Below are 119,552 nucleotides of genomic sequence, written 5' to 3'. Positions count from 1 at the left end.
GGGAGAGAAAGGATTGCCTAGAAAGATTTTCATCTTACACACTCGCAGACGTTCTGACACCGCTTTCAGACAATGCCAGCAAAATCTGCTTCTCAATGTGTGGAGCCAGCCGGAAGGCAGTTAACATATAAAAACTTGACTCTGCTTTCCAGCCGCTCTACTCAGACTACATAGCACAACCAGCTAAATCAGGAGCAACGGAGGTTGGACTTTGCCTAAGTATAGTATTTTTTAAAATTTGTTATAGTAGGTAATTAAAACACATGGAACATGTTATTAATACAAATTAAATCTGTCTGTGTGTCAGAATTAATATCTCAGTATAAGCTGTTTTCTTTAAAGGAGTTGCTGAAATAAGGGTTTGGCAAATCTTTTGAGTTTAAAAGTCCCCAGTTTGGTGAAAATGTGTCATACCTTCAAATATTATTAAAGTTGTTTGGTGTCGAGAGTGGAAAACTGACACTTTCAAGCAGTCGTGCAACAAGAACGTGACTTAACAAAAAAAAAAAAAAGATAGGAAGGAGGGAAGCAAGAACGGCTGATATCTTTAAACAGCTCGCCATGTGTATTTTCGCGAGTGGATGTTCCATTACAGCAGCACACAACATGGCTGAAAAAGCCATCAGAGATGTAAGAGGATATGGTGTGATCGCTTGTTTCCACTGCTGAAAAAGGGAGGGGAACTTGCAGCATTGTAGTGCTGTTAATAAAGAGCAGGCGAGGAATTGCTGTCGTCTCCTTCTGTGTTGAAGCATCGGTCTATGGGGCCTCTTCTCTCTGTGCACTTAACAGACAGCACAGTTGCCTCCGCACACGCGAAAAGGAAATGCAACTTTTTTTTAAACTCTTGAAGTGTTAATGTATTTTCCTTGTATTTTATTATTGTGTGAATTTTTCAGAGACGGAAAAACTCAAATTTGCAAGGAATATGATAAAATAAATACTAAGCATCCATAACTGGGGTAGGAACAGATAACGCTTGCGTGTCTAAACGATTATGGTTGTGCTTGAAACTTTGAGCAGCAAAAAAGTCTCCGGACAAACAGACTTATTTGGCCTCACTGTTATTTCTCGTTCAGCGTGAGCGTAACATAATGTCTGGACTGGGTAAATGTGTTCATGTGTACTAAAATCTTTGACACCCCACTTCCACATGTCTCAAATGGACAGAGCTCTCATCATTCAGATTTCCAGCTCAGGGTTTAAGCAGCGCTAGGACTACTCTAAAAAGTTATAGTTCATGTCATTCATCCGAGACTGAAGTTCCTCTGGTGACAATGGCCACGATGGCCTGGATCCACCATCGCCATACGCAGCCAACAGAGCTTTCTGATTATTTAAAGAATTTCACGGATATTTGCGCTTTTGGATAGTACCAATTGCAGAAAGATGATTTCTCTCAAAGCAAAGGAAGGGGATATCCAGACTGCCTGTTTTCCAAAAGATAGGCCTGTGTTTGATCAGAGTTTATTTGTGTAAGTCAGATAAATCAGACTTCAGAGGGCCTCCAGCTATCAGCACTGTCTGGTTTTGTTGTGCATGAGATTACAGTCAGGCCAAGACTTTGCAACGTGATTAAATTAGACCCAGTGCATCTGCTTCTGGTTTCACACCAGTGCCATCAAGAAACGAGTTAAAGGACGTCTTGTTTGTCATCTTGGATGCTTGTTTGTTGATTTTGGGGCTCATCCATACTTTTTTTCAGCCTGGATTTGAGCAAATGTCCAAATATGTACTTAGACTTAAATGGAAAAAAAGATCATTCATTTACCCATTTTAAAAAAAGATGGTGTCTATCATTTCAAATACCTATAGTGAAGCATCCTAGACCCACCACATGTATCAAAGAGCAGGGTTCAAGCAGACAGCTCGGAGCCCTTTGCTGCAGGACTTCAGCTTGCAGCCCAACACGTCTGGCACCTCTGTTTTCTGGGAGCAATGAGTGTGCGCCCCCATGCTTGGCAAAGAAAAGGAGTATGGATATTTTCCCAATGACGAGAGGAACTCGTGCCCTGAAATAAATGACTTACTTTATTTCAAGTGACAGACCCACTTCTTTGCTAGAACACACTTGCCCTTGGCAGACCCTTAGTCACTTTGCTCAGCAACAACATAGGTTCACTCTTTAGACGAGCCAGTGGGAAAACTAAATGCTGACTTAACTTGGATTCTGGGGAATGGAAACAAATGCATGCTTCCCAGGAGTTAAATCGATTATTGCCCTTTGATGTTAAATGTGTTTTTATGGAGCACTGGACCGGAGGGTTGGGGTTAAAGTATAAGATGAGGTGAAAGGTTGAGGGTTTTTTTTTCTCCCTGATGAGAAAGTGACATATCAAAGTTAATTTATTTGTCTCAAGTAGTACTACGCTTGTAAAAGCAGTTGTAGCTGATATTATAGTGAAGATTCTTAGAAATGTTATACCTTCTTTAAAAGGTATGAATGCAAATCCGAAATAAATTCTCTGCTCTCTTTTAGTGAAGGTCTTAGGAAAGATATTACTAAGTTGCTATTAAGTATTTCAGGAAGTTCCACATTTGCTTCCTTGCTTAGATCAAAGCTAATGGGATAACCCTCCCATATCGGCTAAAGATTAGCATATAGATTAAGGCAAGGTTTTTCCAAAGAGGTAAATAGCCCTGATAATTTTATTGCCATTGGATCTTTCCAGTGCTGACAAAATCTGCCTAGACATCTTGGTATCGTGTTTTGAACGTCATTTAACGCCACAATCTGACACGCTAACAGCATGAAGTACGTATGAATGACACTGAGGTGATGTGCTATTCATGCCCAGTCTTATGACATGTTGTTGTATTCGGTTTGTCGACTTTGAACTATAACAGAGTGCAAAAAATAAATATGTAACGATAATAAAATAAATTATGATGATGCTTTTCGGTGCCATATAGTGGAGTTAGCTTTGGACAAAGCTAAAGTCTCGCTGTACTAAGCTTTCCAATTTCTGTCTCTAGCTTCTTAGAGACATGAGTTACTCTTCTCATCTAATCATTAATTTAATACAGTGACTGTTTTCCATCCATCCATCCATTTTCTTTCCACTTATCCAATTCAGGTCGCTGAGATCCTGTCCCAGCTGTCATGGGGCAAAAAGCAGGCTGCACCCCGGACAGGTCACCAGTGTGCAGCATGGCTAACACATAATGACAGACAATCATTCACGCACATGTTCACACCTACAGCCAATTTAACATCACCAATTAACCTAACATGTATGCAAGGGCGTAGATTTGGCATGGACGGAAGGGACATGTCCCCACCAATATCCAGCGATTATTGAATTGTCCCCACCAATAATTTGATCTCTTCGAGTAAAGAAAAATAAACCCGATGGACAGAAAAAAACCCCGATCTGTCAGCGTCACCCAGCGGTGAGAAAGAGTTAAATTACGTCCTCTACTGGAGTCCTACGTCATGTGACAAATATGGCCAATGTGATTGGCTGAGCCTTTCAGGGAGCTCTGTTTAGTTTTAGCAGCGGCAAACCTGCGCTGCCAGGAGGAAAGGAGGATGGCAGCAAATAGGAAGAACCTTGATGTAATAAAGTATTTTTCAAAGAAACCTGTAAGTCACTTAAACTCAAGTTCACTCATAAAATGTGTCCGTCATAATAACGTTACAGGCTATGCTAGGCTTTGGCCCACATCAGTCTAAAATTGTATGTAACCATGAATAACGTGTTTGGGAAACTAACTGCACAACATGCAGCACTATTAGTTCTCTCAGTCACAGAGTAGCATTTCTAATTTTGATTGAAACTGTCAGAGAAAACGGCAGCCTCCAGCGAGCCAGGATATTAGTTTACAGAGGCTGTTAGAATTATATGTCTAATATTAAAATGTTGGTGCCACAATAATTTTATCCTAGTGGCACTGACATATTCATAAGGTTAATTTTTGAGACAAAATGTCATGAAGTAGTCATGATTTTGCAAATATTCCACCTTGTAGTGCAGTTTGCACAAATTGTTTTAAAAATGCACTCACCCTACAAACATTACTGATGTGTCAAGATCTGCACAAATTGACAGAAACACTGAAGCAGCTACACATTTTATTCTTATTGTCATGTATGTCCTATTTGTCAGGTGACAGAAGAACCAACACAAAGCTCAGAGAGTAACGGTGATACAAGATCACAGGTGAAATTGGATGATGACCTGGTTGTTCATGACTGTATTTGAAGCACATGTGTGACTGCATGTATGTGGAATGTCTCACTGTTATTTATCAGGTGACAGAGGCAGCTCTGCCATGTTGTAGCTCGGACAGAGGTGAAGAGGCGAGGTCACAGGTGACTGACTGATGATTTGGTGCTATAGATTAACTAGTATTTATTATCATGACAATTGTTAGGCTGCTGATGTAAATTGTTTCATTAGTGTATATTTGACAAAGAATCTGAATTGACATGTCTCACTTTTTATATGGCACGAATCAATGTGTTATTTTATCAGGTGGCAATATGTCCTAGTGCAGTCAGAGAGGAAGAGCCAGGGCCAAAGGTGAGGCACATCAAGCACATAATAATAATTTTAATCTGAGGATAAAATGCATGTACTGAGGCTGAAAGAAGCTTCAGTGCTCTCAGAAGACTAAAAAGATGGCTAAGGTCCACCAGGAGAGACTGGACAGTATAGATGTAAAACAAACATGCCAGCAGTTTATCTCAGTTAACGAGAGGAGCAGGCCTGTGTTTGGCTGCTTCACATAGTCCACATTGAGTTGTTGTGTGGGACACCAGTAGTCCATGTCTGTTGCTGTAACAGTAGTTCATGTTTAGAATAGAAAATCTCAGCTCACTGATTTGATAGGAGCAATAGTGCCTAAAATGTTGCATAATTTTGCTGAGTGCTGTTACTTTGTGGTAATCTTAGATGAGTAGTTTTATGGACAAAACCCACCAGGTCATTCAGTGTTCCCTTAGTGCTAATGTGTCAGAGATATTGGTGTACTATAACTGAAGTCCTGAAGTCCTTAAAGTCATATTCTTTTATTGTCATGACTGTATTTGAAGCTATTTTTATTTTTGTGTGATATCTGATTTATATGGAATATGGCTGAAGTAAACTAAAGTCTAAAATACTTAGTCAGTCATTTGTTTAATAGTAATTTAACATTATATAATTCACATATAAAACTATGAATTGTAATTTTAAATTGTTTAAAAGCATGTAGAATAGCATATGTAGGCAAGTATATTTCTCCTTTTTTTTTTTTTTTTTATCAAGAAGCAAAGACAAAAAGGACAAAAATAAGAAACAGGGCAGGGTTTGGTCCCCACCAATGCCAAAACCAAATCTACGCCCTTGCATGTATGTCTTTGGAGTGTGGGAGGAAGCCAGATTACCTGGAGAGAACTTACGCAGAGACAGGGAGAACAAGCAAACTCTACACAGAAAGAATCAACAATCTAACAAACAATAAATCTGCAGAAAAAGACATCTGTTTGCAATACAGACAGCTTAAAAAAAAAAAAAAAGTTGATTTGCACAAGAAAACAGACAAAACTAGGACACTTGGAAAGTTCATCCTCTGCTAGTGCCAATGCTCACACAGACATTAGTGCCCTATTTTGAAATTTTAAAGAAAGGGATCCAGACATGTGTCAGAAAAGTAATGCTCCTTTGCTCTGCCATGGTTCATGATATTTTTGTGTAATCTTACTAACAGACTGAGACAGGTCTTTGAAGAGAAGAAAAGAGAATATTTCTATCTGTCAGCAGTGAATGTTATCTATGAGTTCTCTGTTTGACTTAGACATGATTGTGTTGTAATTTCTTAAATTGCCCTATGTTTCCAGGCCGGTCTCACTGAGAATGGGAGGCAAGTAGAACCAGCAGATTATGGAAAAATTCAGTGAGATGAATGTTGTCTATATTTGCAGTAGCCAAGCATCAGACAGGGTGGTATTTAACACCAAAGTGACTGAAGTGGAGCATCACACGCAGAGTAGAGTTCTTCTTTTCATCCTGTGTTTGAATAAGAAGCTTCTCTCCCTCTTACTGTTAAAACTGGTGATCTGGTGATGAGCTGCACACCAACACATCGATTATAAATACACATCAACACCAAACTGTCCAATGTCTAAATCACTCAGCAGTGACGGGATTACAAGCTCAGCATTTGAGACTCCTAATGGCCAGTGAAAGTGAACTTTCCTTGATGTTCTTTCAGTTAATTGCTAGCATTTATTCATCCTTTTAAAATGCCTGCTGGTTGCTAACTACTTGCCTCTGCAGAAACTGCTGGTTTACTGTGTCACACATTGACATCCTCTGGCAAAGCTTTAAGAACCACCCTGGAACGTGCTCTGGACTTGAAACCAGCCACCAGTGCCAGACCCATATAGCAGTCTTTGGTGTGTGCCACGTGGACTATTCCAAGAACCTCAACCCAAATACCTCTGACACAGAGCTACAAGAGCAAGGTTTTGACTTCCCTATTTTCCCTAATAGCGCATTTCTTTCCTGGCCTCGCCATCATTTACTTAACTCCTTCCCTTCCTGGTTTCTGCACTGATAGACAGAGTTTTGGTGCAAAACCACAGAAAAAACCCTTCAATCGTGCTAACCAAAGGATTTTCCAAAGTCTGTGACTTTGCCTTTTCATTTTAAAGCACTATTAAACATTTGAAGCAGTGACAGTAGACCATACTTTCTAGCTGACACTCTAAATAGCACATGAATGTTGGAAACAGTGCCCATCCCACACATGTAACATACAGTTCTGGTGTCTGTGATGGGCCCTTTAATATAACATACTAACAGAAGGCCTGTTTTTTTTCTTACAAATAATTTAGTGCTGAGATGAACAAAACAATAGACTTCAAAATTATGTCTTATGTGAGTTAATAAATCTGGTGATGTGTTTTATTTTTCCTGTTGTCAGTAATTTACATGAAAACACTAAAACTAGCCATAAATTTACCGTATTTACACTGTTTTACACCTATCCAAGGATTGATATATTTTTGCGGAAAACTGGACAGGTAGCCAGGCTCGAGCTGATACCATCGTGTTGATGTTGTTACTGGATCAACAAAACTAATTTTTGTCCAGGTAAAGGCCTTAACCCTAACTATAGCCCCATAACCCTAACCCTGACCATAATCACATCCTAACCTCCAACCCTAACCGCCCACTTTTTTCCAGAGTGGACATCGATAGGCTTTTTTTCCCCCAAGTTACCAAGCTATGACATCATAACATTGTGATTGGTCAAATGCAATGTTGATCCGAGAACAACACCAATACAAGGATATTAGATAGACCAGGTACCAGGTTCTCCCATAAACAAATCCCAAAGGAGACAGGTAAAAATTTGAATTGACAATAATTCAAATGGATTTTTCTTTCTTTCTATTTTTATTTAGAAATAAAAATAGAACGAAAGAAAAATCAATTTGAATTATTTTTATTATTTATTTATTGCCATTATTATTACATGTTATTATTATTATATTATATTATAATTACAATCATGTATGTTATTTTATTATTGTTGTTGTTGTTTAATTTATTCTTTATTTTTACTTCATTAAAACTAAAAATACAGTTCTGGAGAAAAAAACTCAACACATCTCTCCCACAGGGTCTTGTTGTGGTCCTGTTGGTTTTGTTGTGTCACTTTGACTTTTAATTTCTTTATGTTTAGTGTTAGTTCTCATGTTTCAGTGTGTTCCAGTTTTACTTTGACGGTTTGTTTTTCTGGATTCCTGTTTGTTTTTTCCTTTTGGAAGAGCAAGGCTCACTTTTCATTATTTCATCTGCCTCCATTTACTACATTGGGGTCATCCTCTCCCCACGACCCTAATACAGCTTTATAAACAGTTTTTTGCTTAGACTTCTTCTTGCAATAGGAAGAAAAAGTTCTTTCCTAACTACACTTATAGATACATGGTCAAAACGAGTTGGCATGACAACCGTGCCCTGCTTAGTCAGCTTCCAGATGTATTTCTTTCTGATTCTGATATTTTTCTTTGGTATGATTCATAACCACATGAATAAACCACACTGTTGTACTGGGTAATATGTTTCTTCATTAACACACACACGGGCATCGGCAATGTCACAAACACCTGCTGCCACGAATTTCCACTAGAGCAACAAACATCTTATTCTGTTGCACAAAAATAATTCCCAAGAAATGCACAATTCCTCACAACAATGCCCAGCTATGACAGTATTTCTAATCCTGTCAATTGTCATAATAAACAACATGGTGTAAAAGTGTTTTATTAAGAAACAGAACAATCTTACACTATTGTTTGTAGAAAACGTATATCTAACAACACAAGTATACAAAAAAAACACATTTACAGTTTGTGCATTGCAAATAAAAAAAATGAACAGGATGGAAACCAAACATGGAGAACATGAATGCTGTTCAGACTGACAACAGCAAAGTTGTACGCAAACACATCCTTAATCCACACTACACAATCACACAGTCACACTTTTAGAGACCTTCATCTGGATTCCTTTTCAATCAACACTTTGATGTTTCACAAGATTTATAAGTGATATTTATGACTAACGTAGAAATGAAAATGTAGTTTTTTCACTGTAGTTGATCTTCACGAATCAACCGCTCAAAGTGGCTTATTTCCAAATCTCCGACTCTCAAATGTTAAAGTTACACATTTGATTTAATATCAATCATTTCATTACAATATTTTTGAGCAATGTCACTATTTCAGTCTACTTTCGTTGCTTTGTGTTGCGCATAAAAGTTTCCAAATCGAGTCAGAAAGGCGTTTCTGCGATGGTGCCAGTAGCCTAATTAGCAGCTGCTTTTTGATGAGAGACTATTTAAAAGATAAAAAATTTGCAGTAATGTGTTAAATCCATTTGAGGACAGCGAGGCTGTCTGGACAGCTAAGTAAATAAACTACCAGAATTAACTCACTTTGGCAGCTACCGTGACCTACATAAACATCTGCTTCGTATTTATGTTCGTGATTATTGAAAAGCAGCTGGTGTTTATCTTTATGCTACAGTTACTTAACTGACACACTTGAAAAAAAAAAATCAATGACTGACAAATTTGAAAAACTAACAAGTACAGGAAGTGCATGAAGACACTAAAAAAATCTGGCAACGCTAATATGTTTTATCTTGACGTCTGTGGTATTCAATTATACGTTTTGTCAGTGTAAACAAATAAATAATTATTTACAAAACTAGGAAAAAAAAATGCCAACGAACAAAACAAGCAGAGCATAAATAATTTACAAAAGGAATTATAGTACAGACTTAGTATAAACATCTTTGGCACTTACTCGTCGTTCACTCAAGTTGTACATGAAAAGCACATTTAGGATGAAAAGAATAAGGAGAAGCTATAATGGAGTTAAGGCGGGTAAATGATTATGATTTGATTACAGTTTATGTTTGTCAAACACTGTATGATCAGTTCAGCAAAAAAAAAGAAGAATAAAGGCAGAGAACAGCCGAGTCACTTACATCAAACTGTAGGAAATCACAAAGAGCATCTAAGAGGTTGTACAATGAATTTAAAGATGTAGAACGGGTACAATAGTTTTAATTAGATATTCGGTAGAGGTCTTTTTAAAAAACAAATAAACAAAAAAAAAACACATGTTGATCAGTTTTTTTTCCTTTCTCAGCTTTGGCAAAACTGAAATGTGCCACTGTTTCTCCTCCAGTGGATGAATCAAGGCGAAAACATGGAAGTATGCGAAGTCTGATTTACATTGACATGGATTCAGCGATGACGTGATGTTTACTCAGAGAGATTCTTGTCTTTTGCCATCAGATGTTTTCTTTTTTCTGTTTCTACTTGATTCAGTTATCTGTAGAAAGATGGAAAAATATCTTCCATTACTGCCACATTTACAATTAAAACTCAATGAGCCCCTGAGTCAAAGTGCCAGAGTGCAGCAACAACATTAGCATTGTGTGTGCCAAAAAAGCGTGTCTCCAGTAAATGTGGCCGTGATTGTGAGAGAAAAAAAAAGCTGCAGACTCATTTTCCAGAGTTTAGCGCTAAGTAGAAGATCTGAAGTCCTTGGATGAACACACAAGGATTTTCACAATGCTTCTGGGGCATTGTTCATGGGCAGGGTGGCAAGCAGAAATATAGCGTGACAGCAAACAACAGCACAGAAACCCTCTCACCATTACCTTGTGAGCACGGTTGGCAACTCCGGCTTATCTGAGGTTTGAAACAAGATGTGGTTGGTTGAAAGAGTCTTCAGTTGCATTTATGTTATTCAAATGACCACACTGCTATAATAAACTATGTAATTTTTATGTAGGCGTTTGGCGTTTAACACCTAAGTCAATGTTATTAATACAAAATTTCTACAATTTAACATGATTGGTTAAATACGTTTTAGGGACAGAACACATTAAAGCTTATAATCAGTGGCATCCTAGGACTGTCAAATAACACATTGTCATTGGCAAATAACAATGGAGCACATAGCTGTCCACTCTTGTGCAATGTTTAGCAAATTTATTACACTGAGCGCAAATTTCAAAATTTGTAAATAACTTTTTTAAAAATACAAATGATATTGTTTTTCATTAGGTAAATAACAAACTCATGTTTTTAGACCCAAATTGGGCTTAAATCAGCCACCAAATAATAGTCATATTTGTAATCTTAATCAAAAAATAATAAAGTGCTTTACTATTTTTTTCTTTTTTGTAAAAAAAAAAAGAAAAAAAAGAAAGGAAATGTAAAACTTCACGAACAAAAAACAATAATTATATTTTGGCTTTAAAAATATAATTTTGATTAAAAAGCTTGTGCGTACTGGTGGATTACCAATATATTGAAAAAGTGATTTGGGTAATAACCAGTATTGTTAATTTAGGGCAACTGTGGCATAAACTTTCGATAGAGTTGTGAGCTAATAAATAAATCTAATAAACAAATTCAGTTAGCTTAGCTTAATTTGTTTAAAACAAGCTTAAAATATTACAAATTTTCCCCATTTAATGTTTGTTTACTTTAGTTTCTGTAATTATTTACAGTGAAATGGGGAAGGGCCCCACTTCTGGCACCCTTGCTTTCCACTCTTAATATCAATATAGCTGCTATTTTCACTCAACTAGCATTCTTGATGAACTGATTTCAGCTTTATGCAACACTTGAGTTGCTCACACATATCCATGGGTAATTTATAACAAAACAGAAACATTTGTGGTTATAATTTTAAGTAATTGTGCTTACCTCTGCACTCATACTTGAGGTCAGAGAAGAACACCAGCTCTTGTGAGAAGACAAACAAGCCTAATCTTCCTCCAGCAAAGGTCTTATCATAAATTGGTCCCGAGTCAGCCATAATCTGTTTGCCTTCATAGACCACTACCCTGGAAAACACAAGAAAAACTTCCATGTTTTAATGTCTTGAGGCTAAAAAGCTGCATGTCATCAAGTGACTTAAAGGAGGCCTGTAATCAGAGACAGAAAAACATGGGCTTTCCTGTTGTGATCATCTGTACTTCATACCTTATAAACCCGGTCTTTGGTCTGTGGATGAGATGCCACCTGTAAGCTGTGTAATCCTTCCAACCAATGTTTTTGGGGTCATGCCACAGGGTCCGCACCTTTTGTAAAATAGTTAACAACACTAAAATCAATACTGATACAGGCATTGTAACACACCACTTTGCATTTAGATCGCAGCCCACCTGTCCTGGAGTGTTGCCCGTGTGCCACAAAGCATTCCTGAGGTATTCTCCAGTGCCAGTGGTCGAGTTCACAACTTTGAGTGAAACCCCAGAGATGCCAAACGCCTTGGATGGTTTGTCCTCCCAATAGGTCTGTGTGATCTGCTTCCACATCACAACGTAAAAGCGCCCACTCGACTGGTAACCAAAAACAAAGCCTGCATAGTCGTCATCTCTGTCGGTGTTCACGTACATCGTTCCACTGAAGTCCACAGCGCTGAACTCATCAAAACCTGTGATGAGGTGAGCAAGTGTTACACTCACAGAGCTCTGCACACTTAAATGGAGTTTCAAATATTTTTAAAAAGCAAAGGGAAACATATGTGCACTGCTCACCTACTGCAAGGCCTGGGTCAGAGTTAGCAGTCTGAACTAACTCCTTGCCCTGATGTCTGACCACCCAGTTGGGATCAATTTGTGTGGTTCCTTTAGGATCCAGATGCACCATCTGGAATTTCCTGAAGTCTGTCACACTGATGGCATTGTTCTCAGGACACACATCGAGGATATCTGGGATACTGTCGTTGTCAAAGTCATCTTTGCATGCATCCCCTCTTCCATCACCTAATAAAGGAAAAGAATATAAAATTATATTAAAATCATTTTTCACCTAATTTAAATCAGATCTGAAACAAACTATTGAATAGGTTGGAAAAATATCTACGGCAGCTAATGCGAGGATCATAACACTCCCACTGCAGTGACTGTTGAGGAGTTCCTCCAACTAAATATTAAAAATGAATGGAAGTATAGCAGTTCTTCCCAGAAAACTGTCCCAAGTACCACTGCCAAGTCTGATGAAGCAAATCAGCCATCTTCTCATGCTGTGACAACTTCCACTGAAACGTCTTAGTATCTGAAGCCTGAGTCTACTAGAGCCAGGCTGCAGGCCGGGAACTCATGAGGGAAAGCTTGCCGTCTTCTGTCATCATCTTTGTTATTGAGCAAGAAGCTCAAACGATTCTATCAAATAAACACTATTTGACAAACTGCAAAGGGTGTGAAAGCATCAGGGGCTTTCTCCTCTGCAGTCTGTTTTCAGTTACAGACAGCTGCACAAACTCCAGGTAACCCTGCTTAAATTGGGCACCGTGGACTAATCACAGGCTAAGGCTAAATGGAATAAAAACTTCACAGCCTGATGGTGCCCTCCAAGGCAGCTCACTGAAGTCATGGAGAATGACATCATCCGTGCCAAGCCAGTCACTGACTCTTTCCACAACCACCAAATTTCACACCTGCTGCAGTGAAAGTAACCGCTAACTCTAAAAGCAGCTGGGAGAGGGCATAGGGAAGGGAAGAAATGTGAAAAAAGTCTGAGCGCATAGAGATACTATTTAAGCAAGTAGTCTCAAAATTTTAACAGACTTTTGTTAATATAAATCTTAAGAATGCTACTAAAAGAAGTACACCATTAAATATTTATGCTATAAATCCATGCTAAAAATAGTTGATATCACTCATGTATCAACTTTTTGTATGGATGTGACGCTGCTGCCTTTAAGACTAATACATGCACCATCCTCACCATCAGAGTCCTCCTGGTCTTCGTTGGGTGTTAGCCTGCAGTTGTCTTTGTCGTCAGGTATACCGTCGTTATCGTCATCGTAGTCGCATGCGTCTCCTTTGCCGTCCTTATCGTGGTCAGCCTGGTTTGAGTTGGCCACATAAGGACAGTTGTCTAGATTGTTCTGATGCCCGTCTTCGTCAATGTCCTGGCTGTTGTCGCACTGATCTCCAACCAGGTCATTGTCTAGGTCAGTCTGTTGGATTAATACAAGGATCAGAATGTTAATGCAACATCTATTGACTGTATTGGAAAAAGCCATAATTTGCAGTGTGCATAAATTACCTGGTCAGGGTTGTGTAGCAAAGGGCAATTGTCACACTGGTCGCCGACACCATCCATGTCAGTGTCCTTCTGGTCAGTGTTGTACACATAGGGGCAGTTATCGTTCTCATTAAGAATTCCTGAGAAAAAAAGACAAATTTATAGTTGCTATAGTTAATTATAATAGACTGAATACAACATGTCGTCTACATTTTTAGCTATTTTACCATCTCCATCGATGTCCACTGCGCAGGCATCCCCTTCTCCATTGTGGTCGGTGTCAATTTGAGCAGGGTTGTTTTCATAGGGGCAGTTGTCACAGCGGTCACCAACTTCGTCCTTGTCAAAGTCAAACTGGCGAGGATTGTAAAGCAGGGGACAGTTGTCCTGTCGAAGAAAGCACATGCTAGCTAAGTAATGTTTTGACAGTCATGAGCCGAATCATAATGAGTGCACTGAAGAGAACGGATTTGGATTTGCATAAAGTTCGTTTCTGATTTGGTCAGTAACATTAGTTCTCATCTCACTGCATCTCTGCTGGGTTGAGATGTCATAGCATATGAATCACATCATTTTCACTTAGTCATCAAGCCAGTAAGTAACCCTTTTTGGCTTATAGAAAATATTTCATCATGGGATAATGTTGACCACTCAAAAGGTTGCAGTGACAAACCCATATGTTAGCAAAGTGGCTGAACTTTCAGGTGCTCCTTACTTCCACAGCAGATGGTTCTACATACTTTGGCACAGTTTTTTACACCAAATGTCCTTCATGACACAAACCCCACATTTATCCAGCCTTGTGACCAGCAAAAGGAGCAGACATGCTGCTCAAACTGGGTGTGTGTCTCCTCCTGGTCTCAAAGCCAGTGTTAATTGATGTGTTACGCCATTTCCATTGCGCAAACAACATATACAGCCTTTGTAGAAATCCATAAACATTATAGGAAACATATTCTACAGATAAATTTGAAAACATAAAGAAAAGCTACAAACCACCGAATCCTATAGCAAGGGGACTTTTGCTAGCATAGTTTGCTAGTAGCATAGTTAACTAGCAAACTGCACATTTATTAGGTAGAACATGGCCGTATTTTTATTTTCAGACTTTAATGAGACGTGTTGCCTTATGTCAAGGCCAACCAGACAAACTCACTATAAATCTGATTCATATTGAGTCTCATTTTTATTTGGAGAGGAAGCAATACTCTAATTAGTATTTGAGTTCAACTCAATATTGTATGTAACCTAGAGTTATTTAGTATTGCCCAAGTTAATGTAATTAAGGTTATTGGGTATTCTGACTGTTGCACTTATAGTATTTCAAAGTTTATTATTTTTAAATATTAAATTTTTTTATGTTTAGAATAGACGACTGTCTTTATATTGTTCTAGCCTTTAAAAGTATGCCTTAAAGATTTGCTTTGAAGAATTTTTTTACTTTAAAAATAGTGGTATAAAACCTCTAGACTTTTCCTTTTTAATGCACTGATGAAAAAAATAACATTATAGGCTCTTCACTTATGTCCAGTTTAATTAGTCCAATAATTTCACTACGGTTTACTTTGCTATTAAGCATCAAATCTACACTCTGTCCTGTAAGTTATATGCTTATTACTGAATTGTGTTCATCCTTATGTTTGAACATGATGTCCGTTGTGGGCTGCAGTTGGCACAAAAGTTCAATAACAGGATCCCCCCAATCATGCTCTCTGTGGATGGATGGATGGATGGATTGGGTTTACCATGTCAAAAGAAAATTGTTTTTTTTTTTTAGACAAATCATATCCAATTATTGATTTTTTTAAAGTCTCCACTTTTTTAGGATGCCGCTCACCAGTTTGTAAAAGTGAAAAGTTCTCATACCGTTTCATCCAGAATTCCATCATTATCATCATCCTTGTCACAAGCATCTCCTTGACCGTCTCTGTCAAAGTCTTCTTGTCCAGAGTTGGGGAGGCTAGGGCAGTTATCCTGAAATAGTGGTAGTAAACGGTTGACTTTTGCAGTTCAGTTTGGCATCACTGGATTGAATGTGGCAATATTCAGTGAAATACCTTCTTGCAATGGTAAGTGGCATTAGCATCACACACAAGGTTCTGATTGGGCCAGCCATCCAAATCAGAGTCTTCACCACAAATAAAGCCATCTCCAGCGTAACCCGTCCTACACTCACACTTGTACATTGGATCACTGAAGTGGCTGATGTAGATGCATTCGGCATATTTGTGACAGTTGTGTGTCCTGTCCTTACATGGGTTCTCAGGCTCACATACCTAGATTAAGAAAAACAGAGAGGTTAGATGGAATTTCTTACAAGACACAGTTTTCTTACATATTTTCCATTTTGCTGTTTTGTAAATGTGAAGAGTATTAATTTTACCACTAGTCCTGGCAGCTTGTTTTGGGGACTAGCCCTCCAAACAGGGACACCTGTTTGATTTTATGACATGGGTACAGCATATATTCCAAAACAACCTACTGCTCTCCATTTTTTCTTCACAAACTAGTCACAGCTGCCACTTATTACCAGATGATGAACCTAAAGTTTGAATGCCACTGTATGAGCTCATAGAGCCAAAAGAGACAGGGAGGCCTTTGATCAGAACTGTGAAATGGAGCCTCTTAATGCCAGCAATGAGACAATTCCCCTTTTCCCAAATCAATTACTGTCAATTGGGGCATCAAATCAAAGACAGGCAGCAGCAGAGGCCAAGAAGTGACAAAATGCCCCATGCGGGATGTTATGCAAGTAGTGGTCAAAGTGACACGTTTTTCAGTTTTCCAGGGACTCATTGATCAGAAAAGAGATGAAAACCGTTGTGTTCCAATCATGTAGTTAATGTGGCATATTTGACAAGTCATATTAAAACTTGTAGTAGTTTTGACAGGGTTGGAAAGAGACATATGTGGGCCACAGAGACAAAAGAAAAACATAGCTTTATGACAATGAACTGATACAGTACAAGGAAGGAAAAAGAACCATTCATATCCACCTCTCATTTTAAAAGTTTAAAGCTACTCACGCTGTCATTTTACTTACAAATAGTGGGTCAAGGTCAACCCCATTCATTCATTCCTATATATACAGACTCTCTCTTTTAAATCCCCTGAAGTGCTGCTTCAGTCATTTATAAATGTGACATCCAGAAATCCACACATGTGCTTATCCAAATCTCCCTGGAGCTAAATCCACATTATATGCTTTATTGTTGTTTGAGTGGTTTCATACCAGTGGTCTATTAAGAGCACTGAAAAAAAAGCTAACATCAACTCACTTGTTTGTTCTTCTTGGCAGCCTCCACACCCATACCAAAAGGCTGGGTGCCCTTGTAGCGCTTTGGACAGGGCAAGCAATGGAAACCTGGATCAGTGTTGACACAACGCTGCATTCCATTCACTTTGTAGCAAACATCAGACACCATGTCACACTACAGGAGAGAAAAAAAAATCATCAGCAAAATTCAAGCAGGTCTTTTTATGGATAAAGTGCAGCTAGGTTATGAAAAATAGTAACTTTTACCTCATTAATGTCTTCACAGTGGGTACCATTTCCACGAAATCCAGCAGGGCACGGGCCACACTCCCACGAGCCATCGGCAGAGCTGCTGCAGTCCACTCCCGCAAAGCATGGGTTGGACAGACAGCCATCTGCAAGAGGTTTAGATGATGAGAATGGATACATAAAAGGGAAAACTTTTAATTTTTACTTTTAATTTGTAATGCTTATCTTAAGTTAATGCTTAATCACCTTTCCAAAATCTACAGTAGCAACACAGACAGTATAAAAATTGGAAGTAGCAACCGTGACATCATCCATTGGTTTCTGAAGGTGTGGGCGTGTCTAACTATGATATAATAAGCCATTAACTAATCATCTATGGTTAATCATCATATTTGAACTATAATAATATCACGATTTACAAAATAAGAGTCAATTTTTTTTTAATATGACCCAAAGTGAGACCATAAACTCATCAGGAAAGTTTTCACTGAGGTCAATCAGACAGCCATTTTCCCATATACGTCTATTGGACCAGAGGTTTCTTTTGCAACCACAGCTGCCATCTGGTGGCTTTCAGGTAGAATGGAGGTTCAAAGCGCTTCCGCATTGGCTTAATTTTTCTGAACTGGAAACTATATTCTGGCTTTATGCAGGTTTTGAAACCAACTCACAAAAACTTTCCTTTTATATTAAAATAAGGGTAAGGTTTTTGAATTTTCTTTTGCCAGATTTTTCACTTTAATGCAGTCGAGGTAATCAGTATGGTGCTGGTTATTGTTAACACAGAATTATTACTAGTAAGGTAATCTCTTTTTTTTCCAGTGTAGCTGGCAGAACCTAGATTTCCTCTTCCATCTGCCAGTCATTGTTTACAGGTGAAGTCACATCGTTAAACAAGCTCAGAAAAAAAATTTAATCTGTTTATAACGACACACATATGGCAGCACAGGAAAATGGCTGTGCAAAACAGATGTTTGGATGTTTTTTCCATCATAAAGACTAAAACAATCAAGCTGATCATTACAGTCAACAGCTGACAGCAACTTGCACAGTACACATTAGGACATTCCAAGTACCTCAGCTGAATTACAGGAGAAATCCTAAAATCACTACAAATGCCAGAACATATGTCAGTGCAATCCCTCTGCTACATAAAAATGTTTCAGTGTGGGCCTGTGGATCTGTGAACCCGGTCACCTAAGTAGCTAAAACCATAATGCAGAGTGACTAATGCTCACCAATAGGGCAGTCATTCTTGTTACAGCTGTCTCTGTCGACCGCTTCTCCAAAACATTTCTTGCCGCCGTATTGAGGTTCAGGGCTGTTGCACTCACGGGAACGACTTTTGTGCCCCCCTCCACAGGTCGCTGAACAGGTTGCCCATGGAGACCACGGTCCCCAGCCACCATCAACTAAAAAAAACAGGGGAGACAGATGCTTAGCAGCAAGTCACTTTGACATAAAGTGTTTTATTCATGCCACATTTTTATTCTGTTGTTTCTAAACAAGAAATAAAAAGTTCAGAAGCCTGGAACTTAATACTGCATGAGCGAACATACTGAACCGATCTGGACCAACGTTTGCACCAAGACTGACATGATGACAGTCTGAAACACATGGGGAATGTTGCCTTAGGGGAACCACGAGGCACGAGGGAAGTCCGGCTGCTGGGCACAGATGCTAGCCACTGTAACGGAGATGCTGTGTTTCCCTTCACAAGATGAAATACTCACTGGGACATGGCTTGGCAGTGCAGCTCTGGGTCTCTCTTCCACTGCCCTCACAGTCTCTGCCTCCCAGCTGTGGCACAGGAGCATTGCAGTGTCGTATTCTCGTGATCTGCCCTTCGCCACAGGTCACTGAGCACGATGACCACGGGGACCACAAACTCCACCCTCCGTCCTGGCGAACTGGGCATCAACAATCAGACGTGTCATGCAGCAGTCAAACACATATGTGTTGCGTTATCCTCCAGATTTCCATTATAGTACTTACAGACATGTATAATTTGCCAGAGTTAGGAAAAAAAGAGAGAAAAGAGCACCATATTTTCTACAACATTATGCGATGCTGGCGATGACGGCTCACTTTCAAAGATGTTCTAAGACACTTGAGCCAGTATTTTTGTCATTGTGGGTAAACTATCTTCCAGTGGTTAGGCTGATTCAGTCACTCACACAGATGGAGTGTACTGCTAGCTTCAAGCAATGACACATGCTGATTCTATAACTTCTCAAAAAAAAACAAAACAACCACAACACAAAAAACCCCATTCAGCAGTTTTTGTTTCCAGCACAAATCTACCAAAATCACCACACCTCAGGACATTAATTATCAGATTCATTAATATTTTATAATATTGCATGGAAAGCTGCAGTGAGTCACTGCACTGTGGAACACCTTTTTAGCCAGTGATTTATTTGGAGTTAACTGTGACTGGGCACACCCTGCAGCCCAACCGTGAGATCCAGCTCTTCACTTAGATTCATCCACTCAAAGACGGATCCAGATTTATGAAGGAGAAAACTTTTGCAATTCTGAGGCTCTCATCTCTTATTTAACTCACTGCTCGGTTTTTCCACAGTTTCATCATCTCCTCCCCCCACTCCTCTCACTTATCATAACGCTATTTGTTTTAGATTACTGCCAGTGGTGCATACTGTGGTTGAGATAATATCGGCCCAACAGTTACTACTGGATGCCACAGTTCAAATAAAAACTGAGTGAGTCAAGACAAAGCGTTGAAAAAAGAAGAAAGAACAAATCCTCACCACGGCTGTCGCATTTGCCCAGACTGCACTTGCGGGTCTGGATAGAAGGTCCCGTGCAAGGATTGCTGGTTGCATCGCAAGAACGGCCCCTCTGTTGAGTTCCTATCCCACAGGTCACTGTGCACTCTGTCCACTCTGACCACGGGGACCATCCATCGTCACTGTCCATAGCTGGAACATGTAAATGCAACACTTTTATGCTCCATCTTTTTGCACACTCACACATATGCTCGCTGAACAGAACTGTGAAAAGTTAACAACTGCAGTTTTTATTCTTTATATCAACTCGTTTATCACATGACATCATCTAAAGAACCCACACTGGACATTTTGAGTGTCTGCTAATAAATATGTGGTTCGCGTCCAAAGACATACTGGCTGCAATAGTCCTGTAGCATTAAACTTTAATATGCATGAAATGCTGTGTTTATAGCACATTGCACCATTAATTTAGAATAGCGTGTATAAAATTGCGTGTTTATGTTGTGAAAGGTCCTGCCTACTTACGCAAACATGCGGGGCAACACTCGCCATCGATAAAGGACGGGCTGGCACAGGCCACCGGAGGGCAGGTAATTTGGTGGCACACGATCTTGGATTCCTGCCACAAATGAACATTAATGATATGTGAGGCTCTTTAACATCCACAGTAAATCTGCATATATTTCCAGATGACTTGGCACTACCTGACAGGTGCATTTGGTGCAGCTGTCTACAACCCAGTCTTCCTTATCGTCAAACAGGCGGCCATCCTGCCAGCACATGTTTTTCTCTGAGGAGTTCTTCATCCTCCCAAGGGCCTCTTTCATGACTGAGTTTTCTTCTGTCTGAACATACAACAAGTGAGAAAAGAACAGTCAGAAATCTTTAAGACACACTCAAGATCAAAGGTGCAAATCCACTGACTGGGGGAAAGATAGTCCTGCTGATGAGCTGATTCACTGAAAATAGCGTGTTTGAGGTTAGTTTCACCAGGTGGGAAGAAGAAACGCGTGTGTTGCTTTTGCAAATGTTATTCCAATAAAAAAAAGATGACATTTGTTTAAAATCAAGCTTGATCAGAACCGTTTCTTTTTGAGATAAAACAACACTACGCTAATAAAAACAAAATCAGTACCAACTGTAGCAACCTTGTAACTTTTCTTGGAATCCTTTGTACCAAGCTATTTCCCCGTCCAGCTCAGCTCATGCTTACATGCTTTACTTTACTTCATCTAGTCATTGAAAAAAAAATCTGACAACTTAAATGGATGAGAAACAACAGAAAAAGACTAAAAAGCTACACCCACTTAAAGAATCTACTCAGTTTTTCCCTTGTTGCTGCAGATTAGAAAACTCTGAACTTCTTTACATGCTCACTACTTCTTTGAAAACAGCTTACTGAAAAGTGCTGCTTAGTTACGCACATTACCTCCTATCCAATTGGAGACCAGGCTGAGCTCCTCAACACTTGGGAACTATCAGTGGATAAAGTACTGCCAAAGATTTTCGGGGGGATATGAGTGCGTATGTGTGTGTTCATCCTCCTCTTGGAAAAGGGGAGTAAGCAGTGTGCAGCACTAGAATCTAAGACACCACTCGGTCTGGAAGAGCCTCAGGGACCCTTCTCATACCAGCCGTTTCTTTTTTCCCCCTCAAGGTTCATGCCCAGACTCTCTTATTGCTGGGAGGCTCCCAGAGGAAACACATGAGCTGTTTAAACAAAGCCAGACATTAGACTGGACCCCATCACTGCCAGGGGAACACTTCCTATATCCACATGTAACATGTCATAAAATCTGTCTGACTCACGCTGCCACAGATAGCAGGAGTCATATGGGTTCAGCTGTCACAGGCGACTCTATAAACACTCCTGTGGAGTGAGTAGCCACAGGAGTGGCTACTCACTGTTTACTTTAAAACCAATGTGGGTTACCTAGTAACCTAATTCAGGCCTCTTTACCTTCAGGCTAACACGCGGAGGGCTGAGTCATCTATTTTCCTAAAATGTTGTTTTTTTAAAGAGTTAAATATTTCTTCCATCACACCGGAGCCACCAATTTTACATTTACTGGCCTGTAAAGTTCAACAAAACAGACAATAACCCTCTCTAAGACAAATGCAAGTGTTGACTAGGGTTGATTTATGTGATTTAACTCACCACTTTTTGCAGTCCGTCAATAAGGTTGCTGACGACAATGCGCAGGCCATTGAGCTCCTGGAACATGGTGCTGAGCTCCTCGCAGGAGCGTTCACACATTTCTGCGCCCACATCATCCGTCTTCTGACCTATAACGTTTGTAGTGATGGAAGGACTCACGTCCACAATTTCCGCGCTCTCAATCACAATATTGGCATCATCTGGAAGAGCAAATAGCAGAGACCAGGGCAAATGGAGGAAAAATAATGCAGGCTGTTGATGGAAAACATGTTTGAGAGATATGACAGTTGAAACGCAAGGACTCAAACGATTTCCTGTTTTTCTGTAGCTGTCCAAAAGATCACAACAATGGCGTAATTGAAATGTTTATTATGTTCCTAAAACCAGATGTCCAGTCAGTGTCGTTCAATTTGGAAAACAAAAAAAAAATAAAGTGTGTCTGTTTGAAATGGTGATGGTAAATCTGTCAGCCCAAGATGACGGCAGAGCTGGCTGTGGGAGAACAGGACAGGATGGCACTGCAGAGCAGAAATCTCTGGAGTTCCCCGTGTGATGCAAAAACCACATTGTGGACCATAAACCTCGCTAACCTTTAGAATATGTGACCACTTGTGATATGTACTTAAGAGACTGGGGGTGGCCACACAGATTTATACTTGTTATACTCTTGTCTTGATATCAGCACAAAAGAATTATGTGAAGAAGTATGTGGGCTACAGCATTTATCAGTCATTATTAAGGCTGAGGGCTTTGTAATAAAACCAAGTGTATGTTGAGATATTGAGAAAGGGACCTAACTTCAAACTGCAGTGCTATTAGAAGAACATAATGAGGCCAAATGTGAAGTTCTTTTGCAGTCTACATCTGACTGATCTCGGTAGTCAGAAAACCCTACTGAACTTTAATCACATCACAGCTAGCTATACGAATATTCGATGCCCAAAACAAACACACGAGAGACAAATGGAAGCTCCGCAGAACGCCTGTCCTTCAGCCAAGGCACAATGCGTATCTGCAACTGGTTTGGATCACGCTATGTAAATTGGTGAAGATTAATAGCAGAGCGGGGACTCTAAATCAAGAAGTCATCCAAATTACCCGGTGGTGTCCTACTGTAGCCAACGCAATGTTTTCTTTCCTCTTCAGTCTGCTGGATTCATTCAAATCTCAGGAGGGCTTCACACTGTGTGCGCGTGAGAATGCGTGAAAGCTCGTCTGTGAAAGCAGTTACACATTCTTCTCTCCCCGATGGACGCTCTCGATTTTGTTAGAGTAGAAAGAGGAAATAACAAAGAGCAAAAACTGGGCAATTTTAATACTGTCCAAGTTATAGGGTTGCCTGGATTTATGGGTGACTTTCGGCATGAATTTTCCTAATGGTGCCGAACCCTCTCTGGTACCAGCCAACCAGCGGAAAACTTCCAGGCGCTGGTGACATTTGTTAAACAAATAAACTCATTCAGCTGGAATTCAACAGTGCATGTGGTGACAGAAAAGCATCAACTGCATACCGCATGGTGATTTTCTCTGTCACAGCAAAACCAAAAGGCTCAATTTCCAGATCTGGTGGTTCTTCAGGATCTCTATCTTTTGAGCTGAAGCCAGTCTTTTGTGTGAGCCCCGCTGAGGATTGCAAGGTCCTTCAGCTGAGAAAAGCAACCCAATCAGCCAATTCGTGACTTCATCCTGTATGTTTGTGTGTACGTCTGTGTGTGTGCAGCTGGAGGTGGAAGTTCCTCACTTTGCAGTATAACATTCACTTTGTATTTTCTATTTTCTTTCCCAGGGTATTATCCCAAATCCACTGCCAGTGGAAACAAATGTAAGCATCTGTATCTCCTTTTGTTCACCCTGCACGCTGCTCAACCTCAAGCCACTGCAGTGAAAAGCCTGTTGCTGTAAACATGAAGTAATACTGGGATATCTTGCCACATTTCGGATCTGTAAGCTTTTTGATCCATTAAAAAGGAGATAAATTCATGCAAATGGAGTTGACAGAGAATGCTAAATTGTTTGCCGTGGTCCAAGCTTAACAAAACACAGATACTGGGTGCAGGAGAGTTGCATGTGAAAGAGCTTTTAGATCACATCTGCTAGGTATCAGGCATCAAACACTTTGCAAATATAATTATTTTGACTCATCTGTCGGGTTATGAAAAAAAAAAAATCACACAAAAGAGAAGGGGTTTGTCATTCATCCTGGATAGCAGGGCCTTCATAGACCTTAAAAACTAAAACAGACACATTCTTACCTTGCTTGGTAATCTCACAGTCTCTACTCAGCAGGATGTCTTCTATTGAAGTGTCAAAGATGAAGCGCACACTCTGAAGAAGGCCCTGTTTGGTGAGAAAATATGTGCCTCAATCACTTTGACATATTTCAGGTAGGACATTTTCTATACCTAGTGCAAGCATGAGCTGGGAATTGGAGCAAACATTTCATGGAAACTCGCTTTTTTACCTAATAACACACGTTCCCCCTCATTTCTACACACAAGGGGCAAATTTAGAGTCTAAATTTAGAGTCCTTTCCACACAGAGAAACCAGTGCAACACAGGGAATATGTCAGTCTGTATTTTTGGAAACAGTTGTTTAAACTTTTATTGCAGGGTTAGTGAAGACCACAATTTTGTTTCTTGGACACTGCGAGAGTTGACAAATGCTGGACAAGAAAGGAGTTCCTAGATCCTGGGAAATCGTTCGAATCCACATCCGCTGTCTTACCCTAAAGTGGTTCTCTCGAATGGATCCCTTTGCCACATACATGCGGCTCCCCTCGGCCTTCAGGTGCTCGTAAAAGGGCTCATCCAGGATGAAGCTGTCTATGAGGCTGCAGCCAACAAACAGGTTGGCGTTCTCCCCATGAACGTGAAGGGTGATGTTCTTCCACTGTGAGTCGGACAGGTCCACGTCCTCGAATGAAACCACGTTCTGCGAGCCGTCTGCCCAGTAGACCAGGTCCAGAGTGTTGGCGCGTCCGTTAGACACGATCTCAAACTGGCGCCGGCCATCGGGACCCTCCAAACCAATCAGGGTGCCTCGTGAGGAACGGTCCTGGCGTATGCTGGCCACAAACACAAAGCCCTCATTGTTTTGGATCTGACGCAGCATTTGCTTCAGTATGGGTGGGCTAACTGGGGGCAGGTGGTCAAAGCGGATGAAGCGGTAGGCAGGGGCATCTAAGTTCTGGCCCCTGAACTGTTTGGGCCCCCAGTGTCCTGCGTGTGATGTCGCTGATTTCAAACAAGTCGAATGATGTCTCATCCTCCTGCTCACCATCTATACATCAGACAAGAGGAAATGTAACTGGAAAGCTAGAAGAAGAGTTCATGAACTTAAAAGCAGAATGGGAGTTTTCGCTAAAACAAAAAACAAAACACTGGAATTGGTGACTCAAATGGAATAATAATAATTATTAGACAGCAATACCACAATCAACATCCATTTACAACTCACCTTCAGTTAAAGCTTGAAGGTAATTAAATGACAACAGCAACAAGAAGAGACTTCTCCTGAGTATCATATCTGCTTCAAAAACAAAGACATAGTTTTTGTTAGATTTGTGCCTCTTTTGTCTTTTTTCCCCATCCTTGGTCCATCTCAAATGCTGCACTCAAGTCTCTCAGTCACAGAATGACTGGAAAAAAGAAGAGAAAAAGCCACATGCAAATACAGAAATAACATGATAAAAACAATAACTCCGGCCAAGGAGTTGGTACACAGTTTACAGCTTATTAAACTTTGCAACATTGCACATTAAGTTTTATACCCTGTTATGCAGGAAAGAGTCTTTCAGCAGTCCAGCAAGTTTTTCACATTTATTTATCTGTTTTCACTCTGCAGGTAATGAATCACTTACAGCAGCCCTGGTAAATTTGCCCTGTACTGATTTCTCCTCACATAACATTTCAACGATAAGCAGTGTGTGCATTCCTAACCTACTTACTTACCTGACGAATTCAGTATCTTAAAAAAAGAAATCCGTCAGAGATCCAGCGACAAGAGTAAAAACAAAAAGAGCCGAGGGTAAAAATGAATGAGCAGTGGTATCTCCTGTAAAAGCCCGTAAAGGAAAAAAAAACAAAAAAAACAAAACAAAAGTGTACAGTCCACTTTGGTTCACTACATCCACAGTCTGGAGGACCTGAGGCACAACAGTGACCGAGGCGCCCTCCTCCCTCCTCTTATATAGAAGCTCGCACAGAGTCTGTCAATCAAGTGTTTCGGGTCTGAGCAAGTTTGAGGTCGGCTGTTTAAGAGACACAGTTACATAATTATCTTCCGATTGCGTAATTTTCTTAGCCGCGATCACACGCGGAGGCTGCTAGGGGGATTCGTGACCCCTCCCCTCCCGTTTTTCGCCGAGATGCCCGCGAGCCCCTCCCTTACTATCAAACCCACCTTCCCACTGTGTCCGGTGCGGGCTTTCTCAGGGTAACACACGCAGGGATGTGGGCTGTTTTCCTCTAGAGGGACGTGACACCAAAGCTTCAGTAAATGGATGCACTAACAGCAGGTGGACTTGATAAGTGTATTGATGTGCAGTTAAGGAGAGCAGAATTGGAATTCAGTCGTGAGGTGGAAAGCCGTTGCGCACTTTCCTCAATAATACTGATCTGTGGTAGATTTTAAAACACCTTTTCATCCACACTCATAAACTTAAAGGTATGCCTCATTTCTGCCTTTCAAGTGTGAAAACCTCAACGCTTGCCAAATGTCAATAATTCAAATTGAGAATCCCAGCTATGTCTGCAATGTGAGACAAAAAGAAAATAAAAATGACCCTTTAATACAACAGATTCCCTGGAAGCTTCAATTTTAGCTGGCGAGCAATGGCTTGCGTCTGGAAATTATCTGGTATTGCCAAAGCTTCCCCCTCTGTGTCCGGGAGAGAAACGCTGATACAACGGCTCATTCCTGGAGGCTTTAGAGGGGTCTTGTGGGTAGACCTTTGTGTACCAAAAAGACACAACTGGGGCATTTGGTTTTGGAGTTGGAGACGCGCATTCCCTTCAGGGCTGAAGAACACAAAGTTTCATACCACATGGAATCACTGCCTTTCAACAACATGGATTCACTTGACCTGAAAGATATTAGAAACTGCAGCTCCGAGTCAGACACTCAAGAGTATGGTAAGGATGGTGGATGAAGTGTCCAGAAGAAACCTCTTAGGAGTAGAAAATACACCACAGACTTATTAATTGTGGCTCAAAAAATGTTTTAGTGGCTTCTGTGGAGAACTATATAGTTAGTTCTACTGAAGCTGTATCTAAATTGCTAAACATTTTATTCCATTTACTTTTCTAAGTGATACCACCTTTAATTTCTAAAACCTGGATTCCCTCTTTTATTGGTAGTAGGCTTAAAAAGTAATGAGGTTTTACTAGGGTGGTGGGAAATGGCACAAAAAAAAGTTTACTGGCATTCTAGGCATCTCTTTAATAAGTACAGAGCTACTGCAGGGCAGATTTAAACAGCGGAAATTAAATTGCAAAATTCTGTATTCACAAGGGAGAAGAGAAGAATAGGTAGCGTGTCCGTATCCATGCCGTATTTGTTTGGACGAAATTGGCATGAAGAAAGAAACGAAGAAAAAGAAGGGTGAGAGGTTTTTCATCAGTGGTTCTTTTTTCAACATTTTTGCATCATTTTCTGGGTCAGTTGGGCCACATTAACATCCAGTGCTTACCTAGTAAACAACAGAGATCAAACGTTAATGCAGATTCGTCTATTAAGGCTATAAACACCAAAGATCTGGAGGGAAAGAAGAAATGAAGGTGATGGATGTCAGTTAGGCTGATAAACAACAATAGTTTCCAGTTCTCTTCTCCAAGCTGTGACTTCACCATGGAGGTTTTAAAAAAAGAAAGAAAGAAAGAAAGTTCAGAGTGACTCAGGATCGTAGTCTTAAAAGGAAATCTGGCACCCAAAATGTTTAAAGTACTGAGAACTGGAGAGAGTGACACATGTAACATGCAAATCTCAAAATTTCTGTAAAATACAACAGCTTTAGGAATGCTGAAGGTAGATTGCGCCCTTTTTTCTTCATAAGATTTACTTTAAATATCCCCTTTAGCACAATCGCGCCAAAAAGCTGAGTAATCCCAATGAAACACATTTGGCTGAAATGACTGGCATTGTAAAATAAGCTTGCATAATCTCCCAAATGCAATGAGGGCTCTGTTTGCATGACAGTTGCACTATAATGTATAGTGTGTCTTTCAATATCTGAGAGATGGGGAGGGGGGGGGGGGTGAGATGCTATTATCATTATTATGCATTTAATGTGCACTTCACAGATTTCTATTAGTAGTTGGGGCTGCTGACATCTCCAGTAAGGTATGCCTGATCTAGAGCTGCATTTCAGCTGCAGACTCTTGAATGAAACTTTATACTTAAATATAGAATCAAACAGATTTAGTGCAGGACAGATAGCACACGCCCTTCTTAGTGAAACAAGCTGGAAAACCACATTTACCTTAAAATGAAGCGAGTTCAGGCAGAGCTCGGAAGTTGCGCTTTTATAGGCTAATTAGCTTTATCTGGCTCAGTCACAACTGAGTGGCAAGCATGATCCAGTCATAAATATGCAGGTGTACACAATTATACTGTCTGACTGCACTGTCTGACTACACTGTCTGCTGACTGCACTTCAGGAAAAGGCTGTAGTTTAAGATCAGGATATAAGTGGTGTGACTGGGAGGCTGTTAGTATTTAGCCAAAAGCACTAATATCGCTGCTCAAAGCAATTCAGCGGCACAGCGTAAATGTGCAGTTGCATTTGTTTTCTTCAAGAGTTCACACAATAGCAGTTTCCAGTCTTTCTTTGCCAAACATGGTTCAGTGACTGTCACTGACTTCATTTGTTTTTTTGCCCGTATAAACATTTGTGAGCTCTGCTTTATTTTCTTTCCTTACACTTTAGACAAAATGTGTCTTCCTACTTGACCTGATGAAAAGCTTTACGGTTTACACCGTTGGTGATGTATAGGGCCACAACACAGCAACCCACCAATCAAACATCTGGGCAACAGAAAAGCTATGGAAAATACAGGTCTTGTACAGAAATAGATCCTAACTCTTAAAAATGATAAACGTTTGGGTTTCTAAAAATGTCCTCGCTTCAGATCTCATCCCTAAAGGAAAAGAAAAAAGCTTTTTCTCACACTGAGATGAATTTTAACATGTAGTAATTTACAACGTTTGAGTTGCCCAACAGGGAGTTGGGCAACAAAACAGAGCTCTATGAAGGTTTTGTGAAGCAATTGAGAAGTCAACAGGAGAGCAAGAAGACTGTGGAAAACACTCAAAGACGTGTGTGCACACCATTAATCACTGTATTATAATGTCACAAGACTTCCAGTTTTGACTTTTGGGCTTTGAGGGAAATTCGAACTGTGCAGTGACATGCTAATGCTGCCTGCTGGTCACCCTGTATCTCTGAGCAAACAGGGACTGATACTATAACGAGCATGGCTTATGCAGTCATCGCTTGAAAGGCCAGCAGCTGCAAAGAATCCGACATGACAAGACAAAAACAGAGTTGGTTTCATTACGTGACACCACAAGTTTGCTTTCAAAGCATTTTAATATCCAGTTTTCAAGTAAGAATGGCTCACATACCTTGGCTTAGAGCAGACATTGCATCAAAGTGAGATAGCCAGTGTTTGACTTGTTCTCCTCCCAAAGGTTTACTTGTGACCTGTGTGGGTGGGATTTGTTGACACACGATTTGTAAATCCTGCACAACAGAATGTTTCCTGCATGATATTATGCTTGGGATCATAAGTGGATCCGGGCAACTTTTAAATTGTATTGAAACAATAAGAGCAAAATCAGATGGTTCTGGCCTTTGTTTGTGTGCTCAGCCAACATCCTAAGCAGAAGGATGAACAGAGGGAATCTTGTTTACTTCTTTTGTTGCCTGCAGGACCGTTGAAGGATGGCAGGCTGTGACGGCCCCATTAATCGCCTGTTGGTTGCTCATGTTTATCGAGCGCCGAGTGCTGCCAGCTTTACGCAGCGTTGCTTGTCGCAGTGATGTAACCCGGCCTCGGTCAACTCAGCGGGTTAAGACTTATTCCCAGATGTGTATTTGAACCGTTGGACTCGAACGCAGGCAAAACGTCCCCAAATTGCAGGTCTCAAATACAAGTTTGGCATTGAGTACTGAACTTCAAATAAACATGACATCCTTTCAAAGAATGAAAGAAAAAAGAGGGGGAAAAGAGAAAGTAATAGCAGTGTTTCCCTAAATTTACTTTGACTCACACTTCCCTACATTTAGGTTAATAATCGAGTGATTACAAGAACAATCCCCATTTTGCTTTCACTCTCTTTTCTCACAAATGCATTTTCATTACTTAGATGCAATCATTTGGTAATGACTTCCAGATTCCCATTTTCCTCTTTGAGCTGATGGGATGTGTGGAGTCATAGCAGAACAGTAAGATCTCTTACTGGAAATTTATGAGAGCCTAAGAACTGTGAGAATTATGGGTTCTTTTTACAGAAGACTTGTGCAAGAGTGACTAAGAAATCTACAGGGAACAGCAATGTAAAACCTACAAAAAAAAGAAAGATTGTAGGTATAGACAGTTAATGCAAGAACTAAGAGGAGTGTTGTGTGAGAGAGTGAACAAAGTGAGAGTGAGATCTCTTCAGCGGAGAGGAAAGGAGGAGGAGCTCTGGCCTTGGGTCCCTGGGCACAGAAGGTGCTGCAGCATAGCTGAAGCTTCAGTGCCGATACAAACTCATCCTGCATTTTAGTTGCTCAGGGATGTAAAATGTAGGTAAAGGTTTGAGTTTTTGAGTACTGTAAAGTACATACATCACAACAAGGCATCCTGCAGAAGTGTTGGAGAGTAGATAGCACAATATTTCATGGCTTCCATTTTTCATTTATATCGCTCCATGGTTTTACTTCCTTACAGTTTAAAAGTATTGTTTCATATTATACTTTTCATTTTGATGCTTTGACAGTTACAGTTTTATGAGACGAAAAAGAAACCTGCTTTTATGTACCCACGGAACATTTAATAACTACAATTTAAAAAAATCCACCCCTTGACCAGTAATTTAAAAGTTTGAGTAATCAAAAACTGGACTACACAATATTTTCTCCATTTGCAAAGGAAGATGGTAAACGTGCCACACAGAAAAACAGGAACATGAGCACCACGCAGGGTTTTATTGTCTTTTTTGGTTGTTACAGTACAGGTCACTGCTCACCGCTGTTCTTCTTTCAGTAGCAATTTTCACACATGCACAGCAGCCTTGAACCTCTCTAGACTTCAGGCTATATCCAAAAAGATGCGTTCATCTTTCAGATCTGACAACTGAAGCCAACTGGAGACATTATAACCAGAATTCTGAATGTAAATCTATGGAAAAAATCCCCAAATGCTAAAAACTGATGATTGTCACACTCCTGTCACCAAGGAGCAAATAAACTGCTGGAACAGGAAACATATTAGTCGATCATGTTGTTTGCACTAATACATGCATGCAGCAGAGATTTGCAGAGATTTCAGAAGTTGTAACTGTACTTCATACCTTCTCTTGGCATACCGTATACATAGGGTGAATTAGGATGGCAGTCTGTTAAGTGCTCTGCTGGAATGAGCCAAACATATTGATTGTGGTGGCACTCCTAACTGGCCTGTGTAGTGTACTTGTGGAGGAAATATGAGCCTTTTAAAGCTTACTTTGGCCCACGTTGCCAAACTTTATGGATTTGAGAAGCAGTTCATGCAGTTTCTATCCATTTATTTAGATAGTGGTTTTATAATACAGACAACAAAGTGGTTCACAGGAGGCCTCCTTGTGACAGTCTTATGAGCACTAATTGTCCTTGGTTTTTCATCAAGAGGGCAGCACTGAAAATGCTCCAGTCAAGTCATCTTTTACAAACAGTCAGTTTTTTCAGACATTACGGGAACATGCTGTATGTGACCGGGCAAAATGTAGGAACATCAACAGCGCCGTGAGTCCTGACTCCTGCACACTGTGCTGAGGCAGCATCCTCACCTAAACCAGAGGGACTACTTCCAGGAATGAAACTGTATCTCATGCTATTACCTGTTGTGTGCTGCGTGTAAAAATGAGGAATTGCGAGCAATGTCAAGGTCCGAGTTCACCAACAAAGATGTTTGAAAGGTATGGAAAACTTGCATATATTGCTCATTTTTCAAAGTGAATTGCTTTATGAGCCACAGGAAATGAATCTATTTGGTATTTGAGCGGGGAAACACGGAGATAAATTTGATTTATGAAAAAGGCAACAAATGTATGTGGTTTTAAACAATAACATCATTGTTTTAACACCTAATTTGAAAGCAACAAATCCGTCAAGTGGAGGGGAGAATGTGCTGCATGCTGGGTTTTGATATAACAGAAAAAAAAAAAATCACTGAATCATACACCGAGGGTCGGTGCAGTTAGAAGGAATGTTCCAGAAGAGAATTTCCTGCTCATTATTGACTCCAGGTTTCATCGCTGGCAACCTGACTCTGTCTGTACACTGAAAGCTTTAAACATTTGAAGTGAGTTAGTGTGACGCAGCTATAGTTTCCTTCACATACCATCTAAAATTCAGTTCTGAGATGTTTTCACTTCTGCTGAACCAGAGTTCATTCGAGGGTATGAAAACCTTATGAAATGGAGTTCTGCCATATACTTACTTTCTTCCACAGATTTAAGTTACCCGGACAGGTGAAAGCCACGGCTAGTTGGCAACCACATAAGCTTAAAACTAGGCTCGCAAGGATGACACATGATGTATGTGTGTGTGTGTGTTTTTTAATATCTCTCACTTTGATGTGTTTTCAAACACTGCCGGCACACTAAATTGGTGCAGAAATATTGATCACATCTTCCTCTTCAAAGCTCTCCCATTGTTTGTTTTATCGCAAGAGTAAAACTCTAAGAACCAGAGCTTAATGTTATGTAACAATAGTAATATTAAAAAAAAATGACAGATTATCAGGCTACACAGAGACACATGCACTGAAATGGAGCTCAAGCACATGTGCTGGTAATTTCCCAGCTTACTTAAACATGATTAAAGAGGAAAACATAAAATTGCCTCTTTAAGGAAATAAATTCAACCATAAAAACAAAGGAATTCACTAATGGTAGAGGTTAATGTTCAAATGCTATCTTTGTTCAACGAAAGGTTAGTTTAGTTTGATGAACCTGAGAAATGGGCAAAGCCTTGATGGTTTATACTTACTTGCCAAACTATCATCTTATCTCACCCTTGCGCCTCGGCTTAATGGAGCTGATGAAGTGCCTTAACCTTATAAATACTGTGCGCTCAGTGAGGAGGTTCTTGTTTTAAGGTTATTATGACACCTCTGGATTTCATGTTACGTTTACCTTTTCGAACGATCAACAGTATCTGAATGCATTTTACCTCAACAGGGTTTGTTCATGGATCTGGAATCCTGTGTTACGTGCTCCTGTTTTTCCCATTTATCCCGCTAACCCCGCAAGGGTCTCGTGTTGATTTATCAGAGTGTTAAGGGTTTCAATGTTTATGCCTCGTACCCTGGATGACACCATCTGGTAATAATCTGTATTTCCGTTGTTGTCTGCACAACGCAGCCCAGAGCTGCTCAGGAAAGAGTCAAGTACACTAAAGACGCTAATTGCTTGTCTGTCTTCCTGTGTGGCTCCATTGGGATATTTCACCAATATTTATTAGTGACTTTAAACCTTATCTTTCATGGTCACTATTTACAGTTACCTTGAATGTTGCAGTCAGAAGGGGTTAGGCTGGGACATACGCTGCACCGTTCAAAATAGAATCTGTAATTTGTGGACCACAAAAGGAGAAGCAGAGGGCAGCGACTACACAGCATGTTATATCTGATGCATGAACTAATGTATGTACTCAGTGCCCCATACTAGATGGTTTTCAGGAAGGGTGGTGTCAAAGTCAAAAATGTTCTTGACTTGGCTGAGTGACAGATTTAATGTGAACTGGACTCTGAACAGCCATAGCTTGTTGTTTTACACAAAGTACCGTACACGGCTGATCAAAAACAAGCCTTCTAGCATTGACACCATTAGCAATAATCTTCCCTCTTTTCCCTCCCCCATGTTAATGAGCATTGATTGGTTCACTTTGATAAGACTTCAGAGTTTGTCAATGTGGTGGGGTGACTCACAAATAGGTTACACCGTGCTAGTCTGAGGTCTCCCTTAGAGGAAGGATGAGAAGTTTGGCCATTTTGGAGAGTGTCAGATCAGAGCTCCAACTCCTCCACATGGAAAGGAGCCAGTTGGATGGTTTGGGCATCTGTCAGATGACTCCTGGGCACCTTTTAGGTGAAGTGTTTCAATCTTGTCCTACCAGAAGGAGACCAAGGACATGCTGGTGAAGTTACGACTGTTGACTAGCTTGGGAACACTTTGGTGTTCTGGGTGTCCCACCAGAACTGCTGGTGAGATAGCCGGGAGGAGTGAGGTCTAGGCATTTCTGCTTAGGCTGTTGACATGGTGATCTGGACCCACATAAGTAGGAAAAATGGATGTATGGATGTATGGATGTTGTCCCCACAGGCTAAAAAGCAATGGAAGTAACATGCTGGTCCAAGTATAGCCAATCAAGTGTTACGAACCTGCTTGTCCTTATAATGGTCAACAGCAGGTGAAAAAGAGGTCTACTTGAAAAGAATTATATGAGAAACTGACCCTACTTCTTGCTTGATTTATCTCCTCAGTAATATTTTCCTAGTGAGTTGTTGATCTAAATTGCGAGTTGCGCGTCTTGTTTAATAGAGAATTATGTTCATTTTGTAAATTATAATCACACTCAGAGTAAACTACAAGATAAATTGGGTTATGTTTCCAGATGTAGCTATTTGTGATTCCCAAATTGCTTCCGTATGAGAATCCTCTGTTGCTGGCTTCTCAGTCTGAGCCACCTCTGGTTTCAAGAAGATGCCAAAATGCCATCATCAGGTGGAACAAACTAAGATGGAAGTAGCTAACATAATGCATAAAGGTCACGTTAGCTACTTCCATCTTTTATGTACAGCTTATGGTTGTATGGTTGCTTCCACTGTAGCACACTGATGCTCGATGACTGATACCATCATTAGTGTCTGAACATTTGAAGACTCTCATTAAATAGATTGCGCATGAGCTGAATCTTAGTTATTTTTCCTGTGATTTATGTACAGAATATAAATCATTACAGATATCATCAGTTTGGATTTCTTTGGCACAATTTATAGAACATTATACGTTGTTCCGTTAGCTTTGCTTATACTAGAATGAACTGAGAGAGCAGAACAGCAGTTTTTGACACGTGTCCACTCCCTTAGCTTTGAACTCTTGAGAACAAAGAGCAGAAATCCTCACGAGTCTGTAGATCATCAGTAAAGTTCACGTGCCTCATTATGACCCAAGGGAAATGTGTTCAGAGTGCTGATGAGACTGTGACCAGCGAGCCAAAAGACCACCAAACCACATAGCGGGGAACGACATCTACATATTTGTATATTATGCTGAGGGCTCTGCATTTCTTCCTCCAGCGTTACACCATGTTCAGTGCTGTCATATCCAGCATCTAATAATTCCAAAGCTGGAGACAAAGTTCTTCTTTCTGTCAGTTTCAATGACAAAAGACTGTGAGAGATTGAATGTTGGACACTCACAATGTTTGGGTGTGGATATCATTGAAGTCCTTTTTTATTTTCAAGTGTACTTCATTCTTTAGTGGTGAGCTCGATGAAGGGAGTGGACCCAAAATGACCTCACACAGACAAAGGATTTGCACATATGGCAATATATTACTTTGTTTTGAGAGCACATGCTCCCTGAATTCAGGTTAATTCAAGGAAAGACACTGAATACACACATTCCAGGACGAAAATGGAGAAAGAACATGGCTGCGTAAATTTACCCCAAAGACAATTTATCGTTCTGCTCCGATAACAAGTGTCTCCTACTTGCAGGAACACTAAAGCTCACCGCGACAGGGGAAAACGCAGCGTTGCCAGTACATACCTATCTTTGTGGCATAAACACATGCACCTACACACACACAGAGTACATACATAATGTAATGCATGACAAAGCAAGAGGTACCACCCTATAAATCCTATCCATATCTGGCAGCTGATACTGTGCAACTTCAAAGCTATACTTCACGATCTAGCTGAGGATCGTGCTGCACATCTTCACAGACAGCCTGCCTTGGTATCAATTAAAGTAAGCAGTCCAAAAAGGGCAGAGTAAATCAAATACAGAATACCGGACAGGGGACAAGACACAGATGAGCAGTTTTTGGAAAACAGTCTGAGGACGTTAAGACTGAGCAGACTATCAGTGGATTTAGCACCATCACATAATGCGTCAACTATGATATCTTTTCCTAATGGACAGGGGATGAGTGATACTTGAAATTATGTCCCCCTGCAGATGGGGGATGAGCGTTCCTCCTTTCTGTCTGAAGACTGAGTTAAGGCTTATAATATGGTGGGGGTGACAGGAGCAGCAGAGCAGGAGATAGTGACTGTTTTTCCAAAGAAAATTAAACATCACCAGGAAACATTACTTAGCAATAAACTGTGGTATTAAACTTGAGAGAGAAAGAATATCTTAATGTTGAACCTAAGAGGACATGCGATATAGGATTGATGACTTTGTGACTTCAAAAATTATTTTTGATTTTATTTCCAAATCAATGTAAGAGAAAACATATTAATTTGTCACCTTGTTTGGAGATATAAGAATGACACAAAAGAATAGAGACTTAGTGGCCTCCGCCTGGGCCATTTAACGACATTCACAGAGTGGTCCTGAAGCCTCTACTTTGTTATATTGACTGTGTGCTTAGGTTTGTTGTCCTGTTTGGAGCTGAACCTTCAGCCAAGTCTGAGGTCCAGAGCGCTCTGGAGCAGGTTATCATCAAGGATGTCTCTGTACATTGCTGCATTCATCGTTCCCTTGATCTTGACTGGTCTCCCAGTTCCTGCTGCTGAAAAACATCCCCACAGCATGATGCTGCCACCACCATGCTCTGCAGTAGTGGCAGCATGATGCTGCCACCACCATGCTCTGCAGTAGTGGCAGCATGATGCTGCCACCACCATGCTCTGCAGTAGTGGCAGCATGATGCTGCCACCACCATGCTCTGCAGTAGTGGCTGGTTTCCTCCCGACATGATGTTTGGCATTCAAGCCGAAGGGTTTAATCTTTGTTTCAGAGAATTTTGTTTCTCTGGTCTGAGAGTCCTTTGGGTGCTTTTTGGCTGTCATGTGCCTTTTACTGAGGAGGGGCTTTTGTTTGGCTGTTCTGCCACACAGGTCTGATTACTGGAGTGCTGCAGAAATGGTTGTCCTTCTGGACCTTGCTCTGACATGCACTGTCAACTATGGGATCTTATGTAGACAGGTGTGTACCTTCATGTCCAATCAAATTAATTTACTACTTAATTGGACTCCAATCAAGCTGATCAGCAGAAACAGGATGCCCCTGAGTTCAGTTCAGAGTGTCATGGCAAAGGCTCAGAATATACATGTTATATTTTAATTTGTTATTTTTAATAGATTTAAATTGTTTTGTAGAATTTTGAGGTGAAGAATGAATTGAATCTATTTTGGCATAAGACTGTAACATCACAAATGTGGAATAAGTGAAGAGTCTTAAAAAAGCTCACAGAAAATAAACTGGAATCTTGCACCAAATGGGAAACATTAGAAATTTAAGCTTGCCAGCTTTTTTGTAAATAGTGTTGTTGCAAACCAAGAGGAAACCTAAAACAGGTTAAAATAAAGCTAATTTATTGGTGCAGTTCCTTAACCGGCCACTTGAGGTTTGCTTCAAAATTGAGTCAGTCCTACAGGCTTCATGCGAAAATGTTTACAGCTGAAATAAGCATGTTTACAGTGTTGTGCAAAAACCTGTTTTGGTCCCTGCAGCTAATTTAATCTTTATACTGAACTGTGCTATGGAAACTATTTTATATAGGATTCACCGATTTATTTTCTAATACATCTCAAAGGTATGTACAAATAGTTTGTGTGCCAACACGGGTGGCTACAGCTGGTAGCAGGTTCAAATGTCACCTCTTAACTGAGCAACAATCTTTGTGTTGTTATTGAGTTTTGGAACATTTTAAATGTTTTTAATAATCTGATTCATAACCAGAGGTAGGAAGTAACATAGTACAAATAATTAATTATTGTACTTTATCTGTACGTGAGTACAAACTGGTTCATTGAACATGACAGTGAGTTCACTGACCAAAATCTCAGAGGAATGTTTACAGCACCTTGTTAAATGTATGCCACAAAGAATTAAGGCAAAAATAAGTCTGACCCAGTACTGATGTCTCCTGAGTGTAACATCAGTGTTTCAGAGCAACATAATATTAAACACAACAATAAAAATGAGTAAATATAATACACACAACCAGGATGAAACAGTGTATTCATACGCCACACTCACATTAATATCAGCAATGTAGCCATGTCAAATGTAAATTTCACATTGAGCCTTTACATCATCTACTATGTATTAGAGTACCTGACAGTTTGTTGTGACTAAGGTAGAAAGGACTAAACATCCAGCACAAACAATGGAGATGGGTGTATCAGTATGAACAGTAGGAGCATTTGTGTGTCTGGCAGCCAAAGAGGTTGCACCCAGTTGATGTCATAGCTCTACGTGCTGATCTGCTAAGTGGAGGTCACAGCCAGCGATATAAGAAGTACATCTGTTCCACATACTGAACAAACTAAACGTTATGCTTGACCATTCAGAATGTGCAACAGATGTGAAAAACTGCTAATAATAATTGTTTTTGGCAAATTTCGCAATATTATGTTTAATTGACTAAATCGTGCATCACAAAAATGTGGCTAAATGAGTTCAAAGAAAGCACCGCCCTCCCTTTAAATAAGAAATGCGCTGGAAGCATGGGCAGGAAGTTTAACAAAGACGAATGATCTGAAATGGCTGGTTTCTACTGACAATTTTAAGCACTGAGGAAGAACACACAAGAGCACATTTTTATATAACTCTACCTGTTTTTCATTAAACCAAGAGCAAAAAAAGAAAACGTTTAAATTCTTCTTTCCCAATGAAAATCCCACTTGGAACTGCATTAATAAAACCTGCATGGGCTCTGCAGGGGCCAGCTGTAATTACACAGTCTTGTTGAGGACACTGTGCACGGCAGCGCTGGTGTCACAGGACAAAGAAGAGCCACTGCTAGACTTAAACAGCCTGAGCTTCCCATTCAGGGTCCCAGTTAGCAGCTGTGAAGAAAAGAGAAAAAGCATGACATCATACTACGCTTTTATTTTTGCACTTTTTTTTCTAAAACCGTGCCAGACATCCCTCTTCTTTTTACCACCTCTCTATTTAGAATACAGAGTTTCATAACGGCACACCTAGATCCCCGAAGAAGAGCAGCATTCTGTGTTCCCCATCAAAATGCTTGATTTTCCATACCTGCCATTTATCACCCCCCCCCCACAAAACATCATACTGCCAGGCCTTAACTCTGTTATATAACTTTGTTTATTCAAACAAGGAGATTGAGGTTCCTGCCAGCAATACTCTCAGTGACTCAAACATTTGGAGATTAATAAGGCACCCACACAACAACACAACAATAAACTAGCATTAATCCACACCCTGTAGGCAAACACACACGCACACACTACACACTTAATGACATGTGCAGGCTGCACACAGACGAGCACAAATACAGACGATCAATGCTTGACTATAATTTTTAGTGAGACGTACACAGTGAATCATATGTCTCTATCAGCCAAGAGAGCAGATGAGGCTAAGGAAGCATTACCTCAGCACTCTGACAGTCCGTCAGAAGCAGTGGGAAACCCTCTATGTGGGCTTTGCAGTGAGACTTATAGCACATTTTTACATTTGCAATTGCTCAGAATTTAAAAGTATACCATATTATGGAAAAATAACTCAAGATAACTCACAAACAGCTGTTATAACCTCTATTTCATGCCACTTCAACCCAAGTGTATTTTTACCACCCAGTCTTAAAGTGAGTATAGACTTTATATAAAGTAACAGCCTCCGGGGCCTGAAAAGTGAAAGTGAATGCTGAGGTGCCTGACGCCTCTGGCTTCACAAAAAAAAAGAAAAGAAAGAGATCTTGTTGTATAGAAGTCAGGGGTAAAACAAACCTTAGGCTTACATTGACCTTTGACCCTCAGTAAACATCTACATGATGAGTTGATGTTCTTAATTGTTCAGTTCTCTTTCATTTTTTTAGTTCAGTTCTTTCTGACCTTGGTGTTAATTTAGTAAATGATGGTGTCCTCTAGAGTCTTAAAGGGCAATAAGATAATGACTCATATGTGATTGAGAAATAGCTACCATGTGAGCATGTCCAGTAAGATCCACCAGTTACTTTCCATGTTTCAAAAACCTCAATGATGACACTCAAAACACTCAGACTTCCCTAACCAATGGATGATGTCACAGTATGTCCACCTTCTATATGACACCTTTGTAGGTAAGTGGAGAAAAACAAAGAACCAATCAAAAAAACCCAACATTTTACAAAATGGGAATACCCCCATCAGGGAGTTTTACCTATGGTGATTATCTAGACCTGAGGTGGCTGTAAAGACAGAATGTTTTTTAAAAGCATGATAACATCAGGAATCTTGGCAAACAATGATTTGCCAAGTTGTGATAAAAAACACATTTGGTACAACAATGGTCCAACATTTTTTCCCTTGTACTAAAAAGGTTTTATGCGGGAGAAATAATCCTTTACCAGCAAGCAGATGCCTGTGCTGGGAAAGGGAGTCACAATAGCTGAGGTCTGAGGATGACTCAAACACACTAAACTGGGCTGGATGCATTCTTCCTTTGAAGGGTGAAAGTTGCAGTTTCTCTTCTATGACACATTAAAGAATTCCTGGCGATTGTGAATCCCAGAGACAAGTTAACTTCCTCATAAAGGCAACCCAGTGAGCACAAACATATTACATCTAAATATGCATAGTATTGTCACGAGGGAACAGGGAGGACTCGGCGCAGACTGAAATCACAGAAAACTTAATTTTATTTACACACTCCCGGTGCACTATATACAGGTGAAGGAGAAGGGGGCCAAGGTTCCCAGGGGTACAGGGAAGAATCGGGAAAAGTGTCCTCTCTTGCTCCGCTCCACACGAACAGAACAATGCACTTGGAAAGGTCCTTTCCTCATACACGCCACTCTCACTGCGGCACTCACGAACAGGCTTCGGTGTCCAAACTTCCAAACCGAGCACAAAGAATCTGTATACAGAGATCAGGAATTAACACGGAAAACTTTCACGAAGAGAGCTCAAAACTGGCTTAGGCTAAAGTAGCACTGACGAGCGTTACTCAATAGTCCAGCGGAGAGTGCTCTCAGTCACTGCCTTAAGTAGCGAGAGCAAACAAGGTGAGGAGCCACAGGTGATTGCTTGCAGGTGGTGAAGGCCAGGGGCGGGAGCCCACAATGGGCTCTGCCCAGGCAGCAAGTAGAGAGAGAGAGGAGAGAGAGAGGAGAGAGACAAAAGCAACACATGTAGCCACACAGGGCCAGCCGGGCAGGCACGGGGACCATGACAAGTATGTGATCGTGAGTCTTTGTACACCATGACTGTCCACCTCAATGACCTTAATCAACAACAGCCAGGCTGTCTGGTTCTTGCTCCCAGGCAGCTGAAAAGCCTAAAACAGGGATGTCAAACATAAGTCCCGGGGGCCAGAATCAGCCCAGGAAAGACTTCAATCTGGCCCACTGGAAGGCTTTGGAAAATGTGAACTGTATTTTTATAGGTTTTATAGCTTTTCCTAAAAAAAAAAAAATACCTCCACCATGGCCATTCATATTGCACAAAAGTAAAGCAAAAAAAAAGAAAGAAGAATTCCTGATTTTCATCTTTTGTTCACAACTGTAGACATTTCCAACTTTTCCAGTTGGGTCACAGTTAACAGTTAAAGTTAAAAAAGTCAGTTAACAACTTTCTACTTTATTATTACAGGACTTAACTGGGGAATGAACAACTAGAACATTTACTGCCATTTTACACATTTATTTCTGACATATTTCTTTAATATGGCAGATTTGTGGCACAATTAGGCAAGATTTTGTAATTATATAGAAAAACTGAGACTTATTGTTAAAATTGCACTTCATTTTAATTTTCTTAGGGATTAAATGTGTAGTTAGGTTTCTTTACACTAACAGAAAGGGGAGTTATACTGGTCCAGCCCACTTAAGAGCTAAGTGGGCTGTATACAGTCCACAATGTAAAATGAGTTTGACATCCTTGACCTAAAAGTACAGCTACAGTAGCAACCATGGTTTTGGATCAACTCTGATCCAAAACCACTGTTACTGTGATAATACACCAATGTAAGCATGTAGTGTTAAGACATAAACACAGAAAAGTCCAAAGGAATCCAACACGTTCAACATCTTTGCAACCATAAACTTTTATTTTGCCCCAAACAAGCCCACATAATAAGGGTAGCTGAAGGTTTTATGTGACCTTTGGTATCAGATGTTTTTGTTAAAAATACTGACTTACTACAGAAACACAGAAAGGAGTCATTGTGGGTTATGACAGGTTTGGCTGACATTACAGCTTCATTTTCAAGACAGACACAGTTTTCATCAAGTTTGATTTCTGTGGAATTTTAGATAACCTTACACACATAACCTGAGGCTCCATTTGTGAGTTTTGTTCATTTGTTTTGATGTTTGGTTGAACAAAGTCCAAGTCCAAACTTTTTAGGAATTCTGAGTAAGATCAGAAAATCCATTGCATGGTTTGTCACGCATGTTGCATAATTTATTGTTAGCAACTGGCTCAACACCACGGAAAAGAGACCACAAATCAACAGTTCAAAGCCAGAATAAAAATGCCGATTGAGAAAGGAATGTGGACTAGATTTTCAATGGTGAGTCAAATTTTGGCACTCTGGATGACAGATAGTATATGTCTATAGAAACCGGTATGAACAAATGCTAAGGATTTGATAATATGGCGAACAATGTGTTTTCCCCTCCCAGAGGATGCCATTCATCAGCTGTGGAGCCCAACGTAGCAAGATGTTCTGTAGTGACCATGCTGAGAGTTGAAGGAGGATCCAGATGACAGATGGAAAAAGGGGCAGATGGTCACCACGGTTATCTCAGTCTTGACTTTACATAGACATGGGATCAATAAAAGAAATGTATAGTCTGTTGCTCGTGGTGATAAATAGTTGGTAACTTATGGATATATTCACACTCAGAACCTTTTAGACATTAGACAACAGACAATACCATCTGGGTGAATATAAGAAAGTAGTTATATAAAATATAATGTTTTATATCCTCCGCTTACCCTTATATTTTTTAAATGTAAATCTTTATATCTGTGTATCTTTAAAACATTAAAATTGCATAAAATGAGGGAAAATAGAAGAAATTAAGAAATCTGATTGTACTTACGGATCTGTACTTAACATTTAGAGTACTGGGACAAAGGAAGTTCACCATTATTACCTAAGACCACAGCCAACTGAAGAAGTTCTGTCTAATGCATGTGAAAGGTTTTGATACTTAAAAATGTCTCTTGTGACTTTGAAACTTCCTGTTCATTGCAGTTCCAGCTGTGCTGAACACAGGCCAGGCTGTCTCAGCTCAGTCTGTGTCTCACTGTAATGTGACATTCTGGAGTAGACAGCAGTCCACCTCTGTATTTATTCTCTGGCTGCGACAGTATGAAGGGGGTAATGTCTGAGGTCAAGAGGAAACATATCTATCTATCTATCTATCTATCTATCTATCTATCTATCTATCTATCTATCTATCTATCTATCTATCTATCTATCGTAATCAGCCAATCAAATGGGCAGCTCAATGGGCAAGTAGAAACAACACAACATTAAAGTTGACTTGAACATGTCTACTTGAATGAGGCATGGTTGTTGGTGCCAGATGCTTTGGTCTGAGTATTTGAGAAACCGCTGAATACCACACCCAGACCACACTGGGTAGCACTTGTGTCAGCTAACAATAGGAAGCTGAGGCGACACACAGGCTCACAAAAACTGGGGAACCGGAGACTGTAAAAATGTTGCTTCCTCAATTTATGCTGCAAGGTTTGAATGGTAGGGTCAAAATTTGAAGTAAACATCATGAAAGGAGAGCTCCATTCCACCTTGTATCAACAAATTAGTGGTGTTATAGCATTGAACATCACTGAATTGCCACAGCTTTCCTGCTAACTGTGTCATCCCGTTTATGCTCAGTGTACTCATATTCTGATGGCTGCTTCCAGCAAGATTATGCACCATATCACGAAGCTTCAAACAAACTTCATCCAACAGAGTACCTTTGGAATGTGACAGAATGGGAGATTTGCATTTGGATATGCAGCTGGCAAATCTGCAGCAACTGTGCTATTGTGTCAAACTCCCAGGAAAGTTTACAGCATCTTGTTTAATCTGCCTGCAGTAGTTCTGATGGCAAAATAATGGTCAACCCACTGCTAGAAGAGTGTGCCTAATAAAGTGGCTGTGAATGTACAATGTACATGAATCAAAGTGTTGCGCTGACATCATTGGTATTCGTGATACACCAAAATTACTCATATATTGGTTTGTGTGGTGCTGTTAGGTAAAATAGGTAGCAACAACCAATGATTTTTACTGTTAAATAACCTAAAAACCATTGTAAACTAATAAAATAATAATGTAACAGCATCAGAAAGTGCATCTTATTTCACTGGAGTCCTCAAATGTGCTACTTTTTCCAACCAGCAGTTGCAACCACAAAGATATAAAATTGAATTGCTATTCATTACAGCTGTAATTGTGCTGATCGTACTGTGCTGCATCTCAGGGAAAAACTCCAGGGATCCTTTTATATCCTAGTCCATCCCTGCTGTGTGAGTAACAGCTGCCAAATGGTCACGAATTAAAAATGATACAGTAAAAATGTCTACTGGGACAACAGCTGGGGTTTTTTTTGCCCGGCTGCGAAAAGTAAAGATGATAAAAGCTGACATAGAGAGACAAGAAAAGCACTTAGCATGAAAAGTCACAGATATGACTCACTCTTTGTTCATCTTAGTTTGGATGATTGTACGTGTTAAAGTTTTGCAGACAACTGATTGTGTCAGCAAGTGGTCATGGTTCTGCGCTACCTCCAACACACTAAGTGCAAATAAGAACCAAGTACCTCGGAGTTCAAAAACGTACACTTAGTCCAAAGACTCTAAAAGAAGACAGTAGATTATAACAAAAAACAAAACAAAAACAGATGTATGACTCAGAAACTGACCAGACGTGTAGCAAGGTGGTCCAGTAACGTACAGTAAGATACAGTGGTGTGAAAAAGTATTTGAGCCATTAGTGATTTTTTAGTTTTTTTGCACATTTGTTACACTTAAATGTTTCAGATCATCAAACAAAGTGTAACATTAGATACATTTTAAATTTTAAATTATGGTTTTATTTACTAAAGAAAAAAGCTATCCAAATCTACCTGGCTATATGTGGAAAAGTAATCGACCCCTAAATCTAATAACTGAATTGCATTGAATAAAAACAATTTGGCAAAGAAGAGTGGGCCAAAATTCCTCCACAGTGATGTGAAAGACTCATTGCCAGCTATTGCAAATGCTTGATTACAGTTTTTGCTGCCAAAGTGGTTAACCAGTTATTATGTTTAGGGGGCAGGGCTGGACTGGTAATCTAGCATACTACGCATTTGCCTGGTGGGCCAACGTACTTGTGGGCTGATGGGTCAATATTTCTTTTTTCCTTGTTGATAATTATACAGGCTACAAGCCGGCTTGTGGGGCTGCTGCACCCCGGCCATGCAAGCACTAACAGAAGCCCATTTGTTCATTAGTGACACTGGATTGCCCAATCAAATCTGGCCCCTACGTTCCCATTGCACTCATGCACCTTGTAGAGTTTATTGTTGAAGACGCTGATAATGATGGACAAACAAAAGTGAAATGGTGCAATATATGTCAAATTAAGTAAATTACATTAATCATATAAGCAGCAATAGTACCAGCAACAACCAGCAACAACCCCTCGTAGTCACAAGAGGCGCTAAACAGAGAAGTGCAGGAGAAGGGATAGCAGTCTCAACAACAGAGTGAGAAAGAGATGGAGGAAGGTCTAAATAACATGGGAGGAAAATGGATGGAAAGTAGAGGTTCAAATTTTAAAGTAAAATTAATGACTTCTAGTGATGTGTGATACCACAAATTTCAGTACAATACCAAGTAAATACAGGACCACTTTTGCCAATACTAATACTGATATAAATACTTAACCCATGAAGACAGCCTATGTAGAGGAGTGCAATATGTCATGAATTATGAGATGAATCATCATGAAATGCATATTCTGAACACATTTTAATGACCACAAAATCACTGTGATTTTTACCTTTCACAATAGTTACCTAACAGAACAAAAGAGATCCAATCCCAGTGCGAGCATCAATACTATCAATATTTTGATCGATCTGTCTCCCGCTAATAACTGCTTTGACTAACAGTTAAAGAGTAGTTTTTCATTGTCGCATGCATGCACTGCTACTAAGATGTCCGAATCCAACAACAACTTTACAACCTGATTGAAAAGAAAAACTTTCAATATCAATAATCCAACAAATTGAAATTGAAACATAATACAGTATGTGTATGAATATTATATATACATACAGTTGCACTGCAGTTTCTACAGTATGTGACAATTAAAAGCTACACTTTATATTTAACTAGTATCAGCTAAGATGTGCTAATCCAACGACTGTACCAACCAGATAAAAAAAAACCCTGATACACATAATGATAGTTTCAAATATTTTTATGTGCGTATATTTAACTGGACCATTTGCGACCAATCATGGTGGCCTGCTTGGACCAAAAATGCTAGGGCTGATTTTTTTGTCTCAGTCCATAACTGTAAAGGGCCACTTATTATTTTACATACGACGAGATAGGCTGGTGGCTGATTTTTCCCTTGATAAATGAAATCATCATTTAAAAACGTTTGTATTTTCATCTAATAATAAGCTGGAGCCAGGCCTGGGGAGGGAGCCAGAGGGGGAGCATCCAATGACTGAGCTGTAGCAGCCTTGGGGTCTGGCCGGGTGCAGCCCGAAGGAGCAAATTGGGCCCACCCTCCTGTAGGCCCAGCACCTGCAGGCGGCGCCATATGGGTCGGGTGCAATGTGTGCCGAGCAGCAGTCAGGGGCAGAGGCCCATGACGATCTGATCCCCAACTATCAAGGCTGGCTATTGAGAAATAGAACGTCACCTCACTGGTGGGGAAAGACCCTAAGATGGTGTATGTGGTTGAGTTATAGTTGGGTTCACCTCAACGCAAGCCTTTGGAATTGCCTTCATTGAGAATTGGCGGCAGAGGAGGGTATTCTTATATCCCCTCAGCTTACTCAGTATATGGCCCTAACTTATTGGGGTCCCTGAGTGAGGTTCTTGAGGGTCCGCCTTCCGGTGACACCGTCATTCTTCTGGGAGACTTCAATGCTCATGTGGGCAATGACAGTGATACCTGAAGGGGTGTAAGGGAGGAATGGCCTTTCTGATCTGAACCCAGGTGGTGTTTTGCTATTAGACTTCTGTGGAACTCATAGTTTGTCCAAAATAAACACCATGTTTTCACATAAATATGTCCTTAAGTGCATGTGGCATCAAGCCAGTGATCGATTATGTAATGGCATCATACATAGCCATATGTTCTGGACACTTGGGTGAAGGAAGGAGCTGAGCTGTCAACTGATGATCACCTATCGAGGGTTAGGGGAGGATGCTGGAAAGACCTGGCGCACCTAAATATATACTAACAGTGAGCTGGGAACGTCTGGGAAAGACCTTGGTCTGGGAGATCTTTAACTCCCATCTCTGGCAGAACTTCGACAGCATTCCGAGGGAGGCTGGGGACATTCAGTCCAAATGGATCATGTTCTGCACCTCCATTGCCGAGGCAGCTGCTAGGAGTTTTGGCCGCAAGGTGTCATGGTGGTAATCCCTGAACCTGATGGTGCACACTGTAGGTGAAGTGAGTAATCAAGCTGAAGACGGAGTCCTATTGGGCTTGGTTAGCCTGTGGGACTTTGGAGGCAGCTGATGGGTACTGGCAGCCGAATCTCCACTCACAGGGTGTACAGTGTAATTGTGGTGCTGCTGAATTCAACTGAGGATATAGTCAGGCAGTCAGGGAATACTTTTAGGACCTCCCTAAACCCACTGACATGCCTTCTGTAGGGGAGTCTGGGGACTAGGGGAAATTAAAATGAAACTTTATGTCTATAGAAACAAAATTATCTACAACTGATACTAACAACTTTTATAGGAAAAAAATTCCAATGAGGAGCACAGAATTAGATGCAGGCTTTCAATATTCATCTATATTCAGTGCTAAACCAAATTACTGATAAGGCATCAGTAGGCAAAAAAACAACACAAAAAAAAACTCTTTAAGTATCAGCTGGCTTCAGTTTGTTTGCTAAATTACTCACTGAGGTTTAGATGAACAAGGTCCTTAACTTAAAGATCAAGTGTCAGAAAGAAGAGGGACATGTCTGTAAAGGTTATCAGTCATCCAGGTCATCGTGGTCTAAAGAGCTTGGAAAGAAAAGCGTCTGGACTTCTTTAAGTTTCTTGAAGATGTTTCACCTCTCATCCGAGAAGCTTCTTCAGTTCTAAAAACTGAAGAAGAGGAACCATTTTCTTTCCAAGCTCTTTAGACAAAGAAGAGGGACATTTTCACAAAGAGAGTAACAACTGGTTCAACAGATGCTTAGAAGAGCTCATCTACACCAATAATGAACCGTCTTTTGAAGTGAACTGCTGATAGTCAGGCTATCAGCAGGTCAAGATGACACAGCACAGAAATATGAGTAATCCAAACAGTGTGCAGCGCCATGAAATCTGTGCCCCTCATCTGTGCCCCTCATCTGACCCAGTGACCCGTTTCTTCACTTCTGGCTAAAGCATTTTTCTTTACATATGAATCCAAAATTCCAAATTCAGTGGAAAAAGTACCTGTGGATACAGTAGCATGACTGCCTTGTTTAAAGGCACTACTAAATTGTAATCTCAAAAAAAAAAAAGAACATCCTATTTTGTATTATATGCAAGGAATGACAAGAACACCCCTGTTGCATGTGAAAATCCTTCTGCTCTAATTTTCACAGTAGCACATTAAGATTCAACATGGGAAAGCAAACAAATTTACAGCTGCATACAATGCAACTCCCACATGATTTTATAAGACAGCATTGTGAAGTGACAATAAAAGCTAAAACCCCTAATTACAGACTAAAGTACAGGAATAAACCTAAGGGAATAAACCCTGAGGTGGATCTGTCTGCTTGATTCTCTTTTAAGTATTCAGGTGGAAAACATGAGTGATAAATGAGTGGAAAATATGCATTGCATTATCTGTCTGTGTCTCCCATCAGAAGTTTCTCACAGCTGTAAATATGGAGAACATCTGGCCCTCAAATGTAGATCAACAGCAAGGTGAACACAGGTTAGGGACATTTTTTGCCAGCACTTTGTCTTAGGAGAAAGCATGAGCACAGCATATTCCCAATATATCACATGGTTAACTTTAGAACTAACCGGCCATTTCTCAGGACTTCTTGAACTTAAAATGACTTTTGACTTATTGCTTTTGGCTCACAAAAATTAAACCACAGATAAGTAAGCATGCAATTCCACACACGCAAACAAACCTAGATAAACTGAGTAAAGTATAAGTTAGCAACAGGTGAACAGGCACTTCTGCAGGGTTAAAATAAACTATCTGCTTCACAAGTAAGCAAACAAGATTTGCTAATGATCACATCTGGCAAAATTATGGACAAAGGGAGTTACTGAACTTTTGAGAAACTGAGGAAAAATTAAAGAACCAGTAAATAAAGTCATACCAGTGCTATGGATGGAATCATAACATTTACTGAGCTTTTATGTCGTCAGACCCATCTCCAATCACAACTGAGCAAAACTGCCTCCCTAAACGGGTTTTGTCAAACCACCCTGAAATCATTTTGGGAACAGCGATCTGTGGTGGATGCATGCAACTGTGCCCAGCTGTGTACTAACCACAATCAGATAATTGGTTGACAAAATGCAGAGGACAATTTACCAGTAAGCTAAACTTGTGACGTCCACTAAAATTCAACAAAACAGGCAAAATGACTTGACTAATCCACAAGACTCAGATAAATTACATAACTAAACATTTAGATGCCTGTACGTCTTAACATCAACATAATTCTTATATCAACTTTCAGCCTAGTTTGACGTAGTTTGTGGCAAGGCTGTACTGGTTTTTACAGCAAAACCCTCATTTTTTATAATGTATTCTGTATGCAAAGGCCTGTTACATGAATGTGAGAATTTAAATACTACTAGAGTATATGTTCATCATTAATACATTATATACATTTACTTTCTGATAAGATATATATCACTATTTCAATCTACAACCTGACACCTGTGGTGGAAAGTAAGATAAAGATCCAGTCTATTGATTCAACATGTCTTGTTTCTGAATTTCTGATTTGTCCCGTCAAGTAAAACAAAATGTACAGAAGTACTAATGTTGAGCAAGCACGCCCTGACTGATGAAGTGTGTCTTCAAACTCTGCAGATCACTGTACTTCAGCCAGATAATGGCTATGAACCAAGCTTTCCACTTTCAAGCTGGGAAATCTGAATGTATCATTGTGCTCCAAAGTTTCGCTGAATTGAGTTACAAAAATGGACATGCAGATTTAAAACATGTGCCTTGAGTTGACAACACAGTCAACAAATCTTAAAAGATGTTCAGCAAAGGCTGTGATATTATAACATAGAATCTATATTTTAGATTTTATTTTTTATAAGTATTCTTGCTTTGGATATTTTCAAATTAATGCGTTGCTTTATTAAAAAGGCACTAGATATGTTGTTAGTCACTAAAAGCATGTTGGTATGAAGCAGCACTGTAATGGCAATTCAAAGTAAACACATATCTTTTCTGTTTTCTTTGGTGCAACTCCCCACATTCCATGAATTGTTTTCTTCTAGATTGATGGCAGGCCAGGCAAAGATAACAAACAGTTTTAAATCCTTGTGGATAACTTTTAATAATTCATAGATCACAGAACAACCCCTGCAACAGATTGGCAACCTGGGTAGGGTGTACTCTGCATCTCGATCCGTGATAACTTTGATAAGCGCCAGCCTAACCATTAGCAAAAGAAGATGGATGGATGACAGCACAAACTAAACCCTTTCAATATTTTTTTTAATTGAAAGCAGCTTTGAGTCACAGGTGAGTAAAGATATCACAGGTCACATGATTTTTCATTACTGAGGCATTTTGACCAGTTATAAAACCGTGGGTGATGTAAATTAGCATTAAACTGATGCAAGATGGCGGCGCGCTCGGGTGCAGCGGCTCTTAGCTCTCCAGTTTGGTGCTTGTTTTTACTTTTACTGTGTATATTTTTGAATGTTTGCAACGCCGCCATCTCTTACAGTCGCCAGAACCTAATTGACCTAGGTTTCAAATATAGTTTGTCTGTCTCTGGCGACTATCAACGAACACACAACATCCCGGGGGAGATAGCGAGACCGCCAGGGTCACCGTGGATGGTCTGCCCGCCCAGCAAGCGTAGGAGGCGACGAAGGGAGAGAAAGCAAAGAGAGGATGCCGTCGGGCCCAGATGCTAGGCTACGTAAACAACCATACCGGCCAGCTCTTCCGAGCCTCTTCCTATCGAACGCCAGATCCATCACCCACAAATTGGACGAACTGGAGCTACAGATAGCCACCACGAGCTTTGCACGTAACTGCAGCATTATTCTTATCACGGAGTCGTGGCTTCATCCGCTGATTCCCGACGCTGCAGTTGAGTTAGCAGGCCGCACGCTACACCGGCATGACAGAAACAGCAACTCAGGTAAAAGCAGAGGAGGGGGGCTATGTGTTTACGTGCATAACGAATGGTGTTGTAACAGCAGGATCATTCACACACACTGTTCTCCTGATTTGGAGGTTCTGGCAGTCTCGTGCAGACCTTTTTATATCCCGAGGGAGTTTACAGTAGTTATTGTGATAGCTGTTCATATACCGCCGGATGCTAACGTGGGCACGGCTCTCAGCCTCTTGCTCAACACCATAAATAAACAACAGCTTGCCCACCCCAATGGGGTTTTTATTGTCGTCGGCGACTTCAACAAAGCGTGCCTAAAGACTGTGCTTCCCAAATTTGTCCAGTTTGTGGACTTTGCTACGAGAGGAGAAAACACTTTGGACCATGTCTATTCAAACATCAGGCATGCCTTCAGAGCGACACCCCTCCCCCATCTGGCTGGATCTGACCACCTCTGCATGTCCCTCACCCCCACCTACACCCCCCTGCTGAGAAAAACAAAGCCCCAGACAAAGATAATAAAAACCTGGCCTGAAGGAGCCCTCTCTCAACTGCAGGACTGCTTCTCAACAACTGTATGGGATTTATTCTCCAGCCTCAACCTCCAGGAGTACACGGACACTGTAATCTCGTACATCAGGAACTGTGTTGACAATGTCACCGTCAACAAAAGGGTCAGGGTGTTTCCAAATCAAAAACCCTGGATGAATAGCGAAGTGCAATCCCTCCTAAAAAGCCGTAACACTGCCTTCAAGTCAGGGGACAGGGCTGTGTATAGGGCGGCCAGGGCAGACCTGAGTAGAGGCATCAAGAAAGCCAAGGCTGCCTATAGGAGGAGGATTGAAGATCACTTTGCTGTCGACAACGACCCCAGAAAAATGTGGCAGGGGATCAATCACATTACCAACTACAGAAGCAATAACCAGGCGATATCTAGGACTGATGCCTCGCTGGCTGAGGATCTAAACCGTTTCTTCGCCCGCTTTGAGACGACCAGGCCCTCAGCTGTTACACCACTTCCACCTGCCTCTAGCACCGGCACACTAACATTTGGAGAGCATCAAGTGAGGCGTGTTCTAAGGTCAGTGAATCCCAGGAAGGCGGCAGGTCCTGATGGAATACATGGAAAGGTTCTCAGAGCATGTGCTGACGAACTGACCGGAGTCTTCACTAAAATCTTCAACCTTTCCTTGTCATTAAACACCGTCCCACCCTGCCTCAAAACCTCAATCATCATCCCCATCGCTAAGAAGACGGCTGTGGACAGCCCAAATGACTACAGGCCTGTTGCACTTACGCCTGTAGTGATGAAGTGCTTTGAGAGACTGGTCTGTCAGCACATCAGGGCCGGTCTGCCTTCCACTCTGGACCCCCACCAATTTGCCTACAGGACAAATCGATCCACTGAGGACGCCATCACCATAGCGCTCCACACTGCGCTGAGTCACCTGGAGCACCGAGGAAACTATGTGAGAATGCTCATCCTGGACTTCAGCTCAGCATTCAATCACATCATCCCGGAGATCCTGGTCGAGAAACTGTCTCACCTGGGACTCTCCACCTCCATCTGTCTCTGGATCAAGGACTTCCTGACAAATAGACCACAGTCTGTCAGACTCGGCCCCCACCTGTCCAGCACCATCACACTCAGTACCGGGTCTCCACAAGGATGTGTTCTGAGTCCCCTCTTGTTTACGCTCTACACATCCGACTGCTCCCCTACCCATCTCTCAAACACCATCATAAAGTTCGCGGATGACACCACAGTGGTTGGACTCATCTCAAGGGGGGATGAGTCGGACTACAGAGATGAGGTTAACAGATTGACTGAGTGGTGTTCAGTTAACAACCTCCAACTGAACACCACGAAAACTAAAGAACTTATTTTGGACTTCAGGAAGGGCAGAGCAGACCCGGCCCCACTCTACATTCACGGGAACTGTGTGGAGAGGGTACACTCCATGAGGTTTCTGGGCGTGCAGATCTCTGATGATCTCTCCTGGACTGCAAATACCACGGCGGTGGTAAAAAAGGCCCAGCAGCGTCTCCATTTTTTGAGAGTGCTCAGGAGGAACAACCTGGAGGAGAGGCTGCTGGTGACATTCTATAGAGCCACCATAGAGAGCATCCTAACGTACGGCATAACAACATGGTATGCAGGGTGCTCAGTTGCAGACAGGAAAGGACTGCAGAGGGTCATCAACACAGCCCAGAAGATCACTGGCTGCTCTCTGCCCAGTCTGGAGGCCATTGCAAACTCCCGATACCTCAGCAGAGCTGGCAATATCATTAAGGACTACTCTCACCCCAGTAATCAACTGTTTGAACTGTTACCGTCAGGCCAACGGTACAGGTCACATAAAACCAGGACAAACAGATTCAGGGATAGCTTCTTTCCCAGAGCTATCACCGTAGTAAATAAGCACAAAACAATTAAACCTGCTTAACTATACTTGCCATTGTCACTATATTATGCTGCTATTCATACTATCATTATATTATGCTGCTATCCTGTATATATTGTACTTATTATTGTCTGAGTACTACGGTTGTTATTGTCTGAGTACTACGGTTGTTTTATTGTACTTTTTATATTTTACATTTATATTTATTTTGCATTTTGCACCAAGGGAGTGGCACTCCAATTTCGTTGTACTTTGTACAATGACAATAAAGGCTATTCTATTCTATTCTATTCTATTCTATTCTAAACGATTCATGCTATCGAGTACAGAGCTCACAGTGTCTATGATCTGAAGATTCCTGCATGCATATGCACCTATGCCGTGGCTCCAAGGATTGGATTCTGTAAGGTTTTATCCCAGTCAAACAAATGCAGGATCAGGAAGTTCTAGTTTCAGAGTTTTCAAGAATCCAGACTGAACACTTAGATCTATCAAAGATAAAAAACAAATGACAAAAGATCCTGTAGCAATCTGTCTTGATGTGTTACATTGTGTTCAGCAATCAACCAGCTCGGAAACCAGCTTGTTTGCTTTTGCTTATTTAGGTCTGATGGCTGCAGTGTTTTGGTTCCCTGCTGTGTGTAGTCTTTCATTGGCTCATTTTCATTCATCTTCAGTCCTGAAAGCCCTTGAACCTAACCACCAGAGGAATGTTTTTTCTTTGTTTGTTAAGCAACTTAACACAGGCCTATGAATCATTTAAGCAAAGAAATACCAAACCCCCAAACTCAAGGGATGAACCAGTGTTGTATCTATGCCTCACAGACAATTTAACCGGAACCAGTTTTAAACTTTGCTACCAGTCACAGAGAATCAGGGAGAAAAGGATGAGTTATGCCAGCTTACAAAAGAACTGGACTAAAAATCAGTGCCAATAGGTCTTGTAGAATGATAAATCGAATATTTTTATGGGGGCTTTTTAGCCTTTATTGTGATAGGAAAGTGCAGAAAAGACAAGAAAGCTGGGCGAAAGACTAAGGGACGAATGCATAAAATGGCCTTGGGGCAAATTTGAAACCAGACCTCTGCATTAGCCTTATAATATATGGGAGGCTTGCTGAACTTACTTAGCTAAACTGGCACCCCAATGAATTGTTGTTCTATGTATGAAGGAGGTAAAGAGAGAGGTACAGCCATCTGTAAGACACAGAAGGCTCTGTCATGGCTCGGTGTTAGGATGCCTGGGTCGTTGACCCAGGGCTTTTGAGTTTATTATATTATTTATAATTTCTAGTCTTTGGGTTTTCGTTAGAGTCATGTCTTATGGTTTGTCTCTGTGTAATCCTTAGTTGCTGTCTCCCCTGTCCGCTATATCCCCGTGTCCAGTCAGTGTCTGTGTCTGCCCTGGTCCCACATCTCTGTTCCCTCTGTTGTAGTGCCTGCATGTGAGTCTGTGTCTTTTGTTCAGTCTGTGTTATGTGTTTCCTGTTTTACTTTGAAGGTCTCTGTCTTATCTCAGTGTGTTCAGTTTACGCTTCCTTGTCTCGTCAGTTCTGATTTGCCCCAGCTGTGTTTCCCTCCTGTTGTCCATTCCCTGATTGCTCCCTCTATGTATTTAAGCCCTGTGTTTCAGTTTGTCATTGTCGCGATCTACCGTTTATCTAGCTGTGTGGTCTGTCAGTCTGTCCGTGTAAGTTTATTTTTTGGATACTCAGTTTTGTTACTTTTTTGAGTTTAACATTAAAGCTGTTTTGAGTTACTTTCTGTCTCCGGAGTCTGCACTTTGGGTCCTTCTCCTGCTTGCACACAGCCGTCACATAACACTCGGTGCTGGATTTCAGCCAGTAGAATTAGGGATATTGTCAAAACTGATGGAATTATGGATGTAGAAAATTACCATCAATGGAACACTTTCAGTCATGAATAGGCTTTCCCAGAGCTTGGACCTCCACACTATTGAAGCAGTTTGCGTCCATCTTTACGGAATCAAAGGAATCAAAGGCAGCCAACATCCAAAGAAGAAGAGCTTTGGATGTTTTTAAGAAGCCTGGAGAACTATTCCTGAAGACTACATAAAGAGGAGTTCAAGATGTGTTGAAGAATAATGATTGTCATACCAAAAATTGACTTTCAATCACTGGAATTATAGAATCTGTACTTTTGGCTTGCATGAATTCACATGTTTCCAAAAAAAAAAAAAAAAATGCTGCACCTATTTCTTATTTTCATAGCATAATGTAAAGAAATGAACAGTACCTCAAGATTTTTGTATAGCATTGTAGATATCGCACTATAAACTGCATGGTTACATAGGCTACCTTGCTCAGTAACCTTAGCTCCCTACAAAAAAAATATGAATATTGCTAAAATGTTAAACTCAGTTCAATCCACAAAATAATAGGTGACATCAAGTCAATCATTTGTCACATTTAAAGTATTGTGTTGACTATACTACGCAGTGAGTACAGACAAAGACACCTTAATAAGTCGTGGCATGTCATGTTACCCAGAGGAGATCTTTCAATTTTCATTGGAATATGAAGCAAAGATATTTTATCGAGGCACATCATTGCATATTTATCTATACACAAAAACAAACAGTAATCATAGTCTTACCTGTGGTGTAGCAGGGTTGAAGGCAACATTAAGCACAGTGTCTGAGTGGTTTTGTAATCTGTGGAGATAGTTGCTGCTACGGATGTCATACACATAGGCCTGCAATTAAGGACACAATGAATGTATACAGAAGCTTAGTGTGTACTATTGTACATACAACACACAATTATGCTCTTAACCGAGCATGATGATAATGCAGATCAACTTGAGTATCATTTCAGCTTCAAGGGTAAATGTTTATCTTTTTTTGTACTTCCAGACACAAATGACATTTAATATACAGTTCATGTATATAGTAAAATGTCCAGCCAAGTTTGTTTGCTAGGGGTAAATGTCCAAAGCCCAAATTTTTTGTAAACAGGAGTATTAAAGCGATTAAAGCTTGTCCAGAAATCAGACATGTATAGCAACACTAAAAATCATGCCAAAGTCAATCATCCTTCGTGCTGGACTAATCTCAAAATAACTGAAGTTCAATAGAGTAAATAAACACGGAATTTTAGCAGTTTTTCAGTAATTAACAAAATCTGTAATTTATCAAAAAACGATTTGCATTGTTTTTATGTCCTATGCTTCTTCTTATATTTACTGAGTAGTTTCCTGATTCCCGAGTGCTCGGATAACCTGTGATATAAATAATGGTAAACAGTGATGAAGAAGGTGACTTTAAACATCTGAGTGTTGGATGCTGATTTCCAGCTTTAAAAACTGTGTAAGTGTAAATTTTAATGTTAAAACATAAATACTCATACTGAAGTTTGTTGCACAGACAGATCTCAAAATAGTGAGCATCTCAAAATCAAGCTGCCATTACCAATTATAACAAAGCCTTGCAGATACTGCGTGTTACTAGTGTATTTTGCTTTGAAGTAGTTAGGAATTGTTAATCACCCCTGTGGGAGTTGTGGATTTTATACTTCCTCTCATTGATTTAAAAAAGAAAACCCCCAAAAATTGTTAGCGTACTGAGTGGCTCCATCTGTTTCATTTGAGACCTTAGAACAGAAAGTTTGTTATTGTATACTTTTTCTAAATATAATCAGTAAGTTTTTAGAAAAATGCATTAACCTCAGTGCCATAAGGACAGATAAAAACAGATGTGGGGATGTCTGCTACAAGATGAAGACTCATCAAATTCCTGCAGCTGTTTTGTATCATGTTTCCCCGAAAAAAAGAAAAAAAAACCCTGCTTCAATTGAATCCTGTCAAAAGAGTGACTCCTGTCTAAGGCTTATGAAGTGTGTGATGCCTGAAAGGGATTTAGGTATATGGAAGAAAAAAGTTCTCTTAGGAATGTTTTAATATCACATGGATCACATGATGTATCAGTTTATGTCAATAGTAACTGAAACGGAGCAGAGCCCAGGGTCAGGAGGGTTTGCAATATATCACTGAGCATATATTCTGATTAATAAATTGATAATTAAGTCACAGTTTCATGATAACAAATAATACATATTTCATCTGTATATAGAAAAGCTTAATATCAGCCATGCTAAAATGATATTCCACTTCGGTTACTTTTGGGCTACGTTTTTTGGAAAATGTGTAATATGATCTAGGGAGTCTTTTTTAGACTATTCAGGTTACTTTTTTTCCATGATTGCTTTTTGATATATTAAGACAAGTACAAATGTGTCTGGCTCATATAAGTCTCAAGGCAGCTACAAATAAATACGATGTAGCTCACTACCGTATACTCTCCCGGTTTCCAAGAAACGCTGGAAATGACCGATCTCAACAGAGATGCAAAAGCCTGTGCTGTGCTGAGTCCCCATAATTAATAAGAATCAGCAGCATGCATATATTATTCCACTGCTTTCAACAAGCACGTATACGAGAAGAACAGAGAGATGGATAAGGAAAAGGGAGGCTGTCTTCTGGAAACGTCTTGAAAGTAAGGCAAGCTCTGGAAAAGCAATTAAACAGTTGTGCCTTAACATGAATGTTGACTTCTTTGGAAAAAGGGTTGAATCCAAATACAAATCTCTAAGTCAAGCACAAACAGTCCTTTCCTTAAATGGAGGTAAAACTGATAAAGATATTAATCATTTTTGCTGCTATTTTTACCTTCCTAAGGTCAGTTATGTTGTAGTTTTAACTTGGGTGAAAACATTTATTAGCCAAACATTAGCAGGTAGAGAACTCTAAAACTAGGGTGCTACATGTGAGACAGCTCTGGCATCCATGCGAGCAAGTCTGAGACTGAAAGTGAATCTATAGGAAGGAGGATCGGGGAGCAGGCGGTGAGGAGATACGGCATCTTGGGAGATATGAGAAGGTTAGGGTTTGGGAATTAATTTTTAAAGTTAATCTTGTAGGTCTCAGTGATTTTGCGATGAGTAGAGGTATTATATAATTAGTGGATTTAGAATCAGTCTTGTTGAAGCCATCACATTTTGCCAAACCAAGGCCATAGCTCTTTTTCTTTGTCCCAAACTGAACCACTTGGTTCTACAGTGCACAAGTCACGTGTTTGGTTTGCTTTCCTTCTTCACACCAGTTTGAGTGATCTTACCTGTAGTGTCCTGTAATGGTACAATTTAAATTTCCATTTCTACCAACTCCTCCAAAAGCCATTCTGAATACCTGTGCCATGGGCATTTTGCCAACAAGGATCATGTAACATAAATGTTTTACAACCAGGACATATATATCTATTTTATGTCTAAAATACTTGGCCATCTCTCAGGTGCTGTGTCAGGTCTTTGCTGGATTATTCCTGTTTCTTAAGGACATGAGACTGTCTGACACTTTGACCTCACTCTCAACCAGGCTGCCCATCCCTGAGCCTGGTTCTGCCAGACATTTCTTCCTGTTAAAAGGGAGCTTTTCCTTCCCGCTGTTGCCAAATGGATGCTTGTAGTTTGTTGTTTGACTTGTGGGGTTTTCAGTTAATGTACAATCTTTACCTTACATTATAAAGCACCTTGAGGCAACTGTTGTTGGTGCAATATAAATAAACCTGAATTGAACTTTTATAGGAAAAAACAAGATGAAGAACAGCCTAGATATTGCAAAAGGTCAAAACCTTTCTGTTTCACTTTATAATGTTTTAATCTCTACAATAATTTTTTTTTTTTATCTGTTTGCAATGTATACAGGTGGCTTTGATGGACCCAGTGAGACTGCTTACACAGTTATCCTCAGAGCCCGTGGCAATGAAGCGTCCACATGGCGAAACGGCTGAAGAGCAGGGCTGGCAGCGATTTACATGGTTCTCATAACGCCGTACACACCTGGTGAGAAGAAGCACACAGTGGTAAGAAATCACTGATGTTAATAAATTCAAACAACTTTATGTGACATACAGACTTGATGCTTGACCAGTGATCCTTTATATTAGTTTGTATGTTATAAGGCAATCTAAAAGGTTTTACTGGGTCTAGTAAACTTAAAATAAATGTTTGGGGAATGGGATATCTTTGGTACGCATGCTATTTCACAGTGCACACATTACGATGCTGAAACGTTGAGCTGAAGGTGCAAAATATATGGAACAGAAGGAGAACGGCACTCCATGGACTGCTTTACAAACAACTGAACCAGCTGAGCACAGGGAGTTGAGCATGACTCAAGGAAAACACAGGAAAGAGACTTCGTTAATGAAAAATGTTTCCCTCATGCAACTTCTGTGCTGTTTCATTTGGTTTGCAAAGGCATGTAATGTCTTTGCAATGCCACTAACAGGTAACTAAGCTAGTGCCTCTATATGAGCTGGCATACTGGCAGGCCAGTGCTTTGACAGCATCTGGTGAGAGCATGTCTTTGACATTCATATGCTAATGTCATTAAGTTGGGCTAAAAGTAGGGCATATTCACCGACCATAAAGAAATCTGATATACCCAGTACCAGAACTTTATGGAACTTATAATGTTGAGTTGGTGCTAAACTGTGCCAGAAAACTGTTGATTCAGTTTAATGGCATGCTTTCTTTCATTGCTCTTCTCTCGTATTCAATGGGATTACTTAATTATCTATTTTTTTCAGGATGACGACATTGTCAGCTGACTATGACATTTGCTCATGTAGCCCTCAATAAAAAGGCCATATGACAGAACAGAAGCAACAAGATGGGACAGTCCATAGGTTTTCCTCTTCAGATTTTGGAAAGATTTCGAACAGTTATTTCTTAAATAATGAACTTTTTCGTCACAAAAAAAATTCTTTTCTTTTATAATACACAAACTTTCTGTCTGTGTTTGCTTCATTTTTCATCAACTCCTACAAGACCAGGAGTTTAGCAGCCAAACTTGACATGCAGGTACATTTTAAGCCCATGAAGGTTCTTATCTATATCAGCAATGGGGTAAAATGACCCTTCAGTTACAGGTGCATCTTCACCATATAAAAATGTTTTATCAATTTAAATTTACAACGATAAAGTCTTACTTATATCCACAAAAGCTATTTTTAAAATCATACATTATAACTATATAGTGTTGCCTAGCAACAACCTAGCAACAAAACCAATTTTTGTATGTATGCACTGAAAATTATGAAAGAGGATTAGGGCCACTGGGGAAAAAAAGTGGTCACGTCTTTATTTTCTTCTTTTCCAGACTGACTTTTTTCTTGGAATTCTGACTTTTTCCTCTGAATTATTTTTTCTCAGAATTCTGACTTTTTTCCCAGAATTTTGAGATTAAAGTCAGAATTCTGACTTTTTTCTCCTAATTCTGACTTTTTTCTCAGAATTCTGACTTTAATCTCAGAATAATTTTTTCTCAGAGTTCTGGAAAGAAAGAAAAAAAAAAAAAAGACTTGCCCACTTTTTTTTTCGGTGGCCTAATCCTCTTTCGTAGAAAATACCTCATAGAAACATCATTTGAATTTCAACAGCACAAACAGGCCAAACAATACTGTAGCACATACAAGTTATTACCTGTTCTGATTTCTAGGGCAACATTACATCTTAACATTTCTGCGCTGCAACAGTACTTACACAAATTGTCACTACTGCACTTTAAAAAACACTTTAGCAGTTCTCAGTAAGCACTCATCTGGTTTTCTAGGCCAGAGCGTGAAGCTAATGTTTTGACTGAAGAAGGGAAGATGAGTTACACACATACACACTCTATGTTGTGTAAGTGATAACTATCTGGCATTTTACAGATCACTACACCAGAGGGTATGATCCTCTTGAGTGAGAGCCGATACAGTTATTGAATCCACTTGGGTATTCGGTGTCAGTCATCAAGGTAATCAGCAGGGTAATCCTAGCTCATTATATTCTGCCAATACATTTCAGAATATTATCAGATAAGAGCTGGCTTTTTCTTAATATTACTTCATGTAAATACATTGTTTATGTATTTCTTCACATAGATTCAGACTGATTAAATTATGGAAAGTGAAGCACATCACCCTCTGTTCTCTATTTTTAGAATCGGCATGTCATCAATTTTGAATCATGCTTAATGCTGGTGTGTACACCCTTCAACTGGAACATTGCATACATATCAAAATACAAGTGGTGACTGAAAGATTATGGCTTTAAAAGTACTTTAACCAATATAGTGGATCTATACAGTATACTAAACTAATTGTTTGGCAAAGTGGCCATGGTCATCACGTGCTGACGGACAACAGCTGTCCTGGCAATCCTGCAGCTGTCAAACGAAACATGACCACTTATTTAATCAGCACCTTCTAAGAAAATGCCTGGTCTGATTGAGTTCCTGAGTAATCTTATTCTCTGCTTGTCAGCACAAATTCAGTGCATCATCGTATAAAATTTTTCGATGAAAAGACATTTCCATTTTAACTATTGTGCATTTCCTTTGAAAAAATGTAACGCCATTACAATTATCATGGGATAGAGACAACATTTGCGTCACATATCTGAAATGTCCCGGTACATATAAGGGTCAGTTCATCAAACTTACACACACGCACACAGTCGTGTCTTCATATCCTTGTGCGGACATCTAATTGACAAAATGCTTTCCCTAGCCACTTACCCTAACCATCAAAAGTGAATGCAAAGCCCTAACCCTTACCCTATTCCGAACCCATAACCTAATTGTATCCCTGACACTAAAACCACATTTTGAGTCTCAAAAATGTCTTCAAACTTATGGGCCGATAGATTTTGTCCCCATAAGGGACTTGTTGGTCCCCACAAGTTTAGTAAACTTCGAATTTTGGGTCCCTGCAAAGATATTTGATAAACAATTTTAACACTGATTTGATTACTTTGATTAGCAGTAAACAAGACTGAAATATTTATTTAGTGGTCTGGTGCCATGTTTTGTGGTTAATAGTTGTTAATTGTTTTCATCCATGCGTATGTTTCACCTCCAAAGAACTCTGCGTACTGAGGGATGTTTGATAAAACCTCTTAAAATGAGGGGTTGACCTAGAAACGAGCCACAAATATTTATCAGATAGCATTAAGATTTGATGGAGGGACGGAAGAGGAGTTACACATGGAAGCAGCTTCAGACATGAAAGAATGAAATACTCAATAATGCCGTTGAACGCGGCCCAAAAAAAAAGAAGAAAGGGAAAAAAAATCCAAATCACTGAGGAATGTTTGTGTAAGAAAATGTTGAAGTTAGTCGAATATAAGGTCATCTTCTTAGTCTCAACAAAAGAAGTGTAATAAAAATGATTTCTTTCCTAACGTTCTTGGACGTGAAATAACACCAGACTCAGAAGCCAACCTTCATCCAGGTTTGTCAACAGGTGATAAAGGTTGAATAGGAATGTTACAAATTTTGGCAAAATAATTTCATAATGAAAAAGAAATTTTCAGAATTTCCAAGCATATTGATCACTATTACTTCCTTTAATGTATAGTATTAGGAGAAAATCTTGAGCTAGCCCTCATTTCCTTATATTTTGCTAACAAGGAGACATTCTAATCCTTTCTTAAAGTAGTCTTGTGCAAGAGTTATCCAGGCTTCAGTCCAATGCTTGTACCCGACTGTCTTCAGAGGAATGTTGTTTTTGTTTGTTTGTTAAACCACTTAACTTTGGCCTATGAATCATTTAAGCATAAAAAAAGCCACTAAATCAAGGGATGACCAGGAGTGTATTCATCTTTATCTTTTGGCACTTTGTTACAAGCAGCCAGTTGCAAAGACACACATTTTCTTCCCATTTCTTTATCTGGCTTTATCAAAATGCTAAAGATAAAATAATTTTGCAGATCTAAAATAGTATTTTTGCACTAACAAGGTAATTCCAACAGAGCTATTAGCTGAAAACTTGGCATGTCTCTACATGTTGTGCAGTATGAAATCAGTGGAAACTAGACAAGTGCAGCACAAAAGATGAAGAGGCATCCGAAAAGAATTCTTTCATACTGATGACTCCAAATTTGACATTTTTAGTTCAAATTGTTGTCAATGTGTACAGAGGAGGTACAACAATGAGAACGTTAGCTACTGATACAACAGTGCTCATGGTGTTAAAAATATGAATGCCAAAAAGTACAATCAGATTGTGATCCACCCGTGAAATACCATCTAGAAAGTCGGCTACAATACTTACCAATTTTCAAAAACTAAAATGTTAAAAAAAACAAAAAACAAAAAAACAACAACAAAAGTCGACAAACTGATCTGTGACATCAGGGTTACTTGATCTTTTATATACTTTGCTCAAAGCCTTTGCAAAAAGAAATCTTATGTAGTAAATCATTTACTACATAAGATTGTTGTAGTAGCATTTACAGCATTCACAGTAATTTACAATTACTGTAAATGCATTAGCTACTGATATAATAGTGCTTATAGGTTTTGAACATGATTTCCCTTTAAGAAGCAAGAGACTACAGTAGATTATAAAGCACCATTTTCCTTGCCTTATGATCATATTAAGAGTACATTCAATACAAATTGCACAGAATATGTTACAATAATACAGACCTAAGTGTTCGAAGGTCCCAAATCTTCATACCATCAGTGACAGCACTGGTCAGGAAGAGGTTGTATGAATCTGGAGCCTGTGAGCTAAATGCTGATCCCTTTAATGATACACAATGAACAAAACAGCTTAGTCAGCACAAGCTTTACCTGAAAATGGATATAAATCTTCCTTTTTCCCCTAACTTTTTCATGACTATACTATTACTATAATGTATACTACTTCAATACAGAAGGTGATATTTTAAAAAAATCATGCTGGGTGGGTGTCTTTGTGTCATCACTGTTTTTTAGTTAAATAGAAAAGCAAAGAACTTCTACTACAAATCTATCCATCTATTCCACACAGCTCTTTCAGACCAACTTATTGAATGCTATAGGTAAATGTGTAAGAGGGAAAAGCTTAGGGAGAGCCAGAGAGAAAAAGAGTTAGAGAGAGAAAGAAGTGGTGGGGGGGATTGTTTAGATTTCCACTGAAAGTGTGAGAACGGCAGCCTGAGAGGGCATTTCCAGTTCTTTTTTTCCGAGAAGTCCTGCGCTGTGATGAGTTCCAGGTGAATTTTGTCAAAAAGGCGATGGAAATTTCAAGTAAGAAAAGCTGCTTCTCAAAATGCAGTTCCTGATGTTTGGTGAGCCTCAGGAGGAAAACCAATAGTGAAGGGAAAAAATGTGCGTAGACTCCAAGCAGGAGCAATGCTACTAATCCTACGGCACCCAAAGGCCCCTTAGGCCCCCAGGCGGAGAATCCCATAGTGACATCAATAGCCAAGCTAAAAACAACACACCACAGGCTTTCCGCAATGTAATGCACACAATAGCTGGCGTGACAAAGAACAAGCACCTCTGGGCTGACGGAATAAAGTCAGCTGTGTGCAAGAGTGAATTGCAGTTGAATGCTTTAATGCACTTCATCCATACCACAAGGTGCAGTGTATCCAGCTAATCCAGGCTGGCCCGAGTCTAAAGCAAGTTGAGGTAAATGTGACCAAAGTCAGTATCTAAGGGTCAGTGGGTACAAGCCTCCTTCACACCAAAACATATACTTTTCTGCATCTACTAAGTTACATGAGCATCTGTACTAGGTAATTATTTTTATATATTTTTTATAATAAAAGTTAATGGGTTTGTTGCTGTTACGAAGCTGGCAAGCATTCTTATGACTCTTGTATGTAGAGATACCAGTCCCTCCATATCACTGTAACATGTGAGGCAATAAAAATGCTAACTATAAGCTGAATAAATAAATGAGACTTGAATAAATGAATTTTATAGTTTCACTGCGAGTGATGTAATATTCTTCATAGCACTATAATAGATGTGAACGCCGGCCCAAGCTGTCTACTTATTAGACACCAACAAATTGACTCCAGATTGGTTCAAGACAGTGATGTGGAAGTAAGGCCACATAAACCCAGACTGCATCATGGAACAGCTTTACTCCAAGGCCATCATCCAGCATGGAATCTCCTCCTGCCATCCCCTATGGCAGTCTTAATCCTCCTGCGCTACGGAGTAACATTCAAGATGAATGATACTGATGATGGCATGTCCTGTCTGTCTGTCACGGAAATGTTTGTATAACCATGATTTTTGTTTTTAACCATGACCTTTTTCATTCACACCACAAACTTAACACTTTTATTGCCTCAAAAACGATCCGTGTCTTGTGCCTTACGTAACTTGCGAAACACTCATAGATGCCTTATGTAAGACTATTACATCTGCCAAATAGTAGCCCCTTCAAGGGTAAAATGGAAGATGAGGCTCACACCAGTAATCGGTTCCAAGTCAAGCAAATTCTTCGCTTTGTGGGTTAGATCTCAACGTCATCCAATCTGCGTATGGACTGAGGAGATGTCTCTGCCTCTATCAAAGATTGGAGGTTAAGGCCAGGATTAGTCAGACTATGAATGAGAAAAGACGTGAAAAAGATTTGACAACGCTCAGCAACATAAAAACTTCAATATGTGCCTTTCAAAAAAATGCATTTGTATTAAAGAATACTATCATTATCAGGATAAGTGCAATGTTTATGGTTTAGGGTGAAAAATCTTTTTTAGTAAAGAGTTCTGTCCCTTTAGGCCAAGCAATGATTGAATTCAATTCAGTTTTATTTATATAGTACCAAATCACCACAACAGTCATCTCAAGGTGTTTTATATTGTAAGCTAAAGACCCTGCAATGCAAGAGAGAAAACCTCAACATCAAACAACCACCTGTGAGCAAAAACTTTGCGACAGTGGAAAGAAGAAAACTCCGTCAGAACCAAGTTCGAACAGGGGGAACCATATGCTGCGACAGGCTGGGGGTGATGGGAGGAAGACGGGACAAAAGACACAGTGTGGAAGAGAGCCAGAAATGAATAACTAAAGATTAAATGCAGAGAGGTGTGTAAGCACACAGAGAGCAGCCTAGGCCTATTGCACTAAGGGAGAATTTAGGGTCACCTGATCCAGCCCTAACTATATGCTTTATCAAAAAAGAAAGTTTTAAGTCTAATCTTAAAAGTAGAGATGGTGTCTGTTTTACAAATCCAATTTAGGAGCTGTTTCCACAGAAGAGGAACCTTAAAGTAAGCCCTGCTCTATTGGGGTGATACAATACTATGAGGTCTTTAAGATAAGATGGGGTCTGATTATTCAACACCCCGTATGTGAGGAGAAGGAACTGAAATTTGATTCTAAGAAAAGCCAGGATGGAAGAAAAATGCTGTCTCTTTCTAATCTCTGTCAGTACTCTTGCTGCAGAAGTTTGGATCAACTGAAGGCTTTTCTCAGGGGGTTTTAAGGACACCCTGATAACAATGAAGTAATAAATGCATCGACTATTTTTCAGCATCACTCTAAGACAGGATGTTTCTAATTTTAGATAATATTGTGTGAATGTAGTCGTACATATTTATTTAACATGCACACTGAAGGACAAAAATGATCAAAAATGACTCCAGAATTCCTCACAGTGTTACTGGGGGCCAAGGTAATGCCATCAAGAATAAGTATCTGGTTCAACCCAGTAACATGACAAAATGTGTAATTAACATGCCAGTCCACCGTGTCCATTTCACGCTTTGCCTAGCCAAAGCGTGAAATGGACACGCATGCAGAAGTTGCATTACCAGCAGGGGGAGATGCTCCCCCGTGATTATTTTCATGTTTGCTTGGAATAAAATATCTCTCTCGGCTGTCACTGCATGTGACTGCAACTTACTGCAACGTCGGCATGCGTTCATGTGTGAAATGGAGATGGTGCACTATCTGTTACACACTTTGCCGTGATATCATGCTCAATTATCTAAGGTGAGGACATCCCAAAAAGAACGCTGGTTTGAGCGGGGAGTCAAAGAGGCCATTTATGTGACCAATGGTCATGACAATTTGCAGTCAGCCCATTATTAGTCAGTTGTGCTAGAGTCAATGATTATGCAAATGTACTGTTTATAAGGTTGGGGAAACCTCAATTGACACCGTGGAAGTCACTTGGATGAGTGACGAAATAATTCTCCAACTGGAGAAGCTACGTCCACATGACCAGAATGAACCTTTTTTTGGATTGGGTTGTCTGGTTAGACATTTTTAAACACTTAAACTTACACAACACTTACACCTAAAGCTGTTTCTCTTAAATTATCTTACATTATCTGCTAAAATGAGAAGCAATTGGAAATAAATTGTTCAAGCACTTGATTTAGAGCCTGGAGCATTTCCCAGGTGTCACAGGGCGAGAGTTGGGGTACACCCTAGAAGACGTACCAGTACACCACAAGGAGACAAACATTGGAGGAAGTTGGAGTTCCTGGACAGGGTCCATGCATTCACAGGGACAACATGCAAACTCCACACTTAAAGACTCTAGTGGGTATCAAAAAGTCCTTTCATACTGTAAGTCGCTTATATACACTGTGATGACTGACATTACAATGTAACCAATTACAATCCATCATACATGAAGGCTGAAATAATCATACAGGAAGTTATAAAGCTGGGTTCACATCTACTTCTTTAAATTTAATTTTCAAATATACTGCATACCCAAATGGAAATATTTTAACAGAATTCCAAATACATATAAGAGATTTGATTTAAAAAGCAACATCTTCCAGTTTTTGAAACAATTCTGGTTTAGCATGTGGACAAAATATCACTTTACCGCTAAGTGGTTCACTGGTGAGCTGGTGGGTATTAAGTGATTAACAAGATGATATATAATAGTATTAGACAAAGATACAATCGAATGGAATTACTATTACACAAGACAAATACATGCATATACATAACAAGGGTAGTTTTTTTCACATGAACGGTCGAATCACCTCACCTTGTTCTGTGTGATGCAGTGGATGGCTCTGCTGTGGGCATCAGGCACCTCCGAGGCAACTGTGCCTTTGTTCATGTCAAATACTTGAATAGACCGATCTGACCCACACACCAAAACAATGTCTGAAACAGCTTGTTAAGTAATGTTTTAACGTTTATCTGAGAGGACCAGCACCTCAAACAAAAATAACATATATTTAATCAACTATTTTCTATCATTTACAACCTTGGTAGCTTTTTAGGGGCATGTGATGTATTCAGTCAAAAACTGAATACAATGGTTTGCCTTCCTGTAGACACCTTAATTCATTCCATGCTGTTTTATGTAAGTAGACAGAAATGAAAAGAAGGCCTTGTAGGCCTTATTATGGTGTACATGGACACTCCTACTAAAGAACAGTGTTAAAATCTCATGAGATATTTTAACAGTTTTAAAAATCCAAAATATTTCATACACACTTTGACCTATGAAGGCTGCCATTATTTTATATGACCAATCAATTTTATGATGTAAACCTGTTGCATCCCACAGCTATCATTACAAAGTCGCTATTTCTGACAGACTGGGCAGTTTCCAGAAGAACTTAACATTACTCTGTCTATGCAACTGATCCATTTCACTAAGAAAAATAGCTCACAAATGCTGTTGGTTATATGTGACAATTTTCACTTATGAGTCTAAATGCTCTCAGATAGCAAATGAAACTTCAGTTTTTTGTTCTTACCGTTCCCAATTCAAGTGCATAATCCTTGCTAAAGTGGCCACTTCAGGACAAATAGCACTGGCTACCATTCATCTGCAATGAGTGTTGGCTGTCAGTTCACTGTTTACCCCAGCTGTCAATATGTGTCCATGTCTATTTACTATGTGAAAATAGTAAATAGTAAATAAAGTGGAGCAGAACTGCTCCTGAGAGGACCTCTTATTAGAGGATTTATTGGAAAATAAATGCATTGTAAACCCTCAAATTCCTCACATTCCTAAATAAACTACAGAAAACCTCATTCATTTACAGGTAGAATCCACAATGGAAGCCCTGGGACAACATCTAAAGACACCATAGACAAACTGCTGTGGATGACATGGGAAATGTCTGTATATGTGCAGTCTGAACTGAAACACCTCTGCTGTACGAACAGTAACAACAGGAGGAAGGATACGGGAAAAAAAATCATTGATCGCAGACAAGGCGGTGATGTCTGTTGCTGATGTTGTCGTAAAGCATCCGGCCAATTTGCTGACACTCCGTTGATGATATCTAAGGAGAAAAAACAGCTTGAATTTGTCTCACTTTCTTCACAATACATCCATGTATACAGCTTCATGACAAAAAAGATTATATAGGAAGACCAATGAAGAAAATACATACATAAACCAATAGTTTACGTAGCATTTATAAGGGACACATGGTAAACTGTTGTGTATCTATTTACATGAATAAATCACTTGCAATTACCTTTTTATGTCATCGCGCGTGATGTCCAGGTTATACAGGTACAGGTACAGAGAGGGCCCGGATGCCAAAAGTACAAATTTGTCGAGATAATAAAACTGAGCACCTCTAATGGGTTTGGAGAACATTTTGTCACCCTAGCAGAGACAAAAATCAGCCTTAGAAGTATTTTTTTTTTAAATTTAATTATTGAAACATTTGCAAGACTTCAGTTTTACTTCAGTTTTTACTTCAGTCTTACTTATACCAGTATACCAGACCACATCTCATCAACACAGACTCACAATTTGGAGTGGTTAACAAACTTTTTCTCACAACTGCAACTCTTAGAAGCCATTTGTGATCGTGGCTCACCCAGACATAGCCCTTGTCCCTGAAATGACTTGTATTCATTGCCAAGCTGTTTCACAAAAATACCAAGCAGTCAAAGGCTGTAGACCCAGCCAAACTGTCTAACTGAGCGAAACAAAGCAGGGATGATAAGCATCAGATATGGGGAGACCTTGGAGCTTAAGGACAGACCCTTGTTTTTACTTGGCATGACAGAGCAACTGAGTGTCCCATTAAATATGATACCCAGTGAGGTAAGGAGGGTCTGCATACGATCAGAGTTTTGGATGCTCCAACTTCAGTTGAGGCTTTGATAGCAAAAGTGCCATCACTGCGCCAAGAAACACATTATTTCATAATTGCATTAATTTGGCTTTCTGCGTTGGCCTCCTTGTTTTTAAATTCCATTAGTTTTCTAATTAGCAGTGGAAACAGTGAATTGAGCAAGTTCTGTACAAACATGTCCAAGATACAATCTGATCATTACATAGAAATTGTCCTATTATAAAGGTGTGCTATGACTGAATTTTATGAACCACAGATGGAAATGGAAAAAGTTTGAACATTTTACCTAACCATTAACACATCGGAATGACAGAAGGAGATCTGTAGGGGACTAAAATCCTTCCAACAATCACACTGATCTTTGAAAACACAAGACAAATGTGTGGAGCTATCTATTAGTTATGTAGTCATTTTATTGAACTTCTACATCAATTTTAATTTTTTTAGACCTTCGGAGAGAGGACATTTTTGCAATATGAGGTCACTCTGGCTGGTCTTTATTACACTGGTTTTTATGGTTAGAACTTGGACTTCCAAGGAATGAGGGAAATTTCATAAAGGCTTAAAGTAGGCCATGTAGTTGTGATGGGAGATTAAGGTGACAGGGAGTGAAAGTAAGAAAAAAAAAATAAGACACCGGTATAAGTGTATGCGCATTCACTGGGGATTTACCATGATAATGGCAGGCTCTGAGTTACAGTGAGTCCATATTTGGAGTGACAGGTCTTCTGACGCACTCAGCCACCACCGTCTGCTAAGGCTCCAGCTCAAACTGCTTATTGACTTGTCATGCCCTGGATAAAAGAAGGCACGACTTTAGTAACCTGGTAACACAGAGTGTGGCTACAACATCTACTTTTATGGTACTGCTAAGAGAGCCGGGCAGACAGAAGAGAATATGCTTGTGGTGACCTACGTGTCACCTCAGCTTCTCTCCTTTTATCTCTGCTGCCCCCTTGTGGAGACCTGTGATCCAGCTGCACTTCAGCCATCAAGTGATGCCTGACTTGTCTGTCAGTGTTAATTTTACTGCCCGGGACCACTCGTCTCAGAAATGCTTTAATCTTTCACACTGTATATAATAGCGACATATGCTTAGTTTAAACCTAAAAGGTCTCAGAAGAGAATGTGAGCCTTTCAACAATTATTGCTCTGAAACATAAGCAAACCACAGTATTCTGGTAACAGAGAGCTCAGTGTTTAGTTTTTGACAATGATAGCTTAGTGAGTTAACTAGAATTTTCTTTAAAACTCTCATGTCAAGCCATGCATTCATTTCAGAGTAGGTCCAGGTTATTCAGAAGAGCCCAAATGAGTTATCCAAGCCAAGAGCAGACTTATGATTATTAACATCCTTCTTATCTCTGTGAGGTGCCAACTCTTAAACCTTAGCATCATTTGAATCAGTTAAGAAGTTGTATGTCGAACATAAAAAAACCCTCTTTTGATGAGAAACACAAAAATATCAAACAAAAGTACGGGTACTCATCTCTGCATCGCACACCTATGTAGACAGCTGGAGTGCCATTAAGGCAGGACTTGTACAGTAACAGTGTGCTGTCTCCAAGACCACACAGGATTTGTTTTCCATCACCTTGGGAGGGACAAGGAAACACGGGATTGTTTTATTAGGATTTTTCAGTCCGCAGCTGATTTATTACAGCCAAAAATAGTAAAGCAGCCTTTAAGACACAACTGTGAAATGTTGTGTTTGAAAGAGGAACATTCATCTTGAGAAAACAGCAACAGTGAAACTGTTTCTAATATACTGCCAGCTATTTTTCATAAATTATTGTTACCTTACTTCACCCTTACAGCTCAGGATGGACAATACTCCATGCAGTCGACAGTTATTAGATCTACTAACGGTTCGACATTGGCAGGTGTTTCTAATACAATCCCAAATCTGACTTATAACCTCAACCTTTAGCATTTCAACTGTTTAAATAATAGTTAAAAACACATAATAATAATAGACAAAAAGACAAAATTACTCATATTAACCTACCTGAATACTGAAGACATGAGACATGCTTCTTCACGCTCACATCAGCACACGGGATAGCCGGTGCCACACCGTCTGCTGGGTAATCTTTAAGGAGGGAACCTCTAAATGGCAAAAGTATGTTCACTATTCACGTTTTATTAACACTGTCTTTTAAATGAAATTAGCTTAGGTCACTTACGTATTTCCATCAGCCTTTTTCCTAGAGGAAGAATTTTTTTGAACATTTGTTTTGGGTGAAAACATGATCCTCCTGAAAAGAGGATAAACTAAATTTAAAAAAGAAAAACATATACAAACAACCAAATAAAATATATATACATATAGCAACTATATTTTACCTAACAAAAAGGAAATATGAGATTAAACAATAATTAAGCGAATAAGTGCTTTAAACTTTGGACAGACCAATAAACTGTAATCTGATTATCTATCTGGCAAAAAGTTATTCTGTGATCATACCTCGGGGCACTAGTGTATCCAGATGACTTCACTTTACAGTGGAAAACCAGAGGCTGGTCCTTTACACCTCCTTCATTAAAAGATAAGATGCTCATTAGGACACCAGCGAAGAAGTGTGTATTATAACGAGTATATATGTCTGCATTTCTAAAACATGAATCAATAGATGGTGCAGTGGCAGGATGAGGTAAGATTCTTTAATATTGCTAAAATGACAATATATCTACCAGTATCGTGAAGCAGTTTCATATTTTAAAAGGAGGATTCAAGATTTCTGGGTGACCACTCCATGCTGTAAGCATTAAGTGTATAAAGCCATGAAGGGTGATGGTTCACTATGAGCTCACTTTTTCCACAGCCATTAAAATTTGTGAGCACTTCCAAAAACTGTTCTTCTGTCAAACAGAGGGGAAGTAAGAAAAGGTCATATAGTCTCCAGGGCCAGGCGTATATATACGTACACACTCTCTGGTCACGTTAGGTACACCTTGCTGATACTGGACCTAACCCCTCTTTTGCCTTCAGAACTGCCTTAATTTGTGACTATATAGATTCAACAAGGTTATGGAAAACTTCTTTAGAGATTTTGGTTCATGCTGACATGACAGTATCACACAGTTGCTGCAGATGTTTGCACTGCACATCCATGAAGCAAATCTCCCATCCCACCACATCCCAAAGGTGCTCTATTCGATTGAGATCTGGTGGCTGTGGAGTTGATTTGAGTACAGTGAACTCGCTTATATGTTCCAAGCTTATCCTGCTGGAAACATCCATCTAATGTGCAAACTGTAGAATTTAAATGATGCTCAGTTGGTACAAAGATGCCCAAAGTGTGCCAGTGATGAGAGGATGGAAACTTCTGACCACAACTGTATGTCTAAACAAGTTTAAGTGTACAAAACCTGAATTGCATAATTCACCTGGTATCACAACAGTTAAGTTTCAAGTTTCAAGTTTCAAGTTTTATTTGTCATATGCAAGTTAGGACAGGGTCAACATTGCAATGAAATGTGTTTGACGAGCAGCAGTCACTCAGCAGCATGATACAGTACAGAAAATATAATAAAATATAATAAAATAAAATATAAAAATATAAAAATAGTAAGGAGCTAAATATTAGAGAGACATGGTAAAAGAGAAAAGATGACTAAATATATATGTATCTATAAATATAAATATATGTACACTAGTGATTAAATAAGAAAATCTTGAAAAGAAATATGACGGGAGGGCAGATGGGATATTGCACAGGAATGAGCAGCAGAAAATTACAGTATTGCACTTTAAATATAAATATCAATGACAATAAAGTGAAGTGACCAGTGCAGATTAAACAGAGTACTTGTGAAGCTGCAGGGTAGCTTCTGAGTGCTGTGTTGTGTGTGTTTAAGTGTTGTGGTTGAGGTGTCGTACGGCTTGGTGGTAAAAACTGTTTTTAAGTCTTGTAGTCCGAGCAGACAGACTCCTGTAACGTCTGCCAGATGGTAACAAGGAGAACAGCTGATGTGCTGGGTGGCTGTGGTCCTAGATGATGCTGTGTGCTTTACGGAGGCATCGCTGGAGGTAAATGTCCTGAATGGCAGGAAGCCTCGTGCCAGTGATGTGCTCTGCTGCCTTCACCACCCTCTGTAGTGCTTTACGGCTGCTGGCAGAGCAGCTTCCGTACCAAACTGTGATGCAGCTCGTCAGCAAGCTCTCAATTGCACACCTGTAAAAATTTGAGGTGATGTTGGCGTTCATGCTAAACTTCCTCAGCCTCCTCAGGAAGTAAAGCCGCTGGCGAGCTTTCCTGATAGCAGTGTCTGTGTGAAGGGACCAGGAGAAGTCCTCGGTGATGTTGACTCCAAGGAACTTGAAGCTGCTGACCCTTTCGACCTTGACACCGTTGATGTGGATGGGCTGGTGTTCTCTGACTGGTCGTTTCCGGTAGTCCACTATCATCTCTCTAGTTTTGCTGATGTTGAGAGTCAGGTTATTTTCCAGGCACCACTCGTACAGTGCCATCACCTCCTCTCTATAGGCCGTCTCATCATTGCCTGTGATAAGGCCTATGATGGTTGTGTCATCAGCAAACTTGATGATGGTGTTGGACTCGTGTTTAGCAACACAGTCGTGTGTGAACAGGGAATATAGGAGGGGGCTAAGCACACAACCCTGTGGCGTACCTGTATTTAAGATGAGTGATGAGGAGGTGTGCTTACCAACTCTCACCACCTGGGGCCTGTTTGTGAGGAAGTTTAGAATCCATCTGCAGATTGGTGTTCCCAGCCCAAGGTCGACGAGCTTCGTGGCAAGTTTCGAGGGGATGATGGTGTTAAATGCAGAGCTGTAGTCGATGAAGAGCATCCTTGCATATGTATTCCCTTTTTCCAGGTGAGTGAGGGTGGTGTGCGTTGCCAGGGCGATGGCATCCTCTGTGGCTCTGTTTGTCCGATAGGCAAACTGAAGAGGGTCCAGTGTGTCAGGGAGGGAGGAGCAGATGTGACCTTTGACCAGCCGCTCCAGGCACTTCATGATGACGGATGTCAGTGCAACAGGACGGTAGTCATTCAGACAGGAGACCACTGATTTTTTGGGAACGGGAATGATGGTGGATGCTTTGAGGGCCGTGGGGACCACTGACTGCCTCAGGGAGAGGTTGAAGATGTTGGTGAACACCTCTGCCAGCTCGTCTGCACACACTCTGAGTAGCCGGCCTGGGATGCCGTCTGGTCCTGGAGCTTTGTGAGGATTTACCTTTTTAAAGGTCCATCTCACAGCTTCTGTTCTCAGAGTTAAAGTTGCAGCCTCACTGTCCTCCTGAGGGTAGAGGATCTGCTCTCTGTTGTCTGCATCAAAACGAGCATAGAAGTTGTTGAGCTCGTCTGCGAGAGATGCAGTGGGCTGAACACTGACTGTGTTGACCTTCTTGTAGTCAGTGATGCAGCGCAGTCCATTCCACAGTCGCCTGGTGTCAAAGCTGTGGTAGCTGGACTCCATTTTGTCCCTGTAGTCCTTTCTGGCCTTTTTTATGGACTTTCGGGGGTCATACCTGGCTGCTTTATAAGCATCAGCATCCCCGGAGTTAAAGGCAGAGGTCCGCACTTTTAGCTTGGCGCGAACGTCTTTATTTACCCAGGGTTTCTGATTTGGATATATGCGGACAGTGGTTTTTGTGATGATATCATCCATGTTATGTAGTATTTAAATGTTAGGTAAAGGTAAAGCATGTTAGGTAAAGCATTAGTTCTTTAAAGTTCTGTGAGACTGGTGGCTTACATGCAAAACCACCTTCCACTCCTCCAATGTGTTGTGAGACGGCATACTAAGTAGCTTTTGCTGCTTCAGAACAGATTACATGTTGAAAAGTAAGCATTTTAGGCCAATTAAATGGAGACGCAATCGCTTGGCGTTGCTTAATGGCCCTATTGATCTCCTGCTGATGTATAATGGTGCTTTAGTTTTACGGGGCAGTAAAAATCCCATAATTTACGCTGACTTTACAGTAGACAGTTATTTGAAGCAAAGTGAGAGTTTCAGACAAATTTCCAAGGAAAGTCATATGTGCGTAAAATCACAGCAGTTTGCTGTGCGCTTGTTTTACGGCATTCATTATGAATTAGCCTAATGACAAAAATTATTCAAAGATGTTTCTTAATATTCAAATCCTTTAGTCTGGTTCAGCACATCAGGATGTTCATTGTCTAATGGAACAGCTACAACACCCCAAAACTTTCTGCTCACTAAGTGAGACAGCTGTATGCTCTCCTCAGGTGTTTACTTGTTTACCTCCTGAGTTACTAAATAGGACATTATTCAAATATTCAAACACTGAGGTCAGCATATGTGTATGTAAGGAATCCCTATGATCCAGATTTCAGGCTGTAAACACTCAGAATCTAATAGTTGTTCCACTATTCCACTCTGTTTATCCCTAATATGGTCATTTGTGGCACAGATCTCTGGATCTGAGCACAGAAGCCCACCCACCCACCAACCTGTTGTTGATGGGAAGCCAAATACAAACAAAATTACTTAAAGGGAGCCAAAATGGCTTGCTACAGATAAACGCTATTCTAGCTGAGCTTAAAAAAAGCACATAGAAGAGCCCCTTTGAAATGTCCGATACTCTTTTGTTTGTTTATTTGTTTTATAAGAATTAGCCAACCAAGTCATGTTCTCAATCAGTCAACTCAGACCTCATTTTACATTAGCTATGTCACAGCTGTACTGACCTGTGATGAGAAGAGCAGACAGTAGCAGACAGCAATGTGAGTAGAACTAAAAGTATCAGAGGCACCTTAGTAAGCTGTCACAGAACTACATTACAAACATGAAGCTAAAGTAAGGCCACAGTGTGTGGTCTGTATCAAGGTAACTGTTCTTTTTTATTTAGACCTTGTAAAACTACATGCCCACATATTTAGGTATAGACCAAGGTGACGTTGAGAACCTCAGTTTCTCTATCTCTCTTTGATCTGGTTTCACAGAAATTTTTTTTCTCCGCATTCCAAGATTTTACATCTTCAAAACAGTGGAGGCAATTAATATTGCTTGGATCACAATGTTTTATGGGGAAATACAACTCATACAGTGGGTCCAATCATTTTCAGTTCATTATTTGCACTATTTTCTGTTCATTCTGTAAGAGAAGATCCTGTAGATCACTGCAGTTTAGTGGAAATTTTAGGGTCCAACGGCTTCTAGTGCTTTAAGGAGTAGGCGTGACGTGAAAAGGAAAGGGAACTCTATTGTGCTCCACGTCATCTGCCTTTCTTTGTTTCTTTATTTCATTTTATTCTTAATAAATTGTGACACCTCAGGTCAAACAGTAAAGCTGTCTATTCTCTCTGACAGAGAATCTAAATGAATCAGATTCACATCTGCAGTATTTTCATGCTGACTGATACTGATCTGATCACTCTATGGAAAATGTGTTTTGTGCATTGCTCGCAATTTATTCAGTCCTTCTGTTTTACTAGTTCCCTGAAATCCTTTCTATAAAATGACTTAATTCAAGCAACAGCACTCAGGGGTTATAGTACACATCATGCAAAAAGTAACAGCAGCTGATTATAATCATCTCAAAAAGCCAGGAGTCTTCAGTGCATGTGTAAGAGACCTTCAGTGGTCTTGCACACATGCAATGGAAGAACAATTCTATTTCCAAGGATCTTGGAGGTTTATTGCATAATTTGTATACAATTGTGTAGATAACTTTACGAATACAGAGGTGCATGGAGAGCAGCATGCTGGGTTAGTGTGTAAACGTTTGTGGTTTTTGGTCTGACAGTGCAGCCGCACGGCACCTCTAGACTCTTCAGTACACCCCCTGCACAGTCTGGCACTGGCAAATTCCTCAACTCCAGCTGTGAGGAGACAGCTAATACTGCCTCTCAGCACTACCTCTCTGTATGATGTATGTATGTAAATGTCAGTATTTAGTAGGTCGCTCCAGGAGAACAGTTCTAAGTCGCCAGATCCCAATCATAAACTTTATCTGTGATCCTAATGGTCCACCAGAGAAACACAAACAGGCTCACTTTACCTATGAATCCACAACAGGAAGAAGCAGCCAGTCAAAAAACCGGGTTAATGTAAAATAAACCATCAGTCTGCATGTGCTGCTCTAACTGAAGTACCTGTTTATGAAAACAGACAGTCGTATAAAACCCCAACAAATTGAGGGGAAGAAATCTTTAAATTGTGAATGTTTGCAGATAACTCCTGAAATTGCCAAGCAGACTTTTATTAACCTAACAGTAAAATTTAAGAGGAACAAATCCCCCGAGATTGCATCAGAAAAGACCTGTTAAATAAAATCAAATAAAAAATTGACAAATCAAATATGCGGTGCTACCTGCTGTGGCAACCCCTTGTGAATAAGGGAGCTGTTGAAAGTGGCTTTTATATGTGGTCAAGCAAAAAAAAACAAAACAGATAATGAGCCAGTTGTGAAATAAACTACAAAAAGGGTCACATTTTTAAAGCTCAAGGTCCTCAGATAGTAGTAGCTTTCTTTTTATTCTGTGTGTATGAGTATAAGTGAGAGGTGAGTGTTCGGGGATGCTGACCTTTCTTTTTAGGATAGCTGGGCTCCTTCCTCTTTAGCTCAGTATTGAGGGGAGAATTGGGCAGCGGAGGAGAACTGAAAACAAGAGAGGGGTGAAATGGAGGGGAGGGCTGGGGGAGTTACTGGAAATGAAGGAGCACAGCATTTTCCACTCTTATGGATTATTAGCCCCTCTGATTTCCAATGCCATGATATTGTTGACTCATGAAAAACCAGATGGCATGAATGTTTGTAATAGAGGAAGTTAATATGGAAATGTCAGAGTCAGAGGGCATTAGAGGCAGGAGGCCAACTTTAAAAAACAGCCCACAATCATATATAATACTGCCAGTGAGCTCAAATGACCAGACTAACAAAACTGTATAAAGGCATTGTTTTTGCAAGTTGTAACTGTCCCAAATGATTATGCTTTGGCTCACAAATAGCAAATTTGTTAAAGCAGACAAAAAGCACATTACGTTGATGAAATTAGTCCTTATTGGTGCTGCTGGACTTTGCTAGGTAATCATTTATGGAGTTATTGGTAATGGCTGAATGAATGTTCCTTCTTTCTCAGAGGACAATTTAAAACCTTTGGCATTTAAAAAGTAATCTTATTGTGACTGTTAGCTTACGTATGCAAATTTAAAAGTTTAGAATAGTATAAAGTGCAATCACTCACTAGCCAGAGCAGTTTTGTGCTTATCTCAAATAGTTAAAAAACACTTTTGTCTGTCATTTGTAGACTTTTTCTCATCTTTTTTTTATTTCATTTTTCACAAAACAAGTAGCTGAAATGCTTACTATTATACTACCCATAAAAATATAAAGCAAAACACAGTTTTAGACCTCAAGTAGCTACACTACAAGGCCACAGTGTCCCTCATCAAGTTCTATTAAACTTGAATTTTGGTTTTGATCAGTAAGATGAAGTGAGTAGGAAAAAAAGGTTTTGTCACTGTAGATCATCAAAATATTGTATCGCTACCTAATATTTTTCAGTTAACTCCAGCTTTACCTTGGGAACACTGAAAATCCTTTGCCACAAGCCAAGGGCCTTCCTAGGTCATATAGACGCACCTCCAACAGGACCACACATGGGGTAAACAAAGAGCTCACTAACATCAGCGTCTGTGTGGGAAATAAATTAAATCAATTAAAATTTTAATAAAAGAAAAAACACTATTCTTGTAGTAATAATATATACATAAACATGTGTTTTAAGCTGTTACACTGAGAGGACATTAAATACTTACTAATGTTTTACATAAAAGTTAGCCATAGGTGAACCATAAACTCTGTTATTTGGTAGAAGTTTTAAGAAAAGAACAAAGCAAAGCTGTTTAGGGATCGGTTTTAATGCTGCAGCCATTTTCAAAAATATTGTATGTTTACACACCAGATATAGTACCAGACATGGGGAAAGGTGGTGGGTGCATTTACACTCCAACAATCATAAAAGTTAATTTGCTAATATTCTCCTGCTGAGAATACGTGTAACTGTTTACATTTATTTCCTACAGAGTTTATTATATTTGGCAATCATCCAAAACCCTATGGAAAACTACTTTTTTCTATGATGTTGTTCTGGCATGTCTACAAATAATACTGCTGCACTTTATTTTAATTTCTACTTAGAACCTTCAAAAGTTCAGTGACTGTATGTTACATGGTTGTGACACCAATGAAATCAGTTTTCAAATTTGCAGACAAACACACATTAAAAGCATTATATTGCACTATCCTAACTAGTAAATCCTATCTCTTTATACTAAAAACAATACCAGCAACACTGTATTAATGATAGAAGTCAAGCTGAAAAGGCAATTTTAATGGAAATACTCACAGAGTTATCACACCCTGGAGAGATGGTCCATGAGCCAGCCATGGTGATGCTCAGCTTAGGGTAATCTACAAGAAAGAAAATCATATTCATCATCATGTGGTATCACATTCAAAAAAGAAATGACAGCAACTATTAAATTTATCTTTTAATGTCTCACCAGTGGAATCTCTCAGAGGAAACCACATGTTTTATTGGAGGCATACCTGAGTTTCTTAAAGAAAGGCAGAAAGATGGGAGAAGGCATATCACCAGCAGCCTACCTTTGAAATATATTGCTGCTACCAGTTCAGACGTAGCCACATCGACCACATACAGACCATCAGAGCTTCCAATACAAAACCAGCTGTTGTCACTGCAGGGCCCCCAAACAGAAACATGTGGAAAAACCATGTTAAGGGATTTTCTCGCAAAAAGAATTTTTCATTTGGGGTCAGACAAATGACACAAAAGATCAACATACTGATGTGATGAAGTGGCAAGACATGTACACCATAAAAGTATAGGCCTTGATTCAAGTTGCCTTTGACTTCATGTAGTCTAAACTATATACATTCAGCACACTGGAAACTAATACCACAGAGAAGAAAGGAGCTCTGCTCTTTTATCCACTTCCTGCTCTGGGCTGCATGCTGAGGTTTTGAGTTTGCGGGCAATTTATGTTTGGAAGGTTTTACATTTTTGTGCATCATTATTTTCATACTACTATGTGGAATCTTACTTGAGCAGAGCCCGTGAGCTACTTTAGTTTGGCACATCAGGCTGCACTGTGAGAAACATACATAACATACTTTAGTTCCCTAGTGTCCCAATTTATTTATATATTTAAGCTTTCCTTTTCACTCTGACACGTCAGCATCACTGCTCCTTCAACCCCTCCACCAACACAACATCCACAAGTCTCCAGAGCAAGATTTATTTATCAGTATCCAAATTTATAGAAACATACTCGCAGGGAATGATGAGCTGGTAGTCCAGATGCCAAACTCTGTTGTGCCAAACTGTACTGCTGTAATAAATCAATTATTTCAAATGTGTGCTGTCTGAATAGTGTCTAAACACTGATGCTAAGAGTGACTAGAAATGATTACTTTGTCTTATACAATGAATATGTGGCTTGCAAAGAAACTTCAACAACTTCAAATGATCACACACTGACTCTGCTTCCACTTGTTCTATAAGTCACTCTAACAGTAAAGTGTGAAGTCAGTAAGTTGCTGAGCTCTGCACTGAGATCACAAGCTTTCCTTACAGCAATTAGGAATCATACAAATCTAGTCATGTCTGCGTGTTTTTCAAGTGCCTGCCTCCTGTCACAGCAACAATATGTTTCAACGGTCTGAAACTTTATGTTTCGAGACAGCAGTTTCCTGCGACGTGTGAAGTTTCCTTCAGGTTTCCTGTGAGTGTGTGAACACGTGCAGCAATTAGTCCATACAAATGTGGCATGTCATAAGGACTTTTTTTCCAGGAGCTTGTGACACTGTGTTAATGGCAAAAATATGCAGCTTTTTTTTTTTTTAATTTGACATATGTGTTTTAAGTCATTTTGCTAATATTTTCCTGGATGACATACCATTTGCACTTTGTGGAATAATGAACAAAATAGAGCCCTTGAGAATACATATAGCTGACAGTCGTGCTTTATTAAGATTCCCTTTCAAAAATGAAGAGAACCAGATCTTCCTTGTGCTAAAATCAAACAATATGATCCACTGAGAGGGAGGAAACGAGTAAACGAAAGGCTTAGATCTTGTTTTTTCTTGTGACTAATGATTGAAAACTAATTGTAAACTACATCTACAACTCTGTGAACTAATCCATTCATCCACACTGTTTAGTTCATGTAGTTTTACCAGTTTAAAGGAAGTTATAATAAGGGTCAAGGCACCTATTCCAGCTAAGCTGTACTTACTTTTCTTGGTCACCATTGATGTCTGATAGAGGCCTACATAAAGCCATTTTGAGAACAGGTTTTGAAGTCACCACTTTATCAGCAGACGATTTTAAAACACACCCTGGAAGAAAACATCCAAAAGTAGCATAAAAGTAACTGAGTGAACTTTTCCAACTAGTTTAAAGAACTATCTGTTTCATGTCGCGTCACCTGCTTGATGGCTCCCAGTCTCTCGGTGCATTTGATGTCTTTTTTCCATCTTCTCAAGATCCATTTTGGTCACTAGGTGACACTTGTGGTCGTCACTGAGAGAAAAGCACCACACCTAAAACAGACAGTTGTCTTTCAGCTTGTGGAATTTCACTGTCTGAGCCTTTTGAGCTGCCGCGTACCTCAGTCACTAACCTGTCCATCAGTTGAACCAGTGATAAGATGCCTGTCCTCTTCCGAGAAGTATGCAGTGAGCAGTGGAGAGGCTAAAGGATTAAGGAAGTTCAATATTTTCAAACCTTCAAATTTTAGAAAATTGAAACCTATGGTTGAATAATCATAACTAATTTACTTTATGCTAATGGAGTGGCTTCTATCACAGGAACCCTGGGTACAGAAGGGAGAAAACCCCAGAAAGAGATACCAATCCTTAACCAACAGTCTAATCTGACATCCCAGTTTTTATAGTCCTATTTTAAAATAGAGTTATCATTTCTACTGTACAAAGTGAATAAGAGTATTGCAGGCTAAAGGGGCCAAGTTCAAAAGAATGAGTGTTTACCGCTTCACCAACATGATTTAAAATATTTACGTCATACCTGAAAGCACAAATGACTGGAAGAAAACAGCTTCAGTTTTTAAATCCCACACCTGACGAGACAAAAGTAAAAAGCTAAAAGTCCAAGTAAGGTGTGCACAATTTGTTTTTCTAAACCATTACACATCACTGTGGCTAAATAAAAAGTGTAAAATTTAAAGTAATACCCTAAAGGTGCGGTCTTCTGATGTGGTGACGAGGATATCGTTATTCCAGGGGCAGAACTCTGCTGATGTTACAGGTCCCAGGTGGCCCATCAAGGTATGGATCGTTTCTGGTCTCTGATGTGGAAAAAACAACCGTAAAACTTGAGTAAGAACAAGTGGTGATTACTGTCTTGTAGTAAATATTTTTTAAAAAGTCAATGAGGTGACTGTAGCTCAGCAGGCAGAGCAGGTCATCTACTAATCTTAAATCAGGTTTAATCCCTGGCTGCTCCAGCTTGCATGCAAAATATCCTTGCGCAAGATCTTAACCTCAAGTTGCTCTCTGCATCCATCAGAGTGTAAATGTGTATGAATGTTAGACAGAGCATAGAAAAAAGTGGTGGTATGAATGTGAATGTGAATTGGTGAATGAGGCACATATTTTTAAAAGCGCTGTGAGTGATCAGGTAGAGTAGAAAGTATAAAAAACAGTCCATTTACAACACTTTAGCTTAAATACATTGACCAAGTGGAAGACGTGCAGCATGATCATCTGGTACCTTTGAGCTGAGAATACATGCAGTTGCTCCCGTGCATGCAGCCACTCGTGCATCAGAGAAACAAAATGAAAGATGAACAACCTCCCCCAGCAAAGTCCCGATAACTGTTCCAGCTGCAACTTTACCTGCAAACCAAAATGTTTGTCTGCTTACATTTAAACTTAACTCGGGAAAATTATCATTTTCACTACATTACGTAATATGAAGCGTGTGCTAAAGTGGCTCCGCAACATTGCAAAACAGAGCTCTATAATGGGGAAAAATGTGTGTGATTTGGGATGGAGAAACGCTTTACTGCAGAGCACTTCTCACAGCATGCAACAATTCAGGGTCAAACACACAGAACTATGTATCTTTACCCTCCTGTGTTCTCTTCTGGCACAATTCAATATCCCAGACAATGACGTAATCAGCAGAGGCGGAGCAGAGGATAACAGGACTGCTTCTTTTTCCAAAAGTAAGGGCACTGATGTCACCATGGTGACCAGTTAGTACGAGGGGCTATGGAAAAAAAAAAAAACTTTAGTAAAGCATAAAGAATGGTCAATGGTCAAGAAGGTCAATGACATAGCAGCTCATGTATCTCACAATCCATTACAATTCACAGCTAATCGCCTGTAAAGTGACAAACATGACCTTGATCTCTAGCACAATTTTAAACAAAGATCTATTTAGTAGGTTCCCTACTGTCTGACAAAAACACCAGGCCATTTGTGATTGTGACTAAATGCAACATTAAAATATATAAAAGACGAGTGGATAATGTATAAAAGTTTGTTTGCCTGTCTGTGCATAAAAGTTTCACCGGTTTTGCCATTTTAAATGCACTATGCTGGAATCCACATAATCTGGCCCAGGGCTAGTAAATGTGTAAGACAGAGAGGTTAAACAGCCACCTGCTGGCCTTTTGGGGTTAGTGACACTGTTTATTCCAGATTAGTTCACCTCGAAACAAACTGGCTGGCAAAATGACAATAAAGTCCTTCATGTAAGAGGAAAAGCAATCTGTCCACGCGTGGCTTGTTTCGCGGTCATGGCACGAGTGAATTAAGAAACGAAAAAGAAAGTTGTCTGAATGCAGATGAACTGTTTGTTTAGTTTGCCATGATATGCTAAATCTAACGTGCAAATCTGGTAGATTTATTGTAAACTTCGCTGCAGCATTTCGGTAGGAATCCATCTCTGCGGGTCAAACATTCAAACAAATACTTTTTAATGACATTTTTGTATATATATGATTTTTTTTTAGATGTATTAAATTGTTCCGACGCTCTGTAGCCAGAGTGCGGACCATGGTGCAGACACTAACAATTGTTAGTTATTACTTAAATTACTTAAAAACTAACAAACCTTCTGCTGTCCGTCCTTTGTGCTGTAAACGAGCACTTCCTTGCCGTGCTGTGGTATGCTAAAATAAGAGTAACAGCATGCGAGCTGCCGGTGTGACAGGAGTCTGTCACAAGTCAAACTGAGCTTTTCAGTCAGCATCTTTGCCATCTGTCACAGGCTAACACCGTGACACGACCCTCCGCCTGCTGTGTTACGATCGTAACGCTAATTATCTCCTGGAAGAAGTGCGTGGAGCGTCATTATTAACTGTGTGTGCGCACTCATACGGTTACTGTCGTTATTATTAACTGTCCGTGCTCGTCGACACTTTAATCGCTTTAGAAATGTTGATCGTTGCTATGACACCGAACAAATTTCCGCCACAACAGATCGTCTATGTAGCAGCGCTTCACTCAAGGTGTAATACTAATGCTAGGCACGCAAACACGCACTGATTCCTGGTTTTGTTCTCTCACGTGCTTTAATCACGTTTGTTGTTTTAAAAATGTCTTCACGCAACATTTCGATCATCAAAACTGTACGCTTTGCCCAGTTTATGTAGCTTTTGCATCCAACTCCAGAAGTATTTGGAATTAGGGTTAGAGTGGAGCTTCTATAATAAACCATCCGTACTTGTACTTCACCATTTGACCGCAAGATGGTAGTCCCCGTTAGATTGTGTGCTTCTTTCTGTTAAAAAAACAGAGAGTGATTTGAGTAACAATCTACAACATACAACAGAGTTACTTAATTCAATTTAAATATGAAAACTTAGGTGGCATTATTGATTACAAGGTTATTTTGAGCTTCTTTTTATATTGTTAATGTTGCTCATCATCAGGTATAAATAATTTTATATTAAATATTTTATATTATTGTTAGTTGTAGAATTAGTAGTAGCATGCGCACAAGTGTTTTTTTCAGGATTTTATTTTATTATACGTTTTTACAAGGATTTCAAGTTGCTGGGGACCCACAGAAAAGATGATTCCATCAGAATTGTACTGTATTTTTAATTGCATAAAAAAGTGCAATAAAAACACAGTCCGATTACATCTGTAAATAAGCTCGTTACAAATTCAACTTTGCAAAGAAAGCAAGTTAGCCCATGATAAACTGATAAACAGTGACAATATGCTCAGTGGCATATTCAGTCTGCTTAAATAAGTTCACTTTCAGCATTTTAAAGCAAAAGAAAAGCATAATATCGCTTTTATTAATGCTTTTGTTGGAATTCACATTGCAACCTTGTGCCTAAAGTGTTCTGTAAAAAGAAAGTTCTTCATGGCGAAACGAAGAACCAATTTCTGCAGTAGAAGACATCAGAGGACAAGAAGTCTTAAGTGGATTTCGAGTCATCCTGTTTGCTAACAGTTTATAAAAAGAACTAACGGAAATGGGGGTTGCTGGGAATCGTAGTTCTCCTTTGAGGTAGCGGATATGACGCATGTGTTGTGCAGCGGGTAGCTGGGTGTCGTCCGCAGTCTCCTTTGCTGTAGTTGGATGAATCAGTCGACGTTGACAGTCAATGGGATATGACAGTGCTTTTGTAGTACACCGCTAACTTTAGCTAGCCCGTTAGCTGGCTGTCAGGTCTTTAGGAGTGCGTTAGCCGAAAGAGAGAATTTCCAGTGCCAAGGCATTTTTGAACAAAGTTGTACAATTCGTCCTCCTTAATATAAGATGACGCTGATGATGTTTTCGGCTAAAGGAAGCTAATTTAACTTAAGCTAGATGGCTAGCTACCGTGTCATCAACTTGTGAATGTTATAACTTAGTCACTGTGCGGGCCATAATAACCTTATTCATTGGAGAGTGTAGCTAACTAGCCGTTGTATTAGCCGGGTAGCATTACAGCGTGAAGTGAGAATCGAAACGAAGTTAAAGTAGTGCTAGTGAAGCTAGCTAGTTTTAACTCGTAGAATGAAAAAGACACAGCCTGACACATTGGATTTTGTTCCTCAAAAAGACATCGTATACAACAAACTTCTGCCGTACGCGGACAGGCTAGACGCTGAATCCAATGATATTTTGAGTAAGATAAAGGGAAACTTGGGCCGAGCTGTTCAGCTTCGAGAGATATGGCCCGGTGTCCTGTTTTGGACGAGGAAACTTTCCACGTAAGTGACACTAATCTCTAATGTCCTAATGTAATAGTTGTTGCTCACTTGGTAATGTTTGCAACATTGAGCCTATTGAGAAGTAACGCAAACAACATATATTTTTACCACTGTAACTCGTAAAGTGTAAAATGCGGTGTGTTTATTATATAATACGCCGAAGTGTTTTGTAGGAACTGTGCGCACACTGATCAGTCAAACCGAAAACTTTGATTTGTTTTGCGTGTTTTACGAAACACGGTCGTTGCCTCACGGCCTGCTGTGCTTAATTACTTATAAAACGCTACACAGCTTTGAATGCCCGGTAGCTACAGTCTGCCGGGCATCTGATTAGGGACGCTACGGGTTTCATAATCAGGCCAGTGTCAAATACACAACCTGACCCAGACAGAGCGGCACAGTAGTGGGTCATTTAATTGCTGTTCTGCAGCTGACATTTTTATTTTGAAGCAGCGAGTCAGATGACGGCTCACCAGATATCGCAAAATTTAAATTTTATGGTTTCCTGTTAAACTGCCTCAAAGGCGGCCCTTGTGCATAACCACCTTTTGATATGCATTATAATAGTTTCAGAGGTCCACGTGGCTTTCTGTTGAATGTTTGTGCCAAGCTCTTCAGGTGAGGACATATATGGTCTTGCTTAACTCAGTACAGTGCATAAACGTGACATTTAACATTTAACCCCCAGATTTCACCAGCAAAAAAATATTGTCGGTATGGATAGTTGATTACATTATGCTGTTTGATGTTGTTGTACGTGGTTGCAGGCCTGCTTTAATCCGTTTCAGTCCCAAAAGCTGGCTCATTGCACTTTTCAGGAGTGACTCACTGCCGGATCAGGCAAACAGAAAGTTGACTGTTATGCTGACCCAGATTCTGTTTACCAGTATTTTTGCACTTAAAGATTGATTAAAAAACATTTTCATTTTAAATTGTCTACAAGCTTTATTCAAGTGTAGTATTTATTTTAAATATGACTTTTCTTAAATTATATTGATTATATTGATTACCAGGTTCATTACATTCCTGTGTCTTATCTTACATGTAAACACTTTTGACCTCTTACTATCTGTCCTGAAACTGGAGTAATTTTCCTGCATTCTCTTCTCCTAAAGGTACATGAGACTGTATGGGCGCAAATTCAGCAAAGAAGACCATGTGCTGTTTATCAAGTTGCTCTACGAGCTAGTGATGATACCCAAACTGGAGATCAGCATGATGCAGGGCCTTGCTCGGCTTCTTATTAACCTCCTCAAGTAAGAGTGGTTCCTGTCTGGTTTACTTAACAACTTGTACAGATGTGTTTTTGGTTTCTCCAAGAGTGAAGTTACACTTAAACATGCCGCATGCTCACCAGTGATGATTTGTCTGGTGAAGACTGCATGATCAGGTAGCTTTTGCGTGTTTCTCAATTTCTATACATATGTCATCTTAACAGGAAACGAGAACTCCTGTCAAGGGAGGACCTTGAGTTGCCATGGAGACCGCTGTATGAGCTATACGACAGGATCCTTTTCTCAAAGACGGAGCATCTCGGCCTCAACTGGTTTCCCAAGTATGCCTGTGGTTTTAAGTGAAGGCTGCAAATGTTGTTATTAAAAAATAAATAAATAAAAACAAATAAACTGTGCTTAAACTTAGAAATGAGGTATACTTTTTGGTTTAGCTGTTGAGTCAGATTTCACAAATTAGGTGGGATGTTTTTTAAAAGCAGCAGAAAATGTGCTTTAGGCAACATTTATTTCACGGTTAGTCTGAACTGCACATATGGCAGTCAAATTGCACTGAACAGCTCCTCCACCTCTACATTGTTTTAAAATATGTGATGCAATCATCTTTATTAATACTTCTTTGTAACTTTAAAAAAAAGCAACTATTTCCTATTCACAACCTCTTTAACACAGCACTTGACCAGCTGTGTGGAGGTTGGAGGAAGTCTGATTCCCTCCAACACTCCTGCTATTTATTAGTCAACTTTTTGTTGCAGTTTTCGTGTGCGCAGCAACACTGTCTCAGAAAAAGAATGTCCTGAAATGTGCATTATCATATTTATTGTTTTAAAATGACTCATTTCTCATCTTTCTCTAAGTTGGCCAACTCTTCACTCTGCCTGCCAGTGCGATTGTCAAATGTTATCAGGAAGGATGTCTTAAAAAGAAAAAAAGCTTGCTCCGCAACATCACGACCTGGCCGTTAGAAGCCAAATTTTTACTTTTTTCATTTCATAACTTCAGTAGACTGTTTCCCTGGTGTTAACATCCATTTATTTATTTTTCTCAATTCAAATTAAAAGGGATCCCTTGTGATAATTGCTGTTTAATTCAAATTATGGCCTGGTTATTTTCAAACAGACTTGGCATGTCTTCAGAATAGTTTTGTAGAGATTTTACAGTGTTGGTCTGTCCTGTACAAGACGTTCCCTGTGAAGTTCTTAGCAAGCAGTGCGAGGTGCTCTTTTAGGGTGCTATGGGAACATTGCTACTTTGCTAGCAAAATGCTTTCATATTGAGCCAATGTAAGCAAGCTGCTTTGGTTGGTCAGCTAATCCTTGTCCAGCCCATATTAATGCACACAAAAGATAATATGTTGTATAAGTTGCTGCACAAGTAATAGGCACTATCTTGTGTGCTGAATGTTTTTTTTATGCCTTTGTCTCCTTTTACATTCAGTTATCTACGGCCTCGTTCATCCTCTAAACACGTAATGATAAAATTGGTTCAGAGGTGGTAAGGATAAACATTTCTCTTTGTGTTTTTTGTTTTTTTTTTTTGTTTTGTTTTGTTTTTACTTTGAATTCATCCTTTGAGACACCATGTTGCATGTGAAAGTAAAAACTGGACACCCCATATGCAGCTTGTGAGAGAAGGAAAAAAAATCAGAAGTTAATCAATGTTAACATTTCACCCATATTGGAGACTGTCGCACTGCAGCTAACAAATTTTTGTATCATTCTACTCTTCCCGATAGCAACCATTAGCTCATATTAATAGATGATTTTTATTTAACATGTTTTCTTACATGCTTCTAATCTTTCATGTTATGTTATGACAGCATCAGATTTTGATGACCATATTAAGATGTAGTACAGTTTACAGTATTTATGACACACTGTGAAGCATTCATTATGTTTTATGCTTGACTTTAGTTTCATTAACTCATAAGCTGTCTAGCTTTTTGTTGTTTTTCTTGTTACACATCCCCACTCTAACCTGCTTTGAAGTCCTTGGTTTACTGAGCAGCATTTTCAAGAGTGTAGATGTTTAGGAGCCCAAGTTTTTATAATTTTGTTTTTAAAACTATAAACATTTTTTCAAGTATTTGTAGGTTATATAGCGTGGTCCTTACCACAGAGTGCGCTCGCTCACATTTTTCTGCTGTTGGATTTGCATATTTTGGGGGTTTTAGCTGGTGTGTTGTGGGCTTACAGTGTAAACAGTAGATCAGTAGGTTGCAGTTTGGCTTGCACAGCATCACCCATAATGCGGCTATCGATTAAGAATTAAATCTGTCGGCTACAGCTATCTAAAGACTCGAGTGATGCAAAGACGGATAACAAGCTGTTGAGTGGTATTTTTCAACCAGGCATGGTTTGACTTTGCATGTCAGTAGATAGATGGGATTGTAGAAAGGAGCCTAAGAACTCTGGTTATATCACTCCCTGTCATTCAGTCTTTATGTGAAGATAGTCAAGTCAGGAGTTTTTCATTATTTTTTTTTAAACTAGTGGAAAATTCGTAAACGACGCTAATGTATCATATTTGTAACTCTGTTATGTAAGAGTTCTGGTGGTGTCCGTTAGAAACGGATTAACATGTGCATCTTTATTTTGGCTTGAACCCAGTTAGTAAGCTCAGACAGTACAGGTAACATTTACTCTGCTTGTATTGTCACTATACACCAACCTGTAAACTTTCCTTTTTCACAGCACGTTAGTCAGATGTGTCAAGAAGTTTCTGTGTGCATGCAATTAAACTGAGATTGCACTGATGTGAAAGCTGATTAACTGTAACCAACATCAGTCCTTTACTGACAGCCTAATAAAAAACTTTTCACTCCTTTTTTCATTACAGCTCTGTGGAAAGCGTGTTGAAAACACTTGTGAAAAGCTGCAGACCGTAAGTACACCTTAATATATCAATTCATGAATGTCCTCATTTTACCTTGTCTTTGGATTTAGGAGTTTAATAGTACTGCAGATGTTTGGTTTAATAACTGCGTGTCAGTCAGAGAATGTCTTGTTTATATGCATATTGCGTTTCTTAAAGTTGGGCAAAGAAGCTCTATGTTGTGTCATTTTATTATTGCAAAGCTTCAGGTTCACCAAAATAGTACACTTGCAGGTATCTTAGGTGAGCACTAGGATTCGTCCTTAAGTTTGCACTTAGGCAGATAATCCTATTATCTTATCTAATTCTGTCTTGTGTGAGAGTTTCCTCTTAGTGTGAGAAGCAAGAATGATTTGTGGTTTGCTGCTGAGACGCTGTGGATCAGCACTGAGGGAGAGGACACTTGGTTTTGTTTTATTTATTTATTTTTCCCCAGGATCACCAGTGAATACAAAATCACAGAGATGGCTAGGTGACCTGAAATAACCTGCAGAGTTTAAATAAACGCAGAACAGACCATGAAAATCCTCTCGGGTCTTTGACCCCTGTGGAACCGTAGGATTTATCCTAATAGCTAAAAATGTGCCAGGTGTATGACTTGTAATCTCCCATCTGTGGGACATTGTGCTCTAACACTGGAATTTCAGTAGCTGCTGCTTGTGTGTATTTGAGTCACTTGCCTGTAATGTGAGCACAAACATGGCAGATGATGTCAACGAATAGATACTCAAATGAAGATAATGGTTCACAGTTGAATGCTTTTGCTCTGAAGCTATATAAAGTCTTATTCGGTACTCTAATGCAGCGGTCCCCAACCCCCGGGCCTCGGACCGGTATCAGTCCGTGAGTCGTTTGGTACTGGGCCGCGAGAGTTGAGGCTCAGGTGTGAAATGTATAGTTTTCAGGGTTTTTATCGGTTTTCAGCGTTATTTTGTTATCGTTTTTATCGTTTAATCATTTTCCTTGGTCTTTTCACGTGTGTTATGAATAAATTTTCTTTTTTCGGTACCGGTACTAGTTTTATTTTGTTGTATTTATCCGCGACACCTTAAAGGCCGGTCCATGAAAATATTGTCGGGCATAAACTGGTCCGTGGCGCAAAAAAGGTTGGGGACCACTGCTCTAATGGTATTCTGAATAGTTAGAATAATGAGGAAATAAAATTTATATTGATTTATTTTTCACATGTAAGCATATTGCTCTCATGTAAAGAAAAAAAATATTGAATGGAGGATTTTTTTTTTTCCCTGGCAGTATTTTCACAACGTGATATTTTCTGTTTTAATGAAGAAAAGTACTTTGTGTGCTTCTACAAATGGCAGTATTACTACAGAAAACCCCCAGAAAACAAAACAAAGAGTTTGCCTGGATTTCCCAAATTACCAGTTCGGTCCCTGTACTCTTAAATTTGATTTTCTGATCGATAATTCAGAGAATACTTTGACTATTTCAGGCAGAACTTGAACCCTTACATGCAAAAATGACTCCTTAAAGTTGCTGTAATGTGCATTGTCAGTATCAAATCGTGTGACTTGACCACACCTCTGAATGTTTAATTCTCTTCTCCGCTGTTCCCAAGAGTAGCCTGTTTATCTGTGTTTGTGTGTTTATCATCAATCTGCTCCTGTCCTGTCTGGATTTGTATTAGCAAAAATGAATGAGAGGCAAATGTCTGAACCTTACTACAGATTAGAATTCTTTCCTTACATTACAACGTAATAAAATGTATTCAGCAATTAGAAATAAGAAATCATATTCAGAATCAGGCAAACTGTTATTTATATGTTGATAATTTCATAATAGATGCATCTTAATTCGCTTAAGTAGAATCAGCAGTGTTGAAGGTTATTATTAGTCTAGTCTTAAGTAATTCTGACCCAGGCCTTGTTTCATTGCTGGTTTTAAGTACTCCTTAGAAGTTGTCAGTCTCCAAACCTGATGTACATGTTCAGGTTGTCCATCTTTGAACCACACTTTAAGCTCCTTTGAAGGTTGAGATGTTTCATCTGTTCATGTACAGTGACTGGCCATTTTATTAGGTACAACTGTGACCAGCCGAAAACTGAAAATGTAAAAGTTTGTTGGTTCTAGTTGAACTTGTTGTGTTTTTGGATTACATATTAAACATTTCTCCAATAAAGTGGATGGTAGTGTATTTTTATGAGCAATCATGTGAATGTTGGTAGTATTGTCACCATGTGTATATAATAATGATAAGATAAAAAAAAAAAAAAAAGCAAAACTCTGATTTTGTTTCTCTCTCTACCTTCATGCAGGTACTTTTCAGAGGCGGCTACTCAGGAGATGCTGGATGAGTGGAGACCACTCCTTTGTCCCTTTGATGTCACCATGCAACGAGCAATCAGCTACTTTGAGCTCTTTCTACCAACAACTCTGCCTCCAGAACTGCATCACAGGGGCTTCAAGTATGAAACCTCTTTTATTCTCTTACATGTACACTGCTATTCAAAGTTTGATGCGACATCAAAGAGAAAGTAATCAAAAAAGAGCTATGATATTTAACAGTATGTCTACACAGGCCTACACAGTCATGTGTTCCAGTGGCAGATTGTGCTACGTAATTCAATTTATTAAAAAACTTCACCAGTTACGTTGGCAGTCCTTGTGTTGATAAGGAAAGATTTGCACTCTTCTTTCAACTTGAGCTGCTTGACTTTATGAAGAATCAGTCTTTGTATGTGAGGGGAGGAAAAAAGCTTTTCTTCTGAATAAAGAAGAGATGAATGGAAAGACAGAGTCAGCCTTCTGCAAAAGTAGAGGGTCCCGATACAGATGTCATGACTGCCACTCAGAACTGGCAGGCATAATGGAATAAGTGACTGTGATATGCAAGGGGCGTATCCCATAGTGAGACATAGAAACAAGTGCTATAAAAGAGAACAGAGGCAGTTTTTTTTTTCTATCCTAACCAACTACAGTGAGACATGTCGACTCTTTTTTTTTTTTTAATACTCTGTAGTTTTAATGCTTGTTTAAAAAGGATTTCTTTTTCAGTTCATTACTATATTAGCTATGTCCTGTCCTTGCACATTATTATTATTATTATTATTATTATTATTATAAATGATAAATCTCATTGAGATTTAGAACTTTTTTTAAGCAGATGTGTACAAAAACAAAAATTAATACAATAAAAGTCCACATTATAGATGCAAATTAAGAAAAACATGTAAAAGAGTAGTTTCACTTAGGCAAACCTTTAAAATGTTTCAGTGAAATCAGAATCCAGTTTAATTAAAGAAGTGTAAAGATTTTTCACCAGCAGTAACCATTACTGACTATTATCCTGACTTTTAACAATGTTTAAGAGTGCTGAGGAGATGCCATCTGTCCGTCTAAAGCGTGCTGCACTTCTACCAGGGCAATAAAATATCCTTGAACATACTATTAATGTTTTAATTTATATTAGGAAACTTTATCATTCATGCACAGCATATGTTTGGGCAGCCTGAAGCAAGATAATAACGCTAATGAGCTTTACTAAAGCTTTAGCTTTAGCAAAGAAGTAAAACGTTGTTTTTGCATACACCAGCTACAACACCATCAAGATGTCAACCTTGATGGTGTACCCTGTTTCATGGGTACTGAGTAGCTTTTACTGCATTAATGCCCCTTATACACAGCATTAAACGCTGTTTGGTTCGGCAGTATTCTTTAGTACCCTTTTACTTGTAAAGCCTTGTTTTGTCTTAATTAAAACAGTGGACTCCTTTAAATGAAGAAATGTTGGTTAACATAAACTATGTAAGTCAAAAGAAGACCTGGAAAACTCTGAGGATTAAATTGCTCATTTGCTAATCAGAGAGACAAAGTAGGACTGCAAATAGATCAGCAGAAATTGACTGTAATATTGTAACTAGTGGTGGGAGTGATCTCCTGAGGTTTGTGTGACAGCCACAGATAAAAGGATGATGATCCACATGTTTAATTTGGCAAAGATTTTACACCAGATGCCCTTCCTGGTGCAACCCTCATCATTTATCTGGGCTTGGCAGCACTAGGAGTATTCCAGCCCTAGGAGTACACAGATTTGTGGTGTTGGGTTTCCTAAAAGGAAAAACGGATTCCACTTAAGTTAGCTCCCCCTAAATTCAGATGTCAGTTGGTCAAGAGCTGAAAAACTGTCTGATACAACAGGGACAATGATCTAAAGAAGGCCTAAAAATCCACCAGGAACTCTTGTCAGAGCCACATGTTAAAGCTTTTGGCCCTCACAGCCAATTGACTTAAAAATATTTGAAACAGTGGGGAAGATCTCAAACTTGCTGTGTGCTTAAACTCTGACATCTTCAAAGAGGAGTAGTTACTAAGTGCAAACCCGTGGGTGCTTCTAACTGCTACAATAATATTTTCGAACTGGTGGATTAATTCATTCTGTTTCGCCATGGGGAGTTATGTTACTTTTGCTGTTTCCAACATTTGTGAATTGACATAAATGTATATTTTTAAACCTGTAATCAAATTTAATTTGAACTGCTGTGCAGTAGATTGACTGACCCAAACATGGAAATGAGTTTTAAATTATTAATGCTCACCAAATTACAAAGTTCTTTGTAGGAAAGTTATAAATAATTCAAGATTATAGAGTCAGAAGATAAAACACTACCCTACATTGTTTTCTGCTTATAGTAAGGGATTCACATCATGTTTAACCAGTCCTCCTCTCCCTCTGCCTGAAGCATACTTTCATTGGTCAGTTAAATGTCACACGTGTGTTATGAACTTGAAAGATTTATTTCCTGATTTTGCTTTTCTGACAGGTTGTGGTTTGATGAGTTGGTCAGCTTATGGGTATCTGTGCAAAATCTTCCGAGCTGGGAAGTTGTAAGTGCATGAATGTATAATTTTTTTTTTTTTTTCATATGTACAACTTTTTTTTTAAACCTTTCTTATTTAACATGTCGTCATACGTCTTTGCAGCATCTGGTTAATCTCTTTGCCCGCTTGGCCAATGACAACATTGGCTACATTGACTGGGACCCTTATATTCCTAAGGTTTGTTGCTCCTTCCCACTGCACATTACACAACTTGGCACTTGCTTGTTTTTGAGGATTTTGGCACATGCTCCTATGTTCTCTGGGTTTGTATGTCATGTCTATTGCTGGTTATCAAGCAAACAAACTATCAGGTTTCTTTGTTGAGCTTGCTTTCCTTCTTGCATCATGTTTGCGTATTTCCCCCAAGTGATACCAGTATCTGTCACAGATAAACATTCAAAGAACTTGTCAATATTCAGGTAAACACACAAACGATATCCCTACTAATTTTGTTTGTCACATTGCAGATTTTCACAAGAATTTTGAGGAGCTTGAATCTTCCTGTTGGGACCAGTCAGATGATTGTACCACGATACATCACCAATGCCTACGACATCAGCCATGTGGTGCTTTGGGTGTCAGCCCTCCTGGTTAGCTTGTAGACCATAAATCATATTATGTTACAATATACCATATAATTTACTGCATTTACTGTACAGTTTGCAATTAGGCATATGTGATATTCTCAGTGATATTCACTGTACCAATTTCAGGGAGGACCCAGCAAGCAAGCTCAAGCTCAGCTCAGTGGCCTTTTCAACAGTATTACATCCTTCTTTCACCCGTCAAATCATGGCCGGTGGTTGGTGAGTCATTTCTTCGTACTTTGTACTGAATGACTGGAACTAAACAAACCATAAATGTAGACTAGCTCATTATATAAGCGGCTCAAACTAGCTTGTAAATGGAGAATATAAAAATATATAATATATTTTATATATAATATATATAAATAAACTACTGCTACAGTTAAAAACCTTTTAGTAATGAAATATTAAGAGTTGTGCACTCAAATTGAGAAACTCTCCTTTGTTAGAACTTAGTTCAGCTTAGTTTAGTATAAATAGCAACAAAAAATAACCCCACAACATTTTGCTCGGCTCAGATTGGTACATGCAAATACACGACACCATGTTTTTATAACTGAAACCTTGTTACTACAAACTACCTAACTTAACTTACTAGTTCAATTCAGAGTCTGCAAACTCCATACTTTTTATATTATTTTACCATTGATGGTAATGCAGGATAAGAAAAAATCCACATTTTCAATACAGACAGTCGGAAAGTGTTGAACTGTTGATGGTTAAAAACAAATTAAGACAGTCTTTAACTTCTTGTGATAATAAGTGAGTTAAAGCTGTTGTATAACATGAGACTATCATACTAAATCAAAAGAAATCTTGAGTCATGTTGTTTTGATTTCCTTCAGTGAGTGTGATTACATCACTCATCCAGCTTGGTCCAACTATAATTCCAGCAATTAACAGGGACAGGGGGAATAGTTACATATCTTTTTCCAGGAAGCCCCCTGAATCTTTTTATGGATTATGTCAGACTCTGGTTCAGAAATAACAGCAGGACACGTGAATGAGATAGCTGTGATACTATTAAAGGTCACTGTCACCCGGGTCACATGCATTTCTGTTTTGAGGATCCTGTCTTTAATCACGGCAGGTAGCAACATGTCCTGGTACACAAACCTTTGTTTTGTTTAGGGCATGAGTATGTGTATTTAAGGGTGCTGATTGCGTAGATGTGAGATGTTGTTTTATTACACGTAAACACTGTTTTGCAATCAACTAAAAAAAGAGTAGCAGCGTGATTCAGCTGACGATCTGGTGGGATGGGAAACCGAGAGTTGAAAAGTTTGACAACCACATGACTGTACTTTGTTGTTGTTGTTTTTGTGAAATTCCACTTACACTCTTCTGATTTTTATGGACCTGAGCTCATGTACAAACATATAAAAGTGTTTTAGTGTTATATTGTATATAACATATAAGATGGAAAAATCATAATGGCAGCATTGCTGTGAGCCAAAAAGTTATCATCTTCTAACAGCACCTGCTACCTTTCAATTTGTCCAGAGTACATGGAAGCCCCCCCAGTGTCATCTCTTTATCATGCATCTGTCTTTCTCCCCCTCTGTTCGCATGCGCAGATGAAGCTCATGAAACTGCTCCAACGTCTCCCAGCCAGCGTGGTTCGGCGGCTTCACCGAGAGCGCTACAAAAAGCCCACATGGCTTACACCAATACCAGACAGTCACAAGCTGACAGAGGAGGATATCACAGACTTTGTGGAGAGTCTGATGCAGCCAGTTCTGCTGGCCATGTTTAGCAAGACAGGCAGTCTCGATGCGGCCCAGGCCCTGCAGAACTTAGCGTTAATGAGGCCCGAGTTGGTCATCCCGCCTGTGCTAGAGAAGTAAGTTTGTACTGAAGTAGAGAATCCAAAACAAAAATTTGGCCCTGATTGTGCTTCAGGGCCACTACATTTTGTAATAAAAACAAAAGACTGATTGTTCCCTCGCTTTGTCACAGAACATACCCTGCTTTAGAGACTCTAACAGAGCCCCACCAGCTGACTGCTACTCTGAGTTGCATGATTGGTGTGGCACGGAGCCTAGTGTCAGGTGGGCAGCGCTTTCCTGAGGGGCCCACTCACATGCTACCCCTGCTCATGAGGGCTCTGCCTGGCGTCGACCCAAATGACTTCAGCAAGTGCATGGTGGGCACCACTGATGTTCATCTCTATATCATTGCTGAACTTCCTAAAACTGATACAAACTTCATTCGTGTTCCTACAGATCACATTCCAGTTTATTGCTACGTTTGTGACTCTTGTGCCTTTGGTGGACTGTTCGTCTGCCCTGCATGAACGAACGGACTTGACAGAGGTGAATTTCTGTTTTGGGGTTTTTTTTCTCCATCTTTCTGTATTTAAATCAAAAGTGTTACATCATCCTTACGTATGACTTCTGTTCCTTTTTTTTTTTTTTTTTTTTTTTTTTGGCACCTTTAAGGTGGAGAGAGAGTTGTGCTCAGCCTCAGCTGAATTTGAAGACTTTGTGCTTCAGTTCATGGACCGGTATGTGCAACATTAATACAAAACTGTCTACATTAAAGGAGAGCAACTGTTCAGCAGCAGTACAATTCTCCATTGTTGGGTCATAGTTCCCATTCGGTATTCTTGTAGTCAAAATTTAGTTTCATATCATGGCAGAGGAAATTAAAATGAGTGTGGTAACAAATTAGATAAATTGTTTTCCTCTTTTATTAACAAATAACTAGATATACTTGCTCTTTATAACTGATTTATCTATATACACCAGGAGTATTTTCTATATTCAGTATGTATTTAAACATTTTTTCTTCTTTTTTCTCATTTTCCCATGCATAGATGCTTTGCCCTGATAGACAGCAGCACTCTGGAACAGACCCGAGAGGAAACAGAAACTGAGAAAATGACTCATCTGGAGAGCCTGGTAGAGCTCGGACTGTCTTCAACCTTTAGCACCATCCTCACACAGTGCTCCCTGGACATCTTCAAGGTTAAGACTCAGTCTCGTCTTTTCATGCTCTTACCTGTACATAAACAGTACTATAGAAAAGTCTAATATTGAACAAAATGCTTTCTAAATATTGACGTGAGTCTGAGATGTCTGAGAGCATGTTTTGGGTCATTGTCAAGTTGGATAATGGATTTTGGGGCATTGTTTGATGAATAAGAATTCAGTCATATATGGTGAATTGAGGTTTGTGTTTACCTCAACTGCAAGAAGGCAACAAGTATTTTTTTTAAAAGCATATTTATATTTGATTTAAAACTATAATTGATCAAATTTCTGGAAGAAAGATGTCCCTATATCTCCTATTAAAGTTGATTCATTATACTCAGCCCATCCTATAATTATTTCAAATTAAATACATCCTCTGATTTGAGTTCAGAGGCATCCTTTGTTTGTTTTGTTTTTCGTAGTTTTTAATTGAGCTTTTATTGTGAAGCATTTGCAAGCTTACCACGTACAACAACATCTGGATGGGATTAAAGGATGACATAGTGACGAGGATCTGAATGAGTGAATTAAACAGCCTTATTTTGTCAGTTTGGCCCACTTAAATGTACCTGGCATGTTATTTGTTTTTATATATATATAATTAGAAATATCTAAGTATATAGCAAAATATAGCAATGCAAGTTTGTCTTGCTTTAAACCAACACATTTTTATCCAGGGGCTTCTTTTTTTGCTCCTTAGAAGGTAAGCTGAGGGCCAGCTGTCATATGTTATAGTTAACTACACCCTAGACATCATCTGAGAAGTGGCTGATATCTGGCTTATTAACTGATTCTTGCTATTAAACAATGACAGTGACTGATGTTAGTGGGCAATAGCAAATCTTTGAAGCTTTGCTCGGGGCTGAATCTTCAAAGACGGTTTAATTATGGCTTTAAGTTTTGTTACTTTCATTTTCCTCAAAGTTGAGGGGAAGAAAAAAATCATCATTCAGCTAATGGAGGCATTGTTGTTTAGAACATTGATATCTGCCCCAGAAATTCACTATTGGTGCATCTCTGCTTCTAATTGACTGTTTTGGTTTCTTTTATTATTAATGAAAATATGTTACGTGTCTTTACAGTATTTATACATATGAACACATTTGTCACTTTGTTTTAATAGGTGGCTCTAGAAAAGGTGTTCAACTTTGCAACCACGAACATCTTTGAGACTCGTGTAGCCGGCAGAATGGTTGCTGACATGTGTAGAGCTGCGGCTAAGGTAAATATCATTCACTCAAACTCCTCGTGGAGCTCCTTAATTTATTTGTTTCATTTTCATTCTGCTTCTGTTTTCAGTGTCACCCTGCAGAGTCACTCAAGGTGTTTGTACCACACTGCTGCAATGCAATAAATCAAATTGCTGTCAGTAAGTAATGCTCACACAGGAATAGCCATACGTAGTTGATATTTCCTAATACCTGAATCTGGTTTTCCCTCCCTGAATTAATATTATTTACCTAACGCACCCTTTTTTTGAACAGATGAGGAAGTGTTGAATGAGGAGGAGCTTGACAAGGAATTTTTGTGGAATCTCCAGCTGCTCTCTGAGGTGAATTCACTTCTTTATAATTCCAGTTAACTTATCTGCTTGCCAACTCCTTACTTAAATAATTCTGTGCCTTAATATTTATTTTACCTTCTTGCTATTTGCACCTGCAGGTGTCTCGTGTGGATGGTGATAAGATCCTGCCCTATCGCTCTGAGCTGGTTCAGATTTTGCAGTTGACACTCCACCTCAAGTGTAAACAGGGCTACACTCTGGCTTGCAACCTGCTGCACCACATCCTTCGCTCAACAGCCCTCATCTATCCCACAGAGTACTGCAGTGTGCCAGGAGGTTTCCATCAACCAACTGGTGACTACCTACCCATTAAGGTACAAATACCAAATATGCTTTATATATAATACACATTAGTCTTTTTGTCAAGTGCATTTACTGTCAGAAACTGGCTTCAAAGACTACTACTATACTCAACTGGTGAGTCAAGGTCAAAATCAGGCACTAGCAATTAGAGACATTTGTCCTTTAACCAGATAAGTCTTAGTGAAGCAATGACCTGGTTTGATTAATTGTCTACTACTTTGTCTAGTCCTTTGATCCTATTAAGTCTCTTCCTCGGTAGAGGCAAGGGTAGTAGATCATTTGGCTGGATTAGAGTCTTGGACCATAGAGGAAATAAAATGACTCTTATGTGGTTACAAAGTTAAGAGCAGTTGTCAAGTGAAATGTGCTGTGTGCATCTGTTTTAACCAGTAATAAAGAAATCACATACTGATGTCAGCTTTTCTGTTTATCCACTAAACACACAATTAGGGATATCAGTTTTTGGGTCAGTCAGTCTTCTAAAGAATGATTAGATGTTTGTTTTTTTTTAACTATTAGTAGTGAACATCCAAGAAATGAAAGAAGATTTAATATATGTAAAATGCGTAAAATCTTCAATCATTAAAGTTTTTTTTTTCTTGAAAAATTAACATTTTTTGTCTTTAGACCAAAGTTGCATTTGCAAATAGCAGCTTAAGTTGTTGTAGCTACATGTGGCCCAAACCAGAATAGAAAATATGAAATTCCTGTGATTTATCTTTCTTAATATAATGATGGTATTGTATATATACAGTGGGGCAAAAAAGTATTTAGTCAGCCACCAATTGTGCAAGTTCCCCCACTTAAAATGATGACAGAGGTCAGTAATTTGCACCAGAGGTACACTTCAACTGTGAGAGACAGAATGTGAAAAAAAAAAATCCATGAATTCACATGGTAGGATTTGTAAAGAATTTATTCGTAAATCAGGGTGGAAAATAAGTATTTGGTCAATAACAAAAATACAACTCAATACTTTGTAACATAACCTTTGTTGGCAATAACAGAGGTCAAACGTTTACTATAGGTCTTTACCAGGTTTGCACACACAGTAGCTGGTATTTTGGCCCATTCCTCCATGCAGATCTTCTCAAGAGCAGTGATGTTTTGGGGCTGTCGCCGAGCAACACGGACTTTCAACTCCCGCCACAGATTTTCTATGGGGTTGAGGTCTGGAGACTGGCTAGGCCACTCCAGGACTTTCAAATGCTTCTTACGGAGCCACTCCTTTGTTGCCCGGGCGGTGTGTTTTGGATCATTGTCATGTTGGAAGACCCAGCCTCGTTTCATCTTCAAAGTTCTCACTGATGGAAGGAGGTTTTGGCTCAAAATCTCACGATACTTGGCCCCATTCATTCTGTCCTTAACACGGATCAGTCGTCCTGTCCCCTTGGCAGAAAAACAGCCCCATAGCATGATGTTTCCACCCCCATGCTTCACAGTAGGTATGGTGTTCTTGGGATGCAACTCAGTATTCTTCTTCCTCCAAACACGACGAGTTGAGTTTATACCAAAAAGTTCTACTTTGGTTTCATCTGACCACATGACATTCTCCCAATCCTCTGCTGTATCATCCATGTGCTCTCTGGCAAACTTCAGACGGGCCTGGACATGCACTGGCTTCAGCAGCGGAACACGTCTGGCACTGCGGGATTTGATTCCCTGCCGTTGTAGTGTGTTACTGATGGTGACCTTTGTTACTTTGGTCCCAGCTCTCTGCAGGTCATTCACCAGGTCCCCCTGTGTGGTTCTGGGATCTCTGCTCACCGTTCTCATGATCATTTTGACCCCACGGGATGAGATCTTGCGTGGAGCCCCAGATCGAGGGAGATTATCAGTGGTCTTGTATGTCTTCCATTTTCTGATGATTGCTCCCACAGTTGATTTTTTCACACCAAGCTGCTTGCCTATTGTAGATTCACTCTTCCCAGTCTGGTGCAGGTCTACAATTCTTTTCCTGGTGTCCTTCGAAAGCTCTTTGGTCTTGGCCATGGCGGAGTTTGGAGCCTGACTGGTTGAGGCTGTGGACAGGTGTCTTTTATACAGATGATGAGGTCAAACAGGTGCCATTCATACAGGTAACGAGTGGGGGACAGAAAAGCTTCTTACAGAAGACGTTACAGGTCTGTGAGAGCCAGGGATTTTCCTTGTTTGAGGTGACCAAATACTTATTTTCCACCCTGATTTACGAATAAATTCTTTACAAATCCTACCATGTGAATTCATGGATTTGTTTTTCACATTCTGTCTCTCACAGTTGAAGTGTACCTCTGGTGCAAATTACTGACCTCTGTCATCATTTTAAGTGGGGGAACTTGCACAATCGGTGGCTGACTAAATACTTTTTTGCCCCACTGTATATATGTGTCTCTATGTACCTTATGTCCTCCTTTTACAGGTGTGCCAATCTCAAATGACCATCATCACATATAGAGCAAATATTAAATTCGATATTTTGACTTTTTCATGTTCATCATTCCCCTGCTGATGCATGTTAACCTTGCGTAACTTAAACGTCATCAACATTTGTATCTGCAGCAGAATGTTCTTGATAAAGCACTGCAGGGCCATAGGGTGGGTTTTTGTTAGATTAAATAATAACTTATTGATGTTAATGTCATGCAGGACTGGGGTCGACCTGGGGACTTGTGGAATTTGGAAATCCAGTGGCATGTACCCAGTGTTGAGGAGATCTCGTTAGCATTTTATTTACTGGACCTTATTCTTCAGCCTGAACTTCAACGCCTTAAGAGATTTGCAGAAGGTGAACAGGACATGAGCAGGTAAGGAACTGCTCTGCTGCCAGAGGTCACTGGCTGTAAACTGCATTTTTATTTTTTATTTTGGTGGATTCTGCTTGTGATAGATTTGTGTTTGTTAATTTGTACTTTCAGAGATGATGTCCTACAGAGCCTCACCATTGTTCAGCACTGTCTCCTAGGAGCCGGGGGTCTGATGCCGCCACTGAAAGGAGAGCCTATCCCTGAGCTGTAATTGCTTTGATATGATCAAGAAAACCAGATAAACACATCAGTGATAGTCAATAAAATACAGGGGATACAGGGATCAGAGAAATCCTCACTTTATATCTGCTTAATTTTAAATGTTAAACAGTTCTGTTTTTTGTTTTTGTTTTTTTTTCCTCCCAGGGTTCATAGCATGGTGAATTTAGATGAAACCACCCTCTATACAGGAATGGAGTATGGTGTGTTAATCTCTTCTTAAGACCTATCGGAAGAAGTTTTTTTTCTCACATTAGATATAAATTAAAGGGTTTGTTGAAATATAAACTTACACTGTATTATTATCTCCACCCACAGATAAGTCCAGAGAGAACTACAGAGATGCTATCTGTAGTGTGATGAAACAGCTGCTACGTACGTTTTCACCCACTTATACCCCCTCGTAGGCTTGTGATCCCTCTTTATTCTACAGCTACATCCATAACGTCACTGTTCCACCATCTGACTTCTGTTTTATCTTCCTGCAGAATATATCCTGGAGCACTCAGAGGATGACACCAAGTCTCTTTTCTCCATCATCAAGGTGGGCAGCCAGTAAAGTAACAGCCAAAATAGAAAATACTTGCATTATATCTGTTTGGAAAGCCACAGTGCAGCATGTCTGAGTTGTTAGGTGTGGGATAATGTGTGGGCATAGACTATCATGGTTCCTGTCTCGCCGAACACAAATCAGTATTTTTGTCTGTGACGTTTTAGATTATCAGCGACCTTTTACACTTCAAAGGTTCTCACAAGCACGAGTTTGACTCCCGCTGGAAGAGTTTCAACCTTGTGAAGAAATCAATGGAGAACAGAGTGAGACTTTTTTTTTTCACTGCTCTTGTATATTTGTACTGCTGTTATCCTGGAAGAAGTCATAAAAAAAGCACATTTTCAAAAGTTACAGAAGATGCACTAGTGACTGCAGTGACCTCACCCTTTGTATTTACAGCTTCATGGCAGAAAGCAACACATCAGAGCTCTTTTAATAGACAGGGTCATGCTTCAGCATGAAGTAAGTCATTCATAGAGTAATGGCATTGTAGGTTAGCTTTGGCGTTTTTGCATTTCTGACTTTGATTTTGTCCTTATCAGCTGCGAAAGCTGACGGTGGAAGGATGTCAGTACAGGAGCATTCACCAGGAACTGATGAGAGATCTGTTGAGGCTTTCCACAAGCACCTACAGTCAAGTGAGTTCTGCACGGCACCCTTCAGGAAAAGCATAGTTTACATCTTGTTAATACATTGCCAGCGTGATTTACTAGCTTACTGAGATTTGAGTAGTGTTTTGTAAATGATTAATAATTGAGACTTGTTGCCTTCCAGGTACGCAGCAAAGCTCAGAATGTGTTGTTCACTGCACTGGGAACCTACAATTTCTGCTGCAGAGACCTCATCCCCCATGTCCTCGAATTTCTCAACCCAGACAACAGCGCTGTTACTCAGCAGCAATTCAAAGTATGGCAGTGAGCTTTGCCCTAAAAATTCTTGAACAGTTATTTATATTTGTAGATTTATTTTAATACTGTATCTGTATTTCTCCAGGGTGCCTTGTACTGTCTTCTGGGGAATCACAGCGGCGTGTGCCTGGCCAATCTGCATGATTGGGAGTGTATTGCTCTGACGTGGCCTGCCATCGTACGGTCTGGCCTCAGCTCAGCCATGTCTCTGGAGAAGCCCTCAATTGTGCGTCTCTTTGACGATCTTGCAGACAAAATCCATCGGCAGTATGAGACCATTGGCATTGACTTCTCTGTGAGTTGAGTGTTAAGAATGCTTTCAAAAGTGAATCATGAAATGAGGTATTTGCCTTCCTATAGTGGTAAAAGCACAATAGCTCAAAAGTTCCCATCTTGAACACAGATCAGATCTTTTACAAAAATGTATTATATTTATGTTTGAAAAAATGCAAAAGGTTAGAGTTATATGATTAACATAGGTTTAAAGTGCTGACTCTTAGCTTTTAGTTGGATAACTGACCAAACCATTGAGGAATTCCATCCATTTTAAACACACTTTCATATTTTCAGAGCTCAAACTTAATTGGGCAAATTAACATACTGATGACATTTTTACGTTTTGTCAAGAATCTTCATGGGCAGTGACTTCCTGATATGTGACACAAGGGCGCCACTAAAAAAAGAGGCTCTTCTTCCTTGTTATGCTTTGCCAGGCCTTTCACTTCATTTTCAGTGCAGCATGTGAAATGCACTTCAGTTGCACTGAGATCAGGTGACTGACTCGAATGTTACAGAACATGCCGTGTCTTTACCTTTAAAAGTCCTAAGTTGCTTTTGCAGCATGCTTTGGATCTATTTGCACTGTAAGGCACTGTCCAATAAACTTTGCTCCATTTGGATGAATCTAAGCACAATGTATATATCTAGGTCTGTTTCTGTCTTTTTTCACATAATTATTAATTGGAAGTTATACATATCGTGCCCTTCCCATGATGAGCTATTCTCAATACGGTCTTGTTATTATAGTTCCGGTTGAGCTTAGGTTTCTCTTTTCAAAGAATGCTGTTCCAGAGCTGGTCTAGCCTTTTTAAGGTGTTTCTAATCTATCTAATCTGCCCTTTGTGTTCTTGAGACTGATTGTTCCATGTGAGAAGAAAGAACCTTTCAATTTGCTCTAATGAAGTCTGGATTCTTGGACTGTATATCCTGACAAGAATTTTCTTTATCATGGGAATAATCTGGCAGACATCAAAAACAATGATGGTCTGTGGTCATCAGAGTCTTTTTACGCCACCAAGTGTACTGGTTCCAACTTATATATCTGGTGGATTTGTTTTGTATTTAATGTAGCATGGTGCACTTGAATTTGGCTGTACGTTTTGGGTTCACAGCAACAATTGTCCAATGCAGATGCCAGTCATAGCCTCAGAACTGTCCATAAAAACTTTTAACTGAATTGTTCAATCCCATGTAATTCCTCAACAGTTACTGGTTCAACCCCATCAGATGCTGCACTTTAAGCCCTTTTTAATAACACAATAACTTTAACATGGTTTGGTAGTCGAAGGAATTAGAAGTTTTAATTTAACAAACAGTAAAAGACACTGAAGGTTTCATGATGAGGTCTAATTGAACTAGATCAGAAGGTCTCCAAAAGTTGATTCTGTTCATCTGGACGTAGCGTTTTGTGGGAGAAACGTTTCGTCACTCATCCAAGATCAGATCAGAAGGCAAAACTCTGACCTTACAAAGGTCTCACTTAAACTTAAAAACTTGTCTGTTTAAACAATTGTGATAATAATTAATTACTTACTGTCTGCCGTCATTATGAGGCTGACTCCAACACAGTCACTATGCATACCAAAGACAAGAGCTTTTATCTGCTGTTAGTCTGAGTTTATGGATTACTCCCTCCTTATGGGGAGTAATCCATAAACGTGTCCTTTACACGTTCGGACAAAATATTTTTACTATAAATTGTGTTTTATCCTTTTCCATACTGTTAGATCCCCGGTGAGTGCTGTGATGTGGCTAAACAGATTATGACTACTGGGAATCCTTTACCTAAGGAACATGTTCCCTGTGAGGAAGAAGTAGCACAAGGTCTAAAGAGACAGGAGCTCAAGAACTCTGAGTCTGTCGGGTAAGTTTTACATCAACAAAAAGATGAAGATGACCATACCAACATCCTTGCAGTTGAACACTTGAGCAGCAACATAAACTTCTGAACACTGGTGTAACCTTTCTATTAAAATGCTGTTTTAATCTGCATTCACCCTTACTGTAAGCATCATAGATTTGACAACAAAATGCATGTAAATAATTACATTCTACATTTTTGTAGGAGATACAAGCAGCTCATTGGCGATCTTCTGGACTCTCTCAGCAACGGGAACTCGTGGGTTTTTTTTAATGCACATACCATATATTTGTGCCAGTGTTTACTTGTGATTGCCTCTCACTGTAGTTTTGTTTCTCATTCCAGACCTTGGAAGTTTGAACACATTGCAATAGGCTTCCTTTCTTTGCTACTGAGAGATGACCACCAACTCCCTCCAGCTGCTGTTTTGTTCTTTGTGAAAAGCCTCAACCATGAATCTCTCTATGTCCGTAAGGTGCGGCAGGAACGGAGCTGTGATTTCTTTTCTTTTCCCAGTAGCATATAGGTGTAGTACAGCCATTGCTGTAAGGAGTTTGCTTGAAGTGTCACATTTTGTCCTTTAGGTGGCAATATCAGCTGTGGCTGGCATCATGAAACAAATAAAGAGGCCGCATAAGAAAGTCCCTGTGAGCCCCTTGGAGCTCTGTAAGCATATATTTTTGTTTATCCCCCACTACTGTTTTTGTGTATTCTTACTGTTTCTAAAGGTCATCTCAAAATCTGGATTTTATCTTTGATAGGTGGCTTGAAACAGCTTAGTGGCACTGTAGCAGGGGATCGCGCAGACAACCAGTGGCTTCAGTATAACAGCAGTACCCTTCCACACACACAGGTGGACTGGGATCAGTGTGTGTTTGTGGAGAAAACCCATTGGGGATACTACTGCTGGCCAAGGTTATGATTTTATAATGCCTGCATTTGTGTTTTCCTTATGTGACGCTTTAGCTTTCATTCATTCATTTCTTTTGCTATCTGCTGCTTTAGCAAGAGATTCTCTTCCACACTTCTTCTTTTCTAACTTTGTAATTGTTCTCCAGAAACCTGATGATGTATGCGCCACAGGAGGAGCAGCCCACGCAAAACCTGGCCAGAGAGGAAATGACAGAGGTGCATACAAACAAGCCTGGGAAAAATATAACACACAGTGGTGTGAAATCATGGTAACTGCAAGTGCAAAACTTTTATTTTCCGCTCTTCTTGACAGTGGGAGCAGATCATCTTTGACCATTTCTCAGACCCAGTGTTCATTAACCAGTTCATTGAGTTTCTCTCACTTGAAGACCGTAAGGGCAAAGACAAGTTCAGCCCACGCAGATTCTGCTTGTTTAAGGTGAGGTAGTAGATTCAAAACCAAGGGGAAAAAACAGCTGAAGTGAATAAATGCAACTAATTTGCCTTCTGTTTTTCGCCTAGGGATTGTTCCGTAATTTTTCCGATGACTTTTTGCCGCTGTTTCGGCCACATATGGAACGTTTAGTGGCAGACTCCCACGAGAGCAAGCAGCGTTGTGTTGCGGAGATCATCTCTGGACTGATCAGAGGCAGCAAGCACTGGAGCTTCTCAAAGGTACAGCTCCAAAACAAGTACAGTGACTAAGATGATCCTCATCATTCAGGTCTACAGGCTTTCTGTATTTATCAAGCTATAACTTTGGGGAAATCCACATGTGGAGATTTTTTTTTATTGGCATTAAACTACGTGTGGAGGCCATTTAAGTGATCGCACCACCACCACTCTTATTGTGGTTGTTTAGGTTAGTTATACTGTGTTAACGTTGTCCTTGGTCATTCCCTTTCTTCAACAGGTCGAGAGCCTTTGGGAGCTGCTGTGCCCATTGCTCCGCACTGCCCTGTCAAACATCACAATAGAAACGTATGCAGACTGGGGTACATGCATCGCTACAGCCTGTGTAAGCCTGTTCATTATTTTCTATCCTTCCACCTCCGTCAGTCATCGTACCATCCAAGTGATTGTTGTTTCTCACGCTGACAGGAGAGCAGAGATCCACGCAAGCTTCACTGGTTGTTTGAGATGCTAATGGAGTCCCCAGTCAATGGAGAGGGAGGCTCTTTTGTCGATGCCTGGTGAGTAATAAGTTACATCTTTGAGGAGATGCTGATGCCGTTGTCGGTGGGACTTAACAATCTGACACTTGTAATGGTTTTTCTTTTCAGTCGTCTATATGTGCTCCAGGGTGGTCTAGCTCAGCAGGAGTGGAGGGTACCTGAGCTACTCCACAGGTTGCTGCAATACCTGGAGCCCAAGCTCACCCAGGTTTACAAGAATGTACGTGAGCGCATTGGCAGGTGAGGCGCTTTTCGCACCCAGATTAAGCTTAAATGTGTCATCAAGTTATTATAAATTTGTTTGTATATCGTTTTTCTTTCATCCTCCCTCTCTACTTTTCTATCCTTCCAGCGTGCTCACATATATCTTCATGATTGATGTCAACTTGCCATACACTCAGCCCACCACCTCCCCACGCATCTCGGACTTCACGGAGAGAATTCTGTTGCGGTTGAAACCTTTAAACGAGGGCGATGAGGAAATCCAGAACCACGTGATTGAGGAGAATGAGGTGGGAGTGCAGGATGAGAGGACTCAAGCAATCAAGTTACTCAAAACAGGTGGGTGGTTGATCTGTTGTCACTAACCAAATCAGTTTCTTTGCGAGACACACCCGGCTGTGGCATTTATGAAATGATTCGTCCTGTGAATTTCTGCAGTGCTAAAGTGGCTGATTGCGAGTGCTGGTCGCTCCTTCTCCACTGCTGTCTCAGAACAACTGCAGCTGCTTCCCCTGCTCTTCAAGGTGAAATACTCACATTCAGTCTTAGCTTAGCTACCTTCGTCACTACCACCTTCAAGTTTTCTTTTTTGTTGTGTTGTATACACTATAACATTTAACCCGTTGCTGTCGTGTTTCAGATTGCGCCGGTTGAAAATGATGACAGTTATGATGAATTGAAGAGGGATGCAAAGACCTGCCTGTCTCTGATGTCTCAGGGACTCCTCTACACAGAGCAAATCCCCATGGTCCTCAGTGTCCTACAGGAGGTAGGTCACCTGGCCGATGTGGCTGTCGCTCAGCTTTTTACCTGCATCACATAACACTGGGGTTTTCACTGATTATCCCTGATCATAAAAGAAAGGTTCAGTGGGAAAAACAAAAGAATCAAAGACATCTGATTATACTTAAATGTCTTTATGACATTATGCAATCCTGTATCTGTCCATGCCTGGTATACTGTATTCATCATTGTTCCAATAAAAGGATTGCAAAGACAAACATGCTTATTGTGTACACCTGAAGTGTGTTGCTGATGTGAGGCTGGCTCTGTTGCTGTGTGTTACAGATTGCTGGCAGCAGCTCCTGGCACGCTCGCTACACGGTGCTCACATACCTCCAGATAATGGTTTTTTACAACCTGTTCACATTCATGAGTGACCAGAAGGCAGTGAATGATGTGCGGGCGCTGGTGATAAAGCTGCTGGAGGACGAGCAGCTCGAGGTAACTTGAAATGTAAAGATGAATGCAGAAACATGTACCTGGAGTGGCATGAGCAGGAGCTGGAACCTAGCTTGAAGATAAAGAAACATGTGACTCTCGGATTATGTAACACTCACCAAGCAACTGGCCACTATGTGCTTGTTTATGCTAGCAGGCACTCGCACTGTCTTTCAGCTTCACTGTAGTGATTCAGCGCGCTCCTCGTGGCTCTCTACTCTCTTCCCCCTTCCAGTCCTCTAGCTGTTGCCATGGAAACCACAGGCTGCAGTAATCTGTTGCTATGGAGATAACGTTTCGGATTGAATGAGAGTGAAAGGGAGAAGGATGGAGTAGAGACAAAGAAGAAGTGGGGGATGGAATTTTTGTTTGGCCACTTAAAGTCCCCTGAGTCTAATTTATCGGCCTTAGTAATGCAATACGTTTGTCTTGTTGTATTTAAAGATGCCTGTCCACTGAAAAACACCGGTCTAAGACTGAGAACTCCATTGAGAATAGAGCTAAAACAACGTGCTACAAAGCATTTGGCTCAGATTATAGAAAAGCACTGAGTCCCCAGCTGGCTGTTTAAGTCCAGGTAGCCGGTGTATTTCCTAATGGGCCACCCTGCTTCTGACCCCGATACTGCAGCTATGGCATGCCTGGTACCGTACAGTAGTCATCGAGGTGCCAGAGCTCATGTGTCAGTATATAAATGTACTTATGCTGTGCCGCTTGCGGCATTGTTTTGGGTGGAAATAGGAATTTGAACCAGTGTTGTTTGAATATGAAATTCTTAAAAAGCGTTCATTCTTTGATGGAGTCACATGCCTCTGGGAGCACCAGTAATCATTAACACACAGGGGTCCAGGCATTATCATAATTGGATGATGAGTCTTAAGCCTTTTAAATGCATCAGTCGGTCGCCAGTTACCAGATGCAATCCTAACCCATTACCTATGAGCAAACGTCAGCTTTTTAATCTGTTACCTCAGTTGGATTGTTTTGTGTCTTGTAATTGGTATTATGTCCATCTCATTTTCGGCCTTTGTTTTCTAGGTAAGAGAAATGGCCGCCACTACACTCAGTGGCTTCCTTCAGTGCAATTTCCTGTCCATGGATGCCCCAATGCAGGCACATTTTGAGGCTCTCTGCAAGACTCGCTTGCCTAAGAAGAGGAAGAGAGATCTTGGCTCTATAGTGGACACCATCCCATCGGCTGGTAAGGAACTTGCTAAGAGTTACCTACCAACCAAAGATTGTGTGGGTTTTTTTCAGTGTCATTTGAATGGAATCGCTACTCTTGTGTGTTTGTAGACCTGGTGCGCCGCCATGCTGGTGTTCTCGGGTTGAGCGCTTGCATTCTTTCTAGCCCATATGACGTCCCCACCTGGATGCCCCAGCTGCTGATGGACCTGAGTGCTCACCTCAATGACACACAACCCATTGAAGTATGTGTGGTTAGCGATTAATCACATTGTATTATGGCATATCCAAAAGCTAACCATCACTTCTGTGGCGTCTCCTTTTAGATGACTGTAAAGAAAACTCTGTCAAACTTCCGACGGACGCACCACGACAACTGGCAGCAGCATAAGCAGCAGTTCACAGATGACCAGCTGCTCGTCCTCACTGACCTGCTGGTCTCTCCCTGTTATTATGCCTAAAACCTGGTAAAGAATTATTTTACACTGTTGCCAAGTCATTACTGTCCCTGACTGTATTGTCTTCATTTTAACTAACTTTTTACATTTAATCTTTTTTGTGTTTCATTGGAAACAGTTTGGAACAGCTCCAGTCTGTGCAGACATCAGCCTACATCGGGGAGAGGACCTGAGTGATTGACTGAGATAATACACAACATCCCAGCAGCGTCAGATGAAGAGTGGCACTCAGAAGGATTAAAATGTTGTGTATTTATGTATTTAGCTCATTTGCATTTCTACTATACTTAATATTTAAGGATCCATCATAGCAGGGATGAATGGCCTGCAGTTTGTAACATTACTGTACAGATTTTTTGTTTTCTTTTTCTTTTGTGGTTTGCGTGCATGTCCACGTGTGTGTGTGCGTGTGTGTGAGAAGGTTGATGGATGCTTGAAGACATCAGCCGGTGTCCCACACATTTCTCAGGATTATATCCCAAGTATCAGCTCTGAGCCAACACATTGTCCAGTGTAGGACATACTTTATCTTCCAGCAGTGAAGTGTTCGGTGAAAGCCAGAGAGAACTGAACAGTGGTCTCTTTAGTTTAGACTTACAACTTGCAACACACAATGTTTGTGTGGTTGTTTGATCTATATATGGTTATATGCATCATGTATGTGTATATCATGGTATAGCAAATATGCACAAACATTTATTTATTTACCTTTTTTTTTTTTTTGAAGTGCTAAGTTTTCATTATTGTATTTTTTCTTTTCATAGAGAGTATATCTGAAATTAAGTAGATGGCTGAGCTGTGGGCAGCGGAGCCTGTTGTCAACTACTCCTGCAAAGATAGGGAGAGCACAAACTCCCCGCTGCTGTGCTGTGTGATTCGAGCACAGTGAGATCACTCTTTCACGTGTCTCTGTGCACGAAAAAGAAAAACTGCCTGTCTATAATTATAACCCTTTCCTTTTTATCACAGGTACTATTTACTTTTTAACAAAAAGTAATGACTTTGGTTTGCAGTATGGTTTCCCCTGATGACTTAAAATCAGTCTAAGCATCAAAGCATTTAGTACCTCACTAACTAGAGTAGTGCCAAAACTGCAGTGAGTTTTCTTTCCCTTCTGTTTTTTTTCTTTTTTTCTTCTTGCTTTTTTGGGGTTTTTTTTTAGATATACTGTTTGCTTAATTAAAGACAATAAAATGAAAAAATGTTTTTAACAAAAATCTGCATATGAGCGTTTTCTTTTTTGTCACATTTTTATCGGGATATATCAGATACTGGACCAAAATTTAAAAAAAAATAAAAATAAAAAAAATCAAAGTGTGCAGCATTAGCTTCAGTGTTGATATTTTTAGAACTTGTTTGTTCCAACATGCAGAACACTTGATCCCTGCTCACAGCGTTTCAGCTCTTTACAGAGGGGTTTGTGACCCTGCTTGAAGTATTGTCCGTGAAAAGCGGGAAAAATAATAATTAATGCTCATATTTATATTTGTCATATTGATCATGCTGAATGACACCTTTAAAAATTATATAAATTTTTGTAATAAATTTTAAAAATTTAATCAGTTTTTGTTGAAATTAGTCTAAATTGATACAAGATAAATAGTAGTTAATAATTATATATTTATGTGTATAATTTTGTTTTGTTTTTTCACGTCCTTGGCAGAGACTGTTTAAATAGGGGGGCGCCATTTTTCGCATAAACTATAATACGTTACCATGGTGAAAGCAAAAAATAAAATAAATTGCTGCGGTAATATATTTGACGTGTCGGATAATGGCGCTTCTGTCAAATTTCAAATGTTTGAAATAAATCCCGCAAATTCTCCTTTCTTACTCCGCCAGCTGATTCCCAGTGAGGGAAGCGTTTCTATGGACGGACTACTTGAATGCAGTGGTTATGCTCATGCCCGGATACGTAGACGGTGACTTCATACTCATTTTTCAGTGCACGTCCAGTGGCCGTCGCTCCTCTATTTGAATGGATTTATCGTAAAGAAAAGAAACAAGCTGCCATCTACGTGTTCGCGCTGATTTACACAGACATGTAAGGAAACGTGAAGATTATCGATTCTATCCGACGGACTGTTGCGTTTAGGTGAGCTGCTAAAATACATTTTTCCTTCTTTGTTTCCGAAGCAGCGGTGCGTTCAATATCGCACTGCCTTAAAAATGATGAAGATGGGCTGTATGAAATAATGAGGATCGCACGATCTAGTACAGGTAGTGTGCTATATTTTCTAAGCATTAGTGAATCCTGGATTGTGCAGCCCGTTAAAGCCTTAAAACCAACATTCGTTCGTTTATATTCAGAGATTTTTCTTTCTTTCTTTCTTATTTATTAAGCAGACGCTGCTGTGTGTGTGTGAGAGAGAGAGAGTTAAAGGGGGATGATGGGGAGGTAAGGTAATTGGCCAAATGCAGTGGTGCATAGCCTATTATACCCGTGTCTAACGTTTCTGATCAAATTGTAAGTTATCCATCCATTTCTCCTCATTATCATTATAACTGTATTGAAGACGAGCCCATAGAGCTGATTGTATTTATATTCTTTGTCGTTTTCTACCAAGGTGGCAGCAATGGTGGAAGCATGTGCTCCTTCCTCTTAGAGGAATAATACTGAAATTGATGAATGTGGAGTCGCTCTAAATCATCAGAGTACAATGAACACCACTCTTACACCCTCGGACCTGGTGGATGTGCCAAGACTGCAGACCTTCAATGGCACCCTGGGTAACCAGACCCCCTCGGGCTGGGCCGTGATCCACACTGCTACCTTGACTTTTTGTTCCCTCCTCCTCATCTTTATCTTCTTCCTTGGCTCTTATGGGAATCTTGTGGTGTTCCTGTCTTTTTTCGACCCGGCGTTTCGCAAGTTCCGCACCAACTTTGACTTCATGATCCTCAACCTGTCCTTCTGTGACTTGTTCATTTGTTGCGTGACCGCTCCCATGTTTGCGCTGGTGCTCTTCCTGGATGCAGGCGGAGGGGATGGCGTGTCAAAGAGTTTCTGCTTTGCCTTCCACTTGACCAGTTCGGGCTTCATCATCATGTCCCTGGAGACGGTGGCTGTCATTGCTTTGCACAGACTCCGCATGGTTTTGGGACAGCAGCCCAACCGTACTGCTTCCTTCCCCTGCACGCTGGCCCTGACCGCCTTGCTGTGGACATCCAGCTTCACATTGGCTGCTCTCCTCACCATGCGCGCATACCCACGCAAAGATGGACCCTGCTTGCCCCACTTTGGCCTGGGGAGTGGGCAGGCCAGGGTTGTGTTGTACGTCTACCTGGCAGATTTTGCCTTTTGTGTTGCTGTGGTGTCTGTGTCGTATCTGATGATTGCTCAGACCCTGAGGAAGAACGCACAAGTAAGGAAATGCCCAATCATCACTGTTGATGCCACCTGCCCTCCACCCCCACCACCTCTCATTGCAGCAGGCTTTGAAAGCATGCAGTGTGCCGTTCAAGGCCCCTCTCTGTACCGTAACCAGACTTACAACAAACTGCAGAATGTACAAACGCACGCCTATGCCAACAGGACAAACCAGCCGGTGGTTCCAGGGGCCGCCCAAGGAGCCACCTGCTGTCAGCTGGTCTCCACAGTCAACTTAGCCACAGCCAAAGACTCCAAGGCAGTTGTCACCTGTGTAGTTATAGTGTTCTCTGTGTTACTCTGCTGTCTGCCGATGGGAGTTTCACTGGCACAGGATGTTTTGTCACCAGAAAGCAGCTTTGCACATTACCAGTTCGAACTGTGTGGCTTTGTGCTCATTTTTCTCAAATCAGGCATCAATCCATTTGTGTACTCGCGCAACAGTGCAGGCCTCCGCCGCCGCGTACTGTGCTGCATTCAGTGGGCCGCACTTGGATTTCTGTGCTGCAAGCAAAAGACACGCCTGCACGCAATGGGGAAGGGGAGCCTGGAAGTCAATCGCAATAAATCCTCCCATCACGAGACCAACTCGGCCTACGTGCTGTCACCTAAGCCACAGAAGAGGCTGGTAGACCAGGCTTGTGGACCCAGTCATTCCCGGGATTGCGCTGGCAGTCCCAGGGCGACCGGTACACGCAAACCTCGCCTCCCGAGCACCTCTACACCCATCAACACCCGGATTGAGCCCTACTACAGTATATACAACAGCAGTCCCTCAGCAGGGCCCAGCTCCCCCACCAGCCTACAGCCTATCAGCTCTCAGACATTTGCCTTCGCCAAGTCCTATGTAGCCATGCACTACCACACTCACCAAGATGCTCTGCAGGACTTTGAAAGCACCTCAGTGCACCAGATTCCCGTGCCCTCGGTATAGTCAAAGAACAGAAAGCTTTGGACAATCTCTCCATGACTTTAAATCCAATGTGAATCAAAGGAGAAACGTGTAAACAGGCCATTTTTATGTCTTTGGACTCAGTATTAACATTTTTGTTCTCTCCTACAGTAGAAAGATGTTGCACAAATGACAAGAACCAGAATTACAGTATAAACTTTGCCTTTGAAACTGAAATGAGAAACAGATTTAGAATAAAAGTTTATGTTCCAGCAAGTTATTTATTGATATTGAATTGATTTATTGAGGTTTTCACTGAACCCAGAGTCACCAGTTGCTAGTTTCAATCCTAGTTCCTCTCTGGCTGGAGATAGGAGTGAAACCAGCTTCTTCAGCATCAGGCCACTATGAAACCCCATACGGCTGTCAGTGGTACGTGGTTGCACCTGGATAGACTCTCTTCTCAAGAGAAAAAAAGAGTCTGAGCCCCATACACTTTTTTAAACACAATAAATAACTGGCAAGTACAAATGTAATGTCTGTGAGATCTACACCTGTTACTGTGCTGATGTTACTACACATACACATAGCATCAGCGCCCTCTGGTGGCCGAATAAATAAAACACTAAATTCTACACTTAACTTACTTGATCAGGGGTGTCAAACCTCAGGCCCAGGGCCTGGAATCAGCCTGCTAAAGACTCCAATCCAGCCCCACTGGACAGATTTG

General features: G+C 40.0%; 4 protein-coding genes across 13 annotated transcripts; 2 read left to right on the top strand and 2 right to left on the bottom strand.

Annotated features, from left to right (window-relative positions):
• Positions 1 to 9,598: 9,598 nt before the first annotated feature.
• On the bottom strand, positions 9,599 to 26,306 carry thbs2a (thrombospondin 2a). 4 transcript variants are annotated; one of them, XM_085182305.1, is made up of 23 exons: positions 25,925 to 26,306; positions 25,431 to 25,502; positions 24,699 to 25,253; positions 24,226 to 24,310; positions 21,974 to 22,173; positions 20,520 to 20,660; positions 20,341 to 20,434; positions 19,834 to 20,004; positions 18,796 to 18,972; positions 18,301 to 18,474; positions 17,081 to 17,208; positions 16,836 to 16,988; positions 15,615 to 15,833; positions 15,424 to 15,531; positions 13,785 to 13,944; positions 13,579 to 13,697; positions 13,255 to 13,489; positions 12,063 to 12,290; positions 11,688 to 11,959; positions 11,506 to 11,603; positions 11,227 to 11,366; positions 10,170 to 10,200; positions 9,599 to 9,838 (listed from the first exon to the last, which is right to left on the bottom strand). In XM_085182305.1, exons 3-23 carry the CDS (start codon positions 25,251 to 25,253, stop codon positions 9,835 to 9,837), a joined length of 3,492 nt encoding a protein of 1,163 aa, XP_085038431.1. In that variant the 5' UTR covers positions 25,431 to 25,502; positions 25,925 to 26,306; the 3' UTR covers positions 9,599 to 9,834. The 4 variants fall into 4 exon arrangements, with proteins under 4 accessions (XP_085038431.1, XP_085038430.1, XP_085038433.1 ...); XM_085182304.1 differs by having other exon boundaries at positions 25,431 to 25,499; XM_085182307.1 differs by lacking the exon at positions 10,170 to 10,200 and having other exon boundaries at positions 25,431 to 25,499; positions 25,925 to 26,305.
• Positions 26,307 to 38,403: 12,097 nt separating this feature from the next.
• On the bottom strand, positions 38,404 to 86,661 carry wdr27 (WD repeat domain 27). 5 transcript variants are annotated; one of them, XM_085182309.1, is made up of 24 exons: positions 86,312 to 86,661; positions 85,321 to 85,462; positions 84,962 to 85,086; positions 84,423 to 84,536; positions 84,257 to 84,308; positions 83,853 to 83,923; positions 83,658 to 83,772; positions 83,466 to 83,568; positions 81,814 to 81,905; positions 81,554 to 81,618; positions 80,726 to 80,838; positions 79,730 to 79,803; positions 73,674 to 73,743; positions 73,393 to 73,464; positions 73,215 to 73,315; positions 72,711 to 72,800; positions 71,879 to 72,000; positions 70,595 to 70,728; positions 70,299 to 70,396; positions 69,139 to 69,260; positions 64,827 to 64,924; positions 60,085 to 60,187; positions 56,949 to 57,047; positions 38,404 to 39,250 (listed from the first exon to the last, which is right to left on the bottom strand). In XM_085182309.1, the coding sequence occupies exons 1-24, from the start codon at positions 86,456 to 86,458 to the stop codon at positions 39,137 to 39,139; spliced, it is 2,436 nt and encodes an 811-aa protein (XP_085038435.1). In that variant the 5' UTR covers positions 86,459 to 86,661; the 3' UTR covers positions 38,404 to 39,136. The 5 variants fall into 5 exon arrangements, 4 of the variants coding, with proteins under 4 accessions (XP_085038435.1, XP_085038436.1, XP_085038437.1 ...); XM_085182310.1 differs by lacking the exon at positions 38,404 to 39,250 and adding an exon at positions 41,033 to 41,267; XM_085182311.1 differs by lacking the exon at positions 38,404 to 39,250 and adding an exon at positions 54,632 to 54,820.
• A 1,057-nt stretch (positions 86,662 to 87,718) lies between these two features.
• On the top strand, positions 87,719 to 115,705 carry psme4a (proteasome activator subunit 4a). 2 transcript variants are annotated; one of them, XM_085182301.1, is made up of 48 exons: positions 87,719 to 88,410; positions 89,526 to 89,666; positions 89,849 to 89,965; positions 91,080 to 91,136; positions 92,481 to 92,525; positions 94,793 to 94,942; positions 97,298 to 97,361; positions 97,458 to 97,532; positions 97,823 to 97,945; positions 98,069 to 98,161; positions 99,520 to 99,785; positions 99,902 to 100,088; positions 100,168 to 100,257; positions 100,384 to 100,448; positions 100,761 to 100,911; positions 102,041 to 102,139; positions 102,217 to 102,286; positions 102,402 to 102,469; positions 102,580 to 102,795; positions 105,410 to 105,567; positions 105,679 to 105,774; positions 105,934 to 105,989; positions 106,105 to 106,161; positions 106,275 to 106,330; positions 106,504 to 106,602; positions 106,739 to 106,801; positions 106,882 to 106,977; positions 107,114 to 107,245; positions 107,333 to 107,542; positions 109,254 to 109,390; positions 109,592 to 109,645; positions 109,733 to 109,862; positions 109,972 to 110,053; positions 110,149 to 110,302; positions 110,446 to 110,515; positions 110,613 to 110,738; positions 110,822 to 110,974; positions 111,213 to 111,317; positions 111,401 to 111,492; positions 111,583 to 111,714; positions 111,827 to 112,035; positions 112,135 to 112,220; positions 112,337 to 112,465; positions 112,765 to 112,920; positions 113,956 to 114,118; positions 114,214 to 114,347; positions 114,429 to 114,569; positions 114,679 to 115,705. In XM_085182301.1, the coding sequence occupies exons 1-47, from the start codon at positions 88,214 to 88,216 to the stop codon at positions 114,561 to 114,563; spliced, it is 5,544 nt and encodes a 1,847-aa protein (XP_085038427.1). In that variant the 5' UTR covers positions 87,719 to 88,213; the 3' UTR covers positions 114,564 to 114,569; positions 114,679 to 115,705. The 2 variants fall into 2 exon arrangements, with proteins under 2 accessions (XP_085038427.1, XP_085038428.1); XM_085182302.1 differs by lacking the exon at positions 91,080 to 91,136 and having other exon boundaries at positions 87,720 to 88,410; positions 114,679 to 115,704.
• Positions 115,706 to 115,860: 155 nt separating this feature from the next.
• gpr75 (G protein-coupled receptor 75) lies at positions 115,861 to 119,102 on the top strand. Of its 2 annotated transcripts, none has more exons than XM_085182315.1 (2): positions 115,861 to 116,655; positions 117,128 to 119,102. In XM_085182315.1, exon 2 carries the CDS (start codon positions 117,221 to 117,223, stop codon positions 118,862 to 118,864), a length of 1,644 nt encoding a protein of 547 aa, XP_085038441.1. In that variant the 5' UTR covers positions 115,861 to 116,655; positions 117,128 to 117,220; the 3' UTR covers positions 118,865 to 119,102. The 2 variants fall into 2 exon arrangements, with proteins under 2 accessions (XP_085038441.1, XP_085038440.1); XM_085182314.1 differs by having other exon boundaries at positions 115,861 to 117,027.
• Positions 119,103 to 119,552: the final 450 nt, after the last annotated feature.

Source organism: Neolamprologus multifasciatus, chromosome 13, assembly GCF_963576455.1.
Source record: "Neolamprologus multifasciatus chromosome 13, fNeoMul1.2, whole genome shotgun sequence".
In the NCBI taxonomy this organism is placed as follows: Eukaryota; Metazoa; Chordata; class Actinopteri; order Cichliformes; family Cichlidae; genus Neolamprologus; species Neolamprologus multifasciatus.
The sequence above is the reverse complement of the archived record's forward strand: the minus strand, read 5'-3'. Positions and strand labels throughout refer to the sequence as shown.

Coding starts and splice junctions, on each gene's coding strand:
- thbs2a (XM_085182305.1), bottom strand. CDS start 25,253: ATGGTGAGCAGGAGGATGAGACATCATTCGACTTGTTTGAAATCAGCG. Junction 20,661..21,973: donor TTGACGGACTGCAAAAAGTG/GTGAGTTAAATC, acceptor TTGTATGTTCAG/ACAGAAGAAAACTCAGTCAT. Junction 11,604..11,687: donor CGGGCAACACTCCAGGACAG/GTGGGCTGCGAT, acceptor ATTTTACAAAAG/GTGCGGACCCTGTGGCATGA.
- wdr27 (XM_085182309.1), bottom strand. CDS start 86,458: ATGGCAAAGATGCTGACTGAAAAGCTCAGTTTGACTTGTGACAGACTC. Junction 72,801..73,214: donor CTCATGTCTTCAGTATTCAG/GTAGGTTAATAT, acceptor GTCCCTCCCAAG/GTGATGGAAAACAAATCCTG. Junction 72,001..72,710: donor CACTCCAGCTGTCTACATAG/GTGTGCGATGCA, acceptor TCTTTTATCCAG/GGCATGACAAGTCAATAAGC.
- psme4a (XM_085182301.1), top strand. CDS start 88,214: ATGAAAAAGACACAGCCTGACACATTGGATTTTGTTCCTCAAAAAGAC. Junction 99,786..99,901: donor ATCCCGCCTGTGCTAGAGAA/GTAAGTTTGTAC, acceptor GCTTTGTCACAG/AACATACCCTGCTTTAGAGA. Junction 110,975..111,212: donor AGCACTGGAGCTTCTCAAAG/GTACAGCTCCAA, acceptor TTTCTTCAACAG/GTCGAGAGCCTTTGGGAGCT.
- gpr75 (XM_085182315.1), top strand. CDS start 117,221: ATGAACACCACTCTTACACCCTCGGACCTGGTGGATGTGCCAAGACTG.